Source organism: Protobothrops mucrosquamatus, unplaced genomic scaffold, assembly GCF_001527695.2.
Source record: "Protobothrops mucrosquamatus isolate PMUCROS unplaced genomic scaffold, P.Mucros_1.0 scaffold380, whole genome shotgun sequence".
NCBI lineage: Eukaryota > Metazoa > Chordata > Lepidosauria > Squamata > Viperidae > Protobothrops > Protobothrops mucrosquamatus.
This window is the reverse complement of record NW_015386712.1, coordinates 485,580-620,597: the sequence shown is the minus strand read 5'-3', so window position 1 is coordinate 620,597 and position 135,018 is coordinate 485,580. Positions and strand designations below refer to the sequence as shown.

General features: G+C 37.5%; 3 protein-coding genes across 3 annotated transcripts in view; 1 reads left to right on the top strand and 2 right to left on the bottom strand.

Moving 5' to 3' along the window:
* Positions 1-13,727, bottom strand: part of STAB1 (stabilin 1) — a 115,794-nt gene extending 102,067 nt beyond the window's left edge. Inside the window, exons 1-5 of the mRNA XM_029284120.1 lie at positions 13,571-13,727; positions 10,162-10,292; positions 7,019-7,134; positions 5,052-5,137; positions 1,816-1,885 (exon numbers count right to left, since the gene is read on the bottom strand). Of these exons, the coding sequence (XP_029139953.1) occupies positions 1,816-1,885; positions 5,052-5,137; positions 7,019-7,134; positions 10,162-10,292; positions 13,571-13,651 (484 nt within the window). The 5' untranslated portion in view covers positions 13,652-13,727. The remainder of the gene's footprint in view (positions 1-1,815; positions 1,886-5,051; positions 5,138-7,018; positions 7,135-10,161; positions 10,293-13,570) is intronic.
* A 6,732-nt stretch (positions 13,728-20,459) lies between these two features.
* Positions 20,460-64,900, bottom strand: NISCH (nischarin). The gene is made up of 21 exons (XM_015815851.1): positions 64,725-64,900; positions 55,849-55,932; positions 55,138-55,320; positions 53,995-54,043; positions 50,287-50,450; positions 48,744-48,839; positions 46,266-46,361; positions 45,632-45,781; positions 45,234-45,302; positions 41,886-42,071; positions 41,139-41,267; positions 38,209-38,322; positions 36,900-37,008; positions 32,859-32,977; positions 30,851-30,900; positions 29,199-30,512; positions 28,502-28,676; positions 27,422-27,575; positions 26,685-26,804; positions 24,665-24,826; positions 20,460-21,862 (listed from the first exon to the last, which is right to left on the bottom strand). Exons 1-21 carry the CDS (start codon positions 64,809-64,811, stop codon positions 21,234-21,236), a joined length of 4,239 nt encoding a protein of 1,412 aa, XP_015671337.1. The 5' UTR covers positions 64,812-64,900; the 3' UTR covers positions 20,460-21,233.
* Positions 64,901-70,441: 5,541 nt separating this feature from the next.
* Positions 70,442-86,319, top strand: TNNC1 (troponin C1, slow skeletal and cardiac type). Its single transcript, XM_015815866.1, has 6 exons — positions 70,442-70,640; positions 79,205-79,235; positions 81,403-81,549; positions 81,691-81,805; positions 84,770-84,906; positions 85,888-86,319. Exons 1-6 carry the CDS (start codon positions 70,617-70,619, stop codon positions 85,917-85,919), a joined length of 486 nt encoding a protein of 161 aa, XP_015671352.1. The 5' UTR covers positions 70,442-70,616; the 3' UTR covers positions 85,920-86,319.
* The last annotated feature ends 48,699 nt before the right edge of the window (positions 86,320-135,018 follow it).

Genomic DNA, 135,018 nt, shown 5'->3' with positions numbered 1-135,018 from the left:
TGAGAGGGACCTCGGAGTCCTAGTGGACAATCACTTAAATATGAGCCAGCAGTGTGCTGCAGCTGCCAAAAAGGCCAACACAGTGCTGGGCTGCATTAACAGAGGGATAGAATCAAGATCACGTGAAGTATTAATACCACTTTACAATGCCTTAGTAAGGCCACACTTGGAATACTGCATCCAGTTTTGGTCACCACGAAGTAAAAAAGATGAGACTCTAGAAAGAGTACAGAGAAGAGCAACAAAGATGATCAGGGGACTGGAGGCCAAAGCATATAAGGAAAGGCTGCTGGAATTGGGTATGTCTAGTTTAATGAAGAGAAGGACGAGGGGGGACATGATAGCAGTGTTCCAATATCTCAGGGGCTGCCACAAAGAAGAGGGAGTCAAGCTATTTTCCAAGGCACCTGAGGGCAGGACAAGAAGCAACGGATGGAAACTAATCAAGGAGAGAAGCAACCTAGAACTTCCTGACAGTTAGAACAATTAACCAGTGGAACAACCTGCCTCCAGAAGTGGTGAATGCTCCAACACTGGAAGTTTTTAAGAAGAGACTGGACAGCCATTTGTCTGAAATGGTATAGGGTTTCCTGCCTGAGCAAGGGGTTGGACTAGATGACCTCTAAGGTCCCTTCCAACTTTATTATTATTATTATTATTATTATTATTATTATTATTATTATTATTATTATTATTATTATTATTATTATTATTATTATTATTATTATTATTATTATTATTATTATTATTAACAAGCAGTCAAGAAATATGGTATAACTAGCATTTGATAAAGCTACCACGAAGGCCTTGTAAAAGATATTTAAATGCTATGTCTATACCTACAAAGATCAGAATCATGCAAACCAAGGTATGCCCTGGAATGGAAGCAAAAGTTAGACTTTAAAGAAGCAGGATAGAAGCAGTATGGACACTTTTGAACTATGTTTTTGGAGAAGACTCCTAAAAATGCAATAGTGGCGAAGACTCCTAAGAATACTGTGGACATCCAAGAAGACAAACAAATGAAACATCAAAGAAACAATTCAAAGTTCTCACTCAAGGCACAAATGACAAGGCTGAAATTATTGTATTCTGAACTCATTCTGCAAAGAGGTAGCTTTCTTAAGAAATCTATAATGCTGAGGTGGAAGAAAACAGAAAAAGAGGAACAGCAAGAGCGGTAGCAAGACAAATGAACTCAATTACACTGGTGATGAAGGCATCACTAAAAGACCTGAAAGATCAGATTAGGGATGAATTGTCATGCAGAAAATCTATCAATGTGGTTTCTAAGAGAACAACAACTTGATGGATCTTTACCAATAGCACCTCTGTCTTGCCTGGAATTAATTTCAACCTGTTCTACCAGTTCTAGCCCAATATTGATACTGGTTTCCTTGGAGACTGAGGTTTGGAGTGGTACAGCTGGGTGCCCCAATCTTCTACCTATCCGCTTCATTATTCTCAATTGCTTCATAAACCAGGGTGCTGATAGAGCTCTGCTGTTGAAAAGGCACTTAGGAGCTATAGAGTCAACTATTCTCCGCTATCACTGTACTCTTCAGGTCAGGGATATCAGAATTAATGTAGATAGATAATGTAAGAAATTTCCAAATGTATTCAGAAATCGATACAGATACATCAGATACCTGGCCCAGAACATTTTAACTATGCTTCTCTACAGTGATTTATAGTGCCCATTGCTATTATCATGTGCCTATGATTTGCCCATCAGCTCATTCAAATTTTCTCTTAGTTGACTAACAGCCATTATCTCAATTCATTTCAGTGAGATCCTGGGCTTGAGATGCTTACCAGATTGACAGTCAGGGCCGAAATGCTTTTCATCTTTGCAATCTTGGCATGCGAAGCCACCATAATTTGCCTAAAGGAATCAAAGAGATGAACTTTTACAATGGTATTTTTATGTCAGGAAGGAAGGAAGGAAGGAAGGAAGGAAGGAAGGAAGGAAGGAAGGAAGGAAGGCAGGCAGGCAGGCAGGCAGGCAGGCAGGCAGGAAGGAAGGAAGGAAGGAAGGAAGGAAGGAAGGAAGGAAGGAAGGAAGGAAGGAAGATAGATCCTGGGCTTCCTAACAATAGAGCTGAGGAAATTGTAGTCCTCCAAGGCTGCAGAACTACAACTCCTTGCAGATCTCTCAATGATGTTTTGCCAACAAAAGTTGCTGGAAGGTGTGTGTCAACTTCTGAAACAAACCTGGCTGAAGCCATCTTCGTCATTCTAAGTTGCCACAGGTTGGGGAAAAGGAAAACGGTAGCATTGCTAGACTAAACATACAGCGGTCCCATGGGAACCAAGGTCATTCCCACAGAAGCTGGAAGATGGAGAAAAGAAGTTTAACGGAAGCCAGCAATTGCTTTTATTGGGTAGTGTAATAATCGCATAGAAAAGGGGAGGGAATTATTACATTTAGCTACATTGAATCTTTAAGGGGAATTTTAGATTTGTTTTCACTTTTGACCGTGCCGATATTATTTATCTAATAAACATGTGCTTTGAGGAAATTTCAAGCCTTGGAGTTCTGATTTATTTGGTCTTGACAGTGTGTTTTAATAACATCTGGGAGGCCACCAATAGTTTACTTCTGTGGGATAATGCACAGTATACAGTATAAAGAAACTATCTATACACATTATCATCAATTTGCTTCCTTGATAATGTTAAAATTAAATCTCCTTTGTTCTTTTAAGAAAGCACTACTGTATAAACAATAGTTGTGTGTTTTTTAAAGTAATAGACTGTATTTAGAAAAAAGAGAGGACCAATTACTTAAAGAAATGCAGATCATAAAATGAACAATTAATGTAATGTAAATGTTTCATGTAATCATTATTCCAGAAGAGGATGCACATGTAAATAAGAGAGATGGAACTGAATCAGCTTCCTTCTAAATTCTTGCATGCTCCATCCACAATTCCTCTTTCCATTTGTAATCAAGAGAATGCAGGAGAGAAGCTGGCTGAATTACAAATCTCTCTGTTCAATAGAGCAAACTCAGCAATGTAATAATTATCCTATCTGGATATAATAATCAGTAGTTGTCCTTTACGCTTGCTCCTGGGGAGGAAAGCTATGGCAAATCTAGTCAGCATACTAAAAAGCAGAGACATCACCCAGCCAACAAAAGTGCGTATAGTCAAGGCTATGGTTTTCCCAGTTGCAATGTATGGCTGTGAAAGTTGGACCATAAGAAAGGCTGAGCGACAAAGAATTGAAGTCTTTGAACTATGGTGCTGGAGAAGACTTCTGCGAGTCCCTTGGACTGCAAGGCGTTCAAACCGGTCAGTCCTAGAAGAGATCAACCCCGACTGCTCTTTAGAAGGCCAGATCCTGAAGTTGAAACTCAAATACTTTGGCCACCTAATGAGAAAGAAGGACTCACTGGAGAAGAGTCTAATGCTGGGAAAGATTGAGGGCAATAGAAGAAGGGGACGACAGAGAATGAGGTGGCTGGATGGAGTCAATGAAGCAGTAGGCGTGAGCTTAAATGGACTCCAGAAGATGGTAGAGGACAGGAAGACCTGGAGGAATGTTGTCCATGGGGTCGCGATGGGTCGGACACGACTTTGCAATTAGCAACAATTAACAACAAGTTGTTCTTTTCACCCAGTTGCCAAATAATGCATAAAAGCTTTGGTGAAAAGAACAAAATCTTACAAAAAACTCATTTTAAAAATGGGGGAACTAAGAGCAGCTTTTGATGTCTAGAAGGTGCTTTGTTGATCTGCAGGCACTGCCTTGCCAGCCTCTGCTTTATACTTTAATTCATAGTGTGCTGGACTATATAGTCCAGGGGTAGGCAACCTTGGCTCTTTTATGACTCGTGGACTTCAACTCCCAGAATTCCTGAGCCAGCATGGCTGGCTCAAGAATTCTGGGAGTTGAAGTCCACGAGTCATAAAAGAGCCAAGGTTGCCTACCCCGATATAGTCCTTTAGCAGCAAATGTACCATTGTAAAAAAAATCTAATTTAATAAAATATTTCCTCTTTTTACATGATTTTAATAATGATTAGGAAGCAAAATAGAATTTAATTAGGTGCACAAATCAGCACATAAATTCTATTTGTTACTTGGAGTTCTTGATGCCAGTTTTGCTGAGAGTGTGATTTCCTCCTTGATGGCTCCTTGATTCATGGCTGGGCAAGCTACTATACATAAGCAGGCAGCAAATGCCATAATCACTAGCACTGAGGATGCTACCTAGTTGGATAATGAAACATCTGCAAACAGACAAGCAGCACAGAGAGCATCAAGAACTCCACAGTTCAACCTTGAGTTATAGATACACTTGCCTGCTGTATTTATTATTTCATGACATGCTTTTCCCTTGGTGATCATATATTAACAGCTCCATTAAGAACTTCGCTTATTGAGCATTGCAATATATACTTTTCCAAGAAGAGTAGCTATTAAATGATGAGCAGAATGAAAGAACATCAAAGAAAACCAAGTAAATTGAAAAATGGACTATGTGGGTCTTCCTGGTGACACTGAAGATGCCCATCTAAAACTCACAGACAGCAACACAAACTTTTCTACAAAGATTAAAATACACCTTGATAGTGGAACAAGGTATAAGAGCTCATTAGCATAAACATTCAGAGAGATTCTTGCTTCCCATCAGATTCCCTTCAGTCTCCGGATTTCTTGTGGAGAGGGGTGAGAGTCTGGTTTTTGTTTGTTGGTTGGTTTTTTGTTTTAGTTCTAGGACAAATTTACCCCTCCAAATGTAAATGTCACTCTCTTTCTTTGATTAGCACTGTGGGAGAAAGTCATCCAAGCTAGTGTTGTGATGCACTAGAAGAACGCTCTTGGCCAGTGCTTTTTTTCTAAAAAAAAAAAAAAAAAAAAAGGTGCCAGAACTCACACATGTCATACAACCCGCCTTGCCTACCCTACAAGGTTCCATCCAAAAAAGGTGCCGGAACTCCATTCTGGGCGTTCTATGAGAAAAAAAGCCCTGCTCTGGGCTATAAACTGTCCAGCCTACTGGTAGTAATACATTCTTGGAGAAAGCAAAGCCAGTCTTACATTACAAATGCAAGTTCCATTATTCGCAATGCCATCCAAACAGGTTCCATGCTGGTTGCATATGTTTTCAGATCCACCAGGACATTCTATGAGAGGAAGAGAGTTTACCCACGTTTAGATTGTTTTAAAAACTGTGTCACTCCCATACTGTTTTGATTAAATCAGGTGCATCCTCATTGCAAGACATTACAAACAGTGTATGCCCATTTCTTCTTAGTTCAGTGGCCTTGTGGAGAAAGCTCTATTCCAGTGGTTCTCAACCTGTGGGTCGGGACCCCATTTGGGGTCGATTGACCATTTCACGGGGGTCGCCAAGCAAGGCTGTCCGCCATTTTTTTGTCCGCCATTTTTTTTGTCCACCATTTTTTCCCCTTTTCCGGCGGGTGCCTTACCTTCCTTGGGCTGGGCCAGCTGGTGGTCGGCCTGCTCCGTCTCTGCCGCTTGCCAGCTATGCCTCGGCCGGCGCAGGGGACGGAACCACGCATGCGCGGCGCTCCCGGGCAGGGAAAGTCCTCGACTTACGACCGGTTGGGTAGTCCTCGACTTACAACCGGTTTAGTCCTCGACTTACGACTGGTTTAGTCCTTGACTTACGACCGGTTTAGTCCTCGACTTACGACCGGTTGGGGTCGGGGCATTAAAAAGGTTGAGAACCACTGCTCTATTCGTATAAACATCGGGGCCTAGTTTTATTTCTTTGGGCCATCCGGGATAACAAGGAGCCTTCCTTCTTAATGAATCTGTTCATTCAGAATAACAGAATCTTGCAAGTCTAAAAGTACAACTCTCCCCCATCATCTTCACAGCTCAAGAAAAAATGGGGAGTTCCTTCTGAGACATTTGCCATCCCCCTGCATTCCTTCTGCAGGCTCAGCAGTCTCTTATCTGACTGTTGTCTACTCTGTGGTTCTTCTTCTGTCTCCCAAGGTCAGTCCTAGATGCCATTACAATTGGAGACCCTTCTTTGTGTGTTGACTTGACTGGGACTGACTGTTGCACATCAAATGTACAATTGTTGTGTTATATCTACAACAGACATGTCAAACACAAGGCCCGGGGGCCAGATGCAGCCTGCGAAGTGGTTTCATGTGGCCCATGAAGCCATCCTGGAAACAGTGAGGGAATGGCCCCCTCTGCCTTGGCCCTGGCCCAGGCCAGCTGGGAGCCAATGTACAATGTTGTGGTGGCCATCTATGCTGAAATGCATTTAGTCTTAGCTCCACAAGGCTGTCTGGAAACAGCGAGGAACCAGGAGAACCTTGAGCAGCAGCCTTGAGGAAGTGGGGCTGGGCTTGGTGCCGCGGGTGCTTGAGGGCCAGGCTGGGCATTTGACCTCTGCTGCCCAGGGCTCTGGGCAGCCCGCACCACCATCCAGCCCCTCCCCTCACATGGCCTGAGAGGAACAGTGAGGCTCTTCCAGTGGACCATGCCTTGGCGCTTGCCCTGGTCCCACCCCCTTCTGCCAGAGACCCTCAGATCTGTCCCACTCCTGCCCAGGCCCCCACAGGCACCCTTGACGCAGACAATGTAGAGCTGGCCACACCCACCCAGTAGGCCACACCCACTCCATCCATGCCCACCCAGTAGGCCGCATCCACCCTGGCCACACCCACCTGGCCCCCCTGAGGGCAACCGCAATGCTGATGCGGCCCTCAATGAAATTGAGTTTGACACCCCTGGTCCACAACATGGGTTTTTGAATTTTTTTTTCTCCTTTTGCTGTTGTATGTCATCATTGTACATTGCCTGTACAATATGTGCAAATGATTGCAAAAGGTATATTTTTTCAAGTACACAGCATGCTGATACTGCCTACCTCTGTATGGCCCAGTGTTTAAATCCTTATTTCTTATTGGACTCCATAGCTTCAGTACATACAGACTCCAAAAGCTTGTCAAGGAAAACATGATTCCCAAACTATCTGAGTCCCTGACTATGTGGTATGTGTCCTATATTCAAAAACTTACCATAGCATTCAGAACCCCAGGATCCAGAGCAGCATTGTTCCTCTTCTACGTCCTTCACGCACAAGTAATTACACCCCGAGATAGATAAGGTATTCTCACCCAGGTTTACTGTATACCTGAAATAGGAAAACGAACACACATATGCACAGATGCAAAAATTGTTATCATTCAGGGAACTATAAGGCACAGTGATATATTCCAAACAATACCTATAGCACAGAAAAGCCAAAATCTGATCTGAAAATACTTTCTATCATGATCATCTGCCTTGAAGGTAAAACTAGAAATAGCAGTGTCATTTTTCTGGCCCAAATTTGGCTGCCCAGAATCAGTGATACAGAATTGTTGACCTTACTTCCTTTACTCTTGGTTTCTCAATTGTGTGTATAGATATGTGTAAGTGTGTGTACAGGTATGTACACATAAACATATGTACCTTGTACCTACAGTATGTACCTAAATAGGTAAGTAGGTATAAGTACTTTCAAAAACCTAAAAGCATATGACTTTGAAGAAAAGCAAAAACATTTTTATTCTAGAGCAGAGGAACAGAGTGAAAAGAATAGTAGATTTAGAAAGGCAAATTCTAATTGAACAATTAAACCAAAAACAACTAGCTAATGATAACATCAATACAATAGTGGAATCAATTGCTCATGGAAAGTTGTGGATAAAGAATTGGGGGTGTTCAAGCAGGAGGAGGAGGAGCACTGAGGAGCCATCTATCTAAGATGTTTTAATTTGTAATCCTGTACTGAATTGTTAGTTGGACCCAGTGTCCAAAACTCTCCTTCCAATTCTGTAATTTTATCTATACCCTTCAGCTTGCTTCAACAACAGATGAGGTGCCTTGTTGTATCAGTATTATTTACATAAAACACTAAGCCTTTGTATAGGTTAGCACAGTGAATGCAACTGCTTGCTACACCATTCCTGGCTTAAAAAAGGAGCCAGCAGACATGAGCACACCATAGTAGGGCATATTCACCATTCAGTCATATTAAGCTTAAAGCATCATGCAAATATACTCAACAGAAGAGGCTTCCATTGACAACTAAGCTGCATGCATAGGGTGATCTTTCTGTTCTGCCAAGAAATCCTTCCTCAATTCATAGGGTGAACCTTTAAGATCCATCAGTTTTTTGACTCTACATATTGCCAATGGTTAGTTTACCAACTGCTCAGCAATTCTCCAACCTGCTTTCCCTCTATATGTGTGGATCTCAACTTCAGGATTCTCAACAGTTGCCCTGCTGGCTGGGAAAATCTGGAAGGCTCTCCAGATTGGGAGAAGCTAACTTAGAAAGTTAACATATCACCATCCAAGTTACAAATGAAAATATTTAATCTGCATATCAGAAGCTTAGTTTTTTAAAAAAAAACTTTGAGAATTATTGAAAATCATAGAGGAAATTAAATTAATTCCACGGCAGATACTAAAAGTACAAAAATCGTTTAAGCCCTGGAACTTCAGTCCTGTTTCTGTAAGTTAGGTATAGGAACTTCAATATCAATGAGACACTGTGCAGTTTTGGTTTTCAAAAGCTAAATATGTTTGGTACATTTGACAGCAAATGGGTTGGCATCCATATATTAAGAATTTAAAATATTCTGGAGCTTAACTTCAAAGTGTAGAAGTGAGGAATAGGACATAATAGAACATAACTGTTATTTTAGGACAGGGGTCTTCAAACTTGGCCCTTTTATGACTTGTGAACTTCAACTCCCAGAATTCCTCAGCCAGTGTGCCTGACTGAGGAATTCTGGGAATTGAAGTCCACAAGTCATAAAAGGGCCAAGTTTGAAGACCCCTGCTTTAGGAAATCAGCATGCAATAAAAAAGCACAGATGTTAATTTGCAATTTGAGTAATACTAAACTAAAAATTAAAGGATTATGAGAAAATGATCTAGATTCAAAAATAAGAGAAAACATTTTTGCTAGTAGATAAATAAGGAATAGATTGAATTTTATTATAGTCACAGATTAAAATAAAAACATTACTATTGTTTTTTGTATTAGAAAATGACATCCAGTACCAAATATATTATTGATCTAAGGAAAGGAAAAGATATGTATAGGCTGCTTTGGTGTCTATTGAATAAAATCTGTGTATATCATAGTTTCCAAGAATGTTTGGCATCTTTTATAGCTTTTATTGGCATTCATATGGAAGCCCAACATTACTAAAAGGCTTATTTGGCTTTTGAATTAACATTAAATTTTATTTTGCCTGCAGTGAGTTTAATATACTCTTAGAACCCACCACTGCAGTACTTGAGCTATGAGCAAGGGCTACCCAAAACCAAAGATCGGTACAGTAAATAAATAAAGATTGCTTGAATTTGATTTGTACCTCATAGCAATCCTGATTACCATTCTAAGACAGAGAGATATCTTAAACAACTCAGTCTCACTCTACCTACTGTAAATACCACAAAACATTTTGCACATACTTGAATTAATATTTTTTCTTCAGTGGCATTTAAAGTATAGGTTCTACTCTACAAGCTTTGTAAATCAAAGTTCAGTTTACTGCAGATATTAAGATGTGTTGCTCTAGTGATTTCTTTATAAATGTTATTGTTAAAAATGGGTGCCATTCAGTTGCATTTTGGTCTGTGACTGTAATGAAGATTGATTTATCTGTCTAGCTCTCCATTATCATCTACCTGCTTGCCTGCCTGACTACCTGCTTACGAAAACAAATATGTTTATGTTGTTTCAATTACTAAATAATATGATTAAACTTTGCCACAGGCCATAATTGGACATAATCCACCCTAGTTATCTCAAAAATCAGTAGTACTATCCAGATGTGGTTACTTACATAGGTCAGCTCTGTCACATAATAAAATGTATTATTTACATAGAAACCTCCAAGCCTTTGGTATCAGGGTTGTTCTGTATCTGATATGACATCACAATCCAGGCTCAAATTCTGCATGCACAGAAAGTAGAAGCTTGACAGATGTTGTGTCCTATTAACTGGGACTGGCCTGGAGTTTTTTGTCTTTATTTTTCCCCATAGGTGTAAACCATCCCTATGACTTTACCATTAAGCAAAGTGTCCTTTGATTCATTGGGAAATCCCTGTTCTAAAATATATCACACACACTGAAATAGAAAAGAGCACCTTTTTACCTGCATTGCTGTGGCTTGTCAATTAGCCTCCATCCATTTGGGCATCTCACCTTGTGAGAATTAAGAGCGCAAGTAGAGCAAGAAGTAGTCTTCCTATATGTGAACGTCCGATGACATCGCATTGATTTTAACTGGAAAATGGGAAAGTTAATAATTCTTATACAAAATGCACAGTTTCATAACTCAGTTAAAAGATAACAAGCAGCATCAATGGGTTTTCAAACCTGTTTAATGTCTTATTTCCAGAGATAAAGCCAAGTGACAGGCATCTGGAAATATTTCTGATCAATCCATATCTAATGCATGCCAGCCTTCCTTGATCCAACACTGTCTGATGGTTTCGGCTGCCCAGCCTCATCACAGCATGCCAGCTGAGAAATATGGGAACTATAATGCAACACATCCCAGAAACTCTGGAGACAAATCGATCCACACTAATGAATTATTGGTTTTGGCTTTCCTGCTACATGCACAGAAAAGTGCTGCCCCCATGCCAGCAGTTTAACTTCGGTAAGTATCACTTCCCCAACAATGTTGTAACACAACCCAGAGAACCTTTCATTTCTCCGTTCTGCAGCAGAGATGATTCTGCTTTATGAGTCCCATATGTAAGGCCATAACTAACATATTCTAAGACCGTTCAACGTTCAACTGCAGAAAACAGGGTGCACCCACCGTCTACAGGATCTGCTTCCACTCAGATAACTACACCAACACTGGAGAAATTTGGTTTTGTTCAAAAGTAGATAAGAGAGCCTTGAAGCACATTAGAAAAAAAAAGGAAAAAACATGCCTGGGGATTTTAGAGGAGGGAAGCTGTGAACGAGCAGATAAGAGGCTGGAGCTAGGTACTTATCTTTTCTGGTGCTCTATTGTTTCTTTGAAGAAAAATAGATTGGATCTCACTTTTACATATCTTACTTCTACATATTTGACCATAGAGTAAGGTCCCCGGTTCTTGATCCGGAGACAAATGTAACTCTGTGAAGGAATGACTCCTCTGAATGTGATGAGCATCTAACTGATGAAGTCTCTCCAGTTCAGCAGATAGTATAAATGAGCTTCTCTGGGAATTATATCCTCACTCCATTCCCATTGCTATACTGCACTTTTCAATAAGTGCAAGCTTTTGTTCCAATTGGTAAGTAAAGATACTCTAAATAAATACAAATGCTTGAACCCATTAAAGCGGGTTAAACCAAAGTTAACTTTACAAAGTTAAACCCAAACTATATACACAAACCATTACTGGATTAGATTAAGTTATTGGCTCAATGTTCTAATTCAGAAGGTAATCCCATCCAGTGAATGGTAACATTTCAGTAATCTGCTCCCTGTTGTTTATTCATCACTGCAGGCAATAAATGACAAAATCAGAGTTCTGGATGTAATTCTTCAGACACTTGATGCAGTGTCAGTATACCTAGCCCTCTTTGAACACACAATATCATTATTGTTGACACATTCCTAACATTTTGAATTTATTGTGTGGTAAAATAATTTATTTGTTTAAGTGCCGGAAAGTAATGTGACTCCCTTCTTTTTTTGTGGCTTTTATACGTAGCAACAGGATATCTGTAAAAAAAATGTCTTTAGTCACTCTTAATAGTATTCATATTATTATAAAATCTTGTTTAGGAACATACAAGATACAGAGTTTCCATTTTATTTTCCTGTTCTGTACATTTATATAAACACAATATCATTCTATATATTTTTTGGGGGGGGAGGGGAGTTATTGGAATTCATCCTATTCAAAGTTCATCTTTAAGTTTGGATAAGCTCAGTTTCAACAAAGCTCTTTAAATGCTCTCAGAAATCCAGATTCACCAGGGAAAAGATGATTCGGATTATACATACACTCACAGAGCACTCAAGGTTATCTATTTTGCAGCTGTGCGATCCCAAGAAAAGATCCATGTTTTAAGACAAAGGTTGACAAATGTTTTGGACATACCCCGGTTTCTCCAAATCATTTTTTCCTGTTGAAACTGGATTACTATATAGCCCTGATTTCTTTCTCAGAAAGGCCAAATATATTTTCCTATATAATTCCTTCCTTCCTCTTACATCTTCTACAGATTTATTTATTTATTTATTTATTTATAAATAAATAACTCAAGGTGGCAAACATATTTAATACTCCTTCCTCCTCCTATTTTCCCCATGACAGGGTGAAGTGAGTTGGGCTGGGAACAATTGACTGGCCTGAAGACACATGTTTATTCATAATTGTTTGACATCTAAAAGAAGAATACTTATGCTATTAGGATCTTTATCAATAATTAAAGTACTTTTTGATCTATTCTATCTTCGTAAACATTTGTTTAAGATATGAATTTTTCCTTTACAGATTTTGAGTAAACAGCAATAGATTGGCAAAGAGATCTGATTCTGAGTTGTTTACAACTCTTGGTTCATTATAGAAAATTATATGTGGAAGGACTGAGAGTTCAAAATAAATTCTGGAGATTTGAATATGATGATGATGATGATGATGATGATGATGATGATGGGGAAGAGGAAGAGGAGGAAGAAAAATGTGATGGACTGTGCAACCAAGCATAATAAAAATAATACATCATCTGCCTATCTCAAGTCCTTGGGGAGGATTAATAGGTGAATAAGATCCAGTCTAAACATCTAGCTGTCAGTGCGAACAACATAATTTATTATTTAAAAATTATTTTTTTATTAAATTTATTAAATTTGTATTAAAAATGTATATGCCACTCAACCCCAGTGATTCTGGTCTGTATTTTTTATACCAGGCTCTGGTGGATCATGAGATTTCCAATATATTGGGGGAAGGGGGAGAAATCTCGTAAAGCTTCCCTAATCCCTCCAAATGGGGGGAAAAATAGGGAGACCAGGTTTTTACCCTTTCTACTCTGGGAGGCTTCAAGGAATGTTAGGGGGCTGCCCTATTGCATTCCTAAATTAGACAATACATTTATCAATGTTTAAATAAGCATAATTGAAAAGGGGGAATTATTCAGTTTTTACTAATATTTACACTTAAAAACTAAAAATAGTTAGATTATGCTAAATGAATTGCCAAATCACTTGACTTAACTTACTAATTCTGATGAAAAATTCTTAATTGTTTAATTCATTAAAATGCATCAACCTTGCAATTTTATACATATATTTCCCCAAACCATACACATAGTGTAAGGACAGACCTAGTTCTAAGGTCTGGTTAAGTGGGAATTTGCTTTTTGAAGCTGAAGTAATATTTATTTTTTCATCTCATCCTCTTTTCAAACATCCTGCTGCCCCTTTAAGTGCTGAAGGATTTTACAACTTTTGCCAGAGAAGCATGCTAATTTTCCCAAGTTCGCCAGAGCTTATTTCCAAGTTAAAATGGCAGAGTGGACTGCAGTTTTCACCCCTCACAGAAACTTACCTGATTTGTCCGCCCTTCGTCTTGAAAAGTTGCACATATTGCTAGGATGAACAAGACTAATCCAAGAATTTTCCTCGGCATGCTTTTCCAAAAGATATCTCTTTGCCCCAAACGGGAAGTGTACAGTTTGATAAAATAACACCGCCTACTAAAAATGAGACCCAAGAAACTGTGAAGTTAAATGAGAACGGAGTGAAAGTCTTTGCATGATGTAAATCTCTTAGTCCTAACTATTCAGAAGGAGCAGCATTTTGACTAAGCCTCAACTGTCAGCAGATTTAAAAGGAAAAAGCAGGGAGGCATAGACTGCATGAAAATGATTCTGAGAAAGGAAAACAATGGATTACTCAAAACAGGAACATTAACAAGTTTCCTCTCTTCTATCAGTTACAACAGACAGAAGGAAATCCTTTCATTTTTTTTTATTGAAATGGAAGTCTGATTGTGTATTTAACAATGAGGTAAAGCTGCCCATGAACTAGATTTTGTTAACAACCCAGATGGTAAATTTATATGATATCAGAGTAAGTTTTAATTCATCGACAACTTTTCAGCAAACCAATGAAAACATGAAATATAAGATAGCAACGTAGAGAAAATGCTGCTTATAAACATAGTGGCTTCCTGGTTATTTCTTGATATGAAGGACAATCCTTATGAAATTCTTATTAAACCAACTTTCTTTGAAATATTTGATTTTCAAGGCATGATGATTATATTATTCCCCCAATATTCCTTCCATTCTTCCTCCTTCTTTCTCTTTCTCTTTCTCCTCCCCTACCTTGCAATTATCTGGACCAATAGTAGTTGTAGTTCTGATTCTTTGAGTCATCCTCAAGTCCTCTCTAAATTCTTGATTGCTGATATTAACACAGAATATTTGATCTATCACAATATTGCTGCGCTGAATAAAGGATTCTTGATTATGAAGTTAGAAATGAACAATTACTATATCAAATGGAGAATATACTGCAGTTTAAACTGTGTAGTCAGGAATAGGGTGAATCTCACAAGGATCCAAAAATCTGCATAGCTTGTCCTTCCCAAAAAAGCTGTAAATGGCCATAGTTGCTTAAAAATAGCCTCTCTGTAAGACTCAACAAATGATTTTAGAAACCAAAGGTTGGGATTGCAGATTTATAGCCCCGGGTTCACTGCCCATCAACATGTAAAACACTGTTGCTTGTTTTTATTGATTTATTTCTGTTCTTATGGAAGTCTAGGATGGAATGGATAAAATATTTCTGTTCAGTAAATTGTCGTCTCAGGACAGCTTATATTCTGAGATAACAGCTGTAGAGCTCTGCCATTAGACACTAACTTTTTTAGCCGTTAACAGTATGTCTCTTTACGAGCAATAAAAAAATTATCCAGTTAGTCAATAGATAGGGCCTATGTGTATTTGTACTGTAATAAATATTCTGATGTGAATTTTGTATTCATATCAATTGTGGAAGATATAAAGTGGTGCATTTGTGAAGGGAGGAGTCTAAAAAGTTAAGATGGTTTTTTTAAACCAAAATAATAATAAATTAAGCTGCAACAGTATGATTGAAGCCACTTTAAAGATATATAGTACTATATGTGCAACATACATAAAAATGGGGTAGGGTTTTGATTATACAGTTGCGGTTAGCATCTTAACTTTTGAACACTCACACCCACAGATGCCCCTGTTTATAACATAGTATATATGTATAAGTATGTCCGGAAAGATAGGAATATTTGCATACCTATATAACAGAAATAAAAATGCATCAGAAATAATATTTAAGAGATCTATAAGAATACTTTTCAAATTTTTAATTGCCAATTTTAATTGTTAATTTTTCTTTTTTTTTCCTTTTTGGTTTATTTATTGCTTCACCTTAGATGCCACTGGGAGGCAACCAACAAACCCATAGCAAGTATATATATATATACACATACATATATATACATACATTTGAAACAGTGAAATAACAATCATACTATAATTTTAATTGAAGACTACTTATTTTACAAAGATAACATTATATGTTTTGCTGTAAGAAAACATAAATAGATAACATGCATGCCTTTTACATGGTCTTTTTTTTTGCTTGACTCTAATACAACATATGAACCTGTTTGCCAGATTTGTTGCATTAGAAATGGAAGGAGAAAAAAACACCAAAGAAAAACACCAAACTTCTTCATACAGCATACTATGGAATGATTCACAGAAAACCATGTGACTTTCTCAGCTGGTGATTCATTCAGGGGTCAGCACATCTCTAATTTATTTATGATCACAAGAGAACTGGGGTTTTTTACCTGAGAATGTTTTATTTCATAATCATATTTTCCAGATCAGCTGCTCTTCTATATTTTTATGTGTTAGGGAGACATTGTTTTTTCAATTAACTGTTGGCATAAGTGTAATAACACTATTAGAAAATAGGTATTATAAAATGCCATCATTGGTAACGTTCCCCTACATCAGGGGTCTTCAAACTTGGCCAAAGCTGGGTGAGGAATTCTGGGAGTTGAAGTCCAAAAGTCATAAAAGGGTCAGGTTTGAAGACCTCTGCCCTACATTCACTGTATTTTTAAAAAATTCATCTTATTTCAACAATACCTCAAAGCTTAGTATCTGGGAGTCTGAGGTAAGTAAAGGATATAATAATAATAATAATAATAATAATAATAATAATAATAATAATAATAATAATAATAATAATAATAATAATAATAATAATAATAATAATAATAATAATAATAATAATAAAGTTGGAAGGGACCTTGGAGGTCATCGAGTCCAACCCCCTGCATGTGCCAAGTGGCTTAAAACTAGAGACATCTTTGAGCTGAGTTTGACTTCTGATGACGATGTTCCCACAGCTTGCTTAGCAGCATTAATGGAGGAACTGACTATTCCTCCTTGAACGTACATGTCCTTCTCCTCTGAAATCTGAGTCTGGAATACCTGCTTGGTTTTCAAGCAGCTAGCAAAAAATAAAGGCCCAAATGAAGGTGGTTTGTTGTTTTTTTTGTACTGTGCAAGCATTTTCAAAAGTGAGAACCTCAATTAATTTGGGGTAGCTAAATCTGGTCAATTTAAGTTGCCCAAATTCATGATTTTTGTTTTCTTTAAAATAGCAACTGGTTATTTTATAAAACTACTGAATTAGGATGCCCAGTTTCTCCTTTGATTTCTGATGTTTTAGGATATGCTTGTGTCATCAGACACAATATCCTATAATCTGTGAAGGGTTTTTTTTGGCATACTTCATCATACCATACAGTACAGTATATTGGCGTTATATGCTGATGATTACTGTTTATTTTTCAGTGTCATACTCCATTCCAGCTCAGATATATTTGATTAACAAGTTTGGGTGACTAGCAGGATAGTCTTTTAATTAATGTAGTTTAATGTTGAAGCCAACAGGCAAAGATCTATAAGCATCCCGACTACATTTTTGTATAAATACTGAATTTATTAACTGTTTATATAGTCTTATTTTGTGGGGTATTTTTCAAATAAATGCATTAAATATGAACAATATATACAAAGGGATAGTAATAGATGAGAGGCTTTAGGCCTTACCCTTTTGAGTCGGTAAAAACTTTCAGAATGGATGTAATCTCTGATATACATATCAGGAAAAGGGTTTTTTTTTTTAAAAAAAAAAATCAGTACAGATAGTTATTGACTTATGACCAAAATTGAGCCCCAAATTTCTGTTGCTAAGTGAGACATTAGTTCAAGGAGTTTGCCCCATTTTATGACCTTTTTTGCCACAGTTGTTAAGTGAATCACTGCAGGTGTTAAGTTAGCAACACAGTTGTTAAGTGAATTTGGCTTCCCCATTGACTTTGCTTGTCAGAAGGTTGCAAAAAGTGATCTCATGACCCCGGGACACTGAAACCCTCATAAATATGAATCAGTTGCCAAGTGCCTGAATTTTGATCACATGACCATGGGACTGCTGCAAATGGTCATAAATATGAAAAACAGTCGTAAGTTACTTTTTTCAGTGTCGTTATAAGTTTGGTAACTAAATGAACTGTTGTAGGTTGAGGACTACTTGTACAAGGTAAATCTTCATGTAGGTTTTTTTTTTTTTAATTTCCAGCTATTGTTGAAAAAAATACTTTAGTCATTTGAAGAAAAGAGACTTAGCTTCCCCAATCTTCAATTATACCATTATGCATATAATTTGACCGCTATCAAACTCTGGGGAGCTTCACTTATTGCTCTTTGGGAATACACACATATAGCACCTTTAATTATTCAGACTACTTGGGGTTCAAAATACAATAAATGTATCTTTTCTCACTATTCCATCAATTTGAAAATTGTGGCATACATTTCTAAAATTTTTCAATTGGATCGTTTTTCTCATGTCAGATTGATATTATGGGGTACTCCAAACCTTGGAATTGACAAAAGCCAACCAACCGTACATGGAAACTTTCAATGGATGTTGAGACTTTTACTTTATGATGCAATACTGGGAGATACTGAGTTATTAGTTGTTTTTTCTTTATGTAAAGAATAATTGTCTATTGCCACCTACTGGCTATATGTACAACTACAATTATTGATATTTCAATTCTGACCAGTATTTTCAGTTTCAAGGACAGCTAAATTATACAAATAACAAAAGAGCTCAGTTTAAGCATTCTTTTCCTGTTTCATTTGTTAAAAGCAACTGTTTAAGCTGAAGATATGGAGGTGGAGGTATTACTTTTCATTCAGTTGTCAGCCCCCCCCCCCCCATTATATGTGAAATTATAATGAAATCTGGGAATCTTTTACTGAAGCTTCATGTGTAAAACTTGCATATACCAATATGCATGAGAACACCTTGTGATATTTCTTTGTTCTATTTTGCTTTTCCTGTTGTTTAATTAAGGGCAAATCTAAAATGAAAAATACAATAAAGCAGCAACTACTTTTTTTTTAACTCCTCTGCTGGATTTTATAAACACTCTGAATTGGAAATTATTCTTCTTTTTTGCTTGATGAATAACCTTTCCTATATTGGCTCTTAGACAGAAAGGAAGTTCTGAATCAGAGGCCAGTCCCCTCCTCTAGAGATGGAACATTTGTTTAAATTTCAATTCCCTAATAGTCAGAATGAGACTTGTATGTATAAATCACGTGAGCTACAGCAGTATATTTACTTCTGACAAATGTGACAAAGATTGGCCTGAGTTAGAGATATGCGTGACCTCGCTTATCAAGAACAAGGTCCACTATAATCTTTAAGTATGTAGCTGCAGCCTAAGAAAGTTTAAATAATTATTTTGCACTTGTTCCTAATAACGTTTTCAGCTTGTATTCTGAATTCCTATCCAGGGGGCATTGAACTATTCAAATCAGCTATAGCCCATACGCATTTATGTCTTTTTCCTACCCTTCCACTTCTTATTCTGAAATCTCCAAATTCAGATCAGAGGCTTACCTGGTCCATAGGAGACAACAGCCACCTTTTGGAAGCCTAGAAATGAAGCCTGATTGCAATAGCCCCATCTTCTCCATCAAGTAGTACTTAACAAGAAAGCTTTTTCTTGAAAAATGAAAAGGAAATGCAGCTTACTAACACTTCAAGTTTGAATTAAAACAAATGGGACAATTGCCCTTTACTTGGACTTCAGTAAGGCATTTGATAAAGTAGATCACAACCTACTACTTGATAAGATAGAAAAATGTGGGTTAGACAGCATCACCACCAGATGGATTCATAGCTGGCTGACCGGCCATACTCAGCGTGTGGTCCTCAATGGAACCGCATCTACATGATGGGAAGTGTGTAGTGGAGTGCCCCAGGGCTCTGTTCTGGGCCTAGCGCTCTTCAACATCTTCATCAATGATTTGGACAAGGGGATAGATGGGGAAATCATCAAATTTGCAGACGACACCAAGCTGGCAGGAATAGCCAACACTCCAGAAGACAGGCTTAAGATACAGGAGGATCTGGACAGACTTGAACACGTATGCACAGGTATAGTATAGGGGGTACCTTGCTTAATAGTAGTAATTGTGAGAGGGATCTCGGAGTCCTAGTGGACAATCACTTAAATATGAGCCAGCAGTGTGCTGCAACTGCCAAAAAAGCCAACACACTGCTAGGCTGTATTAACAGAGGGATAGAATCAAGATCACGTGAAGTGTTAATACCACTTTATAATGCCTTGGTAAGGTCACACTTGGAATACTGCATCGTTTTGGTCACCATGATGTAAAAAAGATGTTGAGACTCTAGAAAGAGTACAGAGAAGAGCAACAAAGATGATCAGGGGACTGGAGGCTAAAACATATAAGGAACGGTTGCTGGAATTGGGTATGTCTAGTTTAATGAAGAGAAGGATGAGGGGGGACATGATAGCAGTGTTCCAATATCTCAGGGGCTGCCACAAAGAAGAGGGAGTCAAGCTATTTTCCAAAGTGCCTGAAGGCAGGACAAGAAGCAACGGATGGAAACTAATCAAGGAGAGAAGCAACCTAGAACTTCCTGACAATTAACCAGTGGAACAACCTACCTCCAGAAGCGGTGAATGCTCCAACACTGGAAGTTTTGAAGAAGAGACTGGACAGCCATTTGTCCGAAATGGTACAGGGTTTCCTGCCTGAGCAGGGGGTTGGACTAGATGACCTCCAAGTTCCCTTCCAACTTTATTATTATTAAAAACCAAGCTATTTGCAGGTTAATGGGATTGAACAGAGAGAAGATGATCATAGGTGTTCTTTTATGCACCCTTTATACAAATGTATTCTGATTTTTTTTGCTCAGGATTTGGATCAATTGCTTTCATAGTCTCGTGTCTTTTCATTTACTTCACCACCTGCTGATCTGCACCGTAATCAAATTACTAAGAATCTGATTATATCTTAAAAATAAACTAGAGTAAACAATAGTTGTGTCAAAATTCAGTTTATTGTTTTTGAGAAATTTGGCAACAAAAACAAGGTGCTCCTAACAACAAATGTTTCATTATTTGTTGGCATCAAATAATTATGACCATTCCTGACCAATCCTTCTGTCTGCAGTGTTGAAATCAAACCAGTAACTTTGTTCAATCTCATGAAAATATAAATGACATGTAAAATCAACATTCAATTAGATGAATTCTATCATGTTCACAATTAGCCGACAAAATTAAAAAAATGATACATCATAAAAAGACAAAATGTAAAAATAAGAAATATCATTAAATAATTATCAGCAGTATAAGCAGTGTACATCTTGTCCAAAGAACATTGCACCTTAACATAGCACAAGCATCTTTTGATACCATTATTTCTATATTTTTGTATAGAACAGCATTGTACAAAAACACAGTGGAAACATCAACAGCCCTAAATGAAAGTACGCCAAGTGCCGACTCCTTTTGTTCCATACAGTTGCCTAGAATGCTTAATTAGGAATCTGGAACATGTTACTTGCTACATAAAAACAGAGTTTAGAAAATTCCAGGACAATCATTTAGCAGCTTATGTTGTGTAATAACGCCCCACGCCCCCCGCACAAGAAATACCAATGGCAATGCACAGGGGGGGGAAAAACAAAATCACCCTATGTAATGTGACACTGCTGTGAAGACAATGCTGATCCAGGGTTAAATCAGTCAATACTGTGCTTTAATTTGTAACTGTAGACCTGATGAGCTGAAATATTTAAACCCAACAAAATTATCCGGTGAGCTCCAAAGGCAGCTCCCTACCACACAGTGTCTCCCACTGCCTAGCAAGTAGTGAGATCAGTTTTTCACGGCTGTCAGGACTTGGGATGAAGACACACCAGAGCACCTCTTGGCTGACATTGCCCTCTTGTGCGGCCTGTCCTTTAGGGAAACTGAAGGCATTGCCAAAGTGATCTAAGGTCAGGTTCTGCATGAGATCATGATTCTGAATGTCGTCAAAAACAAAGGTGAGTGCCTGAGGATAGGCCTGATAGCCCATGAGCACACGATCTAGGTCACGGATTCTTCTTCCATCTGCAAGCTGATACTTGTCTCCCTTTGGTGGTTCCTTTGCAAACTCAGGCCGTGGGTAGCTGATGTAGTCCTCATTGAAAAGAAACAAATCTGAGCTAGTTAGGATCAGTGTTTTAGGCTGGAGGGAACTGAAGGCCTGAGCAGTCCCCTCCGTCGTATTGACCTGAAACGCCAACACATAAAGGAGTAGATTCAGGGATGGGGATTTCACGACACTGTTCATCTTCTCAGCAACCAGAAAAGCAAGGTCCCCAATTTCTTCTTCATTGGGATATATGAATCTCACTCTGCTAGAGTGAATCAGTTCATAGTTTTCCATTTTTCCTGAAACAACAAAGAAATGTATATTTTGAATAATTAGATTTAGAACTAATTCAGAACACTTTTTTCCAGAAAAAAAATCTTCTCAAATTAAAAGTTGAAATGATTAAAAACACACTATAAAGAATAGAGAAAAAGACAACACATACCAAACCCAAAGAAACTGAGTTATGAATCAGAAAATTCATCTGTGCTACACGTACTCATGAGGTAAACTACTTATTTTTAATTTCAGACTTCCATATACCATAACACATCAATAACTGGTGTGCATCATTTTGATATTTACTGAAATAATTAATGTGAAGCAACCTGAGCAATCCAATATAAACACATTTTTGCTTACTTTTAATTAATGCCCTTTCTTCAAATTGCTTATGATGGTATGTTCTTCCTATTTATTTTTATGAAGATCCCAGATAGCCAGACAAGCAGAGGTATATGCACTGACAAGATAGGTTAGGGTAGTAGGAATACATGGCATGGTTTTTCTGTGGCCACATGTGATTATGATAAGACTGATCATATCTTTGTTTCTGTTTTTGGAGAGAGGCAATTATACTATTTGTTCAGACTTTTAACACTCTTGGACAGTTAAGTGTGGTGTAGTGGCTGTGACAGGCACCATCAATTTCACTGAAGTTCAGTGATGTGACTTTAAGCTGCTCATTCTCTTTAAGCCAATCTATTTCATAGGATCATCGTTATGTAGAAAAAGGCAAGCAGGGAGTGCTGTGTATGCTGTTGAACAAGATGAGATATAAATCTAATAAACAAAACCTCAGCTATATTTTCAAAATCCAGTCATGAAATACTTACATGAAAGAAAGTTAAGCTTCCTGAGTGAGTTTTATTGAAATTTTGTGGGGAGACGTCTCTGATTGTTTAATGTGGTTTTGTTTGAAGTGGTTTGCATGTGCTTTTAACAAAACAACAACTGTAAGATACATTATGGCTGAGATAGCAATTGATGCAAAGCTATGCAGTGAGCTTTGTAGCTGAGTAGACATATGAAGCAAAATACTATTTCAGACATAGCAATAGCTATACCACACTGATTCATGCTGAGCTTTAATGCTGTGAAACTGCCCTATTTTCTGATTACTATCACTATTTTAGTTGGCCACACTAAAACATGCCTTTGGTATACTTTCTAGTTCAATTTTACCTTTTTCTTAGGACTAGTCTACCTTTCTGAAGAATTATATAATGCAGAAGTTATGGGAATATAGTCGTTCAGATGCAGTTTAGGGCTAAAAGGAATTGCACAAATACTGAAGAAATGACAAAACACAATAACATTGTGTTAAAGAGCTAGGCCAGATGTTATGATCTTATTATTTTTGCATGTGAAGGAAGTATCCTTTCAAAACATGGGGAAAGAAGTAGAGGAGCATCTGCATCCAGTAACTAAATGATCCTATCCTCCTTCCCTATTCTAACTCTTTAGACCAGACCCAAGCAATTCAGGACATTTTCTTCTGATTTTTTCTAAAAAAAGCTAACTAGAAATGTTGCTTAAAGCCAATTTAAATCTCAGGTGTGCCTCAATCACCAAATGCATGGTGTGCACATGTCACAAGGAATACCCTCTAATGGTGTAACATAACATTCTGACTGTTTTCAATTATTAGTAATTTAAAGCCATGCAAAACAAAAGTGTCCAAGGAACGTATGCACATCCACTCTGAGAACAATGAGTGTTCACTGACTCCATAATGTATGTAAATCACAGCTGATTTTTGATTATAGGTTATTTATGAAAAAAATGTGGGCAGATGTATATCCAATGAGAATATGTAGCTGAGTTTGCTGTTGATAATAATGAATAAGAACAAATTGAAAATGAATTACACAAAAGTGGAAAACTCTTTGTCACATTGTTGGTATGTGGGTGTGCCAAGGATTTCCTGACTTTGCTAACCAGTTTATGTCAACTCTATGCCCTTTCATTTTTATTGAGGAGTATTCAGTAATTTTTTTTTCGCCATCAGACTCAGTACCTGGAAAAAAGCAATAGACAAGCATGAGGAAGTATATAGAATAAGAAATCTTCTCCAGGGAACAGAAGAGACTCCAATTTACATTAACTCTTTTTCCTGTGTTAGCAGGCACCAAGTACCTACCAATGCAGTAGCATAACAAAGTGAACAATTAATATGTCCTTAATTTCCTTCCTTCCTTCCTTCCTTCCTTTCCTTCCTTCTTCTTCCTATTCTATTCTATTCTATTCTATTCCATTCCATTCCATTCCATTCCATTCCATTCCATTCCATTCCATTCCACTCCACTCCACTCCACTCCCATCCTCTATGCTGCACATTAAAGATGAAATATATTTACTTCAACTGGATTTGCCTACTTTAGTTTTAGCAAAAGATACTAATATATGTATCACTGCAAATGAGAGCCACTTTGGTCTAGTTAAGGCAACAGATTAGAAACCAGGAGAATTTGAATTCTAGTTCTGCCTTAAGCATGAAAGCTTACTGAGTGACTTTGGGCCAGTCACTCCATCTTAACCCACAAGGTCAACTCAGGTGACAAACTGGTTGGTCAATTCCTATTAAGATTTAAAAAAAGCATACTTGCAGGAAAATGTTAGGAAGAAAAAATAGGTATCACTTCAAATGTAAAATGCCATTCTACCTATTGCTGTACCATTATTGGTCAAAAACATGCATTAAAGACATGATGATTTGCTATCAAAAGGTAAAATCTTAGCCAATCAAATGAACATTATCCTAGAGAGGTGTGATGAAATATATTAATTTAGCCTACTAAAATACTTCTAAATCACTTTACCTGTATTTTTCTTCCCAAATTCAGAGTAGAAGTCCTTATCTACTGGTTCTGGCGATGGTGTCCTTGCAAGGAGTGAGAGCACTGCCATGAGGTGCTGGATAAAAGTGTGAGTGCTATAACTGTCTCTGGTTAGGCAGGTTAATATATGTTCTGCCGAATGTCCTGAAAAGGACACAAAATTAAGATTCTTTCTAATACGATTACAAAATTAGGATAGTTTTGAAACACATGCATACTGTGGAACTTTTATATAAATTTAATAAAAACATTAAGTGAAAAAATTATAACAATTTCCAAATATTGTCATTTTCTTCATTCAATTTGGCACATGCTCTTCTATAAAACAGTCTGTATAATTTATCAGTAGAAGAGAATATACATAGTTCAGGGTTGAACTGTGGAGTCCTTGGTGCTCTCTGAGCTTCATTGTTTGCAGATGTTTCATTACCAGAATAGGTAACATCTTTGTGCCCTGCCGGTGTTGATGGGGTGTTATTTTCTCCTTGGTAATTCCTTGATTAGGCTGTTGTTTACTACTGATTGTTCTCTACTGCTTGATTATCTGTCTGAGCTGGTATTCCTTGATTAGGGCATTGTTTACTACTTGATTGTTTACCTGGTGTTGATCCCTATTTATCTGGGTGTTGATTGCTAGCAATGAGGTAGTCTGGTCTTTTTCTTTCCTTTTTAGCTTTTACTGTTTCTTTTGAAAGGTGTGTTAAAGTTGTTTATTAACTTGCAAGGTCGATGGCTGATGTGTCCGAGTGCCAAGCTTCCAGGAATTCCCAAGCGTTTTTGGATTCAGTTTGATCTTGGTCTAACTCAGGGGTAGGCAACCTTGGCTCTTTTATGACTCGTGGACTTCAAATCCCAGAATTCCTGAGCCAGCTATGCTGGCTCAGGAATTCTGGGAGTTGAAGTCCACGAGTCATAAAAGAGCCAAGGTTGCCTACCCCTGGTCTAGCTTGTCTAGTTTATGTGCATTTGTTACATACTATTGTGACAGAGTTCAGTCACTTCCAATGTGCATCATCTCAGGCTCACCAAATCTACACCTTAATACAGAGAGATGATTAATATGCAGCAAGAGGAAAGTTTCACCAAATTCAGTTCACCAAATTGAAGAGGAAGGGCTTTTGGAAACTACAGGGAGTTCCTTGGGAGGAAGGAGAGAAGTAAGAAGTTGGGTACAAGAGTTAGGAAACTGTTCCTGAGCCTCTGATAAAAGGTTGTTATCTATAAGAAGCTGGAAAAGCCAGGGACTTCAGCCTCAGGCATAAGATTATGTTTAATCATTTAATTCATATTAATTTAACAATTTGTGACTGATATTATTGTCTCTATAAAAAACCAGTAATTATTTCTTTTTCAAACCTGCAAATTCTTCGTAATAGAACTGTCTCTAAATAGCAGCAGATTAGCATAATTTTATAATCTGATTGAACTTTATGCTTGTCTATTGGAAGTCCCTTTAAAATCATTGACATTTTAACAACTCTATCTTTTAATCTTTTTTTCCAGTGAATATTTGCTTATTGCTTTTTAAAAATCTACTATTTAATGAATAAGTGCCATAGGTACAGGCACAGGCACAGCCACAATCATAGCCAAGACTGGATTTATTTACCTCTTCTGAGATTGGTTTATTTCATAAAAGAAAGAACCGATTCTGCTGTCACGTATTTCAATTTCTATGCTATACATTCAAGAAGTGATGCTATAGAATTCATTTCATTTTCCCCCGTCATTTTTTTTCCTTTTAAGCTTCCAGAAAGTAACATGTGATGTGGGAATCCCATGTCTCCCACACGCTAGCACTAGGGAGAAGGACATCAGGTGAAACATTCCTTATACAACCCATAGAAAGGAATTTTGCTAATGACATATTTCAAATGCTCATAAAGTACCATTATAAATTGTGCTTTGCACTAGGAATAAAGAATGGATTCACCTTTAATCTACCGTTTGCTGATAACAAAATGCAGGAATGAAGAAGGAAAGAAATCTCAATGCAACTTACCAGTAAGTCGAAAATACTGATCAAAAAGTCCAATGTTCACTGAATGCAGATCATTTAATTTTAGAACTAAGCAAGGAGTGAGGTGGAAAGAGCTGAATTCAAAGTCAGTGCCCCAAAAACCTAGTGTGTGATAAATGTATAGCAGTCAATACCTAATTGCCTTAAAAATAATTAGTTTCAGGTACTAGGAGAATTAATGTTCATAATTGCACCTGACATCTTTATCTGAAATAAGCCATTATTAAAGGTGCAGCTATGTATTAGTCTAACAAACACGTTTCTGAATCTGAATCATGTAAATAACATAAACCAGAACCAGATGGATACACTGAGACCAATAATATAATAGTCTGCTCCTTACCCATATAATTCTGCCTTGTAACAGCACTTGTACCACCCCCTATTTCTACTCTTTCTGGGTTACCAAGTAAAAATATTGTGGAAAGTTTTAAAAGAAGATTTAATAGATAATCAGAATTAAAAACCCTGTTCCTGTTTGAGACGTTTTCCTTGAAAACAACTCCTCATAACTCTGTTAAAGCTATAAGGGAAAACTGTCACTCCCAAACATGCCACCAACTATGAGGCTTTCTCAGACTATTGCTTTAAAAATAATGGAATACCATAGGTACAGTACAAAGCAAGAGTTTAAAATTATGGCACCTTTGCATAGGCCTTAGTGTGATTAAAAATCTGCAAACATTTCGAAAGCCAGGAACCGGCCTCTTCTACCATACCTAAATGGTGATCATTAGAATGCGTCACAGAATCATCCAACAAGAAGTAAATAGCTTTAGTTGAAAGTAGTACACAAGTTGTCACTTCCATATCTGGAGCTTTATAAAACAGAACAGATGACCACATGAGATGTCTTAGTTCTTCATTTTCGACCTATAATATTGACAACGCAATTAATCTTTTAGTTAAGTATAATTTTGGATGTAATTTCTTTGACCTGACAAAGACTCACATTTTATCATTATTTTGCATATCAGGGTGCTTGCAAGTGTAAATTCCACTATGAAAATAGATACGTCTTCCTTCCCCTTTATCTTGCTTAGAGTTATCTATATAACATCTGAGTTTTGTTAAATGTTTATAGAAATTCTTCAGCATTGTCATCATTTGTGTGTTAACTCTTTCAATTCAGGGAAGCATCTTGATATTTCTGGTATTGCATCAATGACCCAATTGCGTCCCTATTATTTTATGCATTTAAGTACAGAATGCTTTATCTTTTTAAAAAATGCAGATTATATATATATTCAGATTTCTTTTTGCTGAGAAAAAAAAGAAATCTGAATTTGTAATATATCGCAGTAGCGACTTGAGCCTACTTAATGCCCCTAGTATGGGGGGCTGCAAGGTAAAAATGATTATTAAAAAAAAATAGAACTGCAGTATAGCAGTCAAAAAATGCCAAGGTGCAATCAATCAGACCGGTCTGTCTGAAAAACTTTCTGTGTATACATATATATATATATATATACTTACACTTATCAAACACTAATTTTCAGGGGTTGCAGCTTAGCCTGCTCTTACTATTATATTAAAGAAATCTACTTCACTGCACTTATAAAGTGGCAATAATAGCAATATTAACACTGTATTCCCATCTGTACCGTCCCAACAAACGCTACAACTGGATGAAAAGAAGAAAAAAAAATATCTTGAACCCATTCTCCTACAAACATTAATGCCTCAGTAAATGTGTGATTCTTCAGGATGCCCCTGGGCATTTTGCTGATCTTCAAATGCCATTAAAACAGACTAGCACAGCTTCTCTTCTGGAATCTCTTATTTTTGTGTACTAATACCTCAGCAATGCTGTTATGGAAAAAATCCATAATGTGTTTTTCTTTTAGCCCAGCTACATATTGAAGAGATGGAGAGACTGAAAGGTGCATAGGTATCTGGTTCTCATCGGTAATTCTTTGCATCAGAAATTCAGATGGGTACAAAGATGAGAATGGCAAACGAGGCTTGCAAAAGCTGGAAAAACAGATTAATGCATATTATCAGAGAGAAACAAAAATAAAATCCAAGTATTGATGCATTATAAGCATTCCATCTTATTACTCTTTCATAGAATAGCATGGCTTTCAAACTATCAGTTTATTTTGCATAGAACAATTTTTATAAACTTTATAGATATTAGAACTCTTTACCAAAACTATTTTTAAATATTTGACAACTTAATATAAGTCACGAATCATTGTTCAAAATATATATCCTACCTACTGTTTTGACTCAAATAACTCTCATTATTCCTTTGTTTTGAATATACTTATACCTTCAAGTCAGGCTTGACTCCTGGCAACAATTTTGTTGTTAAGCTATTGTCCTATTCTGAGGGCTGAAAGAGAATAAATGGCCCAAAGCCACTCAGTTGGCTTTGAACATAAGGCAGGACTAAAATTCAGAGTTTTGTGGTTTCCAGTCCAGTACCTTTAACTAGTACATTTGACTGACTCTCAGGTTTTAAATAGTTAATTTAAAAATGCATATACCTACCTTGTAGTTGGGCCATGCCTTAAACAGTCCGTAGAAGAGTTTCTGACCGATTCTACATGATTGGCATCTTTGAAAATAATTATGGTCTTGACATCTTGCAAAAGTGTCCTCAGAAAACTATATATTCTCAGAAAATGGAATTTCTCGTGAGGTAGGACAAATATTGCTGTGACAAATCTGTAGCCAATTATCAATTCCAGGACATATCCATCTGAAAATGAACCTTCTTGCTGAACTGAAAAACACGTGGGATGCAAAAGAACAGAAGCCAGTGGAATTCTGTTCAGTTTGAAAATGTTCCTGGCATTTTCCGAATCCATGAATTTACCTGGCAGTATATTAAAATCAACTTTAACTATATGAAGGTGGTGAGGTGTGAGAAATATCCAACAAGGGTGCAGCATACAATGGCTCTCTCCAGCTGATTTATGAATCGCAGAGTAAAATGCAGAACAACCACAATGCTTGGAACAGGTTTGGTCATCATTGCCCAGTTCTGGCAAACATAGTTCCTTTTGACCATCAGCCTTATTATGACAGAAGAGATAAACTGGGAAACAACCTTTTATCTCTGTGTTCTCAGATGAAATATGATAAAACCCCATCAGCTGGTAGACAAACTCTTGCAAATTAGCTTTGCCACAATACAGTACAGAACCAGCTAAAGCAGGCTTATAGTGCTGAACGCGAAACTGGTGTAAACAGGAATAGAAATCTTGCAGATTCTGAGTGTCTGACACAACAAACAAGCAGGTATCGCCATTGTTTACGTTGAGCATCAAACATATTTCTGGTATTAAAAAACCAAATTCACTGAGGTCAGAGTATGGAAAGCAAAGTACAACTTTCAAAGCAGAAAGTATATGCTGGCAATTTCCTTTGGAATCTTGAACAATTTCAAATACAGCCATCACATTACTAGCCAAAACAAAACAGGAAGCAAACTGCCTGAGTCCTTTATGAACCTGAATGCAAAAACTCCAGAGGATTTTGATTATAGTATCCTGTTTTGCTTGGGTCGTCTGCACACCACTTGAAGTGGGAGCCACTTTAGAGATCTGATATCCTTCATGAAGTCCCATTTCAAAGTAGCCATCTTCAGTTTCTGTAACTCTGGAATCACTCAAAAGATCTCCCGTGTTCTGAGTTTCCACTGAAAAGAGGGGCACATGTCCCACGGCCTCTGCAATCAAGGTAGAGAGATGTTGCACAAAGTCCTGATTTGTGGTAGCGTATGACATACAAGTGAAAGGCAGAGTAACAGTATTAAGAGGATCAGGCAAGGAATCGGGTCCTTCTTCTGGATATCCCAAGCTTTAAAAAGAAAGAAAGACAGACAGACAGAAAGGAGCAAACTATAGTAACCTAATTTAAAATATTGACTTAAGTTTCAAAAACTTTCTCAACAACTGAACCATATGGCATAGATCTAATGCAACTGCAAGCATAAAGCGCATTAACCCAGAAGCCTTATGGATCTCTATTTGCCCAGGTTTCTATAGTAATGCAAAAGCTACGCCTCAGGCAGATATTCCATGAAGTTTTTGCTTTTGTTTTTTATTCTTCAAAGGATCAGGCAGCAAAAAGCATTTTTATACTATGTCTGAGTTCATCAGATAGAAGAGAATATCAAACTGAAACTGCAGTCTCACCACATGCGATGTGTGCTTTCATCAGAAAGGTCCAAATCTGGAGCAGGTACCTTCAAAGAAAAGGTGGGGGGAGAGAAAAGGCTAAATATGATACAATGCATTTTTGAATAAACGTATGCATAACTCATTGAATAATATATACAGTGAGGGAAAAAATTATTTGATCTCCTGCTGATTTTGTATGTTTGCTCAGTGACAAAGAAACGATCATGATAGGTTTATGTTAACAGCGAGAGACAGTATAACAACAACAAAAATCCAGAAAACCGCATTTCAAAAAAGTTATAAATTTGAATGAGTGAAATAAGTATTTGACCCCTTTGCAAAACACGTCTTAGCGTTTGGTGGCAAAACCCTTGTTGGCAATCACAGAGGTCAGATGTTTCTTGTAGTTGGCCACCAGGTTTGCACACATCTCAGGAGGGATTTTGTCCCACTACTCTTTGCAGATCCTCTCCAAGTCATTAAGGTTACGAGGCTGTTTGGCAACTCAAACGTTCAGCTCTCTCCACAGATTTTCTATGGGATTAAGGTCTGGAGACTGGCTAGACCACTCCAGGACCTTAATGTGCTTCTTCTTGAGCCACTCTTTTGTTGCTGCCTTGAGATCATTGACAAGATCCTCCCGTGTAGTTCTGGGCTGATTCCTCACCGTTCTCATGATCATTGAAACTCTACGAGGTGAGATCTTGCATGGAGCCCCAGACTGAGGGAGATTGAAGTTATTTTCTGTTTGTTCCATTTGCGAATAATCGCACCAACTGTTGTCACCTTCTCACCAAGCTGCTTGGTGATAGTCTTCTACCCCATTCCAGCCTTGTCTAGGTCTACAATCTTGTCCCTGACATCCTTGGACAGCTCTTTGGTCTTGGTCATGGTGGAGAGTTTGGAATCTGGTTGATTGATTGCTTCTGTGGACAGGTGTCTTTTATACAGGTAATGAGCTGAGATTAGGAACACTCCATTTAAGAGAGTGGTCTTAAACTCAGCTCGTTTATCTGTATAAAAGACACCAGAAATTTTGCTGGTTGATAGGGGATCAAATACTTATTTCACTCATTAAAATGCAAATCAATTTATAACTTTTTTAAAATGCGTTTTTCTGGATATTTTTGTTATTATTCTGTCTCTCACTGTTAAAATACACCTACCATTAAAATTATAGACTGATCATTTCTTTGTCAGAGGGCAAACAAAATTACCAGGGGATAAAATAATTTTTTCCCTCACTGTGTGGTCCTATTCACAAAATAATTATATGAAATTGCTTGATGATGGTTAATGGTGTCAGATATAGTTCTTTTATCATCCTTTTAACTTTTTACTAAAATGATTAATAAGCATTACTTATTAATCATTATTACTAGGAGAGTCAGTATTTGCTACAATGAATTATTTTGGATGTTTAGGAGGTATTTACACATGGGTTTGGCTCTTTGGTTCAGCATTTTAAGGAGATGCATGCAGTACAGGATCCTCATGTCATATTTCCAATACAGGCAGCTCTTTTGAAGGGTAGCTCTTCTCTTAGACCTTTGGAGAAAATAACTGATCTTTCTGTTCCCTTCCAAGTTTATTATCTTTGCTGTCATTATTCTTCTGTCTTGTGCTGTGTGTACGTATTTTCCTACTGTTTTAAATGCTTTCATAATTATAAGTCACCCAGAATTGTCGGGAGTCAGGCAGCATAGAAATTTTATGAATAATTATTATAAGCACAGTTGCTGTTTTACATAGCAACTGCTTTGTTTCACAACTGAGTTGCCGGTCCCAACTGTGCTCTAAATGAAGACTATCTGTATTTTTAACCATGATACAAAATGGTCACAAATTCAATATATAGAAAGTCTATGCTCTATAAAGAAAATTATCTCCTCTACCTAGAAGTTATTTTACAGAATCCTTTCATTGATCTTTAGTTTGGCAAGACTAAGGAAAACCAGTTCAAGAAACTTAAACCCATCTTAAAAGTAACTTAAAAGTAACTTTCAACTGAACATGCCATTACCTGACTTGCACTACACGAATCTGGTGTTTCAGGGCATCTTTGGGTAACTGTATGGCTTTCAGGAGTCAAACTACTTGATGAGAAACTGCTGACTAGGGCTGTTTTCTTGTATGTTATTTCTACAAAACAGAAGCAGTGTTAATGTTAAACAAATACATACATTCATACACACACAGAAAATATACCAAACTATGTTCTATTTCACAGAAGCATGTTTACTTATTAACAATGGCATATTTTATTTATAAATGTACTTTTTGATTCATCCTATATTTTAAGTTGCTCCAACGGTAAAGGCTGTGGAAAATGCTGTCAAACAGATAATATGCACTTTGCAGCAGAGTTAACATCCCAACTTAATTTACCCTGTAAACAATCTATTTTCTCCACCCAAACTACTTTATTTGTACAACAAATATGTAAATATAAATTTACACCCTCCTCTGAAACAATTTAAGCAACTTATATTTGAAAGTCTTTCATATAATTTGGAATATGTGAAGTGTGGAAGCATGTATTATTCCATACTCAGTCATTTGAAGAATGTCCTCTAATGCACTGTCAAATGAGGGAGGCATCTAATTTGCTGACCTCTCGTTCCCATTATCGAGTTGACTGGAGAAGCAAAGTGGAAACCGTTCATGGCAGAAGTACGTACACTTCACAGCATGCACAAGATACTGTCAAAATACTCCTACAAGAGCTTGCATAAATGATGAGAAAGGAGGGAAGACTGTGCTGGAGAAAGTGTAACTTTTTAAACCATAGCTATTGGCCAAGATGACAGGGCAGTATCTCACCTTTTTAAAACATGCTTATTGCCTTTAATGAGAAATAATTCATTATACCAGCTTTGAGATTGCATTTTTTTTTCCTAGGGAAATTTTGTAAGAAACAAGAGACTTAAGATCCTGTGGATCACAGGTCCAATGTCAAGGTTCCGATAGACAAGACCAAACAAATCAGAACTCCGAGGCTTGAAACCAAGTTTCCTTCAGAGAGCAACAATATTACAAAGTTAAACTTCCCACCCCAGTGCTATGCAACTGGCTACGTTCCCCAATAGAAGAGTTTGGCGGGCTTTCTAACTAAATGCTCCAGCACCTATCTGACTGACAGAAATTACCTTGGTTCCCAAGGGACAGTAAAATGTTTAGACTAGTAGAAATCCTCCATCCCCCACCCAATCTTGTGGCAACTTAGAACGAAGAAAATGGCTGTAGCCAGGTTTGTTGTAGAGTTGACATCCCCACTATGTTAGGCTTTATCCAGAGAAGATTCAGCCTCTATGCAGAATATGTATTTATTTAAAAGACCTATATGGCTACCCATCTTATATACAATAACTCTGGGTGGCTCACAACATAGTAATAGAATATAAAACATGCAATACGTTAATGTATCTACTAGCACAAAAGAGATCCTCCCAGGCTCTGTAAAAATGCAGCATAATAAGAATACAGCATTGATATTTTTACTGTATTCCTTTACAATATTCTTGCTGCCCATGAACTGAGATCTTCCAACAGCAGCAGCATAATTCTGTGGCTATTAATTAGGAATATAGTATCTTTGTTTAGGAGAGTATATTCCTAATATGTTTAGGACTGCAGCGCAAACATATAAATATATTAATACAAATATAATCTGTTATCTCTTATTCTAAAAAGATATATATGTAAGAATTTATGTATGAATATGTTAGCATTTCAATTATTAATAGGAAGTTTGTACAGTTTGTATATCTGTCTCTTTATTAATACAAAACAAAAATACACAATCAAATTTTAAGAAGTTGAAAATGTATTGTATTATTATTGTATTACATACTGTATTATTTATATACTATAGTCCAGAGGTCCTCAACCTTTTGGGCATCAGGGACCGGTTCTGTGGAGAAAGGTTTTTCTGTGGACCGGAAGGTGCATGGTTTTGTGGGCTGCCTGCATCCCGTGAATGGGGCTTTGCTTGTTTGTGCGGACCGGCTGCTGGCATGCTGCGGCCCAGTACCGGTCCATGGACCAGGGGTTGGGGACCTCTGCTATAATCTATTCCACAGAGATATTGATTAAAAAGAATAATAATCTTTTTAGATAATAATCTAAAAAGAAGAAGAATCTATTCTTGCAAAAACTGAAGATAACAGGAAGTTAACTTATTTTTTGTACTATTTTCTGTTTCCTGTAAAAATATTTAAATCTAGGATCATTTTTTTAAAAAAAATAAGTCAGTGACAACTGATATGATTAATATTTGGGGAAACAGATGGTGTCGTTAAAAACATTCTTGTCGTCATTTATGAAATAAAACAGAATTGAACGGCCCCTATCTCAGTGCTTTTTTAAATAATTTATCCCAACAAATCAGCAGTTTTCAAAGCTTCTAATCCAGATTAGAGAAGTCAGAAATCAGAAACCCAGACATACAGTGCATGGTTTGCAATAGTGGCGAATATCTGTAGCTTGGGTGTAGGACGAGGGTGAAGGTTCGTTCTCCAAGCTTGTGGGTTGGTTTCCGAACGTTTCGTTACTAGGGTAAGTAACACCTTCAGCGGCATTTAGGTTATTAACCTAACACAGACATTCCCTAAACTCTGCTGAAGATGTTATCCAGCCTGGTAACAAAAAATTCGGAAACCAACCCACAAGCTCGGAGAACAAGCCTTCACCCTCATACACTGCCTGGGTACATAGTACCATAGTTCATAGTCTCCAAGAATATATAGTCTTAGAAATGTATATCCATGCGTTCATTAACATACTACTAAATTTTGGTCATTCTGACATTTGGAAAAGCATATGAGCTTTGGGAGAAATGACATCTTATTGGTAGCTTACAGAAAGCAAAAACTGAAACTATGAAATAGCAAGGAATAGTAGTCAGCCTTATATTTTGGGATCAGTAGAGTACTATCATAACAATGCTACCCTACTGAAACAAATTATTATTGAAAAAAGCTTGGGATTTGGCAGATGAAATGCAACCTCATATACTTTCCCCAAAAAGATCCTGGATAATTCCAATTTGCAAATATTTTATCTGCTAGTAATACTCGTTGTACAAATAGAGTAATAGATAATACTGTTGCAGTTAGCTAAAGTATTTTGTGAGGTGGGGTGGGGAGTGGGAAAGCAGAGAATGCTTTAGAGATAGCCATATATGTTACTGAGAATACTGCCCTACAGATGTTCTCTAATTATAATTTTGTTTCAAATAAGAAGAAAAATAAAGAATGCTTCAGCAAACAACATTAATCTCACTGGGCCTTGATTTGCTCCATGTTAGCTCAGTAGTCGACACTGGGCCTCTTTGTCACTTCCTCCATTATTTCTATTTACTAATTAATCACTGAAGACTATCATACTCAGAGTCTCAGCTTTGACCCCAAGTTCCATCCTTAGTGGCACTATTAGTCCAGAAATCCACATTTAATTTGTGGATGTCACATATGCAGTAACCCCATTTTAAATGTTTGGCAAACAGCTACGCAAATATCACCACTTTAGTTTATTTAATACAGTTCATTTAGCTTCTTTTCTGTAGCTACTGTTTCAAGGTACTTCACAGTCTTAAATTTATAAATTTAAATTTATAACTCTGGCAATACACTTTGAAGAATTGTAATGTAGCTATATAGCTAAATAGTAAAATAAAGGAAGCAAAAAATCAAAATGAGAAGAGCAAGGGCTCTGATTCTTTCCCATTTTATGCAGATAAATAAAAATGTATAAAAATGAACACAGCAACATATTTGTTTGACTTGTATATCACTATAATCTGCTCAGATTCCAGGCAGCTAGCAATAGCAGTTTATATTAACAAATTAAAACTTCCATAGTAAAATAACTGTTCGTTTGTCCTACTGTTTATATATATATTAAATATTATTAGCACTGAAAGCTACAAAATTGGCATAGAAATGTTTTTTCTACTGTGGTTGCCAAATCCTATTTCTATATGGTTAAATTCATGTATATCAATGCAGCCTACAAAGGCAGAACCAAGAGGCCCAGCCTAGCAGCATGATACATACATGATTACCTTGACTGGAGCTGACAGGACGTGGCAGAGAAGGAGAGGAAGGATGAACAGAAAGAGAAGAGCAGTTTGATTTTGAACTGGTAGCAGAAAGCTTGGAATCTTCAGGGATCTGAGAAGGGAAAAAAAAACCCAGAAGGGCTATGAAGAAAGGTTACAAAGTCACCCTATCAAGAAGAACTGACATACAAGCAAATAATAATGTATGGACATTGTTGGGGGCAGTATCCTGCCATTGTAAACCACCCAGACAGTGCTATAAAGCAATATGGGGAAGTACATAAGTCTAAGTGCTATTGCTATTGCCATGGATATAGAGTGCTTTGGAGTGATTTAATACAGGTAGTTTTCACTTAACGATTGCCCTGTTTAGCAACTATTCAAAGTTACAATGGCGCTAACTTTGTGATCGGTCCTCACACTTACAAGCATGACAGCATCCCCAGTCTTGTGATCAAGATTTAGGTGGGTGGGTGTTTATGATTGTTGCAGCATCCTACTGTCATGTAATCATCACTGGCATGTTTCACAATCAGCTTCCAACAGTCAATGGAAAAGCTGGCAGTAAAATTGCAAGTCAGTCATGTGATTCCTTACTTAAAGGCACAATGAATCATTTAGCAACAAAATAGGAAGCGATATTGTAAGTCTGTTGCTGTCACATGATGTCTTGCTTAATGACTGCATCGCTCAGCAATGGATTTGCTGCTCCCAACGGAGCAAGCACTACCTCTATTATGTTATAATTTTTTTTTAAAACTGATGAGATGGGTGGCACATCAATTTAATAAACAAACAAGCATTTATTAATACTATTACATAAAGTTAAATTACTGTTTGATATAATAATAAACCTTGGTTGTCTCATATCTCATCTGCCTCTTCTATTGTGCCTGGGAGGAACTCAGAAGTTTTTATTTCATTTTTCTCTTATAGTTTAGTGACCTAGTCCAGCATGGACAAATGTGACTAATCTTAATTACAGTTTAGGGTTTGTTCAAATGACATATAAAAGGATAATTAATTTCTTCTTGTGAGTATGGTAGGCTAATAAAATCTCAGTTTTGGGGAAAGAGGCTAACCTCAAAAATTGTAAATATGGTTTAGTGCAGGGGTAGGCAACCTTGGCTCTTTTATGACTCGTGGACTTCAACTCCCAGAATTCCTGAGCCAGCATGGCTGGCTCAGGAATTCTGGGAGTTGAAGTCCACGAGTCATAAAAGAGCCAAGGTTGCCTACCCATGGTTTAGTGTTATATTTTAGAGGAGATGACAGTTAAAGTGATCATACATCTATTCATATAATGTCTCACCTTCTTATCGGAATTACTCATTTTGTATTTTACATCTTTTGCTTTTTGTATAGCTTTCAACACTTCAACAGTGTCAAGTTCTTTTTCAGTGGTTGTGGTATTATCCAAACAAACCTGAAGGATATCAAGAAACCAAATTAATCCTCAACTAAAGAGACAAATTGAAGTAGATCAACCAGAAAAAATGCAATAGAAATTAAGGAGGTCTTCCTGTTTTAAAAATAGGTTTAACGCTTTGACAGAAAAAAAAGATACAAGATTCATAAAGTACAAAAAGGAAAAGGAAATAAATAACCCAAATTATTTTTGTCACAACCCAGCCATGACAGAGATCAAAAGACCTTCATAAATAACATAAATTTCAAAATTTTAGGCATATAATTTAACAATAGCTTTAAATCTTACTCTATAATCAAAATCTTAATCATATTAATACAATTCAATCAGAAAATCATGACCAAACCATACCTATATATTTACCATGCAGAAAAATAACCAGCTCCTTTTAACAACCTTGATGGTACAGAATAGACCCAGAACAGAATTTTTACTATATTAGTATCATCTTAAGATTGTAAAATATTTTTATTAAAACATCAGATCGTAAGAATTGGGTGTTCTTTATTTCCAAATCTTTTGTAAATTATCTACATTTGTTGGTCAGATTCTTCAGTTCTTAACATTTAAAGTAACTTTGCTTAATATACTTAAAATTAATGTAATTACTGAGGCCATCAGTATCTCTGATCCAAATTTAGAATGTAACAAATGTTTTATTTGAATGTATATTGCCATTTATCAGTTTTTGGTAGGCTATATTCCTTTTGGAGCTTATAAAGTCTTGAAGATACATTTAACAATAAGTCGGCCTATGATTATCCCCATTTTCAGCCCATATTTCATTAAAAAAAACTCTTCACCCAACTTTTTAAAGTAAGAATCATTTAAGAGAGTTTATTTTTCATGTGAGAAAAACTCAAGTTTGAATTTCTTATTTAGGAATATCCAAACAAATTTAGCTATATTTTCCAATTAAGAGTGTGATTCCTAAAACAGTAAAAACCAAATACAGGTAATCTTTGACTTACATCCACAATTGAGTTACATCCTAAAATTTATATTGCTAAATTAGACATTTGTTAAGTGAATTTTGCCCCATTTTACGTTTTTTGCCACAGTTGTTAAGTGAATCACTGCAGTTAAGTGTCAACGCTGCTAACATTGGATGTTCCTGTTCTAAGAACTGATGAAAATGCAGCCATTTTCTCTTCTCCTTTAACATGCTTTTCTTACTTTTAGAAATCAAGTGCAGCGGGGGTGGGGGTTGGATGTAAGCTCAATTAGCCATAATAATAATAATGCTGCCTGGGAACTCAAGGACGAGCTGATAACGTTTTGGTGGGCTGAGGAGCTGAGGAGAAAGCCCGAGAAGCTAATTGGGGGATGTGTTTTATGACAGTTTATTGAGGGTGGGAATTGTACTTTGTTACTTTGTATCAGGGGGAAGGGAATTTAGTTTCTGGGTTCAACTATGTAGTGCCTATATTTTGTTTCCCGAATAAATGTTCTTTAAGGAAGAATTTTGCCTCGAAGTTCTTTTGATGGGTTTCATCTATCGGAATCATGACATTAAGTTTACAACATGGTTGTTAAGTGAATCTGGTTTCCCCATTAATTTTTCTTGTCAGAAGGTCACAAAAGGTGACCTTGGATATTGCAACCATCATTAATACATGCCAGTTGCCATGCATTTTAATTTTGATCATGAGACCATGGAGATGCTACAAGGTTCGTAAGTGTGAGAAAAGGTCCTAAGTCACTTTTTTCAGTGCTGCTGTAACTTTGAATGGTCACTAAATGAACTGTTGTAAGTCAAGGACTACCTGTACTTGCCAAAATGTTTAAGGTTGGAAACAGTTTTTCACAGTAGTATATTTTTAATCTCATTTCATTCCAACATCGACAAGAAATATGCAGAGATATTCAACTGAATGTCTACAAGTTAGCCTTCCGTTAAAATACAAATGGGAGTCACGGTTTAGAAAGTAGACCTAGGAATGTGATCACGGCACAGAAATTTAATCATTAAATTATCAATTTGTATAAAACATCTAAGTAGAATTAGCATGGGCATCTCTCCCAAAGTATGTACAAGTCATGAAGAATATTGATTTTGACAATTCATTTTTCATTTACAATGCAACAGGGAACTTGTCAAACATGTCCTCTTATAGTATATTGGATTAAAAACCTCTGGCTTGTTTTATCAGATAAAATAGAGACATTCAAAATATAAAGGTTATCTAGAATTCAACACAAGTTGTCATTTTATGCAGATGCTACTTTGGGTCTCGTTAGGAATTACAAAAGCTCTTTACCTAAGTTCATAGTCTGTGCAACAACATAGCAAGTTTACTGGATAGAAAGTAATTTGAGTAGATCTAACATATTGCCTATTGATTAGGCTTCTGTGATTTTTTTTGTTTTTGAAAATAGAAATATGTAAATGGCATTTATTGTCTGGATCTTTTTAAATATTTGGGAATAATAATTTAAAATAAAACACAATTACTAGATACAAATATTTCTAATTGTTTAACACAGATGAACAGCTGTATTATTTATTAGATGGCTGAAAATATGCACTGTAGTAAAAGGAAAAAAAATAAATCTTTCCAAGTGGATGTCTAAATTCAACTATGGCTACATAATCTAGTTCAAACTGTCAAAGGAACAGTTTGCATATACAAGCTTCATTACACAGATTCAGAAAAAATTATGTGTGATGCCACAAGCCTAAGACATTTCTCAAACACTGTAAACCCTCTCATTTTATGAATTACATTGCTGCTCCCAGGCAATGATGTTTATACATCATACATCATATTCAAGTCAAAAGTTAGAAGATGAACCAGTCTTTGAAGATTTACCTCTGAGGCTCTGTCACCAAACTGAGCTAGAACTTTGGTCCTATAATCAGGAATAATACTCAAAGGATTGTTGGATAACATAAGCTTTTCCAAGCATGGAAGGCCTCCTATATTCCTTATTTCATCAATCTGAAACAATAGAGGCATCTATTTCAAGCATCCATAAACATGGTCAAATATTTTGATATTACAACTGAAATCTACATTTTTTACTGATTTCCTTCTGCCATATTTGATATATTTCTTTCTTTAATGTGATGGCTCTAGGAAGTATGCATTAAGCCCTCTCTTCTGAAGTTAATAAACCCATATCTAGGGTAGAAAAAAACTGCTTGCTCCATTCCTCCCCCAATAAGTCTCCAAATATAAATTTATTACCATGAGTATCTAGGTAAACTAGAAGAATGGTTGAAAAGGAGACCAATTGCTCTATGAGATTTTAAGCAAAGGCTTAATGAAAAAAAAATATTTCTGCTATATATAAGAGTTAAAACATTTCCTTTTTAAAAAGAGAAGCCAAAAAGGTAGCATTCTAAACCAGAAACCAGATAAAAATGATGCAATAGAAGCCGATTCTAACAAGTACATTTCAAACAGACTTCTAAGAATATTAATTGAAAGCGTAATTAACTAAGAATATTAGCTGAAGTGTAATTATTCCCTTAGCAGATTGAAGCTTGGAATCCTAGACACACCGAGTATGGCATGACGAGTTCTGAGTAAACAAATACATAATTCTCCCAGTACCTGATCCACTTTATTGTTACTAAGATCCAGGTTAACTAAAGAATAGAGTTTGTTGAGTCCGGAAAGTCTATCCAGGTGATTCCCTGCTAAATTCAGTGTTTTGATATTTCCAATTTTTGTATGAATTCCTTCTAACGTTGAAAGTTTATTGTAGGAGAGATCCAGGTGAATAAGATTGTAGAGATGCTACAAGTGAATACATAAACAGGTTATGCTATATATTACACAGACTTTGAAGTATTAATTCAACAACAATTCCCCTTATTCAGAAAAAAATGGATGAGCTCAGCTAATTGCTTAAAGATGTGGTATGCAAAATGCACCAGAGGTTCACATCATTCTATTTTATGTTTCTCTTCTATATAGTTTCTGTGCTTTTCAATTCCATGTCATTGATTTATAAGTCAATATTGAAAATGTATATTGTGAACTTTCACAATTGCAAAAACCTGGTACTATGAAGTTTGAAAGATACTTATTTTCCATCAATTAGAGAATAACCTGAAGAGCTCCCCATTTCTATGTTTAAACAAATATTTTACCAATAGGAATCGCAGGTGAGATATCTGAGCTGCTGACACCAGACTGCATGTTTAATTTTCTTTTAGTTTCCCACTCTGACATAAAGTGACTTAAATGTTAACAATTTATTTATGTAACAAAACATGAATACAGCACTTATGTAAGACTTGTTTGTTTAGAATGGGTTTTCCATTTTCATCTTTCCACATATAATAAAAATAATTTAAACTCAACAAATCCCGTATTAATATCTGTTCCACACATTTTACTGACTAACTAAGGCTTTGCAAGATAGTGATTTTCACATAGTAGTTAAGCCCTTGAGCATTTCTAATACAAAACATGTCATCCTACTACTGTAGATCAGTGTTCTCAACCTTGGCAACTTTAAGATGTTGGACTTCAGCTCCCACCGATCTTAAAGTCACCAAGTTTGAGAAACTCTATTAGATCCTTAAATTGAACTCAGATGAAGTTTTGGTCCTGAATTCCAATAATTACTTTTAGGTTGGGAGTGACACACTGAATCATGTATGCTTCAAGTGACTCACCAGCATCCCCAGATCATCCTAACATAATTTGGCAGGTGACATAATTTTAAACTATTTTAGGAGAGTTGTGAAAGCAAGCTAAGGGCGTGGAGAAAAGAATATTTTGCTTCCCAGAGGCTTCTCACTCTTTTTCTACCCAAAGTCAGCCTAAAAATAGCACTACCTTTTGGTAACATTACAGCATCACATGATATCCCCTTTATCCAGTTATTTTGAAGCCTAATTGTGGCCGCAATCCCTCCTAAACACTGGTTTCCCTACTTTAGGTCATATCCAATTTGGTCTTCCCCTGGCAGATCAGTTATTGGAAAATGTAATTCTAGTTCTTGCTCCAAAGTATCACTTTAATATGCTTCAAGGGTATAAAGCAGGGGTAGTCAACCTTGGCTCTTTTATGACTCGTGGACTTCAACTCCCAGAATTCCTGAGCCAGCTTAGCTAAGTCCACGAGTCATAAAAGAGCCAAGGTTGACTACCCCTGGTATAAAGAATCCTCCAGAACAGATTAATGGAACAGAGAGAGTAAAAATAGAAGAATGGAGGGAAAAAATTGACTGTAGTCATTACACGTCTTATATGAAGAATAAACATTTCTACAAAAACTACCAAATAGAAACTCCAAGAATGGTGAATGTAACATTTATTTTATATTCCCTGAACTATACACAATATAGTCAAAAGTCTGCTGAACCATCAGCAATACTTTAAAAACGATGCTGAAGACTTCCCATGCTGAATTAATAGACATGGGATAGGCTGAAAACCTCCCAAGAGCTAACAGACATGGGATAGGCTGCACTTCATAATCAAATTACTTTTTCAATTAGTGTTGGTGACAATATGCTGACATTGCAAACCACGCAGAGAGTGCTGTAAAGCACTATGGAGTGGTATATAAGTCTAAGTGCTATTGCTATCTGAAGTGCAGCATACAGTGGTACCTTGGGAGTCAACTGCTTTGAAACGCATTGAATTTGGTACTCAATGCATTTTGACGTGAAAATTTTGTCCCGGTACTCACAATTTTTTGGTACCCAATGCACATGCACAAACTAGAACTTGTCAATGTCAGCTGCCTTGTGACTAATTACATTATTCCTTATGAGAATAAATTGGTACTCATCATTTTTGGTACTCATTGCACTTCCTGGAACCAATTAACGATGAGAATCAAGGTATCACTGTATTACTAAAGCAGAGGACAGGCAATCCGGCTCAAATTACCATCTAATATTGCTTAAGGGATTGCATGCATTAAAAATAGTAATCTCAAAGAGTTGAAATGGAAAAAAATTAAGAGAATGCATGCTATTGGCAAAGGATATGTTATACTACCGTGTTTTCCTGAAAATAAGACCCACCCAGAAAATAAGCTCTAGCCTAATTTTTTAGCACGTGCCTAATATAAGCCCTATCCCAAAAATAAGCTGGGGGGTGGGCATGGCCAGCACAGGAGGTGGCGAGCGCACGGGGGTTGACGGTGTCTGGCAGTAGTGTTGTGCAACCACCAGGCCAGCCCTCAAGCAGAGGTACAGAGGGGAGGCAGGAGATCTGGACATGCTGCGTAGCCACCTGGCTCACGGGAGGTTTGCGCAATGGCACCAGCAGCAGACAAGAGGCAGAGAAACGGGAGGGGAGGAGGCAGGCAATTCAGACGCACTGTGCAACCGCCTAGCTCATGGGAGGCTCGCATGGCGGCACTAGCAGCAGGCGGAGGCAGAGGTATGGGGGAGGCAGGCAATCCCGACATGCTGCCCACTCCGTCCCACTGTCTCTCGGCTTGCCGGCAGCCATGCCAGGTCAAGCGGCCGTGTGGTGCATCGGGATCATCTGCCTCCTCCCCGTGCCTCTGCCTCCACCTGCTGCCGGTGCCGCCGTGTGAGCTTCCTGCGAGCCAAGTAACCGTGCAATGTGTTGGGATCGCCTGCCTCCCCCCTGCACGTCTGCCTCCGCCTGCTGCTTGGACAGGTAATCAACTCACCTGCGCTACATGGGCTGCACAGCCCAAGTATGCCAGCCAAGAGACCAGTTGGCTGTGGCTGCTGCCAGACACCATTGGCCCCCACACACTTGTTGCCTCTTGTGCTCGTGCCAGGGGGGATGGGGCACCTGGCCAGGCTGAACACCCTGATACCATGTTTCCCTGAAAATATGACAACAATCTGGAAGTCCTAGAAAATAGGCATTGTTATGAGAAATAAAAGCAAGGAACAACCAGCTAGATTAAAAAAACAAAAAACACAAACAACATCATTAAGACAGATTATAAGCAAACCTGTAAATTTTCCACTAGTGGTACATCATTGTGGCTTAAATCCAGAAATTCAATCTTCGGCATTAATTTCTAAAATAAAAAAATAGTAAGCCTTCAGTCCAATTAGAAGTTATCAATCTTGATCCAAAACAATTAATCCCTAATAATGTGAACCCTTAAGAATTTTAGAACTATTTTTTTCAAGCAATAGCCCAGGAAGAAATTTCAAGAGATTTTGTACAAGAGTGGACTTCTTTACAGTTAAAAGCTATCACCATTCTGTAACATTCAATGTAATTATCAAGTCTTCTGCAAGCTAGAACAAGTATTAAAAGTACTGATTATATCACTATGAGCAGAAGAGATATCTTCTCTGTCTCTTATGAAACTGTTCTGAAATATTTGTTATGAACTCTTACCACTGAATTGTCAATTTGAGCTATACTATTATGACTCATATCTAAAGTTGTTAATGTTCTCCAAGTTGGAATAACTGCTGTCACAGGATTTGAAGATGCGCCTTCTGGCTCCCACTGGTCAAATTCATAGGCCTCAGGTACTAGGACCTCCTGATCAAACCACAAATTGAAAAAAAAATTAATATGAGGGGGAGAGAATAGAGATTTCTGATTAGTAAGTCATTATTTGACAAAAATTGTTAACTTCTAAACAAATTTAAAATCTGGATAAGAAATTAAGATTACTATCCTTTGCAAACATACTCTTTATTTTATGGATATGTCTTATTTAGAATGTTTAACACTAAATTCTAAGAATACACACGCATAGATACACACATATGCACATGTGTGCATATGTGTGTATCTGTGTATTCTTAGAATTTAGTGCTAAATATTCTAAATAAGACATACCATAAAAAAATTACTAAAAAAAATCAGTAATATCAATAGAGATGAAAGAATATTATTTAAATGTATATAGTAAAACATCAAATATACAAAAACTGAGCTGCTGAATGAAAAAAGAATAATTTTTATGATTTAAATACAGCTTTTAACAAGTTATAATCATAATAGCACATTTGAATCTTACCATCATGGATGTTGCTGAGAATTGTACACTTAGTGTTGCTAGAGTGTGCTTTGAAGATATCAGCCCATTAATAAGTTTTGCACCACAGTGATTTATCTATTTTGAAAAAGCAATAGTAAAGAAAATGAAACAGCAATAAAAGAAAACATGAAACTGTTTCACATGAAATTTTACTTATTTGCTTATTAAAAAAAATAATAAAGTTTTTGCAGTATTTTATTAAAAAGTTTTCTTCAGGAGAATACTGTAAATGCAAAAAAAGTCAAGAAGGCCAATTATAGTTCCCAACATTGATTAATACTGAAATCAGCTTCTGGAGGTGTAATTAATACAGCAATCTGAAAATAGCCATGCACAACTATAAACAGGAGAACTCTTTCTCCTTACAAAAACATGAAACAACCTTTATGAAAAATGTTTCAGTGCTTGGGGGATCCCTCAAAGAGTTGCTTTACGCAGGGATTCAAGAATAAAGAGAAACAGGCAAAATGGCCTCCACAGACTCCCTGCTATAAACAGATTTCTACTTGGAGTTAGCATGGGTTATGCCAGTGGTGGCGAACCTATGGCACGGGTGCCAGAGGCGGCACTCAGAGCCCTCTCTGTGGGCACGCGCGCCATCGCCCGAGTCCTAGGCCTTCAGCTGGGTTTTATAAAACCTTTTTGCTTTAGGCCTCCGCCGCCGGTGTACAAAAAAAAAAGGTTCAATCAATCAGTCAATTTCAACTTTTTGTGGGAAAAAAAAAGATCTTGCAAAGTTGGAATTGATTGATTGAACTTTTGAGTCCCACCCAGTTTGCGGTTACCACTGCAACCACGCCTACCCAATGGGCCATGCCCACCCAATGGGCCACACCCACCCGGCACCGACGATGCATAAGTGGGTTTTGGGTTGCAGTTTGGGCACTCAGTCTCTAAAAGGTTTGCCATCACTGGGTTATGCTATGCTACCTTAGAACCCATGTGATGGGTTCTAAAATGCAACCACAGAATATGCACACAATACTCCGCTTCTGGCATCCCTAATTACAAGAATCTCAGGAAATTAAGATGAGAAACGCCAAAGGGACTAAAAACAGCAAAACTGTGACTAGATTAAACAGTTTTTTAAAAAAATAATTTATACATTATCTTTCCATTGAAAATATACGCTCAAAACAATTTAGAGTTTAAGTCAACCTAAAAATGCAAAAAGTAAAACAAAAATCGCAAGTAACTGAAAACCTAATAATCAAACTATTGATGTTCAAAGGCCTGACTAGAGAAGTATATTTTTGCACAGACAATGGATGCCAAATGCTAAATAAGTCATGCAAAGGGATGATACATGCTTAGGCTCTCCCATGCCTCTGAAAGCAGGGCCTCCCCCTACAGAGTTTAATGGCCAGTTTTATCAAGAGAAAAGCAATCCTGCACCAGGCAGTCTACTTTGGTAGTCACCCTGTGGAAATGCCTTCTATGCAGGCATGGACACGAACGGGGCTTGGAGTTGTGCTGGCCTTTGAAAGGGCAGGGACCTCAATGCTTCTAACAGAAGGTTTCACAATATTCCCCTCCAAATAGTCACAAAGCTGTTTAGGGCTTTAAATGTTTAACACCAGATCCTTAAATTCTGATAAGTAAAACATCTAACTGCCAATTCACACTCTAGTATTATTTGGCAGCTAGGCTGTTGCAATGGAATTTCTGGATTCTTTTCAGACCTAGCCCTGCTAGTGTGTTGCAATGCTCAAAACATAAAATGATATGTGAACTGCTATTGTCAAACCCGACAGTCAAGTTAGCAGTAATGCTATAAATGCCTTCCTTCCCACAACTATCAGCTAAAGATCAGGGTACATTCCAAGGGTGTGTCCCTCCTCTTTCAAGGAAAGCGCAACCTCATCCAGAATAGGCTAAATCTCAATCCCTCAATGCCCATCTGCCTAGATTTAACTTCAATTTCTTCCTCATTACTCAGCTTGTCATTAAATTCAGACTGCTTACTGGTATTCAGGAGCAATAATCTACTCCAAAAACAGAAGGGGTTTCCTCAGCAGTTTCATGTAATTATTTACCACCCCAGACCCAACGCAGAATATTTCTGGACATTAAAGGTCAGTGGCCTTTTAAGCTTTCAAAAACTGATTTTTTTTACCCTAGGCCTTTGGGTTGTAACTATTAAACCCCCACTTGCATGATAGTGTCATTTCTATTTGGATTGCCATTTTATTATTGCTTATTGATTTATGTACTGCAGTTTTGTATTCTTTTTGTTAGGTTCTGTTAAATTTTATGTAAGTTGCTTATAGTCACTTTGATTGATTAGGGGAGCCTTACAATTTCTTTTAAACAAGTGTCCCTCAGCATGACTTTCTGGATAGAAGGATCAGAACCACTACAAGACCCAAGGTGCCAATCAGTCCAGAAGAATACAAAACCTTTAGAGTACACGAGAGCAATTTCCAAAAAGTACTCCACAAACAAAGCTCTTTTTACCTGAATCTGATGAAGAGATTTAAATATTGATAGGTCAAAAGGCAAAAGATGTTCCTGAATATTACTGCTTCCAACAGGTCCACCTGTGCCAGTTATCTGGGGAAAAAATACATATTACTATATGTATATGTACATATGATTTACAGAATAATAAACAGAATGCGCAGATATGGTTTTTGTTTAGAATACTGAGTATCTTGTCAAATTATATTCCAGAGTTTTATAAATACTATACTGCAAAATTTTAATATTTATATAACTAAATTTAGTAAAATATTGACCCTGCCACATTGCTCATTATCAAGGCACTGTGCACATTAGAAGGTAAGTCCACAATCTTGTTCTTTCTTACAAAATAATAAAAATATAAGGATTTAAACTTCTTTTTTGGGATCTGATTTTAACATACTTTCCACTGTATTAACCTTTTAAATCTTTAAAAATGTTCTGAAAATGCTGAGGCTTATAGATAACAATAAATAGTATCAATTAAGAAGTCCTTATTGAACTATTCATTATTTTGGCAATTAAACAAAGATTCAAATACTGCTAACATAGTGAAGGACAACTTCACATCAAATTATCTCTGGCATAGTGAGAGATTTCAAGCATGCACCCATTTGCTTGCTCAAGTATTAACATTTAAATGGGGGAATATCTGAATGAATTTTTAACTTCATTGAAGCACTGAGTAAATTTATAAATATCAACACAAGTGCATGGTACAGTACTATTGTATTTCTTATCATCTGATAAATATAAGATCAAAAACACTATAGGCTTATTCAAAGAAAATAAGTGTAACTTTGGAAAAACAGGATATGAAAAAATGTTGTAGTGAGATACAATTCTATAACCAGAACTGATACTTATTCAGATGGAAGTAGTACTGAAGCAAAAAAAGGAACTTAAGGAAATAATTAGCATAACAGCATATAAAGATCTTACTAAAAACATACTAAAGTATTTTAATCTCACTGTTCTAATTTAAAGAAATTTTCTCAACACAGCTTTTAAAGCTTAATGTATTTTTCAAGAATCTACCTTAGAGGCAATTATCTCTGTCTTCATGGAATTATCTCCATCTTCATATGACAGTCTAGACAAATATCTGGATTATCATCTATTTCTTTGGCATTCTTGCTCTTTGTTCAATTCCAATGCTACTGGGAACATATGACTTTTAACTTACAATAAGATACATATTAGTCTTTAAAATAAGAAAGATCTGAATTGCTAATTTAAATATGCAGAGGGCCTTAACCATCCATCTTAACAGAAAACCTCAACAGTGCTACTTTCTTTCACTATCTTCTACCAAGACAAAAAACACTTCCTATAAAGCAGGGGTGTCAAACTGCCGGCCCGCGGGCCGGACACATCATCCAGGAGCTGCGCCCACCCCATTGCCGGCAATGGCAAAACCGTCCCGACACGTTGCGCGACGTCACGTGACTTGCGAGTTTGACATGTCTGCTATAAAGCATAGTCTCTACAGACAACCTAAATGAGCAGCTGAAATATTTGCATTAGAGTCTGTTACCTTTAAATATTTGAGTCTGCATGTGAAATCCAGAATGTGACCAAGATCAGTTCTGGCATCACCATTTGCACATGTTGGTTTCCCCTGACGCAGCTGTTGAGTAACAGCATAAAGCTGCAAAGGTTTAATATTAAAGACCTCACCAGCCATAAGTAATTGCTCTCCTAGAAAACAAAATGTATATATTTAGAAATAATACCTAGAAAATAATATTGTAAAAGAGATATGATATGGTTATAGTGGTTGAAATTTGAAACAAGGATATACAATCTTTTCTGTTTCGAAGGACATTCTATCTTGTGTGGTATCCAGAAAGTACAAGTATACGAGTATATTTAATCTACAAGCATTCATTCAATGACTGTTCAAAGTTACAACGGCACCAAACAAATAGTGATTATGATCAGTTCTTGGAGTTCTGGCTGTCCCAATACCCCACAGTCATGTGATCGGATTTGGATGCTCAGCAATTAGCATGCTCTTACAATCTGTTGCGGTGCCGTACAATCAAATGACCAACATTTGTAGTCTTTCCTACTGGCTTCCCCAGAAAGTCAATGTAAGTCTTCCCCACCCAGGCACCCTTCTCCAGCCCATCTGCATTCATGATGCGCTGGCTGTTCACGCATTCCCTTCCCCTCATGCAGCCTCTTCACACACACTCTTGCACTCTTCCTGTAATGGAATGTGTGGATGATCTTGGGAAACAAGGGGAAAAGATATTGCCTAGGAAACAACCAGACAAGAGACACAAAAGCCTCTAGTCAGTGGCTTAATGGTCAGAGAAAGAAACTTAAGAAGGATTGGCTCTAATGGATCAAGCAGTTATTAATGTAGCCTTACAATTAGTCCACCTTGTTGTGTTTTCTGCCTGGTTAGCGGGGAAGGGCTGACACTTTCCAACTCACTCCTCTCACGCACCTCCTTGGAACTCTGCATACCCTCCCTGAGCGGCCCCTCTCGCACACCCTTCCAAACTCATACTGCACCACTTGCACATCCCCTTGCACCTGCCTAATATGTGCTGCTTCCTCCCCAACCTTTATGCGCCTCAACTGGTGCCTCTTGTATACCCTCTGCACCCTTCCTGACTCACATGTACCCTCCCTGACCCCGCCATTCGCACACTCCCTTGTATCTTCTTCCACTCTTGCCACGCCTCACTCACTGCCCATCCAGCAGGGGCCATTTACCTGTTTTCTGGCCCGGGACTTGCAACTTCCTGCCAGCTTTCCCAGTGATCTTGATTGTGGAATTTGGCAGGAAGTTGCCTCACCTAATGACCGTGGGATTTAGTTAACAACAACAACCAGGACTACAGGGGTTGCTGTCACTAAGTGATGTGGTTGCACTTTATGATTGCACCTCTTAGCAAAGAAATTCCAATTCCAATTGCCCATAGTAAGTCAACGACTACTTGTAATACTTAAAAAAAATGGGAGAAGGAAAAAAATGGGCTGAATAATAATGTTACCAATTAAATACTTAAAAGGAATAACAAGACAAAATTTGAAAAATAAATGAACCAATTGCCATTTCTAAGCCAGGGCAACTCCAGGCTAATTTCAATTCCAATTGCAACAAAATCTAAGCCAGACCTGCACAGCGTGCAGCCCTAGATTCAACATGACCTAGATGATTGAGAATCTCCACAGACATTTAGCTATGCACTTTGGGATGAACACCCTTCAAATGGGTGTATGAAGGGATTTCCAGAAAAAGTGCAGACTACAGGAACCATTTGCGCTTCAGTTTGAGAGGCAGACAACACAGACTCATCCCCAACAACCTGCGCCTGTCTTCAACAGTGAAGAGACACAGGGCAGAAAACATCCTGCAGAAAGCACAGCTCCACAACTCAGTCCTTTCAGCAGTTCCAAGAAGGCTCCACACCCATTTGCACTACTCTGGGTGACCCTGAGGACATAGAAAAACCCCAAGTGGCCTCAAGGACTGCAAATGACCGGCTGTCTGCCAGGAATATAAATCTTTCCATTCCCCACCATCCAGTCAGAGCTGAAGAAGCTTCTTGGATGAGAAGTGAAACATATTCAAAGAAAAAGAAGAAAGTCTAGTTGCCTCCTGAAAAAATACCTTTGGGACAGCATGCAGCCCGCTAAGCAACCATCTCTAGTCTGCTAGTATTTTTTGAAAGCTTAACATCACTATTGCCAAACACCACTTCCGCCAGGATCGATCACCACCGCCTAGCTTTTTGCAGTCACCTCTGCCCTGGAAGACAAGGTGCCAAGTGCCTCTAAGTCCTCACCAACACTACTCGCTCCTGCACTAGCCCCCACATCGCTAGCTGTTAAACAGCATCCCAGTTATTATTATTTTTTGTAGCCCACAACAATTTCTAAAGTTGTGGTCCTTCCTTCTTTCCAAGTTGAGTATGCCTGATCTAAGTCTGAACTCTCTTGTTAAAGAGAAATTGTTCAGGGAAGTAAACTGAAGTTTCAGGGTGTATAGTTCAGTTATACTTGCCATGACATACAAACATAATACATTTAATGTAATGCTTATGCCTATTTGTGTATCTATCATGTATATATCACACCTTAGCCATGAAAGCCAGCTGGGTGACTATGGGCCAGTCACACTCTCTCAGCCCAGCCCACCTCACAGGGTTGTTGTTGTGAGGAAAATAGGAGGAGGAAGGTGTGTTGGATATGTTCACCGCCTTGAGTTGTTTGTAAGAGGTGGGATACAAATAAATTAAAAAAATAAAATATAATTATTTGACCATCAAACAAAAGGAAACAATTTTAGATAAGCTTCAATAATCCTTTTTAAATATCACAAAGAGAAGAAATTTCCTATGACTCTAACCAACATATAATAGTGGCCAAAATTGTGGAAACCTTTTGGAAAAAGTGCACAATAGAAATGCCATCTTTGGTTAAGTTTCCACCAATTTTTCTTCTAATTTCTTTATAACTGTAGCCTTGTTCACTTAATAATACTATTTTACATCGCTTTCTGGGCAACCAGTCAACTCTTTGCACCATTACTTTAATTTTATTACATTTTACAAGCTCACTAAATGAAAGGGGAAAAAAACCAACCAATGTGATAGCGATCACATAACACACTGACAAATGACCTCCTCTCAGCTTCAATACATGACATCAATAACTGAATCCTACTGTGATCTGATTGGCTCATTGTGAAAACAAGATTACACCTGATTGGCTCTCTAAGCACTCATGCTCATTGGCTACAATCAGATGAAGGAAAGCTACCTGATATCAACCTAAGCAAGTTGTGCTTCCTTTTTCTGGTTATTTGGCTATAACTTTTCATAGAATACAGTACAGATAATTGAACAAACTATGTTATATTACATTCTTGATTAAATTATCTTTCCATTGATATATAATTTTATGGTACTACTCCCTCCAAAAAGTGGTGTTATTAGCCATCAAACCTCAAAAATACACTTTTCCCAAAAGGTTTCCACAATTTTGGCCACTACTGTAATTGAAGATGCATTGCATGCTGTACTATTATGAATGAGCATCCCTCAACATTTTCAACAATATAGTACTTTAGAATCTATCCACAGATAAATATCACATAGTTTGGTGGGATTCATTATCCTCTTTGCTGTACACTGTAATAAATAAGGTTTTTAAAGAAAATATATTATTCTATTTCAGGGATAAAATACTGGGATTAAATGTTAAGAATTCTGATGTTTCATACCTTTATGAAAAAGTTCTTCAGCCAATGCAGCTGTGATTCCAATGATTTCCTGCAAAAAATAAGAAATAAAAATATAAAATCAAAATATTATTTAAATCCATATACGTAATTCATAAAACATTTTACAGGATTTTATATCTTAAGCAATAATGTAAATTACATGTTTATTTCTTCATGGAATATTTTCATCTGATTCAATATTTTCAGCTCAATGCAGTAAAATCATTAAACAACAAGGCAATGTAAATAAGAAAAAGCTTAGTCTCATAGCACTTTAAACAAAAGTAATAATAATAATAATAATGATAAAGTTGGAAGGGACCTTGGAGGTCATCTAGTCCAATCCCCTGCTCAGGCAGGAAACCCTATATCATTTTGGACAAATGGCTGTCCAGTTGGTACCCTTCCATCATTTGTCTGCTTAAGTTCCATGATGGCTATACTTTATGCAAAATACGCAGCACGGAAGGAGACTGATCAGACGAAGGAAGGCAGTAGTGGGGGGAGTGCTGGAATTGCCACTGCTGGCTGTGAGGTCACATGACCTCATGTCTTACGACTACACTGCTTAGTGGTGGAAATTCCAGTCCCAACGGTGACCAAGGACTACCTGTGGTTTTTGTTATCTATTTATATCTCTCCTTCCTGTGGGATGTATTGGTGAATAAGGGTACTTTACTCATCCATTTGTCACCTCCTAAATGGGCTACTCTAATATGATTTCATAGGACTGCCCCAGGAAATGACTTGGAAACTGCATCTGATACGAAACACCACTATCCATGTACTAATGGAAACACCTTGATACTACCACATAACACCAGTACTTCAGGAGCTGCAATGGTTGCTAGTTTGTTCAATTCAAAGCACTAAGAATATCCATTTATCCTTCTATGCATCCATCCATCTGTCCTTCTATCTATCTTTGTTTCTTATAGGAACCTGCTTGGAATAGTTTTTGACTAAACTAACTTAAAAGCATTTTTAAATAAACAAACAAACAAATTCAATGGCAGGCCATCTGACTGCTCAACTAATAGTAACAGTTTGGTAAATAACAATGATCTTATGTTTAAAAGAAATGCAATGAACTGAAAAGATAACACTGCAAAATTTATTAAATTCTGGTAGGAAAGAACTTACATAAAAATGAAAATGTAAGAATTGTGATAGTACTTTGGGTGCTGCCAATGGAAATATAGCAAGAAGAGTTTGTAGATATACTTCCAACTCTTTTTCTCTTTTTTCCACCAAGCTTTTGGAATTTTTACCAATAATCTTTTTGGGAGGCAATATATTCTTGTCTATCTTCTTCTCTAAAACAAGCTATAAAAGACACAAAGTTAGGTTAGCCTCTGAATGAATCAGTGCTTTAAGACGTACAACATTAAATAATACTAATAATAAGACCCAGTCCTCATAGAAATAGCATATATTATTAATAATTGGTAATAATCTAATCTATATACAACATTTTTTTAAAAATGACTTTTAATTTCTAATGGCAGCTTCTTGAGATATAAACTCAATTTCTCTGTCAATTTTGAAGGCTATTTCCTAATTACCACTCTATAACTTAACTGGGTAAGCAGATAACATAATTATCTTTCGGTTTGCAAGTGGATTTTGGGCTTCTGAAGAGCATCTTTAGAAAAAGAACTTACCTCCCACTGTTCAGTCCTTTTTTTTCCATTAGTCAAAGCTAAAACAAGTTCCTAGGACAGTACTCTCCTACAACTTAATAAGCCAGTATTCCTTTTCAAAAAGCATACAAGCATGCTGGAACATTTTCTAAGTGACTGAGTGTCAAAGATTAAGCCAACTCTTTTAAGGATACAATTTCAGAACAATTACCTTTTCATGAAGATCATGGAAGTCACTATATCGATGTTTTACTATCCACTCATGGGTTCCAACAGCCACTTGAATGATATATACCTAAAAGAAAAACAACTTTTAATCAACAAATACACATTCACATAAAAATATACAATTCTTGCAATGCAGCACTTATTTTAAATTCTATAAAGATTTTTTTTCATGTACAACTCTCCACTTCAAATGGTTATATGAACACAGTGTAACCAAAAAATTACAACAAAGCAGAAGTCAGTTTCTATTTATACTAGGTTACTATTTTGTTATTGTTTGAGGTAAACTGAATACCATTTTGAAAAAGCTAAAACAACAACCTGGAAAAGAAAATATTACCCAGTTTGTACAAATCTAAAAGTTATTTATTTATCAAATTTATATAGCAACCCATTTCACCATGACTCTGGGTGCTATACAACAATCAAATACAATCAGAATATATAAAAAGTATTCTAAAAAATCATTATAAAACACAGAAAATCATTATTAAAAATTACTGTAACATGCTAACATTAAAAAGGCACAGAAGCTCTTATGAAATGTATTAGTACCTAGTTGGTCTCAAAAATGTCATATGTATAAAATCCCTACATCCTTCCCAAGAGTACAATAGAATCACTAGCTCATAGCCTGCAATTTATTGTTATTTAAATATATTGAAAACCATGAAATTAACAGAATGTAAGCACAGACTTGTCCAGAAATGTTATTATACTATACAAACTATAACAAATGAAAAACTAATAATAGCTACCTTAGTTTTGATCATAAAGCTTCCTTAAAACATCCCAAATTTTAGATTCCCAGAACAAAACAGTTTTCAAATAATGCAATGTAACATTTCACAATATTCAATATTGGTCATATCCCACATCAAGTACTGTTGTCAGTCCTGCCACTATGCCCAATTCTGGACAACCTTTAAAACTTTCAAATAAACAAAAAAAGGTTCTGAAAAAAGTAACAGGGATCAGCAGGGACTGGAAAGCTAAATCCTGTGAAGAGAGATGGAAGGATCTTGCCATTTTTAGCTTTGAGTAGTTAAGTCTAGATATTTAGCACCCTTCAAACACCTGAAAGAATGTCAAACAAGAACGGCCAAAGGCCATTCTACATTGCTGAATGCAGAATAAGGGATAATGGGTTTGAGCAAAGCAGATTTTGATTAACTGTTAGAAAAATAGAATTCTAACAAAAAGAGCAGCTCAGCAGCAGAACTAATTACCAGAGATAGTGATGTTCCCTTCATTAGAAGTATTTAAGTAAAGGCTCATTCATTTGTCAGTGATACTTTAATTTGGATCTTGCATTAACATGTTGAATTCAACAGCCTAAGCACAGGTTGTCCTTGATTACAGCCATAATTGAACCTACAATTTCAGTCGTAAGTTATGATGGTCACAAAGCGGCTCACCACGTGACAGGACCTAATTTTATGACTCATGCAGCAGTTGTTAAATGAACTTATTGTTTGCTATGGGGTGTCTTTCCACTTACCTCCGGCACCAACAACCCTGCCCAGCCGGCCCACTTCTTCTGCGGCCAAAGGAGGAGCTCCATTCTACAGCTGAGAATGGAGCTCAGGCCTGCATTTTGCAGTCAGAGGCCTTTCCAAAGGCCTATGCAGCTGAGAACCGAGCTGTGGATTGAATTCATAGCTCGGTTCTCAGCTGCATAGGCCTTCCGAAATGCAGGCCCGAGCTCCATTATCAGCTGCAGAATGAAGCTGCTCCTTCGGCCACAGAAGAATTGGGCCGGCGAAGCAAGTGTTGATCCATGGGAGGCCTGGCTGCAATGGTAAGCTCCAACCCCCCACCCTTCCCTAGCCTGATTTTTAGGTATGCGCCTCGCCCCAAAACTAGGGCTTATTTTGGGGGTAGACTTTCGGGAAAACGCGGTAGGAAGAGTTTTATGGCACAAATAAATATTCTTGAATGTATACAGGAGCAAAACTGAATTAGATGGAGGAGAGAAGTAATGGAACAAGGAATAATCCCAGAAGGTAATGGCTGAGGGATCTGATCTCCCCAATGTCACTTGGTAGAATATTGAATAGATTGAAGTTGGGGGTGCCTAAGTGTAAAACCAATATGATCAAGTGGGAGTTGCTGGTAGAGATGCAGAACCTGACCTATCTGTTGGTCTGTCAATTACTATCAGTAGAACGCATGGAAAGTGATTTGTTTCTAGCTAATGATAAAGCCAAAAAGGTGGCCTCATTTTGGCAGTTTAAGGTTTGATCTGGACACAAAATAAATAAAATCACATAGGTAAAGAGCAACTAATCTGAAACAACATTACAAAATTAATAGGATTTGGTTGGAGATGCTTTTTTTATACAGGTGGCTCCATTCAGAGATGGAGAAAATTCCATTTAAGCCATGTGAATCCCACTGGTGAAAGTAGACGGAAAAGATTTCAGTAATCTATGCTCTAATTTCAGTGCCTAAATAAAGAGGCAGTTATTTTGTTTCAATAGAGATATTAATGGGCTCATTCTGCTATCAAAGCTCCTCTCACACATATACATTTTTGTCCACCTCATGGAATAAGACATACTCGTTAAAGAGTTTTCTCTTCAGAAATATTTGAAATTAACTAACAAAGCTTAGCTAAAAATGAATATTGGGATTGATAAAACTGGAAGGCTTTTCATAACGCATCAACAAAACTAGATATACCCACAAAGCATTAGCATGACTTTTATTCATCTACAGAATGAAAACACAAGAATTAGAAGAGGGATATTCAATGCATTAAAATGTACAAAAATATAAAACTTAGGGTGCCTCTTCTTTAGAGCAATGGAAATCAACTTCAGTGAAGTAGCAAGCAAGCAAGTAAATTGTATTTGCCCCTATTCAACCAAAATGAAAGTATCATAATAACTCATTTTCTTTTTCAATGATTTTGATTTCTAAATTATATTCTTAAATTACACTGTTTCAACACTAATTCTACAAAGCTATGTGATGTCATATAGCAATCACATTATTAATGTAAGTCTTAATTGGCTAAGATAATGCTGACAGGATATATTTTACCTTAAGTGTAAGACTTTTTTTCTAAATATAGCTGGATGCCATGATTTGGCCCTAATGCCTTATGAATTTATGGGTGACTTCTTCCATCTCAATTGTCACTCTTTCAAGGACATTCCAGCATTCTCCTGAGCATTGTCCTTCTACCATATCTGTTTTCCTCTTCAATGTCCCTGAATCTTAAGTTTTTTCTAGACAATCATTGACTCACATCACATGCCTGAAGAGTACAAGTATTGTTGATCATTGCTATAAGGGAGTGGCTCATCTTTATTTAGTCCAGAATCTAACTGGTTCTTTGCAATAAAATTCCATAATTTGAAGTCATCTTTTTTTTCTCTTGCTCTTTCTCAATGTCCAGTTTTTACTCCAACATTGGTGCTCCAATTAGCCATTAGTAGTACATTCTTTCTATATTCTGCATATAGTGCTTCTTACAATTTGTTATAGATTACCTCACTCTCTTCCATCACTGATTCTGAAATAAGTGTTCATATTTGTAAAACACTGATGTTCACAGGATATTGAATAATTCTAATACATATGAACTTACTTACTGAGTTACAGCTGAGATTATTCTGAGTGTTAATGCCACTTCATTCCTTTGTATGGTCTTACGACCTGAAGTCTTTATCATATATTCATCTAATTTTGGTAAACTAAATTCTACTTTAGACCTAAAATATCTAATTTGAATGGTTCATTTCCACTTTGATAATTCCAAGTCCCCCTTGGTTTATAGTTCTCTCATTCTGCATTCCAACTGTCCTTTAATCAAGAAATTCCTTTTCCAAATTTGAAATTAGTCACTGAACTTTCTCAACAACCAGATTTCTTTATGGTTTTGTCCAAGGTCATGACTTCCAGATTAACCTCCCATTAATTAACAGTTTTATTTTAAATCCTAACTAGTGAGCATAATCTGGCATGAAAACATATGTTTACTTGAAAATAATTGAGAAATAGTTTGCCTTTGCTTTTTAATTTTTGAAAAATTTCTGTTTAAGTAAGCTGGATTTCCTCATACATGAAGATGCCACCTACCCTCTCCACCTGATTAAAGATTACAGGTAGTCCTCACTTATTGACTTCAGTTGGCTATGTTGACTCAATAGGTAAGCAAAGCTGTCTCTAACTTAACATCACATGAGGATGATTATGTTTATGATTTAACTTCACGTTTCCTTTGTTTTACAGCGTCAGAAGGATATGAATCCAAACCACAGGGAGGTTTTATAGAACTTGGCTGTCGAGAAAACAAGGTTAAAAAAAACACATCTTATAGTCCTTTTTTCTTTACTCTCCAATCTTTGGAACATTCACCTTGGCTAGAATGGAATTGATTTGTAATTTCATTCATTGGAGAGCAAAGGATTACAAGAGAATAAGCAGGAATACATTGGGAATACACATTCAAATGAATGCTGATTACAGACGATAAGAGCTGTTTAGGAGGTAAACAAAAGCTTTTAAGTGAAACTGACTAGGGTGGGTCAGTGTCATGAAGCAATGCTAGCCTGCCTAAAGATTTAACTAATTAAAGTTACAGAGCAAAGCTTGTTAACATGATGTTAAGCACCTCTTGGGAAAGGCTGTATTGCAAAGAAAAACTGCTCAGGAAGATATAGCCTGCTTAAGCAATCTCTCTATTGTGTTAAGGAGAAAAAAGGAGGCAAAATGGATCAGGCACAACATGATACAGTACTAACTGTGATGGAATGCGCAGCTGAAGGAATGGAGGGGTGAGAATGTCACCAGTAGGACCAGGCTGATGGTAGCACATTCCAAAGAGGGGTCCAAAGGCTGTGCAATCCTGTACTGAATGGGGGAAAGATGAAAGATTCCAGGGTAGCCACATACTAGAATCCCCCAGGGAGTTTCTATTAGGTTATAGGTTTAGTCTGTCTATTAAGTATAAGAAAATAAAGAACTAGATTCAATTGGATCTTGCTGTATCATGTTTGGGCTTAGGCTTGACACTGGCTGTAATGGTAAATACATAACAGAGAAACACTGCAAGGATCATAAATGCATACATTGGTTACAAAGTCACTTTTTTATCATTGTCGTAAGTGCCAATGGTCACTGTCCAAGGCGGTTGCTAAATGAGAACTACTTGTATATTCATAGCTTCATCTTTTCTGTTCTGTTCCAATTTTCCTGCAAGATAGCTCATGCTCTGCTGGCTTCAATTTCAGAATCAGTGAAGCTACCGAGCCTTTCCACTATACCAAGATGATAATCCCTTGGGAAGATTACAAATTAAGCACAAAAAGTGTGTGTCCTATTTAGAAAGCTATGTTATGAGCACCGTCACATACAATCTGGTTCTGAGCATCTGTTTAACTGACTGGGTTACTGGGGAGAGGGTTAGCCAAGGCAAAGGTTCACAGAGAGGAAGGGGAATCAGCCTATTCTCCAAAGCACCTGCGGGCAAGACAAGAAATAACAGGTGGAAGCTTAACAAACTTAGAATCCAATTTAGAACTGAGAAAATTCCTATTAATCAGAACAATTAATGCAATGGCTAGCCTCCAGAAGTTGTGGGTGCTCCATAACTGGAGGTTTTAAAGATGAGATTGGAGATCCATTTGTTTGGAATGGTAAAGGGTCTCCTGTTTGAGCAGGGAGTTGGACAAGAAGACCTCCAAGGTCCCTTCCAACTCTGTTATTCTAAGTCTGGGGTAGTCAACCTTGGCTCTTTTATGACTCGTGGACTTCAATTCCCAGAATTCCTGAGCCAGCTTAGCTTAGCTTAGCTGGCTTAGCTTAGCTTGGCTTAGCTGGCTCAGGAATTCTGGGAGTTGAAGTCCACGAGTCATAAAAGAGCCAAGGTTGACTACCCCTGTTCTAAGTGCTTCCATTTCATTCACTCATTAAAATGTTAGAATATACAATGTGCGAGTTCTAATAAATTATGTAGTTGAAATACTACTAGGAACCTTGTTGTACACTGTTATGCAACCTACTGAAGCTACATATGCATGAAAACGTCTTTGAAGTTTTCACTGCAGCAGCTCTGACTGCTAAAGGAACTAGCTGCTTTGCAAACTGAACAGTAGAAATACAAGAGGCTGCAGCAAAACATTCAAAGAAAATGTGGGCTGCATCTTTAGCTTTTCCAGCACATGCACTCCTCCAAATTATGCATCTAGAATGAACATAACAATCTATGCATCAATGAACATACAAAAGATATACAAGGATTTTGTTTTACAGTTTAAGTGATAAACTATATATGCTCAGAAATTGCCATTTTTTAGTTCTAGAGTTAAATATTTAATGTTACAAAGAATCATAATTATAATTATCCAAACAGACAGGGAAGCTCTGCATTTAGTGCTTGCAGATTTCATCAGGGAAATAATCTAAAAGGGTAGTGAATACATAAAGACAGATGAATAAATCCAAAATCCCCTTTATCCATAGGCATATAAGCATAATAGATAAGATTTCATATTGGACCTTATGAAAGAGGATAAAGTTATTAGCAACATAGGTAACAGTATTCTTCTAGATCACAGGTGTCAAACTCGCCACATCACGTGACATGTCGCAACGTATCACGGCTTTTTTCGCATTGCTGAAGTTGGGATGGGCGCGGCCTCATGATGCAACCGGCCCACGGGCCGGCAATTTGACAACCTTGTTCTAGATGATGTGAGCCATAATCCTGTACAATGCTAAATTAGAATTCCAGAAAATCTTGAACCGCTATTAGTCTAAGAGTGCTGCTGAATTCAGCCCATTCTCTCTATTTATTCTTCTAATCAACAGAGACAGATAAACTACAGATTTGAAAGTGTATTTTTTATTATAATAGGTTCTGGCTTGTAGCTCAGTTTTTCCAATTCCTGGTTGAACACTTGTTGGTGAAGAGAAAACAAACAAGTGGCAAGAAAGATAGCATCCTTTCTACAATACTTACACCCTTTTACAATACTTGCAAGTATTGTAGAAAAGGATGTATAGGATTCTCACTTTCTTCAATCCAGTGCCCTCATAGTGCATTGTGCCTTTTTCTTTCACAATTCTACCTAAAATGGAAAGGAGCAAATCATACTAATTCCTGAGGTTGCAGATCCAACACTTCTATCTGGTATTAGGTCAGAAGAGGCTAAACTTCATAGCAGTTAATGGAAAGTTTTTAACTACTTCTTGCTATATCCTAAATAGCAAGGTTTTATATATCAGATTTAATCACATATCAAGTTGCACAACAATTATACCTTCAATTTATTTTATTCTTGACACGCTCGTGACACTGTGCAATAAGATTTCTATCCATTTCTTTCTACTGCAGTGCCTGGAATTGAAAATATTGCTGCTCAATAACAAACCAAACAGATCTAGCACATTGATTTCAACATAAGAAACTTAGCCACATACTTTTACTCTCTTCTGCTGAAAACATACTTTTATCTAATTTTAGCTGGTCCATGCATTATGCCTTAGATACTGTGTACATAAGCAAACATTAAATTTGGAACTATGGCATTGAACTTTATCTTAATAAAACCTGAATGACCTTCACTGATCTCAAAAAATTTAGAAAGGTTAGAATTTATTAGTACTTGCATGGAAGATAACCAAGAAATCCCAGGTCTATAGGTCAGACTGATAAGTTAAAAACCATCTCAAAAGGCACGGTCAAGCCACTTATGTATTTTGAAGAAACCTACAGTATATAAATATATTAGTGTAGTCCTTGGGAATTGAACTCATCTCAAAGGTCTCTTCAAATATTCATTTTCTTCTGATTAAGTAAAAATGTCCCCATATATAAACTTGAATATTTTTGCAAAAGCATTTCAATAAAAACCGATTAACATTTTAGATGCAAACTGCAATGAAATAAGGCCTATTCATAGTATGTTATCAGTTCATTAAAAAGATCACTAAAACTGTATGCACACATAAAGAAAATTCACAGATGAAAATTATTTAGCTGAAAACTTAGCAGATGAGCCCATTTTGGTTATATAACAAAACAGCTGAGATATATTAAATTATATATTAATATATTAAATCTTTTTGCAATGTTAGCTCTTAAATATTTTCTGACTCGCTGTTTTACTACAGAGACATAACTCTGTAGAAAAGGACAATTGCAACAATAATGTTATTGGAAAAAACATTACACAAATAATTTTCCTTTTCTCCACAAACGTCAAAAATGTTAACTAATAAGATTGCTATCAACGGTTTCCTAAGTTGCAACGTTTGATTCAGATTCAAGAATATTACCAGCTGACTGGTAATTTTACCACATTTTACTTTAAAGCCACGTATTATATTTTTAGTTCCTTCTCCAAGGATGCTGCATGTTATTCAGAAGAGAATAAATTTTCTGTCTTTCCCAACCAGCCACCTTCGAGGTAAGTTAGGCAGCCCATTACTTGTTGCCAGAACATTGATCATACTGGCAGGGAATTATTGGAACTAGAGTCCCACATGTCCGAAAGGCGCCAACTTCGGGAAAGGACCATTTACAACCGCAACCCGGAATAAGACACCACCTTGGCTTGCTGATGCTGAGACATCAATTTCCTTCCTCTAGGGATGCTGTTTTCTTTTGTTTTTCCACCCGGGAACTAAAGAACTCCCTGAAATCCTAAAATACGGAAAGCACCGGCCAAGTGAAACCTCCCCGAGGCGCCCAGAGAGTCCTCGAAATGCTTCGGACGGGGAGCCTCTCGCCCTTTCGCTACAACGACTGAACCGACAGCGCTTTTCAAGGGACCCCGGGCAGGGCGACGCCTCTGACTCGCCAGACCCCACCGTCTCCACAACCCCTTCGGCACACCGCCTCACCGTGTAGGTCTCCACCAGCTCCGACCCAAGAATGCGGATACTTTTGGGAGGCTCCTCGCCCTCTTCGCCGGTCCTCAGCGCCTCCATGTCCCGAGTCGGAGCGCAGAAGTCGGGACCGGCGGGTTGCTGCGCTCACTCCGCCGCTGGTGGAAGGCGAGCTCCGAGGGCGGCTAGTGTCGTGGCGGCTGCTGCGCCGCTTCTCTCCGCGCTGGCCGTGACCAGCGCAACTACAATCGTCACGGCCGCCATATTTGCTCCCGTGCCACCTCCCGCCCCTATCCGCGCAACTGAGGCCAGGCCCCGATAACGTCACTCAAGGCTCGGGAAAACAAAGGGGCGTGGTCTCGGGCTAGAAGGCGGAGCCTACGAGGCCTTGAGGTTAAGATCTGGGTTGCGAGGCTTCGGTCGGCCGCGAGGTGGCAGCAAAGCGGGGAGGCATTCGGGATTTCTTTACCACCTAGTGCAGGGGTAGGCAACCTCGGCTCTTTTATGACTCATGGACTTCAACTCCCAGAATTCCTGAGCCAGCATAGCTGGCTCAGGAATTCTGGGAGTTGAAGTCCATGAGTCATAAAAGAGCCGAGGTTGCCTACCCCTGACCTAGTGAAGCCCCGATGTCTGCACCCTCGCAGTGGGCTTTTATTTTGCACTGCAAGGTGTGATTTTAAGGGTTTTCGACCCCCTTTGCCCAACTTGTTTACGGCGTAAAAGGTAGAGAAAACTCGGAAGTGTTGAACCCATCAGCGTAACTGTGATGGGCAGACAAAATTATAATGGAAGTTGTGGACTACCGTTCCCATCGCTGCTTTTAAGCTAGCATGGCCAGTGAAGTAAAGCCGAGTGGGGGAATAGCTTCTCGGCTCCACAAGGCAGGATTTGACGTATTTTCTATTCATTTATTTAGCATGAATAATGCTTGTGTTGATCGCTCCTGCTTAACGTTAACCAAAATGTTGTGCTATTACAATACTGCCTTTGTAGTCCAGTCGCTGCTCTCTTAAGAGCAAGGCTTAATAGAGTGACGTGGAATTTCTCAAGACATTGCCATGTCATGAATTTAGGAAATGTAAGCATGTTTCCAGATGAATTGAGATATGAAAAACCATTGTATTATTGCATGTTACGAGAACATTTTTTATACTGTATGCATCACAAATTATAGCACCAAGGCAAATCTTTTACATCATTCTACATTTACTGAGAAAGCTGAGAAACATTGACCCTGAAAGTAGGTGGAGAAAAGGCTGTTTATATTCCTGATGTTAATTATTGGCAAGGGTTTGGTGGCTTGGACAGACCTCAAATTTTGCTGACAGGAGATTGTTTTTGTGTACTTAATTCCCTATTTTGTTCTTATTTTGTTTTCTGCCTAGGAGCAGAAAAAAATTAAAAATTGATGCTTATAAAAATTCAAAAGAAAAGGTGAATATAAATTATGTCACATTTGGAACACCTTTTAATTCAAATGAAGTTTTACTACAGTAAGGGTGCCCGAAGACATTTAAAGAGAATTAGAAAAAAAACCTGTTTGGGGAAAACTGTAAATTAGGAATATCTTGAAGACAAATGGCAGAAGAACATCCCTATTAATTGCTGCATTGTTAATTTTGCACTGTCCAGTACAAATCTGTTTTCATCCGCTGCTATGACCAGTTAGCAGTAGCGTTGGTAAGAAATAGACTGCACTGTAAAATGGAGTGCTGGGACCCCAAACTCGGGTTGTCGTGCTGAGCATAGTTGGGCATATATGAAGGAGAGGGAGAATGGCAAAACATGATGGATAGGGAAATCTCTACTGGTAGATCTCCAGAGAATATCTTGTTCGCTATGGGTAACAAAACCTGCTTGCCCACACTCCGTTTTTCTCTTTTCCTATTTTTTTCTTTTCTCATGACATTAAGCATTTGCTGCCAAGTAGAGAAACAAACATATGACAATATTTCAAAGCTGTATAAAGTTCTAGGATTCACTATGGTCAAGCCACTTTTTTTGAAGGTCACACAGTCTTCTTCAGTTAACACTGATTTCATTTGATTTTATAGAGGGAATGGACAAGAATGTTTAGGAATGAATCGTACAGAGAAGAGCAACAAAGATGATTAGGGGACTGGAGGCTAAAACATATAAGGAACGGTTGCTGGAATTGGGTATGTCTAGTTTAACGAAGAGAAGGACGAGGGGGGACATGATAGCAGTGTTCCAATATCTCAGGGGCTGCCACAAAGAAGAGGGAGTCAAGCTATTCTCCAAAGTGCCTGAAGTTAGGACAAGAAGCAACGGGTGGAAACTAATCAAGGAGAGAAGCAACCTAGAACTAAGGAGAAACTTCCTGACAGTTAGAACAATTAACCAGTGGAACAACCTGCCTCCAGAAGCGGTGAATGCTCCAACACTGGAAGTTTTTAAGAAGAGACTGGACAGCCATTTGTCCGAAATGGTATAGGGTTTCCTGCCTCAGCAGGAGGTTGGACTAGATGACCTCCGAGGTCCCTTCCAACTTTATCATTATTATTATTATTATCACTCCTAAAGATTTTTTCATAGTTATAAAAAACAAAGGAAAGCAATAACAATCAGTGGTGTGTGTTGGTTCTCCAACATTGTATGTAATATGGTTTCTACCTACTGTAGCCATTAGTTCCCAAAAGTAGGTTTGCTGGCTACTGACCAACAGATTGCCAAATCCTGCATTATTCCTTTTGGTTATTCCAAACTGTGGTTTCACTGCCAATCTTTCACCAAATGCTTTTTTTTTTTTTTTTTTTTTCAAGAATTTGGCAAATAACATGCAACATGCTGATTTTCTCCATTAACAACATTTGGACTTGTGTTCCTATGATCAGGAAGGTTGAGAAGATCAAGCCGGGGAACAGTCATGAAATACTGTACCTTCATTAATGGACAGTGATGTTATTAACAACACAAACAGATCAAGATTCCTTACTAGGTTTAGTCAACATTAACTATTTATATGTTGCAATATAAAGTCACAGGGTTGCTTTGCCATCTATTTCTGTTAATAATACATAGAATCATCCCAGGCATAAAATGCACTATGTTGTACATACAAGTACTGCTTGTTTGCAGAAGTCTTGTGGGTAAAGCTCCAACATTACAAGGAAAATATTCCTGACATTTTATAGGACAAGATTGGATCTAATGGTCTCTTCCTCCCACACCTTTTCTTTGATCTGAACATATGTTTCAAAACACACTGGATCACAGGTGAGTGTGTGTCAGATCAATCTTTATACTTTCTGCCAAGTGATGTTTCATCTGTGAAACTATTTAGTAATGTAGTCCTGTCTGACATGAAGCTTCTTTGCCAGAGGGAAAGATTGGGTAGTTGGAATCTAAAAAATATCTCAGCTCTTTTTGAAATGGGATGGCAGTAGAAAGACAAGGAAGAGTATCCCAAAGATGCTTTTCCACAAGGCAACTGGACTTTCTTGTTTTTCTTTGAAGACATTTTGCTTCTCATCCAAGAAGCTTCTTCAGCTCTGACTGGATGGTGGGGAATGGAAAGATTTATACTCCTGCAGAAAACTGTTCGTTTGCATTCTTTTAGCAAGTTGTTAAAGCTACCTAGAGGCTTATCTGTATCTTCAGGGTCACCTGAGTAGTGCAAATGGGTGTGGAGCTTTCTTGGAACTATTGAAAGGACTGTGTTGTAGACTGGAGATAGATGATTTCGGATTCTTCCCCCTCTGTTGAGAGAAGACACTTCAATTTTGACATAATGGCCTCTTTGACCCCTCTTTCAAACCAGTGGTCCTCTCTGTCCAAAATGTGGACTTTGCTGTCTTTGAAAGAGTGGCCTTTGTCTTTTAAATGCAGATGGACTGCTGACTCTTGTCCTGATGGGTTTGTTCTCCTATGTCAGAGTGTCAAACTGGCAGACCACGGGCCGGATGCGTCACACACACAGGCCACGCCCACCGCTCTGCAAAGGCAAAAAACATTGCGATACGTCACGTGACGTGATCGAGTTTGACACCCGTGTCCTGTGTTGTGCCATATGTTTATGAAGTTGTTTAAGAAAATGACCGAGGGCATATAGCAGCTTCCCCCACTTGGATGCACTTCAGATCTATTGGGCCTGAATTTCTCGTAGGATTCTTAGCCTGTATGATCACATGCATGAAGAATATATTTACATGATGGGATTAAAATAAACTGGAGTTTTGTAAGTGTAAAGAAAGATATAACTTCTCCTTATTACAATGAAGAAATAACAAAAACGTCTACAACTAGAAAAAAGCATGTCTTAATGATAGCCTTACATTTTTAATCATCTTGTACAATCAATTCTAGAAACTATAACCTGAACACTAGTATAAAAGGAAGATAATAAAATGTGAGAGAAAATAACTTCGTGTTAAGTATTTTTGATTATTGATCATGTATGGGTGGGTTTATTAATTTTTTGTCAGTTTTACCTAGATGTGTGCAATATAGTTAGACAGAGGGGGGAGCTGTCAGTCAGTGGACAGATATTTTTATAGCACATACATTCTCTTCATACCAGTGCCTCTCACTGAACAATCTATATGAATGGCTGAGTAAGTTGTTTTGCTTAAAGGCAGGAATTTGCCCAGCTTGCACAGATGTTTGCAGCAAACAAAAGAGTTAGTGCAAACAGTCAGATCATCAGGTGATACAATAATGCAGCTGAGGAAGCCTTGTGGGAAAGGGCCACCAGGCTCTTAAGAATTCTGTCTGAGAAATTAGGGAGGTTGATGGAATGCATTTTAAAAAGCAATTCAATCAAAACAATCTGCGGTGGTTTCATTGGGTGCCATAAACGTGTCTGTGGAAAGAAGTACTTGATATTTGTTCTCTTTGCCTAGAATGCATGCCTATGAAGCCTGTCCTTTGTTCTATAACATACATACAGCTTTTTGGAAAGAGCTCTTTTGGAAAGAGCTCTTTTAAAAGGATAGTTATTTTAGTGGGTCACTCTTGTTCTGCCAGGGGGATGGGGACTTTACAAATATTTTGATTTTTGCCATAATCACTATTAACCACATGGAATCAGAATGCCTCAAACCCATAGTAAATGAAGGCCGTAAGACCAAATGTGTGGTATCTTCTTGTTGTTGTGCCATATCCATTATCGGACGTTGGCAATCATGTTTTTATCAGCAGCCGCACAAAAAAGTGCTGCTGAGTTTTGTCCAAACCAATCCCTTAGATTTTGAAGCCACGATGTTCTTCTTCTGCCTGGACCTCGTTTGCCTCCAATCTTTCCCTGGAGGATTAAATGGAGTATGCTGTATTTTTCTGGATGTCGCATCACATGTCCAAAATATTCTAATTTTCATTTTTTAATTGTTTTGATGATTTCCCTTGGCTTTCCCAGGCGGCTTATCACCTCATTTCTGATCTTGTCAACCCAGCTTATACGTAACAGCCGCCTGTAAATCCACATTTCAAATGCTTCTAGTCTCTTCAGGTGGCCTTCTGTCAGAGACCAACTCTCTACTCCATAGAGCAGGATAGAAAATATATAGCATCTGACAAGCCTGACAAGCTTATTAGATTATTATTATTATTATTATTGTTGTTGTTGTTGTTATTATATGGTATAGGAACCATCTAATTCCTAACAAAAAAAAGCATCAACAAAATTGGATCAGAATTTAGAAATGTCAGCTGTAACAAACTTTGCATACCTCCCCGAAGACAGGGTGAAGAGTCAGACTTGGAATGAGTAGCATGGCCATTCACAGATGTCTATATACTGGGCAGTGTACTTCTTGACTGACACATTTAGGGCTGACAGCCTACTATAAAAGGAGTGCTTCAAAGAACAGAAAGCTGGCAGAGGTCGATATTTGTCTCTGTACCATTGTTCATCTCCATCTAGTTCCTAACGCACAATAACTAACCATGGATGATATTTACAAGGCAGCAGTAAGTAACTTTTCACACTCTGTTGTATTAAATCTCAGGCAGATTCTGAATAATAATAATTGGTATTGTAAGGAAAATGTTTTAATAAAGAGCATTCAATCAGACCCCATAAATGTTTTACTTATTATGATATTCATTAATGCTAAAACCAATAATTTAGAATGTACTTTTTTAAATTTGATGCAGAGCATTTTTATATATCCTAAGTTCCTTAGATATCGCAAGATGGTTTTGATGAAGTCCTAGTGGCTTGTATTTTCTGTGGAAATTCAAAAATCTACTGAAGCCCAATTCTAACTAAAGCTAAAAGTAATTTAAAGCTCATGGCTTTGACTGATTTTAACGTAATTGTTTGCTGCATAGGATTACTCTGTTAATATAAATGCAAATCTTTTTATTTTTATACCCAAAGTATTTTGCAGAAAATGGCATCGCTTCCTATCATTTTGGCTTTTTTATGACTGTGCATTTTTCCAGATTTCTGTCTGACAAACTCAAAAATTAGTTACACGTGAAGATACATTTTACAAATTCTAGCGATATATATGCATGTATACGCTTTTCATGCTTCATGAAAAATGAGTCACCAGAATCCTGGCTGCTTAAAACTCTTCAGGAGATTTAGACCACTTAAGAGTTTAACTAACATTTATACTGGTAAGTAAAAGAAATAATTGGAGATGTAATGACGATAATAGAAATATCCTCATTAATTCCACTTTAAATGGAAGTAACAGGATAGATGCACTTCTTAAGAAACACTAATAAGACCAATGGGAGAAGGGCAGTTCCTGCCTTGAGCTCATCCTGATGAGTGCTCAGCTCCCCCGTGTAGCTTTAAACAGCTGCTGTGTGTTGTAAATAATTCTCCACAGGAAAAGAATAGTTCATGATTGGACAGTTTAAAATAAAGATTCCTTTTTAATATTTATTTTTTAAATATACAAGACTATCTTTTAGCTTGTCAGTATCCTCTTGATTCAGAATGCTTTGCCTATATTGAAGAAAGAACTGGAATTTACAAATTACTAGGACTCAGCTCTAAGTTATTAAATTATTGTGTCCGTCTTTCAAGAAGAGAAGTCAGCTGAAATATTTGAGGAAATGTATTATTAGTAATACGCATTTCAATTTTAAATGTTTTCTATAATAAAGTACTTTGTTATTTCTTACTTTCTTCTAAAATCTTTGGCATTCTCATATAATAGAATAAGAAGAGTATTTTCTTGTTTTTTTAGCAGTGTTTTTCAGAAGCTAACTTCTTAATTTCCCAATTTTGGACTCCTGAGGAGCACAAACCTCCCTTAGCTTGACTCTAGAGTGAAATTGCCTTAAATTATTTATTATGTATCAATGGTATCCCACTCTCTTGTACCCATTTGATTTTCACAATTATGAAGATTGATCAAAGTTGAGAGATGTGATTTGTCAAAATCCACCTGGCATGCCTTACAATTGTGTGCAAATGTGAACCCAGTATCTTTTGCCTGAGTCTCTTGTCATGGCACTACATGAAGTGTGTCATATCTGAAGAGGTCACCCAGAAATGAAAGGAGACGTTCTTCCTGCATTTATTATAAATGTGTGATAGCTCTAAATGTGTTTTCATTTGAAAAAACATTTATACAGACCTATGAAATTCAATGAATTTATCACTTTCCCACTCATCTCTTATGCAGAGATAAGTTTAGAATGGCTTCCAGATGCTTCTAAACCATACAACTTTGCCAGAGACATGTTACTAGATTAACGTCTCCTGTGATAAATGCCAACGTCAGTCAGCTTCTGGGAACAATCAGAAGTGTTATCTCTCTTTTTTAGCACCTAAGCCACTAAGGCATAAAAATAGCCAGCTTGCCAAAATAGTCCAAGTATGTGGGCTGCACAGCAGAGAGGCATTTGCTGTCTTCAGACTTTTCAGCTATCCTGGGCTGTTGAGGAGAGAGAGAGGGGGGTTATTTTGGCCATTACAATGAAGGAACAATCACAGCTGCTCCAGTTCCATCACAGTGGCTTAAATAAATAGGTTCAGTTTTCACTATGAAATTTTGAAGAGGCATCTTGCTTTTGTTATCTCAGCAGTGTAGGCTATACTCTGCCTGCTGGTGCTGCCACTCCTCCTCCATCATTCATTTTGTCAGGTCTCCCCTTTAAATCAATTAGGTGTTTCAGATAAAAGCAGGTGGCAATGGATTGGTGCATAAGTGAAAACAATTTAAGAGAACTTGTTCTTCATGAGAGCCTTAAAGAGGAGGAGACGGAGCTAAATAAGCACAGAATGCTCTTATCAGTATTTGAAACAAAGACCTCTCTGGAAAGTTTCTGTAATCATTCATGAGGGAAATGGTTGACTACTCTATTTTCATATGTCTAGGTCTTTGTAGGTTAAAATTAGCTGAATTGTATTCAGGAATGAGTACCTAGTACAGGTGATATCCAAAGCTCTGAACTCTATTCCCATAAAACATGTAGTGTAGTATCGTGAATTAATGGACATTTCTAAGTAAGCATCTTGAGCATTACAGTAATCAAAAGAAAATGTGACAAAGGCACATATTTTTAAAGTTAGGTGAAAGGTTTCTAAATGAGCTTCTATAGTGCAGCATCCTTAACTGGAGAAGTGAATCTCTGATAACAGCTATGGCCTGTAAAACTAGGGTTCATATCAAGGTTGAAGCTTTGGAAGAAATCAGCTCCTTCACATTCCAGCCAAAATGCTACTGATTATATATTCTGTCTTGTACAGTCTGTTCAAGCACTTATATGGGCTATCTCTCACTTTTTCCAGGTTTTTTTATAGAGAGAATAAAATAATTAGGTGTCTGAATTCAAACTTTGGACAACTTCTACAATTCATTTGAGATAGATGTTAAAAACAAAGGCTGCCCATGCACACTTTGAAAATTATTTGGAGGTTCTTCAGTTCTTATACCAGCATGACCAGGGCAGCTGCCTGCTGTTCATTAAAGCATGCACGATTTTTATTTTTTTAGGCTTCTATAGAAACCTAGCAAAAGAAATACCCTTTATAAGAGTCACATTAAAGACACACTTTAATGATTTAACTCAGTGAAACAGGAGCAAAATCTTTTTTCATGTTTTGGTAAGATCTGAAGCAATTCTTCCAAATCATCTTCAAAGCATGAAGAGCCCTGTTGAAAATATTGGGAACAGGATAATAACTAGAGAAGTCCCAGATACCAAAACTAATGGGATTAAATAAAAGCCCCAGCATGTTCTCTTAAAAATGTATTTCCAGAAAGACTGCAGAACTCACAAAATAGTGTTTCTAATGCTTAACTCAAAAAGATCTTGTAATTTATAGTTGTTAGTAAGAATCTCTTTGAAGGCAATAGTATCAACAATAATACATTCCAAACAGGAATTGACAGTCAAATGCATTCCAGCCCAGTGGTCAAGTGAGACCAAAATGGGTTTAGAAAATCGATAGTATCTTGGCAAACCTGGAACTGAGACATAACCATTCATGTCAACAACATCTTGCCCCAATTTGGTTAGTAAGAAGATGGGAAATCTTTCACTCTGTATAACAACGGTTTCCATCACGTGATAGTATAATAAGAATTATAATTTAATTTAAGAATTAGAAGGGTGTTTTAAAACGCATAGTTAGGAATTAAATCACAGGCAGAAAATATGTATACATTTCTATACTTGACCTTTTACTACTATCCTTCCAGGATTTGCTTCATCCTGCCTGATAATATGCTGGATATCTGATTTGCAGTTCTGTCCATTTTACAGGCAGGTTTTTCAGAACCAAGTGCTTCAGCATTTTGCTCAAGAGATAAATTTGTTATCCATCTATCAATACCTAATTTTGAGCTAGCCGGGTTGGATGGAATCTTTCTAAGTTGTTTCCCTGATAAGAAGGGGATACAAGATAGAATCTGAGTCAACTTTTCCTTCCTTGGACAGACTTCCTATATACTGTGATAAAACGGAATTCCTGCCTATTTTAACTGGCTTATACAAATTTAGTAGCTGAAAACAGCCATTTTGCATTTCTTCATGTAATTTCATTTAACATTATTTTCATATGAATACACTGTTATTCTCCTGTAGTGTTATTGTTAATTATTTAGTTAAAAGTAAGCCTGTATGGTCAGACCTGGGTAGATTTTGAACTGTTGTATTTCCTTCTGTGCTATTGCCCTTGGGCTTCTCCATCAACATTTTGAAGACTAATTTATCTGCTAAAATGTTTGTCTGTATATCTGTATGTTACTAGTTCAGGGCAGCTGACATAAAGCACACATTGGCAAAGTAGTGAGTTGGTATGCCAATCAGAGCTTTTCCCTACTTGATAATTAGGGCTGCAGTCCTATATACCCTCCTATCTGGATTAAATTCCACTAAACTCAATGGCACATAGCATTGCACTGGAAGTATCTCACTACTGTGTTGATTCAGAAGTTATGTCTCTGACAGGGGAATGCCATCCTATAATAAAGCTGGACAACTAAACTTGATTGCAGAGAGAAGGGATGTGCATAACAGATTTATATTTGCAGTCTAATTTGTTGGTTTAAGAATACTGTAGTTAAATGACAGTATCTGTATATTTTCACTCCCTTTTAATTTTATATATGTGTTCAAGGAAAAACCACTAATGTTTTAATCATTGTAATCAGCTGTATGAATTGCAGCTATTTGTTTGTTGAGTGGTTCGGCCTCCAAGTTGTTCTATATGGAACCTCATTTACAAAATTTTATGGAGTGTCCATGTGATATTGTTTCCAATTTGGGACCCTTGAATACTATCTCATCTTTTCCTCATTCCTACTTTTTTTTTCTCACCAAAGACACTTCACTTGGAGAAGGAAGAGAGGAAAGCCTTGTCATCACAATAGTAATGGGGGACTTTAATTACCCTGAAGTCAACTGGGAGACAAACTCTGCACCAAGTGGAAGATCAAACAGATTCCTGACAAAGCTAGCAGACAACTTTGTCTCCCAAAAAGTAGAGAAGGGAACTAGGGGATCAGCCATATTGGGCCTAATTCTCACTAACAGAGATGAAATGATAGAAGGTGTTGAAGCCACAGGAACTTTGGGGGGGGAGTGATCGTGCAATATTGGAATTCAACATTATGCAAGCACAGGTAATAGAACACAGTCAAACTAGAGTCTTGGGCTTTAAGAGAGCTAATTTCAATAAACTTAGAGAGAGCTTGGGAAGGATTCCATGGATGAGAATCCTCAAGGGGAAAACAACTCAAGAAGCTTGGGAAATTTTGAAAAGTGAGATTATAAAAGCCCAGTCTAGCACAATACCAACAAAGAAGAAAAATAATAGCTCTCAAAAGAAACCAGCATGGCTGCATAAAGAACTCTCTGATAAATTGAAAGACAAAAAGGACAAGTATAAAAAGTGGAAAGAGGGCCACATAACTAAGGCAGAATATCAGCAAATAGCAAAGATGAAGTGAGAAAAGCTAAGGCTCAAAATGAACTAAGGCTTGTGGCAAAAGTAAAAAATAACAACAAAGAAAGCTTTCAACATGTAAAAAACAAGAAAAAAATAAGGAAATGATTGGTCCATTAGTGGGAGAAAGTGGCAAGAAGGTGACAAGTAACAGGGAGAAAGCAGAACTACTTAATTTGTTTTTTGCATCTGTCTTTACACAAAGGGAAAAAACAGACCAACCTACCAAAAATAGTGCCATAAAAACAGAATAGAAACGCAAGTTAATATAGACAAGAAAACGGTAAGTGAGCACCTGTCCACCCTAGATAAGTTCAAATCACCATGACCAGATGGATTACACCCCAAGGTTCTGAAGGAACTGGCAGATGTGATCTCAGAACCACTGAACTATATCTTTCAAAGATCCTGGAGCACTGAGAAACTACCAGAGGACTGGAAAAGAGCTGATGTAGTTCCCATCTTCAAAAAAGGGGAAAAATGGATCCAGGAAACTATAGACCTATTAGCCTGACCTCAATACCTGGGAAGATTCTGGAAAAGTTAATCAAGCAACAAATCAGTGAACACCTAGAGGCAAACAAAGTCATAACCAAAAGCCAACATGGGTTTGTCAAAAACAGATCGTGCCAGACAAATTTTATTGCATTCTTTGACCAGGTGACAAAATTAGTGGACCAGAGGAATGCTGTGGATATAATTTACTTGGACTTCAGTAAGGCATTTGATAAAGTAGACCACAACCTACTACTTGATAAGATAGAAAAATGTGGATTAGACAGCATCACCACCAGATGGATTCGTAGCTGGCTGACTGGCCGTACTCAGTGTGTGGTCCTCAATGGATCTGCATCTACATGGAGGGAAGTGTGTAGTGGGGTGCCCCAAGGCTCTGTTCTGGGCCCAGTGCTCTTCAACATCTTCATCAATGATTTGGATGAGGGGACAGTGGTGGGATTCAGCCAGTCCGTACCATTCAGCAGAACCGGTAGCTAATTTTTTGTTTCCCAGGCCCAGAATGGACTTCCGGAAGCGGCATCCATACAGAGAACTGGTTGTTCACATATTTGAATCCCACCACTCTAAGGGGATAGATGGGGAACGGATCAAATTTGCAGACGACACCAAGCTGACAGCAATAGCCAACACTCCAGAAGATAGGGTTAAGATACAGAAGGATCTTGACAGACTTGAACATTGGATGCTATCTAACAAAATGAAATTAAATGATGAAAAAAGTAAGGTTCCACATTTAGGCAAGAAAAAACAAATGCACAGGTATAGTATAGGTGGTATCTTGCTCAATAGTAATAACTGTGAGAGGAATCTCGGACTCCTAGTTGACAATCATTTAAATATAAGCCAGCAGTGTGCTGCAGCTGCCAAAAAAGCCAACACAGTGCTAGGCTGCATTAACAGAGGGATAGAATCAAGATCACATGAAGTATTAATACCACTTTACAATGCTTTGGTAAGGCCACACTTGGAATACTGCATCCAGTTTTGGTCACCACGATGTAAAAAAAAAAGTTGAGACTCTAGAAAGAATACAGAGAAGAGCAACAAAGATGATTAGGGGACTGGAGGCTAAAACATATGAGGAACAGTTGCTGGAATTGGGTATGTCTACTTTAATGAAGAGAAGGATGAGGGGTGACATGAGAGCAGTGTTCCAATATCTCAGGGGTTGCCACAAAGAAGAGGGAATCAAGCTATTCTCCAAAGTACCTGAAGGCAGGACAAGAAGCAATGGATGGAAATTAACCAAAGAGAGACGCAACCTAGACAGTTAAAACAATCAGTGGAACAACCTGCCTCCAGAAGCTGTGAATGCTCCAACACTGGAAGATTTTAAGAAGAGACTGGACAGCCATTTGTCTGAAATGGTATAGGGATTTCTGCCTGAGCAGGGGGTTGGACTAGATGACCTCTAAAGTCCCTTCCAACTGATGATGATGCAGGAGCTCTTCTTTGGAAGCAGCTGGGGAAATTAAGCAGGGGTATTAAATTAGACCACAGCCAATTCCAACTAAAATTTATCAAGATAGCTGCAATCTATTGGACATATTCTGACAAACTTCTCAATTCAGGATTTGCTCGAGATAAGCTCATAGGACATATATCCCCGTATGGTAATTATGGAGAGTAAGATTTCAGTGAATAGAACATGTTTCTGAGATGAAGTTAATAGGTGTCTTCAGGGCTTTTTTTGTCATAGAACGCCCAGAACGAAGTTCCGGCACCTTTTTTGGATGGAACCTTGTAGGGTAGGCAAGGCGGGTTGTATGACGTGTGTGAGTTCTGGCACCTTTTTTTTTTTTTTTACAAAAAAAGCACTGGGTGTCTTACAGCAATGAAACTCAAGGACAAATGACAAATAACAATTAGGATTATATACTAATACTATGACAGTATTAGTATTATAATATGTTCATTATATAATATAACATGTAATTTTTATTTTGCTCTAAAGATAAGACAAATTATTAATTGAAATAATTAATATAAATGAGTCACAAAAAATTAAAATAGTCTAAAACCCAGATTTACTTCAATTTTTCTATGAGCACAGCTACTTCTGATATAGTTTATAGATAGAAGTTACCATTTGAAATTCAATTTTAGCTGTATTTCACTCTAAAATCAACTGGAAGATGGTTGTCTGCAATCTTTTATTACATAATCACTTCATCAAAAGTCAATGATTTGGGTATATTCAATTGGATTTACAAATTGATGAGTACTATTTAGTTTCCCTACTGTACTTTCCAAACTAAGCTGTGTCAACATACTGTGGTTATTTAATACAATTTTCTTCAGTGTTTCAAATTCTACCACAAAGCTTCTACCCTACTGAATTCAACATTTAATAAACATATTCTATGATTCATAATTTAATTTCATGAAAGATGTTTGTCAAATCCATACTTAAAGTTTGATATAATTGTAATCTGTACATTAATATGTATTGCTACAAAGTGTGCATTTTTGTATGTCTGTTTTATTGTTTTGAGCTATACTCTAGAGATTAAATGATTACAGTACACAGCTCATCAGTGTGAGAATTGCTAAATATGTAAACAAACATTCATCAATGGAATCTTTATTTTAATAGGTTGAGCAGTTGACAGATGAACAAAAAAATGGTAAGTATATAAACTTCATTTTTCCAAATACCTCTCAAAGAGTCTACCTTTAACTGAACAGAAATCTTGAGGATCATTAAAAAAGAGCCATCACCAATGAAAATCAATTTTCAAAATGAATGTGCTCATTTTAAGAAATACATTCTGATTATTTTTTAAAAAAATTACAGATTTATGCAAGAATAGCTTCCATAAAAGTTCATAAAATATAGAAAACCCAATAGAAACAATACATTTTATTGTTATGTATCAGGTCAAATCACTCAAATCTATTTCAGTATATTATTCAATGCCATGAATAAACTATGAAAAAGGAAGAAAATGCTTTATGTGTATTAAACGTCAGCTTGGCAACCGATCAGAAGCTTAAACTAAGGCTATCTGATAGTTTTTAAGACTGAGGGACCTAAAAACAGCACTCAGCTGTCCCACTCTGCCTCCAAGTCATTTATTCTTACTGCATCATAATCTGATGTTCTCCATTCATTTTTTTCTATGTAAAAATAAATGGCCTAGTAAACATAAAAGGGTGGTGATCCTAAAATATTAACATAGTTCTTGAGATTGTGTTTTAACTGGGTTATTTTACTCTCACATTGATTCACCCAAACCATTTCAATATAGTTCATGAACTGTATTATAAGGAAGAAATTAATTGCCTTAATTGTAGTTTCCATCGGAAATCATTATAAGTCCCTACATTGTGCCTGAGTCAATTTGCTTCTGAAAGTGAAGGGGGGTATGCAGTGCTTCTGAGGAATGAGATCCAATCTGTATTATTGAGAGGAAAAAGTTTGTATTAGCAGATTAGAGTAAAAAATATCAATTAATTTTCAACATATCCATACAGTATGTTTTGTTACAAAGTTTCATAGATCTCGTTGATTAGTAAATTCCATTAGATCTCCAGTTTAGTTGATCCCATTTATGCCTGAGAGAGAATCAGTCTGGTATTATATGAGACAAAGACTAGAATATTACTGAGTTGAACCCTGCCCCATTTGTACCCATCATAGCACAAGCATGTGTAAGCAATATCTTTTTCTGCAGTTCCGTAACTCATCCCTAGCCTGTGGGTGAGACAGCCCTAAATCAGCTGTACTTGGGAAAATGATTTACCCCTTAAAGTAGTTCAGGGGTAGGCAACCTTGGCTCTTTTATGACTCGTGGATGTCAACTCCCAGAATTCCTGAGCCAGCTGGCTCAGGAATTCTGGGAGTTGAAGTCCACGAGTCATAAAAGAGCCAAGGTTGCCTACCCCTGAACTAGGACATCTAATAATGGCTGCAAGGAATGTACAATCTGACATGCTTTCCCACTCATTCCCACTGGTGGTGAGGTCAGATGCTCGAGCACTTGTTGGCCATTTCAGGCCGATACAAGCATATTCCCCTTTCTCTGCCTCCACTGCTTTTCTCTCCAAAAATGTAGGCACAATTTGACCTGTAAAACATCTACAAGAAGCATGGGGGGAGGGACTGTTTTTCTGTTTTGGCATGGTATTTTTTTATAACTGGGGGGGGGGGCGGTGCATAAAGGCCACCAGAGGGTTATACTTCAATAGGAACTTCTGCTGGTTGTGAAATGCTGCCATGGGGCCACCATTGTGGACAAGAGATTTGCTTTGTTTTAGAATTGTACACCAGTGCCAGAGATGCACTCTCTTGCTTTGCTACATTTATTTAGCTGATTTCTAAGACTGCCTAATTGCAAAATGTTCCTAGCCTCTGAACTGGAGGAAATCAGCCTTTGCATTTATTTTATTTTATTTTATTTTTGTATGTCAGTCTAACTATATGGGTTTGTAGGTGTGGGAGAGAGTGATTTCACTTTTCTCTCCTTCCCGTTCATTTCCCAGTTTTAAATCTTTATCAAGAGAAAGAGCACTGAAACTCACAATTACCAGTCCTCTCTCTTTTTTTTGCATCTCTGTCATGATGCCTGGATGTTTTCCCCCGGACTGGTGACATTTAAAAGTTAAACAAGGCTGGAGAAATCAAACAGTTGCTTTGCTTAGCATGCCTTGCAAGTGCATAGTCACTTTACCACAATTTAGTAAAGGATTAGAATAGATACATTCAAGGCACAGTAGGAATCAACAATGCTCAAGATTTGCTCTTGAGGTATCACACTCTTAAATTAATTAGTTTTGCTTCTCTCTCTCCAGAATTTAAAGCTGCTTTTGATATATTTGTCCTGGGTGCAGAGGATGGATGTATCAGCACAAAGGAATTGGGGAAGGTAATGCGCATGCTGGGACAGAATCCTACCCCTGAGGAGTTACAGGAAATGATTGATGAAGTAGATGAAGATGGTGAGCAATTTCTGCTGGGTGTTTGTACAGTATAAGGCCTTAAGTTTAGATTTGCTGTATCGTGTTTTGAAATCTAACTTAATATGGGAAATAGTTCAAACAGAGGGGAAGTTAACTTGGTGCTCTATTTTTCCTTGACAGGCAGCGGTACAGTAGATTTTGATGAATTCTTAGTTATGATGGTCCGGTGTATGAAAGATGACAGCAAAGGAAAATCAGAAGACGAACTTTCAGATCTCTTCAGAATGTTTGATAAGTAAGTGGTTCTATTAGCATATGCCAGCATCCAAGAGAGTACAGTAATCAAGTTGAATCTTCATGAGTTTCATACTGATAACACAAGTAAGACTGAAAACCTCACTGTCGTGACTGAATTACATATATAGATACTTCTTGTTTAGCAACCACAATTGGGACTGGAAATTTAGTCATTAAGTGAAGCAGTCACTACATGAAACCATGATTGTGCTTACATGATTTCAGCTTTCTTTTGCTTTACACACCTACTAAAGTTTTAAATAACAAGGATTGGTCATAAAATTACTCTTTCATCACCATCATAACTGAACAGTTGCTAAATGAGACGGGTGCTAAGTGAAAAACTACTCTATTTAATTTCTGATATAAAATTAAAGCTGTTTAACACATGTTTATTAGTAGTTATGAAATCAGCTTGATCTTTACATAGAAAAGAATTCTTTTGTAATATAATGCTTCTTGTCTTCACTGTTTCACTTTTTTCATTTATAATTATTCAAGGATGGATTAATAATGTTAACCATAAAAAATAAAATTTATTCCTGAAGGCTAAATGCCAATGATGGAAATCAGGACTGAAGTGCACTATGGACAGGATTTGTTTCAGAAGTGGGTAAAACCATTCATTCTGTCTCCTCTCCCTTTTTTCTAGCCTTCTTTCTTTCTAGAATGGTTCTCCCTAATGTATTTTGTGACACACAAACTTTCACACATCAGCCAGGCAGGCAGGAAGGGATAACGGCCTGTTACCAAAAAAAACTACTTGACTGGAGGGCAACACAATCTGCAGTTTTCTTTGCCTCCTTGAAATCTGTTTCAATGAAGATGAACAATTCATGTGCAGAAGTGGCTAATTTCTACCAAACCATGGAAAAGAAAAACATTTTATTAGAATGTGATTCTTTTCATACACGAATGAACAGAAATCTCTTCAGTCTGCGTTCAGTCCTATTCTTGAGATAGAATCATCCTTTGGCCTGCTAAATGTTCACCTGTGAGAGGAAGACAAAGGTGCATATTTGGGTTGATATTGCTTGATCTCCCAATAGTTTTCAATATTGTCAACCCTGATATTCTCCTGTAGTTACATTAATTCCACTGCTATTTGCAGGACAGTCTCAGAGAGTAAAGTGGGTGATTCTGCCTCTGACAACTCCTTTTTTTTGTCTCTGGAGCCATTTAACATTCATAAGATCTGCTTTGGAATGGTCTGATTGGAAATAAAGTACCATCACTATATGAATCAGATCAATTTTTCCATATCCAGTTCAGAGGAGAAAAGGCATCTGAAACCAGTGATGGAGTGTTTAGGACAATAAACTGACTGGATCTTGAAAAGATGCAGAAGGGGATCTTACAGACAGTTTGTCCCTGGAAATAGAAATCAGAGAATCTTCCCAATTTAAATGGGACTATGTTCCCTTAGAAAGACTGTATTTGTGGAGTCTCCTAAAATCACCACTGCTCTTGAAGACTCAAGTAACCTCTATGGCCAGGATTGGCAGTTCAGTTGATATACCAACTTTGTTCTTTCCTAATTGTATATGTATATGGCTATTTATGTGCGGGTAACCACATAATTCAGTTACTATAATCTCCCCTGTGGTCAATCTGGAAGCTCCAATTAGTTCAGAATTATAGTTGCCAGGTTGCTGAGTCAAGCATATATTCCACCTTTGTTCAAGTAGCTGCAGAGGCTGCCAGGCATCAGTCAACCTTATTGTAAGTTTCATTTTTAACATCTAAGGCACTGAACAATTTGGGGGGAGGTTATCTGATAGATTGCCTTTATCTTTATAGAACTGATTAATCACTAGAAGTTCCTGCAGAATATGCAGTATTTTCCCCCCTTCCTCGTGGGTAGGCCTTCTCCGTATTAACAACTGCATTCTAGAACTCTCTCTCTCCCTGTCAGCCTTCAGAGGTAGTCCTGACAGGAATCACACCCAAATAAACTCATTCTATTTTATTGTAAGGTTACATCAACAGAATCTTGACAGCCTGAAAATACATTCCTCCCTGCCTCAGCTTTACAATCCAAGAAACTAGGGAGGGTCCTTTCTAAAACATTTGCCACACTCACATGCTTTCTGCAGGCTAAGCTGCCTCTTACCTGACCCTTGCTCTGGCTGCATCTCTTTTCCCTGTCTCCCAAGGTCATTCCCACATAACCTTACACACCCTTGAAATTTGTGAGGCATCTACTATAAGATTTCTGTAATGATCATTCTTTCACACTGGCTTCCTTGATGTAAATTTTAATGATGAGAAGTCTGTTTTGTTTTCCATCTCAGTATCTCTGGGAAGAGCCTCTGACAATTCAGATGTCATTATCAAGAAATTTGTGTTCCCCAAAATATAATCCCATAGATCAGGCATGTCAAACTCGTGACGTCATGTGACATCGCGCAATGTATCGGGCCGGTTTTGCCATTGCCGGCAATGGGGTGGGCGCGGCTTCCACGTGACGTGTCCGGCCCGTGGGCCGGCAGTTTGACACCCCTGCCATAGATTATCAAACAAAAAGAAATGAAGGCTGTTACAGTGACCTCGCAGTATTTGAATGGGAAGAATTCACACAAACATTAAATGTGGAATTTGAATTCCATTTAGCCATGGTATCTGGGATGGAAATTCTGCAGGTTGCAGCTCCATTATATCAGGAGAGCTGGAAAAGCTGTTTTAGGAATGTAGTGATGTGTCTATGAAATATCCATTTTTAATACCTCCAGTAAATTGGCCACTTGGGGGTTTTGCCATTCCTTTCCTTGTAAAGTTCAGAACTCTTACAAATCCCCAGGTGATTGTGTCTCTTGAAATGAAAAGGCAAATGGTGACTGGGGCTTCGTTAAGTATGCAAGATGTGTAAAGGAACTGCAGACACCTCACTTTCTGAAAAAATTGTGAAAAGTAACATTTGTAAAAGGGCTTCTGTTCTTTTAGCTTATCCTTTCTTTCACAGAAACGCAGATGGATACATAGATCTGGATGAACTAAAGCTCATGTTACAGGCTACAGGAGAAATCATCACTGAAGATGACATTGAGGAGCTAATGAGGGATGGCGACAAAAATAATGATGGCAAGATTGACTATGATGGTAAGTTATGTTTATACACTGCATAATATTACAGCCAGAAATGCAGTATTATAAAAACAAACTGAGGACAGGAATCACTTCAAAATTTGGAGCTGTATCTTAATCAGTAAAAGAACACCTGCTGGTTAAATGAACAATAAAATTCTCAAAGGTGCTGCCACCTGCCCAAAATAAAAACACATGCTTATGTCCTGTGCTTTCTCCTATTTTTCACTCCCCAATGGTCTATGTTTAATTTATGGGTAAGCTTTTCAATATATGGAATTGGTTTTTTGATGATTATTCCCGAATGAACCCAACTTGGATATGTCAACAGACTTGGGGATCTCATGGAAATGGGAATTTAATAATGTACCATCTAATGCTCTAGCCCTTTGGTCTTTTATAATGTAACATTCATGTTTGAATTGTAGATGATTTTTACATCATTACTGTTTTAATTGTTTTATTGTGTGCCTCTTAGAGTTACATTTTGTGAGATGGGTGGCATATAAATAAATAAATACATTCACACATACACATGTCCTATATTCATCATGAAAAAACCCCAAAGAGTTTATTTCTTGCCAGATCATTGGAATCCATGGCCATACACTGTAAATTTTTTTTTTGAAAGTTTGGCTTGAGAAATAATAAACACAATTTTTCCTAGAAAAAAAAGTATTTAGTCTAAACAAAAGCATCATCCCTACCATATGAATGGGATGAGCCTTGACATAAACAAATTCACCAATCATTGTTGAAAGAAACCCAGGTCCACATTCAGACATGGAAGGCTGCTGAATGGCTTGGATTAAGACCAGTCTTTGAGCCTAAGTGTTATGGGACAAATTGGAGAACAAAATACTGTATTTCTCAATGTGCAGTCTTGGATAGAGGAAGTAGCATGATGAAAGAAAGGGCTGAAAGGAACAATGTGGCAAAGGTCAGGAACATTGCCTCATTTTATGAATATGATCTTTGGTTTCTCTCCTTTTGCAGAATTTCTGGAGTTTATGAAAGGCGTTGAGTAAACATGAGAGTTTTTGAAGGCAGTATCTTTATTTGAACATCTTCCGTGTTGTCTTTTCACATTTCATCAGATCTGCTTCTCTCATTATTTTCATGAAGTTATGTATTGAACATTGTGAAAATCAGGAAAATATGACCCATCTCTTTTTAAGTGCCTCAAATGGTCAATAGACATTGACTGAGCCAGATTATTATGCAGTATAATAATGCCACATGCTATGGCATCATCAAACCTAAAAATGTTCCTTAATTGATGACTAGGTTTGCTGGTTACAATGAAAAATAACACTTTAGTAACTATTGAGATATTTAAGTTATTATCAAATGTTTTCATTTAACATTAGGATATGCTTTTTCCTTTCTGTACCTCTTTGCTTGCCAAGTTAAAATATGTAAAAAACAAATGTATGTACAAAAAAGTTTTATTTCCAAAATGCTAATAAAAATAATTGCAAATGAGTGTGTTTGTTTTGCAGAGATTCCAAAGTCTCCATTTAAAGTGTGATACTTTCTGTAACTTTCCCTTAGCCTGGTGCCATGAAAGGTATTGGACATTAGCTCCATAATTCTCAGATAAGCATCCTTTAATATCATCTCATCTGAAGACCATCAGGTTGTTGAACTAGCAAATACAGCCAGGCTGCAATAATTCTTAAAATGTCCAATAGTCTCTGACAGATAGGGAACTATTTCTAGGAAATCAGTATTTGTTTGTTTATATCAATATATTCACCCATTTTGCTAGCATGTTTCCAGATGATTAACAGAATTAAAACATCAGTACAAAACAAAACAATGATGAAACAAAAACATCTATAACCAAAACAAAAAGCAATTGATCGATTGACTACATTGAGGTCTCACCTAACCTCTTGAGCCTATACCCCAGATCTTAATGATTTTTCAAAAAAATAAATTTGGTCAACTTAACTTCGGGTAGTATCATATTCCAAAGGGCAAGTGCTGTGATAGAAAAGGCACACTTCCTGAGTCCTGCAAAATGACATTGTCTAAAAATAATGGAACCTGGAACATGTCTTTTCTGCTGTTTCTGATGGGACAGGAGAGACCATTGCAGAGGCAGTCAATCCTTCAAATAACAACCCTATGACATGAGGAGCTTTATTAGTGAGCACATATTGGAAAGTCAACGCAGCTCACAAAGCAGAACTGTAATATGGACATCAAGAGACACCCATATTGCTTAGGCTGTTGGTGTCAAGCTCAGGAAATGGAATTCAGGCAGTTCAAATGAGTATAGGTTTATTGTATGCTAATGCTCTCTACAAGAATCTGAACTACTAATGGTCAAAGCAAATTGGTAGTAGATAAGAGTCAACAGGGATTCAAGGTGGGTTGGATTTAGTTCTCTTATGGGTGCGAAAGGACTTGACGCACTTGGTGCATTTGACCTCCTCCCTCAAGCTCAGCCTGGTCACTTCCTACAATTGCTTTCTAGACAAATGCAGCTACCAGATATACTTCAAAGACAACATTTTGTAAAGCAGGTTGCAGTACTGTGCTATAATCCGTTCAGCAGGTGAACCAACATGAGTCACCATACATAGTGCCTCCTGGTCCAGGAAAGGGCATGTCAACCCAACTAGGCAGACCAGACCAGGGAATCAACTCCACAGAAAGACTAGAACTATTTTTATTGAGAGCAGCTATAATAATAGAATCTTGCAAGGGAAGCTGTTGGCAATATTATCTTGTTTCCCAGGACTTGCCTACTCTCTTCAGTTAGGGCCATAGGTTTAGAAGATAAGTTGCTTTGATTGAGGACACTAAGTACCCTTACTGATTATAAAAATCAGCTTCCACAGAATCTAATCATCTAGCTGTGCATGTGTATGCACATGTGCACCTGCTCATTACCAGGTTTAATTCTTGAACTTCTTTCTTTCATCCTTTCATCAAAACAGATTGCTTGCAGCTCATTACTTAGACTGAGCTGCTGATGGCATCTGCACTGTTTTTATATACTGTAATAGACTTGCCTGGGTCCGAGGTTACTTGTTTCCTGTATAGCCTCATTTTACGAATACTAAGCCTTCACCAAGAAGCACATTTATTCACCAGTACCAGAAAAGAAAATTAGTCTCCATTAGTGCTACTCTGTAAGGAGGGATGACTAACAAGGAACCCACCTCTATAATAAGAGCAAGTGTGTCTTTCTAATCATTACCTGAAGGGCTTTCGAAGTGCTACATTCCTCTGCACCAAAAATAAAAATGGGGTACCCATGAAAGCGAAATCTCTTTGTAGTATCATTAAGGCAAGCAGTGCCTTCTCTGAGATATAATAAAATTATGATATTTTCCTCTTTCAACAGATCTTGAAACAAAAGGGAATGATCTATTCTAATTTTTATTTCCAAATAAAATTCTTTGGATCCAATGTAACATATAGTTTTATTACCTGTTGCATCAGGCCTTTGAAAAGAAATACAAGTTTAGATTAAAATTAAGTTTAAGAAACTGAGTAATGATTCTTGGTGTTTATCATTTTTAATGGAAGTTCTATTTTATGCACAATTATACCATCAATAGTTCATTTCACATAATATATTAATTATTGTGGCTGAATCCAGCCATTCTAATTTATATTTGAGCATGCTGTGTGAACTCAACTATTTGAAGGTTATTTAATAAATCATGGTTGAGACATGTTTATATGCACTTTATACAGATATGCAACACTTTCATGTATGAACAAAAATTAATTTAACTACTGACTGCCCCGGATTATAGTGAAATAAAATCAAGGCACTCAACCAGACTAAAATAACTCCTCCAATTTCTATTTAGAAATATTTTTTTTCTAAACATCTGAGTGTTCACATTTCAGTTTTATCATTGAGGAATTCATAGAATTTTTGAAAATATGTGGGTTTAATGCAAATAGAAAAGTACCACATTTGCCTGCTGGAAAAATGATCCTAAATGTGAGAAAATTACTCTAAAAAACAAAAGTTAGGACAAAAACATCATCTATATCAATTACCATATTCTCAGTGAATCTAAATTTTTCCATATTTTTAAAGGAAATTATTTGGGAAATAAACTAGCTTTCCTTTCAAATAAATGTAGAAACACAATATTTTAATGGCACATCATTAGATATTAAGGAACGTGTCATGTCTGGAAATTGATATTGGAATTCCATGTTCACATATTTCCAGGAAATTTTGCATCAAAGCATCAGCTATTTTGGAACAAGTAGCCACAAAGAGCAGGTGGGAGTTGAACTCTTTAGCTCCAACATTCTTGTTTATTTATAAACTATATGACCTGCTTTTCATTATTACAAAAAGTTCTAACTATGGCTACAAAATGAGGTTGAGCAAGGAAATTATATAATATTACAAAACCAACTATTTCCAAGATAAGTTTTGTTGGGTCTGAGACTGGTTTAAATCTACAGTGTTATCTTGTTGTGGCATGGGAAGAAAAAGAGAAGTACGTTTCGCTGGTGGGTGAAAAACTCCAATCCCAGAGTAAGATATCTAAAAAGTAAGATCCTTCTGAGTCTAAATTAGTTAGGTCTTTAGTTAGTAAATAAATAAATGAATGAATGAATACTTCTGCCCAGAAACTGTCACCCACCTCTTATCCAAGACTAGCTCGTTTCATCCATGAAATGGCTTCATCAAGCCATTTCCTTCACCTTTCACCTTTCACTTAGATAAAATTGTACCAGTTCACATTGTTCCTTTGTTTGGTCTCTTTTACCAGTTTGGCGTCACATCAACTACAGTACTATTTCTCAGTCATAGTCCTATCTCCGTTGGCAACATCAAAAAAAGCATAATCAGGGCTGGTGCCATTGTGACAGACTGGATGGTGATCTTGCCCATCTCCCACTCATTTCTACTTAGGGTTCAATCTCCTTGTGGCCATATTCCACAGACATTGTTGGTGGGTGAAAACGGAAAACTGTAGAGATGAAATGTTTACACAGGTTGTCTGTTCATAAGAGTTCTCTGGGCCTCTGTCTATATATGACTACATTTTGTACTATAATTGATGAAAACGGCTTTTTTTCCTCATAGAACGTCCAGAACGGAGTTCCAGCACCTTTTTTGGATGGAACCTTGTAGGGTAGGCAAGGCGGGTTGTGTGATGTGTGTGAGTTCCGGCACCTTTTTTTTTTTTTTAAAGAAAAAAAAGCACTGGATGAAAATATGTGCATTGTCTGGTATTTAAAAAAGCCATCTGGCTGAAACTTTAAATAGGTAGATCACTTTCTTAAAAGTACAATAGCAGTGCAATCTAACACGTGCCTGCCTGCTCGAAGTCTCTATGAATCCTGACTCATTTGCCAATTATTCGCAAGACTATAGTTTAAAAGCAGAAGCCTTAAAACTCACAATACTTTGTATATGTTCTAATTGATTGCTTGAGTCAGGTTGGCATTGGAACATTATAAGCCACATTTCATGATTTTTCTAGATATGTGGCTTAAGGAAAGAAAAATATCAGGAATAGCATCTGCTTAGCAGGGTCTTGTAACAACTGTCTGGGGTTAATTAACCATCTGAGTGAAGCTTGCACTCTACCCTGTAACAATGAGTAGCTATTTATAGGCACATTATTAGAGGGGAAGGTGGAAATTCTTGGCAGACCAGAGGCATTGCGCAAGCAACTGTCACAAACCGGTATCCTGTGATCTTTAAAGTGTTCTTTAAAGTCTCTCCTCTTGATTCGTGCTTAAAAGTATAGAACATTGTCATAGGTTTTGTTGAGAGAGAAGGCAAGGAATAGAATTTCAGTATGTTCTACTCTACAATTGATTCTAATAAATATGTCACCCAAAAGTGAATTAAAAAGTTATTTCATCTTTCATTTAATAGAAAAATGTTCTCAAAATCTTAAGTTGACATTGAGTCATTTGTTTTCACAAGTTTTCAATAGTATGTTATCTTCTCCAAGCTGTGAAACAGAGATCTTTTACTGGATAGTGTTCTGTCCTAGCCTACATGAGTCCTTGTTATGCTCACAAGGGAAACCCCTCTTCCAAGAAACAGGCAGGAACTGCAAGAAAAAAACAATCTCTTTTATTCTCACAGACCTGAGTCAATGTCCAAGGCAAACAAACACAGTCCACAGAAACTCGATCCTCAACACAAACGGTTGCCTTTGGCAACCAGCACCTCCCACACCTTCCCTTTTATAATTCAGCCAAGGCGTGGCTTCCTAATGCCTTCTCCTTTGCCTTTGGAGCCGCCACATTGCATTCCTCTGTCCTACTCACTTCTCTTGCCTGCACATTCATGCATCCGGGATTTGTCCCAGCTGTTCTTCATCACTGTCCAACTCAGGCTCCCAGCACAGCCTGAGCACGATTAGAGGGGCCAGTCTCCTCGTCCGACTGTAAGTCTTGGAGCTCCTCAGAGCCTTCCTCTGACTCTAATGTCACTCCAGGCCCCTCCTCCTCATCTGATTCCTCAGACTCAGCTGCTGGATCCACTGGCTGGTGCGGAATCACAACAGATAGGTAGATCTGAATTCATAGAATCATATAGGGCAGAAGAGACCTGAGAGGTCTTCTAATCCAGCTCCCTGCTCAAGGCAGGAGCCTTATACCAGTGGTCCTCAACCTTTTGGGCACCAGGGACCGGTTCCATGGAGAAAGGTTTTTCCACAGACTATAGACCGTTTATCTGCTCTTCTCTGCACACACTTTCCATGGTCTCAACATCTTTTTTTGTATCATGGTGACCAGAACTGGATGCAATATTCCAAGTGGGCCTCACTAGTGTGATGTCAAGCAGTATTATTACATTTTGTGATCTTGATATTATTCCACTGTTGATGCAGTCTAGGATTACATTGGCTTTTTCAGCAACTGCAGCACATTGCTGGCTCATACTTAAGTAGTGGTTCACTAAGACACATAGATCTCTCTAACAGTTACTACTGTTGAGCCAGGTACCACCTATTTTGTACTTATGCATTTGGTTTTTCCTGCCTAAGTGCGGGAGCTTACTTTTCTCTCCACTAAACTGCGTCTTGTTGTATAGGGCCTAATGCTCAAGTCTGTCAAGATCCTTCTGAATCTAGAGTCTGTCTTCCAAAGTGTTCACAATTCCCGCCAATTTGGTGTCACCTGCAGATTTTATGAGTTCCCCTTCTATTCCCTTATTTACATTATTTATGACTCATTACATTATGACTCATTACATTACATTACATTACTATCTCCGAAAAAAGAATAATACATAAGAGATTATTCTTGTCTGAGCACCTTGGTTGGATAATGTTATATAATAAGCGGCTGTAGAAACAGTAGATTTCTATTAAGTTTATTCCCTCTTTTTCTGTTTTTTGTCCATTAAAAAGTAGAACTCACTGTTGTTGTCATCAAAATTTAGACAGACATTGGGCTATATTGTATTATAAGTCAATTTCATTCAGTCTGTAAAGAAGACATTTGAATTGGGTTTGCATGACATATTGACCACCAAGTCTATCTATCTAGTGCCTGTATCCATCCAGTTTTCTTGACAGGGTTTGAGTTTGCTCTGGTTTTCTTCCAGAGTGGTTTTTCAACTTCCTAATCAAATCAGATATATTTTAGCACAGCAAGCTCTGCAAACAAAACAAATGTGACTGATATGTGCACTCAGAAGTTTGGAGTATACTGTCTGAGTATTTGAGCTTGTTTATCATGCTAACTCAGCCATTTTGTGAAATAACAGGTACAAGATTGTCACTGAGCAAATTAGGTCAGCTTCTCTACTAGACAGCCTTTTATGAAATATCTTCCTCCTCTCAGAGAGGTGGAAGCTCAGTTGAACTTCTAGAGATTACAATGTTATCTAGGTAGAGCAGTTTTCCTGGCCTGATGCCCTCCGCTTGCCCTCCACACCAGCACCTACATTCTGCCAGCCAGGTTGGGCACTGGCCAAATAAGCATTCAGTATCTTGGGAAGGCATCAAGTTAGGAAAGGCTTGTCTCTCTCCCAAACAGAGAGGTCAAAATTTGAAATTGCACAAAAAGTACTTCATGTGTGATTACAATTAGACTGCATTTTGGGCTCTAATTAAATGGCTGCAGATCAGCATTTTGCTTTCCTTCCATGTACACTGAAATGACATCTAAAAGATCTGATTCTGGAACAGGAAGAACAGCTTTACAACAGTATAACATTCCTTTCTGCTGGGATGTTTGTAGATTTCCCAGTGTAACCTCTACAGATAATCCTTGACTTACAATTATAATTGGGACCATATGTTTATTATGATTAGATTTCTGGTCATAAGTCAAGGTACTGACATGACAGGACCTGATTTTACAGCATTTTTTTTGCAGCAGTCCTTAAGTGAATCACTGCAATGGTTATGCAAACACCACAGTTGTAAATGCAAGTCGATTCTTTGGAATGGGTTTTTTAAAATCAGAAACTGTGGTTACGTGACCACAGGATACTGCAACCTCTTGTAAAGGCAAACTAGTTGTCAAGAGCCCAAAATGCGGTCACGTGATTGCAGGAAGTTGGCATGGCATTTTACGATGGCCTGAAGTGCTTTATAGCAGGGGACCCCAACCCCCAGTCCATGGAGCAGTACCAGGCTGCAACATGCCAGCAACCAGGCCGCACAAACAAGCAAAGCCCCATCCGCGAGATGCAGGCAGCACACAAAACCACGTATCCTCTGGTCCCTGGAAAACCCTCTCTCCACGGAACCGGTCTGTGTAGGCTATAATATACCCACTCTGAATCCACCATAATGAATGGTCATTAAGCAGTTGGTTATAAGTTGAGGACTACCTGTGCTCTTTTTAAAATCTTCTTTCCAAGCATTAAGCAAATCCAACTCTATTTAGCTTTGTGATCCAAGCCAAGATTGGTTGTAAAATAGGCTGTAATACACACTAGTTGGAACCTCTTTCTGCCAAACAACAGCTGCTGCAGTGACAAGTCTGTCTGACATTAATTGGCCACCTATCTCCAGTGACCCAGGCAATAGAGGGCTGTATGTGGAAATATCTGAGATCTTTCAGAGGATGTAGAATTGGGACTTAGCAATAAAACAAGTGACTAACCAGATGATTAGACATACAAATAGAATATACAGTTATTAAAATGGTAAACACCTGCATTAAAAGTATAATTGTATCATATCTATCTGAGAGAATGTGGAATGACTGGATCCAAAATTAGGAATATCATCCTGGTGAAAAACGTGAATTTTAATACTGATGCAGCAAAAAACTAGTTTTGGCCTACACAAGTATTGCACATGAGTCCCAGTGTAAAAAGGACACCTTTGACTTTGAGGGGTTAAGATTTTACTCCTACACCAAAGCCATCTCACAATGCTGAGGCAGACCAGATATCTTTGCACTGTTGAAACAAACAAGCCCCTGACTCTTCTTACAATTAAGTTCTGGCCTTAGATTGCATGATTCCAATTATTCCATCTTGCATTGTGTCACATGTGGCTATTTTAGTCTGGACACTGTTCAGACCATATTTGGGAAACTCTAGTATAGGACAACAGAGCAGAAGGTCAGGGATGACAAAGGCTTCCAACAAAGCTAGAATTTCACAACTGCAAATGGAAAGTAGCCGAGGAGAGCTATTTGGTGTTGCTGCTCACGGTTTAGGAATTTATCTCCCATGCAAAGATTTTGTTCTGGTTTAACTAAAACTGGTTTGCTGACTGAAGCGGGAAAGGAGATGCTCATACGTACTGTATATGTCTAACTCAACCTCTTAATTGGAATCGTGACCAGCCAAATATTTTTGTATCACACAGTTTGTGAGGCCTAAGAAATAGTTGAATGAAGAACTCAGTGAAGATAGAAAAAAAACATGGCATACCACTCCTTCCAGCAGGATCAGTTAATGCACAACTTATGGTAGCAGATTTTGGGACACTTGATCAGTGACAGGTTTTCCCATCCTTGTAAAACAGAATGCATCAATGTTATAGGCAGGGCTTTTTTTGTCATAGAACGCCCAGAACGAAATTCCGGCACCTTTTTTGGATGGAACCTTGTAGGGTAGGCAAGGCAGGTTATATAATGTATGTGAGTTCCGGCACCTTTTTTTTTTCAAAAAAAGCACTGGTTATAGGAAGAAACAAGAGTTCTCAGCTACATTTGCCCCATCCTTTTTTTCTCCCTTTGATGATAAACGAGGAAGGAGGTGAGAAGCACACACAAAGAATACTAAATTAAGGCCTCACATCTGCATTAAATATCAACAAGCTTGATTTAGAATAATCAGGCTGTAGCGTTTACATCTGTTTATTCCAGTACCAATTGGGGAGCTCTTAAAAATACAGAATTTTAATAGGTGGTATTCCAATGAAGAATACAGTATAGGCAAGAATACCAACCTCAGCTAACATGGTGACTGGTAATTCTAGTGGCAATAATTAGTGGCAATTATGTAAAGCAGTGGAATGATTAAGGGTGAGGTTACAGACACAATTATATATTGTTCCTGTCTCACATGAGGAAATAATTTCTGCAAACTTATGTCTCCTTCAGCACTACGCACCAAACATATTCCCACGGTACTCCCAAGGATCCTCCAAATAGTAGATAATTAAAGTAAAAGTTCATTAGAATTGAGTCAGACTCTTGGTGACTGCATGGATGTCTGGCAAATGACACAGAAATGAGTTGCTGATGCTGCATTCTGGGTTACTTTTTAGCTTCCTCATCTAGCCTCATCTACAACTCTGGTATTCCTATCAAAGTAAGAAATGGTCCTGATTCTATTTAATTTCTGAGCTCAGATGAAATTTTAGGAGAGCACAGGACTCCTAAAGGCGAAAGAAAAAGTCTGTTCTGTTTATGAGGTTAGTGTCTAAACCAGCCTTCTCCAGGTACTCTCCAGGTCATATGCTGACCATGTTAGCTGGAAATTTTGGAAGTCCAAACATAACTGATTCATACCTGACTTAAGACTGTCTGTCTTTAAGCAAATCACTTGTAATTATAACTTTCAGACACAAAGCCATATAAGTAGCCCACTCTCCTGACTGTGAGATTGTAAGGAGAAATAACTAAAAAGCTTTTGCCCCACTAACTTTGAAACACCTTTAAACAACGTCATTATAGCAATAGCACTTAGTTTTATATATCACTTCATAGTGCTTTACAGCCCCCTCTAAGCAGTTTACAGAGTCAGCACATTGCCCCCAACAATCTGGATCCTCATTTTACCGACCTTGGAAGGATGCAAGGCTGAGTCAACCTTGAGCCCGGTCAGCAGAAGTAGCCCGCAGTACTGCATTCTAACCACTGTGCCACCACGGCTCTTTAATTATAATAATCTAACTGACATGTATCACTAAGTGATAAAACAGCTTAGCAGGATATGCAAATCCATCCATTGCTGCTTAGTAATTCTATGTGAGTGATGATTTTTCTGCAGTTTTCGCCTTGGAAATGGTGTAGTTCCAGCTATTAAAAATCAGCTAATTGCAATACTGTAGATGGAAAAGATGCAGAATCAGCAAACCAGATTAATCAGTTGGGGAAGCCTCCTTCTAACAGAAGGCTGAAATATTTAGGAATTTTAACTTCAAATATAAGTACAAACAATGTGGCTGGTCACATATGACAAATTAGATCACAAAACAGCACCCCCACCTTCTTTAAGGGTAATCAGGAAGTCAGTCCAGGGATATATCCATACTGGAGGTTTTGGGGGAATAACAAAAGTGTCATTGAGAGTTAGGCAGCATACAGGTTTAATAAATTATTATTAATTGCTGTCTTACAATAAATAAAAAATAAACAAGCTTTACTTCCTGGTCTAAAGCTCCAGTGTTTCCTGGTGATCTTCCACTGATGTATTAACTAAATTTGTGTAGGAGATGACCAGGCTAAGCCTGAGGGCAGGTCAAACACGTTATCAGTTTGGAGTCTCTAGGCCATGTAAGACATTTAAGTCCAACCCCACCTTGAAGTCTTTTGACTCTTATCTGGTGCCAGTTTGCCTTGACCATTAGTAGATCGGATTCTTGTGTATAAATAGCATGGAGTAAACATGTAGTACTTTTGAACCCCATCCTGGCTCCTGTTTTCTTGCATCTGGAAGTTTGATTCTGCTTGGTTTTTCAGGGTCAGCCTAAGCCATTACTGACATCTCATAGATTCAAACCTTTTTACATTCACACTAAGACAAAAATGGAAGATTAAATTAATTAGTAGAGGCTTATTAAAGACCATAATACAGATGGCATCTCTTCAGCTTCAGTGTAACTCAGAAGATGAGATTCTTAGCAGTTGTCATGACTTGCTTATCAGCTTGCCAAATAGTTGGCTGGGAAATCTTGAAAACAAAACATTGGCTGAAATTTTCCTTTGGCTTTTTCCTGAAGAGTTTTCTTATGGGCAGCGAATGACTGATATTCTTCAGGTTAGCAACCAACTTAATTATAGTTCAAATGCATTTCCATCAGAAATTCTTCAGTCTCCCTTTTTAGTAGAAGTGTGCAGAACCTGCCCCCTTCTGGACAAGTGGTCATATTACCGATTACTGTATATAGCTCATAGAAATAAGAGAACACTGGAAAAACTTTTAAACATTCATGATTATGGAAGGGAGGGAGGAAGCCACAATTATTATTTTTGAAGTTTACTTTAATTTTTTGTGCGAAAGTTTTTCACACTGAAAAGGACAAGGTAGCAGACATTCCTTGTTTTATTACTTGCAAAGCAGGTGAAAAAAAGCAGATAATTCCAAGAAAGTTTAAATGAGCAGCACTAATGGTAATGCTAGAAATCTGAATCTAACATTTGGCTCTAGAATTCTGAACCAATATCTGAAATTCATGATCATGGGGGGGCCCTGCCAGGAAATATTTTAACACATTTGATTACATTTTTAAAATATAAAAATGTTTCATGAAATAAATTTAATAAAATTATGTAATAATCTTAAAATGTATTTAAATTTAATAAAAAGTTAAATTTAATTTTATTAAATTTAATAAAACTCTGCCACATTTTATTTAATATTATTCAGCTTGGATTATAGACCTTAAAGAATTTGAATATTTGTAGTTCAGGGGTTTTATTAATATTTAAATTTTTAATTAATATTTAATATCACCTGCCATTTTGTTGTAAACATCATGGTGTGTAATAAACGATGTTAAAGGACACAATTCTTGAATTTTTCTGTACACATAACTCCTAATAAAATAAATAACATAAAACTGTATGTCACCTTTTAGCCCGTTATAGTACTATTAGATTTTTGATTTTACCAAAATAAAAAAGGCACAAAATTCAGTCTACAAATGTGTCATGGCAAACTCAACAACATACGTTTAAATTGAAGGCTACAGGAATTAACAGACTGAACTATTTCACAAAGGGATTTGTAAATGCAGAATAGATAACTAAACTGGGTCATATTAAGCCATTTAATGAAAAATCAGAAAAAGCACTCCTATGTACAATTCTGTCTTCATTAGCCTTTATTAGAAGCAAGGTGGCTTAGTGGCTTAATACTGGAGATGGTTTCTGCTCCAGCAGCTCAAGTCCTAGCATTCACGTCCTGGCAGGGTGAGCTCCCGTCATTCGCCTCAGCTTCTGTCCACCTAACAATTTGAAAGCATGTTCTATGCAAGTACATAAATAGGTACCACTTTAGTGGGGAGACGAGTTGATGCTCCGTGCAGGCAGTCAGATTCCCACTGGCTCTGAATCTTCTTGATTGCGTTGCCTGTTTGCAAGGTGGCTCCGGGAAGGGAGATTGGGATTACTGATACAAAACAATATAATTACTGTATGACTAAAACCTATATGAAAGCATTGTAATTGACAGTGTCGCTGAGGAAATTAGCTCATTGCATAAAAAGCTTAAGTGAAATTCTAAAATAAGAAGGAAACACAAGTGTTCAGGAATACCAGAATATTAGAAAGTGTAAAGTGCAGAATGAGCTGGGGTTAGCCAAGAATACAAAAAACAAAACGGGCTCCAATTGTTTTTAAGTAACAAATTCCCAGCTATTCAGTATAAATGTCAAAATCGTTATAAAAAAAGCTCTTTTCTTGCTCAGTCTTCTGTAAGAAAATATGCGAACAGCTGAAATAACTGGGATTCTACCTCTGGCATGACAATATAATCAGGAAATATCTCCTGATTTTGAATGCTTTCAAAATATCCACAGACAGAGGATTGTACCTTAGGATGCTGAAGGTACCGCCTAGCCCTAGTCAAACTGAGAAATCCTTGAGAAGGGAAGCAAATTATGTCCCTATCTTCTAAAATAGGGGAAAAGTGGACCAAGGTATAAAGATATCATTTTGGACTATGAATGGGACATTAATACCCGTGAATATGCAAGGGAAACTAGAGATAGATTGAGATGCAATCATCTTGAAAACAATGTTATGACTTATTAATATTAAAATGATCGTGGATTTCTTAGAAAATCTCAGACTCTATTTTTTGACTGAATTATTTCCATAATAGATTCTCAGAATTATGGGAAATAATGTAGCTTCATTGCAATGAGGCATTTAATAAAATACCCTGTAATATTCTGATCTGCAGGCTAAATAAATATGGATTGAACTGTATGAATATACTGAATTCGTATCTATCTTGAAAATTCAATTCAGAATGCAAATTCTTAGCAGTTTAATAATAGAAATGATTGTGGGACACCTAACACAGAGGAAGAATTACGCTTGGAAAATATAAATTCTTGTAGACACAATGAAAACCTGACACCGCACATACATATTACACTCATTTTATTAATATAAAATACTTTTGAGTGAAAGATGGTACATGGAAAAACGGTCACCCAATTACTAAACAAGATGGTTCCCTTCGCCAGAGAGAGGCAGGATGGTTATTTAGCGTTTTTAGCATTATTAGCCCGCATTTTTTTCAGCCCTTTCTTGTTGTGCTTCTTTGCAAAGCGCATATTCCTCAGGAATTTGGGATCCACCTAGAAAAGGAAAGAAGGGTTGGGAATACACGAGAAATATAATTTGCTTTTTGATTCACATATTATTTGGAAGTCTACTAGAGCTCAAGACAGTGAAGTAGACAATGTATTCATTGTCTTACTGTTTTAATCTATAATATTTCATCCGATTGTAAGCCACTCAAGAGTTCTGCGACATTGACAGCGAATAAATAATTTAATAAAAGGTTGGCAATACCATGGGATACTGCTAATTTCTTAATAGTCCTGTTTACATCAAATTCATAAACCCACTCAGAATGGCCCCCAAATCCATTTTTGTTCTTTTGTTCTTTCAAGTAGCCTTGTATGGGGGGATATGTTAGCTGCCCTAATTATTTGTAAAAATAAATTAATTTTACAATTAATATGTAAAAATAATAAATTTATTTATACAAATAAATAAAATAACAATCATGGAACATTGTATCTGACCGCACAATCACTGCTAGAGATGTACAGAATGCACCAATTTGTGAACGGAATAGTCTGGAGAACTCTGGCGTATTCTATTTCCCCTCCAAAGCATGGCAAACCTCCTATGGACCTTGCCATTCCAGGAACGGTTTCCCAAAATAAATCCTTGGAACTATTAGCAATTCAAATTTTTCCTAGATATGGTGTTCAAATGAAATAGGTCCACTTTAGTGTCTGATCACTCTCAGACTGATGGTGGTGAATTTGGCCCTTTCCTAATCAGCGTCATAAGGAAACGGAGCCGCTCAGAGAATAATAGTTGTATGCAACATTGGGCACATACAAAAGAAAATCTAAAGTTCTCACATATTAACATTATTAGGCTTCTTTTTTCCGATTGACGGTTTATAACATTGATGTGTGTGGTACTGAAGTGGGATTGCTGCAGTGCTTTATGTCATGGTCTGTGACCGTGCACTACCATTCACTGTTGTCAGGCCCCTATACACAGACACAATGAGCAGGCTGTCAATGTCAGCAGCTGCAAATGAGTTGACAAAAAAGGCACTCACCCCCTTCAGAGATTCGTATCTCTGTGACCTGGGTTTCTTAATGCCGTTTCTGTGCCATTTGCGAGCTGTTCAAAGATAATATTCAAAAATTTAAGGCAACAAATATTATACATTAGTTTTATCCCCTTCTTTAAAAAAAAAGCAAAATACCTATTTCAAGTTGCTTTTTCTATGCTTGAAAGTTCTACAAACCAATGTAACAGAGTGGCTAAAGGCCTAGGATCTAACATAAAAGATCACCCCTGATTTTGAATTGTGTTTCAGATAAACCTGTCATCAACATTCCCTGCAATATCATAGATAAGCTGTTCCTCTGCAGCAATCACATTTTTGGGGCTAACAATCAAGGCCAGTGAAAATGAGAAGACAACTGATGAATGAAATAGATGATACTGTTTTGATTACAAAGCTGATGTTTCTCTGCATAGTTTTTCCTTTTGATATGTGGAACTGCCAAAATATGTTCATAATTTCTCTCCTCATGAAGATCGCTTAATCGCTTCTAAGGGTGTCTTCTTTACATGATTGAAAGCCCAATATTTCATAACAAGTCGGCAGTACAACTCTATCATTAATTCCTATAAGGTTTCAATCTTGTTCTGACTATATACAATTCAGTATTAAGTCAATCAATTAATCAGAATAGATCTTGAAGGAGGTCTTCTAGTCCAACCCCCTGCTCAAGCAGGAGACCCTATACCATTTTAGACAAGTGGCTGTCTAGTCTCTTCTTAAAAACTTCCAGTGATGAAGCACCCACAACTTCTGAAGGCAAGCTGTTCCACTGGTTCACTGTTCTGTCAGGAAGTTTCTCCTTAATTCCAAGGTTGCTTCTCTCCTCAATTAGTTCCCATCATTTCTTCCAATCATAAGTGATATCCTTCTATCAAGCATGTACTTTAATGTCTCAAACTAGGTTTGTTAAGCATGCAATTGTTATCCATTTGTGTTTTCACACAACTTTATTCCAAATATATTTCTACTAACAAACAGAAACATTTGCCTGACACCAACGGAAAATAGTATTACACTCAAGGATAATTCTATATGAAGGTTACCTAGGAATCAGGAAATGGCAAGACCAGCCATTATCAAAAACTTAGGAAAGGATCACATTTCAGCGTTTATGCTCAATGCTTATGTGATGTGTATACAGTTGCCCCTGTAAAGCTACATGATTAGCCTTCTAAGTGACTAGAATTGGGATTGCCTGCTTTTGGGCAGAGATGTCTGCCTCTATCAACCAGAGATGGGAAGAAATCTGGTAATAGTTTTTGCCTTCTCTGGTAATCTAGTAAGGCAACCCCTTCCAACAAAACAAACCCCATTCAAGACTATTTAATTTATATTACAATGTAACCTATATAGCAAACGTTAATTAAAAAGTTATAAACATTTAAGCTATTATGCCAACATTAATCCTTTCAAATACAGGCAAATAGTAACATTATAGCCATTGTCATTCCTCAATTCTCCTTAAAACCTACATTGATTGTGTGTGGTATGGTTCTTGGACTTGGCCATGGCTCAATCTGTTGAAAGAAGCAAAGAGAGAAGCATTAAACTCAAATATAGAAAAGAGCAGTACCCTCTCAAGTATCTTACTACACAGGAATATTCTTTACACTCACTTAGCAACTAAGGCTCACTGCTGAATCCGAACATGGCCCATTCAATTTGACACTCCCTATGCAAGCAACTAGACGTCTGTGTGAAACTACCAAAGGCCACAAATACCAAAGTTTCAATCTCTAATTACTAAAAAGCAAATCCTCATTTAATGAATTTAATAACCGACAATACACCACTATGTATGTACTACATGCACAACAAGACTAAATTCCACCTACCAGATGTCCAATGCCCATCAAGCAGCACAGCCTTCTTAGAGCCGAAGTAACCCCCAGAAAGCCTCATTTCATTCCTTTTCCACCCGCTAATCGCCGGGACTTAAAAGCGCCCCCTCCGCCTTTCTTCTTTCATCCTACTCCTCTCCGGGAGAGTATCAAGATGAACCATCTTTCTTCAAGCTCATCTATTTCCTCCCCCCCCCACCTCCCCACCCGGAAAAAAAAAAAAAGATAACACGTTTAGTAAGCCAACCGTATTTTCCCCTCCCGGGAGTTGGCTGCACTACAGTTTTCCTCGGGACAGATGATTGCGGATTCCGAAGATAAAATTCAACTTACGCGTCCGCCGAAGTTCAAGCCAAAACCGGAAAAGAAGTAATTGTCGCAAAGCATTCCGGGATATCAGTCATAGAGACCGGTAAAAAGGCAGCCGAATGGGCACGCAAAAGTACTGTAGTGTAAGTGTGTCCGGCTGGAAACAGGAATCGCAGTGAAAAAAGTTCCAGAACCCGAAAACCACTTTTTCGACTTAAAAAACAACAACACCTTGTTTAAGCGCAGTCAGATAACTAAAGAAAAGTTTTCGAGATGAGCGTATTCTGCTCTTTATAAAACGTTGGCGGCTCTACAGGTTTCTCATTTTATTAAACGGGTCACTGCATAGCACATCATGAGATGCATCGTTCGTATCATGTGTATCATAGTATTGGATTGAAAGAAAAAGTGTAGAAAGTCAGAAAATTAACAGTTATTTTTTTCAATTATAAACTAACCCTGTAGATTATTACACGCTTGACTTTCAAAAATATATCCTGTCTTCTATCCTTTGCTTCACTTCTTTCTTTATTTTCCTTTGTAGAATCTGAGTATTGAAACACTTATCTTACCATCAGAACGACATGCTTCATTAGAAAAATACAAAGGCGAGTTTCTTTTCTTGCAAATTACAATTTTTGTGGGAGATAAGCTTTAAATAATGCATAAAAGTAGGGATATGTACCAAGAACAGGATGCTGAATCTCAATTGGGGCGAGGCAAAAATTCTTGGAAAAGTATGTCAACTGCAACGACTGAAAGGAAAGAATTGGTTTGTTGTAATTTCAAAAACAGAGCAATGTTCAGCACTGTTCAGAGCTGTTCAGAGCAATCAGTTCAGCTTTTAAAAATGGATGAAGTTGCAGGATCAAGCATATCCAGCTCCAGTACCAAAATTGTGTAAGAAAGTGCCTTATTTTAATAGTGAAATTCTCCTAAAACCTGAACTCATATTTGTGTCACTGGGGCACTATTTTATAATAAGTCAAGGGAGGGAGGAAATTTTGTACCTGCACACACACACATTGTAATTCTTCTGAATGTTCTATTTTAGTATATTAATAATTTTGAACTACCTAAATACTCCTTAAACATTAAATATTAAGTGGAAAATTCTACATTTTAAGGTGGAGAAACAAAACTGAAAGTAAGGAAATCTTTGTTCAAATTCCATTTTTTTTCATGTGGACACAAAATCTTACATATTTTCTGATAATAATTAATAATTAATAATTAATAATTAATAATTAATAATAAAAAGTTGGAAGGACCTTGGAGGTCATCTAGTCCAACCCCCTGCTCAGGCAGGAAACCCTATACCATTTCAGACAAATGCTGTCCAATCTCTTCTTAAAAACTTCCAGTGTTGGAGCATTCACCGCTTCTGGAGGCAGGTTGTTCCACTGGTTAATTGTTCTAACTGTCAGGAAGTTTCTCCTTAGTTCTAAGTTGCTTCTCTCCTTGATCAGTTTCCACCCGTTGCTTCTTGTCCTGCCTCCAGGTGCTTTGAAGAATAGCTTGACTCCCTCTTCTTTGTGGCAGCCCCTGAGATATTGGAACACTGCTATCATCTCCCCCCTTGTCCTTCTCTTCGTTAAGCTAGACATACCCAATTCCAGCAGCAGTTCCTTATGTGCTTTGGCCTCCAGTCCCCTAATCATCTTTGTTGCAGGTAATAGTTTTGTGTGTATCCCAATCAGTTTTCACCTGGGAAATATCTGGAGAGCAGTTCTGACTCTTTTAATTAAGTCAAGTGAAGTTACTAATTTTGAGTCTGAATTTTGAGTTACTAATTTTGCTGCATTAAGTAATAGAAGGCTTTTAAGATATGTGATAAAATTTGAACTGCCTGAATGAAATATTAAGACAGTGCAGAAAGATTAAAAAAAACTTAGAAAAAATAATGTTAGAATCTCCTTGAAAAAGAATTCAGGGGTTGGGAATGATGGACACAATACTGAAAAAAAGAGTTGACAATCCTCCTGTTGAACTGGCTCAGGTTCAAGGTCAGATCAGACACAAATATCTTAGTCTCTTAAACTCTTTATGCTGAACATGAGCAAGCTCTAGTGGCTGTAGTGGAGAAATATTTATAGATTTATTTAATTTTGCTCAAGAAGAATTTCTGGAAGCTGCATATTAAATTCAACCCAAACTATCACAGTCCAAACTCTGGTTGAAGCGGAGGTTTTTCAAAACTCTAATAATAATATTTTGCAGTTATTTTAGGCGAGCAAGTATCTTGGGATATGTGGCAAAACGTTAATCTGTTCTGATTTAATCTTTAAAGCATAAATAATTCAATTAAATTCACAATACTTTTTCGAAATAATTTTTATTGAAAGAAGGTTTTATATAGATTTAGGAAAAAAAAATTAAATGGTGAAAAATGTGAAATAGAAAGGATAATGTTTAGAGACAGCAAGGAACACTTTTTCCTTTTATCCTGCAAATGTCAGCCTATGCAAGGATAGTGGAATGAGGAAATTTTATGATCCTGAAACTGCTGCAAACTATCTCAAAATAAAGTTTGGAGTTGATACTGCTTTTGGAGCAACATAGTCCACACAAAAAATGTATCACTATGCTCTTTATAACCGACTATGAAGTAGAAGATTATTGGAGGTGGGGGAAATTTTACTTCAAAGTAATTAGAATAGAATAGAATAATAGAATAATAACTTTATTGTCACTTTCAATGTACACTAATCGGCATACATTAAAATGAAATTTTGAGGCATACAGCTCTCAAAGGGTCACCGCCTCCAATATACACCACATAACTATGACAAAAATAAATAAATACAAATTATACATATGCCCACATATATGACACAGAGAGACAACATAGTCTAGTTTGGATTATGTATACATGTGCATGGCGAGAAAAATGAATCTTGTGAGTTTACCACACAGTGGCATAGGGAACAAACCTATTTCAGAATTGGGTAGACCTGCTAGTAATACTTCGAAACCTCTTCCCAGAGGGGAGCACCAGAAACAGACCGTAAAGTGGGCGTGTGGGATCTCTAATAATGCTTTGAGCTCTAAGCACATAGCACTTATAAGCAGCATCCTGAATACCATGAAGCAAGTTTCCTATGATCTTCTCGGCTGTCCTTACCATTCTCTGTACGGAGTTTCTATCTGAGGCACTGCTGCCATCAAACCAGACAGTGATGCAGTTTGTTAAAATGCTCTCAATTGTGCCTCTGTAAAAAGTCACCAGGACAGAAGGAGAAAAATGTGCTCTCCTCATCCCACATAGGAAATCAGTTTAGGAGAAAGAATGAATGTATTTCTATTTCAGGTTTATCATCCCTGGGATACTTGTTATCTTTTTTATTATAATGATTTCCCCCCCAATTGTACAGGTTTTTTTTTCTGTTTTTCATTTTAACATGAAAATGAATTCTTTTAAAGTCAGATTTTTCTATCCTTATCTTTATCATATAGGCTACCCAAATCCTGATAACTCAGGGTGGTGAAAAACAATAAAAATCAAATATAAAAGCAATAAATACAAACAATGGTTGACCTGGAGGGAACAACCTACAACCACTCCCACATACATATCCTTCTAAAGGAATTACTCTAGCCCAAGGCCTGGGTGAAGAGTCAGATCTTCAAAGATTGCTTGAAGAAAGTAGGAAAAGAGCTCTTTCAATTTCTGAGGGGATATTGTTCCAAAGGGCAGGTGTGCAACAGAGAAGCCATGTTTCCAGGATCCCATTAAATAGCATTATTTAATGGATGGGATCCAGAGCATGTTAACTCTGTCTGAACAGGTGGAATGGGCACAAAACGTGGGAGACAGGCAGTCCTTCAGTCCTCCTCATGCCATGTAGTCTTTATAAAGCACATTGAATTGCCTCTGGAATCTTACTGGCAATGAGTGCAGCTTGTGTGACCATCACTACTTATATCACCTCATTTTGGATCAGCTGCAGCTTTAAATAGTCTTCAATGCACCTAGAGTACATTGCAATTGCCACATGCAGAACAATAAAGGTATAAATGACTCTGCAGAGGGCCTCCCAGAGCAAGAACACACTAGATGTATCTATGCAAAGGCCTTCTTGGCTACAGCTACTGCCTGCTCACCAAACAGGAAGATCAAGTCGCATATCAGCCCCACTTAGAACTCATCCAGAACTAAGGGTAGAAATTCCTCTGACCCATTGTGGTCCCACAGCAACAACTACTGAATCCTGCTAAGGTTGAGCCTGGGACTGTGCTTTCCTATTAAGATACCGATGTCCTCCAGCCTGAGGATAACACCTTGACAATAATATTTGGTCAGCCTGAAATCAAGGTATACAACTGTCATCTGCAAAATGATATTATCTGACCACAAACTAATGGTTGTATGTATATATTAATATACCTATATATCTATATCTCTAGAGAAAGAGGCAACAGAAATCACATGTGTTCCTCAGCTATTGCAGTTACTTTAAAAAAAAACAAAAACTTTTATTCCTGGTACTTTTAAATGCTTCCTTTCTACCATAAAGATATGATAAAAAACATGGAATTTGTTTGAAGAACATTGTTTTAAGAATAGCATCAACAGGCCTAATGAAAATCTGCCTCAAATGTCAAATATACGTTTCATTTTTAAAAAGTTTTTTGTAAAACTTTTTAAATCATTTAAATGAATATGTACATGCATACATATAAAAACAATTGTCTTAAAAACAGACAACTGTTTTTAGGACAATTGTTTTTATATGTATGTATGTATATATTCATTTAAATGATTTATGGGGGGGGAAATCTCATTTCTGTGACTTTGGAGGACTAATAAATAAAACCATAATAAACAAACTCTAAAAGTCAAAGAAAAACGACCACAACAATAACATTAATACAATGAAGCTAAGCTACTAATTTTTTTTTACATTCTTTAACTATGCATGATATCTTTCCTGCCCTGTCTGGATTTTATAGCCCAGATTGGGTAATCCTACCTAGTCACGCTAAAATATTTTGAAGAGACATGTTTGAAGTATAATGATGATGGATGTTTTACAGTCTTCCACTAAAACAGCTTCAAATGAAAAAAGAACACCTGCCAACTTTGTATAATTTTATCCCACAGCAGTCTTCTGGAAATAAAAGAAAGAACTGAATAAAAACAGTAACTGGAGAAGTATCATTGGCTCTTAAGGATTGTCTGTTTCTTTTCATGCAACATAATTTACTCATAGTCTCCTCCTGTCATATTTTACTATTAGGAATAGGGAAACACTGCTCATCTTTCTATGCTTTGTGGGTGTTCTTTGCATATTGCTCTAGGATTCCATGGAATTGAAGCCCAGTTTATAAAATCTTTTAATACATACTTATGTTCATACAGACTAAGTTTAAATTGAGAATATGGTTGCATGGATGGTAAATATTTCATGCTGTTGATTTTCCTCTTCCACTCTGCTCTTTGTAACCTTAAAACTTGTGTGAGCCAGAGATGGGTGGGGTGCTCTATTGGGCTACCCAATCTTAATATAGTGAGAAATCTAAAACCCTTTGCTTTAATTTACATTATGTCCCCCTCCAAAGCCCTTGGAACTACCAAACTCCACTCCCTTCTAGCATGAAGATGTTACCCAGTCTAGTAACAGAGTGTCTGCAAGCAAACAATTGAGCTCAGAGAACACCAAGGATTCCACAGAAATGAACTATGCTTGCAGGGGAAGTTATGTGTTATATTCATGCTAGAAGGGAGTGGAGTTTGCTCTCTGTTTATATACAGCAGCTTGTCAGTGTTGGTGGGAGTGTTCTTTTTTCCTTGGTAGTTCCTTGAGTTGGCTGTTGTTGGAACATAGTACAACAGATGCATGGATGGCATCCACTTCTATAGGGCTTTCTGAGCGGTGGGGAAATACAAAAGGTTACTTGAGAGAAATAATCTAGAAGAGCTTTGCTTCCCACTGATCCTTAATATCAGTCACAATGACTTGGAAACATGAAGAATATGAATGGGTTACAGGTGGCCCAAAGATGAGACCATAGCTTGACTCAGATTATCGATACAAATACTCATAGGTCATCCCTGCACAAGCAGCTTTATTACCAAAATTGAGTCTGCAGTTATTTGTTTTTCAGTGCTACTGAAGAATCTGCTATTTAGTTTGTTTCAGTACTTGTATTTTGTTTGTAGGAATTGGACAGATTCCATATAGCAAAAAAAAAAAAAAAAGGAAGAAAGAAATAAAAGAAAAAAGAAAAGAAAAATCATCTAATTAAGCTGTATGTGTGTCTATCTCTTGTTCTTGAATGCCATCTCTGTTATTTCAAATCATATTTCCACTACAAAAAGCTGTGAAGCTAAACAGTTGGAAGAGACTAACTTGCACCCTAGCGTGTATGATAATAACCTTGTTAATTCCCTTCATAAACTGAGAAATCTGAAGGATATTAAGTTGGGGAATAATAGTCTAAGTGAAGTCCATCCCTAAAGAATAGAATATTCTAGACCTTAGAGTGAATTATTTGATATAACGTTTCCAAAAATGTCCAGCTAGGTAGCAAAGAGCTATGCAACACCTTACTGGGGCTCAAATTAGGTTAGCACCCAGGAAATCACAAAACTGTAAGTTGGATTGGAAGTTTAAAGTTTAAAGTTTAAAGTTTATTGCATTTATATCCCGCCCTTCTCCTGGTGGACTCAGGGCGGCTAACAGATCATCCCAAAAGAAGGAAATAAAACTATTCCTACAATATTATTATCAAGAAAGCTATATGGGCATGTCTATATAGTTTACCAGAAGTCAAATTCAAGTTGAGATGTTCAGTTTTCAAAAAATGAATGCTAATCAGTAGAAGCAGCTGGAGATGTTTGCCACTAGAAGGAGCTCCTGCACAGTGAATAAAAAGTGTGCAGCTGTTGGATTATTACTTTTTTTTTCTTCAAAAAGGAGAAGTGGAGCCTGATGGAATCTCTGTCCTCTCTCTATTGCTCTTTCTCTTTTTAAATCTATTCTTATAAATTTCTTTGCAACATTTCTTATTGTTACAGATGATATAGAGAGCTTATCACAAATACATTATTTTGAAAATGTCTGGTATAATATAATGTAAATGTATACATTTATATCCTGTTTATCTTCCTTTGCAATGACGGGGTTCCAGTTATAAGTCAATTCTTATTTTGAAAGTTCCCCTTACCTTTGAACCACTAAATACTCAGGAGGGTCATAAAGTGTGTGTGTGTGTGTGTGCCTGTGAATATTCCAGAATGCAAAAGAGTCATATATAATAGATTTGGGGGTTAAGGGCAGCATCCCTCAGTTTTAAGAACTCTGCCAACATCATCCATTATTTGATTTTCAGTCGTCTGTAGGTGAGTTAAAGAATGAAAAAAGTCATGAATTCAAATACTGTCATTGTATTCCTGCATGTGGCAACTTTAAAGAACATTTTTTCAAGGGCTCCAGAAGCTTGAACTGTTTTTGTGGACTTCACAGATTCTTGGTAGAACTTTAAGAAGATTGTCTGCTTTTTTTAATATCACACCAACAAAACAGGCTCTCTGTCTAACTCCTGTTGTTTGCAGAACTCCTGTCCTCCATTGTTAGTATTTGCCTCCTAGATTTTAATTTTCATTACTGATGGAAAAAGATGTGCAGCTATTCAGAACCAATGCAGGAAGAGCGATATATTGTGAGGGTATAGTATTCTTTGTACATATCAGCAGTTCCTTAAGGAAGCCATATTTTTTTGATTTTGACAGACAAGCAGGAAATCATCAGGTTGTTGATAGAATACTGTCTCTATTCTTGTTCTCATATTGGTGAACAGGTGGTGGATATTGTTTGTGTGCATTTTTTATTGAAAGCAAGTTGAAGGGAGCCACAGGTGTGATACTACATGAATGTTAGAATTAAGTAAGAGAGGGAGTTGGTTTGATTTGCATTTTAATGTGAACTGCCCTTTGTTGAATCTGTATCTTAACTAAAATGTTAATATTCACACTTTTCAGAATGTGCTGCTGTTTACATCTCAAACAACACATAGTAAAATGTGTATATAATTATGAATAAGGGAAATAAAATATAGATTACATTTTGAGGAGACTTTTTTAAAAAAAAGTAACATGCAAACATGTGCATAGAAAGGGCGGAATATACTCAGGAACTATAAATGAGTAAAATCAAACCGGAAAGTTGTACTTTTAAACCTCTGTTTAAAGTTGTTGACGATCCCCTCCTTTACAGTACAGTCTCTAAATTCTTTTCCTCAACACTGGCTGATCTCTCTTTTATGAATACAGTGAGCTTGCAATATAAAAATACAGCAGGTTCACACATTGAACTGACCCATAATTTGATTTGTTTGCAACTTAGAATGATGTATGAACTAAGCCATTGTGGCTTAGTACCATCCAGTGAATGTATTCAACTAACCATGATTAAAAAACTCCTGGCTTAGTTTGACATTTTCTAAAGTGAAAATGGCTGAAGCAAGATTTGAACTTTAGACTTCTTAATTAAAATTGGCTCCAATGTTTAACCACAACACTACACCAGTTCTTATATTACTGTGCATTGAGGCAAAAAAAAAAAAAAAAGAAGGAACCACTAATAAGTCTAAGTGGGTTCTTTCTGTCCTGGTGCTTTTCTATTTTCTTTTTTTTCTCCTCAAGGAATTCAGTTCTGGGGCACATATAATAGTGAATCATGAACTGAGGTCTGTGGGAGGTAGCTAAGCCTAGTAATCTAGGATTTTTCTATTGAGTCTTTTCTGGACATTTCCTCTGTGGTCGAAGGTTCTCCTTTGGGATTCTTTGGGATCCCCACTGCAGCTGCTTGTGGGGTCAATAAAGGGCTGGACGGAGACTAATTAAATAATTGTTCATAGAAGTCTTGGCAAACAAAGATTCCAGTCTGCAAGACTGAATCCCCTTTGATGCCCCTACATTCTTTCGCAATGAATTTCTTCCAGATTTCACTGAGGTCAACAAACCACAATTTGTCTGGGACCTCAAAGAAAGACCTTCAATCAGGGAGCATTTGATGATTAAAAAGGCAGGAAAAACAGCTTTGTTGATCAGAGCAGAGGCTTGGGAGACAAAGGGTCATGCCTTTATAGCCTTGTTGCACTCATATGATTCTGGAAAAGCCACTAGGACTGTGAGCTTAAGACATATTTCTACTTTTTAGTAGCAGTTACTTCTGGGCAAGTGCACTCTGACTTAGTAGCTATATTACATGTATATATGGCCTGTAGATACATTTATTATTCCTTGTTCTTCACAAGGAAAACTTTGGCAGTAAGAAAATATATGAAAAATATAGGTTGATTATCCTTCTATATATTGATTTCTGTTGAGAAGGCCAGTCATAAATTATTCACCATTTTTGACTCCCAAGCATGCTTATTACCCTCTCCTTCTATTTGCCTTCGTCTAGATGGGTAGGCATATTAGACAATTACTTTCTAAGAATATCCACAGGCAGCTGCTATTATTATTTGGAAAATGCAAAATTAGAGGCTAGTCCTTATTTAAAAGAACCTTGTAGGTTGTAGTGTAGACACAATTTGGGTTGTATCACTTTGGTTCTCATACAATTGAATCCTTGACCGTGTCCAAAAATCAAACCAAAAGAGAAAACTCAGTCTAAGGGACAAGGATTCGAACTTCAGCCATACAGTTATGTGGAAATTATCTTCATGGGCAAACACATTTGAACTTCCTGTCATCATCATGATGGTGCAATCCAAATATATCTTTTAATGTTGTTGGCCACAACACCTCTGTCTATTGTTACATTCAAAGGATCTATACATGAAGTATAGATGTCCTTAAAAAGTGAGCAGTAACCATCTTCTGGAACATTTTGGAAAGGGAATCACGTGGGGCACTCTGTGTGGAGAGGGAACGGGAGAAATGGGTGCTTCAACAAAACATGGCTACATAAGGGGCAGTCCTTATGGTTCCTGTTGCAACAGCCATTTCCTCCTCATGAATTGGTTCTGGGCCCCTTTGAGATGATCTCAGAATTTGAGAGATGTTCCAGAATGTTATAATTTTCATGCACTTGGCCAGGCAAGCGTGTAACTAACTGCAGAATTTGGGCAGCCCAAAAATATTCATGGAAACCTTCACCTAAGCATTTACATTTGGATCATACTTCTCTGTAGTATCTAAATCTGATACAACAGCATGTTTTGTTAACAGTGGGACTGATATCAACAGTTCAACTTCCAGTGAAGAGCGAAGCTTAGGGCAGTTTTCAGTTTCACCTTGAGTGTCTGGAGGGATCTGAGTTACTGTGTCTTTGGATGCCTGAGTGCTCCAGTTCTGTGCTGATGGGATCTAAGAGCTTGTGCTGTAATTCACAATGTGTTAAATACTAGTATTCATCTTATCTCTTTTGGGCAGGTGCCAAATGCAGGTTGAAGCTCTGTAGTATAGGTTTTCAAGGATAAACCTCATGTGTGTCCAAGCTTACAAAGAGGTTCTCTGCAGTTCTCTGCCTGGAATTAAATCACAGTGCTTTACAACACTTTCTGAGAAGTTTACAAATGTCAGCCTATTGCCCCCAACAATCTGGGACCTCATTTTACCAACCTCAGAAGGATGGAAGGCTGAGGCAACCTTGAGCCTGTCAGAATCGAACTCCTGGCTATGGACAGTTAGTCTGCAATACTGCATTCCTACCACTGTGCCACCATGACTCCCTTTATAGAAGAAATCTTCAGGGTTCCATCTTCAAAGAACTTAATCATGTTGCATAAAACAGAGCACTAAATTGATGCTATTACCCCACTCCTTGCAAATTTCACAGGAGGCATGGGAATAAACATCAATTTTTGAAATCTCCAGTAACAGCTGAAGTTTCACAGACTCAACATGGCTAAACAAGTTGTTGGATAGTAGATAAGAAAAAAATGCTACACAGAGAGAGCATCTACTTAATGCAGAATATAGGAATTAAGTCCTGGATATAATCTGAATTGTGCCAGAGCTTAAATTCTAGGCCTTTTCCTGCTGCCTATTTGAGTCTCTGGACTTTTGCCTATTCTTTTCCTGGCTTGTAGGGTATAACCATCACCAGCTCACATGATATTTGATATTAATGGTAACCACAGTCCAAGTGGTTAGAATGTGACTCTGGAAAATATGATTATCAGCTCATTTTCCTTAGTAGAAAATTAGTCCCTTGAAAGGTTAAGTTTGCTTTAATTATTCACAGGACATTCAAATAGTAAGACATGCATACAGGACATGTAAATATAAATGGATATATCTTAGAGAAGTAATATTTAAGATATAGAAATACAAGCCATTTGGCATTGTTTTATTTCTTTATAATTTTCTAAAATATTTAAAATAAAATTATTTCAAGAACATGGTTTTTATTAACTATAACTCTCCTCTTTAAATCTTCCTCCCTCTCTTTTTTGACACCTATTTCTTTGACATCTCAACTGTGAAGCTTCTGTTACCAAGGCATATGGTATGCTTCATATCTCTATAAAGAGATAAAATACCTACCATGCTTATAACCTATTAATTAGAGCAAGTATCCAGATCTGAAAATGGAGCAAATATAAATAGCTTATGGTTTTATTTTCTACTGATAAAAAGGCATATGTTTGCTGATCTATTAGCATTGGTACGTGCTTCAGTTACTAAATTCCACAGTTCCTAATAGATTTGGCCATTGGAAGACAAATATGTGTTTTATAACATAGACTTCCAATCTGCTATCATATTTTTTTAGTTTCCTTGTGCTGTGGTTAATTTAATCCATGTATTTCCTCTTGCCTTAGAGTTATCTGTAGACTTATTTATTAACATTTTAATTCCACACTGCTTGTACATAACCCTTGTGCTGGAATACTAAAGAAATACTCTCTGAATATCGGCAGAATGTTAGAATCATGGGCCAATCCTGAAGTGGGAAGGTGGCACTATTTTCTCCTTTGCCTCAGACATCAAAATCTTTCCTTCTTATAACAAAAGTACTAGTGTAAACAATCCAGTGATGTATGAGGTTTGATATCATACCATAACAGAAAAGCAATGAGTAATGGTGATATTAAAATAAACCTGGCAGACTTAAGAAGCAGTATCATTCATTTGCCTTTGTTGTCATGGTAGATATGAAATGTGAATTTAGTGGGGTAGGATAAGGCATCTGGATTTGAGAGAAAGCAGTACAAGCGTGGCTTATTTTCTGGAAAATATGGATCAATACGGCACTTGTGCCTTTTAATATGGCAGCAATGAAAATGTTGGATAAAAAACATCTGGCAGACTGGCAGTTTGCTATTATCAAGCAGAAATTGTTTGCTGGCACATTCCATTCTGATGTAGCCATGATAATATAATTACATTTCAAAAATGTTAAGCACATACATGGTCTGTACCAGGATTTTGTATGGGCTGACAGCAAAAAGATAACGGCAGAAAAGCTTTTAAAATAATTATCCTTAATATAGGATTATTGGTGGAATTTCTATTTATCCCAGATCCAGCATATTAACCAGGCTTCCAAGCAGATCAGTCTTAATTTACAATCAATATTACAGTATTTATGATGCAAATAAACATGCAATTGCATTGGGGCTCTTGACAACAAATTGGATCTTCTAGAAAAGTTTCCGGAGGAAAAAAACCCCCCAAGCACTCAACACTGGACTCATTGTGTAAACTCTGGAAAGCAATGGGGTGTGATTCAGCCTCTTTCACTAAGCTTTCTAAATCCAAGGGAAATAAGAATGTGGACAGAAATAAGATTAGCTGTATAAATGAGGAATGAGTGATATTTTCAATATTCCAGCCAATTTCTTTCTAGATGGTCAAAAGCTGAAAGGACCCACTCATGGATGCTCTCATGAAAAGTCCATTGCTATAATTGGGGAGGTATCATTAACCAACTAAGAGAGGAGTATTGTGTTTGTTTCCCCTGAACTTCATGCTGTCCAGATAGTTTGGACTGCAATTCCTGTCATTTGAAATTAACTTAAGATTGGATGTTCTGGCTGGAGATCATGTGTGGTATGGACTGACAGATTTGGAGGGCATTGCATTGAACAATGTTAATTCACAATCTGTAAGAAACAAGGCAAAGAAACTCTTCAAAGTGTATTTACCCCTTTTCCAAGTGACAGTCAACTCTTCTTTATGTGTAGAAACCAAATAAGCACAAAGAAATAGATCTAATTTCATTACATATTGAGAAACTCTATAAGCAAGGAAAGGAAAATTATTTATGCCCCCAAACTAGCCTTTTGGGATGGAGAGTTGTCCAAGAAGCCTGAAGAACAAGGGAGAACTGCCCTGCAACAAAAAGTGGCAAGAAATCCTGATTTAATTTAACAATAAAAGAAAGCCCAATCCCAATTTTCATGTATGCAAATCATAATAGAAAATAATGAAATATTTTACAAAGCCAATTGTGGTATTAGCGCCAATATAAATTTGTGAGAATGTTGTCAAGCCCGTGTAAAAGAGATGTGGGTAAGTTAGATTGGTAGCATATACATCTACATCTGAATGCTTTGAAGGTATCTCTTGTCCTTCATCAAGCATGCCACATGTTATTTTCCCTTCCCTTTCTCTCAATCCCAATAGGCTAATTCAGGGCCATATTTATCAGCAGCTCCAAGTGGATGTAAGGCCTCTCCCTTGGTATCTGTGGAACATTGCCTTTGGCCATGAAAGGGACTGTGGGAAGAAAATGGGGGCCAAGGAATTTGGTTTACATGAGAAGAGGCAACACAGTCCAGATGTGAGAGACGTGGGAGGAAAATGTTTCATAAAAACTCCACCATAATTAATTCACTATAGCTGAAGCTGGGAATTTATTCTTACAGTTTTCAAGATTCTGTCTATATTTCAGACAGGTTAAATATACCTTCCTAGAATCTATATTGTTCTTGCTTCAGTGGTTTGTCAGTTACATGGGGCTCAAAATGAATAGAAAAATCTCCTGGATAATCATCAGCAACTCTCCCCCTCTGTCCTGGAATTACAGCTGATATACTGTAAACCTGAAAGGCACCCCATCTTTGTCCATCCAGGTTTCAGTAATACAATGTCAGGTCTGCCCTTTTATTTAGGATCAAGCATGGATGAGGAGTGTTTTAGTGCAGAAAAACCTGGCATTTAACAACACTAATTTGACTCCAGGATGCTCTGCTACTTAGTACCTAAATGGAGATTGGGGGCTAGAAAAGGGAATTAAGATTATATTTTTGACCTTTCTTTTTGGATGATGGCCTGCCCTCCATCTTCCACCATATCTTTCTCTGCTCATTCTTGCTTCAGTGGCACACATCCTTCTCCGAGTCTTCTTCTACCCTCCCTGTATTTTCTTCTCCCAATGATTTGGAGATAATACAAACAGATAGGAGATGAGAATAATATCTCAATCTTATGTTCTCTTTTAATGCATTACATTTATATGGTCTACCCATGACTGCTTTAACAAAGCAATTCCATATTCTTAACTATTCCACCCATCTCCAGATTTGGTTAGACCCAATTCTATGTTGGGAAACACCTAGCCAGGCAGGGAGGAAGGATCAAATAGGTAGCTTTGAATTGTTGCACAGCCATAAGAGATCCAAAGAGAACTCTCCCCCCCCAAAAAAACCCCTCCATGAAACTTTTATCTATCTGTTCCCAAGGGAAGGTGAGAGGTCTGAGGAGATTCCTGCATTGTAGGCAGAATACAATAAAGTAGTTAGCTTGAATTCTACACATGTGGGTCTGGTCAGTTGTGCCTGACATTCTAGTAAGCAAAGACTCACCTCACTTCAAGTTCTTATGTGTAATAGTATGTGGGAAATGGAGAAAATAGATGCTCTTTAGGGGACAGACAAATAAGAGATGAATAGCCTGCAGCTTGATATGGGGGGGAGGGGGAGGAGCAAGAGGCTCAGGAGGGGCCTCCCAAGTTTCTTGGGCTGCAAAGGAAATGGAAAGGATATTTATATTTTTAGACTTGCAAGATTCTGTTAATATAGCCTTACAATAAAGAAGAATTCGCCTTCATTTGTGAAAGTAGAATTAGCTCATCTGATTGTGTTTCCCATCTGGTGCCCCTGGTAAGGCTGATATTAATTTGCAAGTCTGAAAGTACAAATTTATCCCCTCCCCATTTCCTTTATAGTCCGAGAAACTTAGATGATTGTTCCCTAGGCAGCATCTCTCCCAAGGTCTTACCCACATATCCTTACAGTATGCTTGTGGACGAATCTACTTCATGGAACTGTCAACCCAAACCAGGTCCTTGCTTGGTCCAATCCAAAATAAAATCTCCTACATTCCCTTTAGTCCCAGGTCTCCATCTCTACATGCCTCTGTGTTCAACCCTGCTCAGGTCTAAAATGTAAGGCAATTTCCTTGGGGGTTCATAACTTCCTCTCCCATGAAGATTGTTCTTTTGTTGTTGTTATATTTGCTATCCTTCCATTATGGATACTCCCAAGGACGTGAATGAATATGATGTGACAGTATACAGCTCAAACAATGGCATGTTACTTATTTATCCCACATGCTTTTACTGAGCTTGATTCTATCCACAGCACTGGAGTCTAAAGGCATAATGCTGATTTAGGCAGGATCTACACTAGTGACTCATGATATGTTTTGAAAATGATCCATCTTTCATAGTCTCAAATAACAGTAATGAAGTCAGGCTTTATGTTGCCTCAGGGATGGGTAGTTAAAGCTAGAAGATGCTAAAAGGCATTAGTGGATGATTATTAGGGCAGCTCGCTTTATTTATATCTGACCCTATATTTAATTTTTGCGAGTATATAATCACACAGCTAGTGCAGATGGATTTATTCCTGAATGATGTTTTGCCAGCAGACCAAATTCACCCAGGATTGTTACTCCATTCAGTTTTGCTATTTATTGACGGTCAGAAGAAACCTCACATGGCTTTAGTTTTCTGCTGTAATGTTGCCATTGTGAATAGACCAGTTATTTGTGGGAGTTAGCTAATTACAGAAATAGCTGCATCAACTCAAAGAGAGAGGAAGGAAAAGGGGAAAACACTGAAATGACAAGCACATCTCAGAAAGGAAAGACACAAAACAACATTCATCGTGCAGGAAGACTGAAATTAATCTCAGGCTTGTGTTATGTAACCTTGGAGATGAGCAGGAACTTACTGTCATGGCAACACAGGACCTGTTGACATACCTGTCTCAAAATGTTTACAGTGGAGATATTAATTGTGGTTTCTTCCAGCCAGTTGGAGTCTGGCATGTTTTATTATTATGGAAATCAATCACAACTAAAAGAACTACTTCTGCAAAATGGGAATATTGAAGGGTTCTCCTCACGAATCACCCAACTTTGTTGCTAGAGTTCTATAAATGAGCTTTCTTGAAACACGTTCTGTAGCACGACTCAGACAGCTGGTTCACAGACATTTTTGCAGGAAATTCTCATAGGCAACCCAACAGTTTGTTGCCCATCTGTCTCCTTATCTCAAAAATTCTGCCCTATTTATTGCCATCTCTGAAGGTGAGAACATTCTACAATAATTCTTTCAAAGATGTCTGAGTGGGTTTTTTCTATTACTTAGCAGGATTTTACTTTAGAGCTGTTTTTTTTTCAAACTTGGCAACTTTAATATATGTGGACTTTAACTCCAGAATCCCACAGGCAGCATATTCTAAAGATGCTTCAGAAGCTGGTCAGCAGTTCATACATGTAGTTTACCTTACTCCCCAACCAGAGACTTGCAATTAGATTATTTTGGAAGTGGCTGGGTAATTCTACGTATATGTGTATATGTATGTGTGTATATATATATATGTGTGTGTGTGTGTGTGTTTAAAAGACAACAAAGTGATCACCAGGAAGTATAAAACAATATAGTTTTAATAAATAAAACCAAGCTACTCCATAGCCAAGACCCTCATCTCCAGAACCAAACATCTAGCCAACAAAGATCACCTGAAAACTGAATTACACACTCTCACAAACATATTAATCTCCAACGGATTCCAAAGAAATACAATTACCAACCTAATCTAAAGGGAAACACCCCCCAAGAACCAAGACATAGAACAGTACGACATCGCCCTCCTCCCTTAGACACCACAGATAACATCAGCAAAATTCTCCACAAACACAATATCAAGACACCGACCAAAAAATAGCCAACATCCTAAGAAACCCCAAAGACAGGATCCAGCTAGAAAACCAAGGAGTCTATGAAATACCATGCAAAATCTGCCAGCCACATACATTGGACAAACTAATAGGAGAATAAATGCCCGCATCGCAGAACACAAGAACGCAGTCAGAAAACAAGAAAAAACTTCCTCCCTCTTCCAGCACCTTAAACCTACAGGACATGAAATTGATTTTGAAGGAACCAAACTAATCTCCAGAACTGAACACCACAACAAGAGAATAATTATGGAAGCCATCGAAATAGAAAAACACCCCCATAACATGAATAAACGTGATGATACCTCCCGCCTACCAGACATCTGGAAACTAGCCCTAATCAACAAACGGGTCCTAGCCATGAAAACTGACACCGGACCCAGAACAACACAGTACGCCACCACCATTCACCCTCACCAGACCCAAACCCAAGCCCAAACCCATCCCTCAGACGAAATGCAACCACCATCCAGAAGCCAAACCACGACGACATCACCAGCTGCTGCACCTCCCTCCGACCCCCACACAAAGCAAACGGACACACGCCATGAACACAGAGCTAGACCAGAAACTTGGAGCCAAACCAAAGCCCGGTATGCTACATCACAGCCTTCTTCTCTGGACATCACATCACAGAACTCAGGAGGTTACAATGCTAAAGCTCAGGATGTTACAACACAGCCAACCACCCAGGATGTTACAACACAAAACTCAGGATATCACTACACTAGATCACAGGATGTAATCACACAACCCATTACCCAGGTCGTTATAACACAAAAGACTAATGGGCACACAGCCAGCACCTCAACTACTCAGGATGTTACGAAACAGCCAAACAATCTGCAAACAATGGCTCCCACACAGCCAACCAATCCACCTACAGCAACTAAGCCAGCACTCCACACACACACACCAGTATTTATAGAGAGACGGCAGCTCCGATCACACTTTGCTCGCACAGGCATGAAGCCGAAGACCCCAGCCTGAAGATGACGAGTGGGACCTCGTCGAAATGTCGCCAAGATACTCTCAATCTTACACGGGAAAAGACCCGAATACGCCAAGACCTGCATACCTGTACTCGTGAAAATCTACGAAAACACACACACACACACACACACACACACACACAAACACACATACTGTATGTTTGTGTGTGTGTGTGTGTGTGTGTGTGTGTGTGTGTGTATATATATATATATATATATATATATATATATATATATATATATATATATATATATATATATATATATATATATATATATATATATATATGTATACATATATATATCTATCCCCAGTACAGATTTAGGGGATTTAAAAAAAAAACTGGTGACAAATGTTTTTTGTAACATACCTGTCCTCATGCACAAAGTATTTTTTTTTTAAAAAAACGATAGGACCTACATTGAGAACAGCTGCAGGCAGTGGTAATCCCTTTTTCTTAAGTGATAAGGTTTTGCTAAGCTGCAGCTCCTAGCTCTAGCAGGACAGTCATAAGGTATGAAAGGGAAAATTGCCCACTTTTTACTTTTTCTAAGGTGAACTGATACCACTGTTAGATGGAATGCAGCTTCTGCCTCCTCCAATAACTATCAGTCTCATTAAAATATATAAATGGTTATTGATTTCATTTATTGTAGCATTCTGTTTTGAATGAAGAGATGACATACTTGTGGGAATTTCAGCCTGAGGGGCCACAATAACTTGGACAACCTTGGGGACCATGACTGATGATAGAGGCATTCTACTGCCCCACAAATAGCCCTGTGGAATATAAGAGCTTTCTGCTCAGTGTTGATTATCATGAGGCAATGATTGTCTAGAATATAGCTCTAGCTGGAGCTTCCTTCTTCTCCAACTAGAGCTGATCTAATAGTACTTAGACTTTCTCACATTTCAGGTACTGGCCTTAGAGAGCAAAGAGGTAGGAGACCTTCTTTTAAATTATCTTTTTAATACATTTCTTGTAACAGGTGCTAGAAATCCGGGAAGAACTTTGTCGTCTTTGGGGGCCTGTCTTGATTGACGTCCATTTAATGAATTGGCAGGGAAATGGAAGTCCAGTCACAACCTATCAGAGTCAAGAACTCGAAGGTCACAGCCCAACATGGATATGTGAAAAATGTATTATCCTTCTTACCTTTTCTATTACTTATTTCTATTGGTATCTTATGACTATTACTTATAGGTTGTATCGTATGATTTATGATTATATCTTATGATTTATGATTTATCACTTTGTTGCTTGTATGTATACCAAGAGCTTATGCATCAGAGACAAATTCCTTGTGTGTCCAATCACACTTGGCCAATAAAGAATATTCTATTCTATATTCTATCTATCCATGAGTTACTATAGTCAGAGCTGATGTGTGCAGGAGGGAGGATGTGAGGGAATTAAATCTGGTCCTGGGAATGGGGAAAGGAGGAATAAATTGCTAAGGGAGAAGAATGTCCAGAAAATATTGCTTAGTCCTGGGAAAGAAGAAAGCACGATGAAAAAACACAAAATAATCATGCCTTGACTTTATTTGGTATAAGCTCTGACAGGCCTGACCATAATAAAGAGCATTTCTAAAACTTCTCTGCTCCTGACTTTGCTTGCCTCAAACGGCTGACTGAGGGAAACAAAGTAATAGGGGAATGAGGGCGGAGGGAGAGGGAGAGTGTCTATTTTCAGCTATTCGTGACTCTCCTCTTAAACGTTGCCACAGCAATAGCTGTGTGGGCTCAGCTTGATGACACTGAGACAATATGTTTGGGATTTAGAGAAGAAAGATTTCCTATACATAGGATATATTGCCCAGTAGATTGCCACAACTTTGAAACTTTTACTGACCCTTCATTATGACACGGGAACTGCCAGTCAGTTGGACCAGGTCAAGTCAGCCTAATTGAGATAGCTCATTAACACATCCCCTTTTAGCATTTATTTATTTTAGCATTTATTCCCACAAGATGCAATAATAGTTTCTAGCTGTCTTTAAAAAGTGCAACAAATAGTCTGAACTTGAAAAATTAAAAGACTTAGAATAGTTAAAACTCACGAGTGCATATGTTTGTGTACATGTTTCCTCTAAAACTCCAGAGAAGAATTTTGTCCCTTCTAAAAGGTTTCCTCGGAATTGACAGCAACAGCCCACTAAGATTTGCGTCTAAAATACAGCCTTTAGCCTACAGTGCACATGTGATTTAGAAGATCCCCTTTCTGTTTTAAGATACAGCAATTAAAATATTCTCCATGCATTATCACTGAGAGCATTCTCAACTTCTTTGTATATTACTTCACAAAGTGCAGAAGAAAAGTTATAACTGTTCATTTCCTCTAACAAAATCAGAAATTTTTGAACAACCTCAGCACTATTCTTCTCTATCTTATTTATAGTTTAAAAGTCAGTGAAATTAATTTTAAATCAATCATGGCTGTACTGTTTTTGAAAAAAAAAGAATGTTATATGTGCATTTGTTTTGCAACTGAAAAAGTCATTTGGATTTAACAGACGTTCAGCTTTAACAGACACTCTTTCCTCCATTATCGTATGATATTAACAAAAGTTAATTAGCATTTTCATTGGATCTCTTCCCAGTCCAGTCTACTACTTGGTGCCAGGATATACAAGAAACAACATTGCCCAATGTTGTCACCAAAAAGGATTGATTACACATGGAGGGGATGTTTAGTACTTGCAGTCCAGCCATGGGAATCTTTATTGGGATTTTTTTCCTGTTAGTCAGATATTTCTTTTTCAGTAGATCTAAGATTGAAAAATAGAACAAAGTTTAAGGGGATACCTCCCAATCTGTTACTTCTGCCCTTCTGATGGAATAGATAGAATTTATGGATTTTTGTCTCAGACTTTATAAAAATGGGAGGGTAAATAACAAATAATTAAATGGATGTGAATTGCTGCCACTTTTTTTGCAACTTCACCAGGATGCTACACATTATATAGTTCTTAAATGAAAGTATGCACACTTCTAAATCAATTTCAGTAAAACTATCATTTTGAATCTTCATAAATTCAATAGATAGATTGGAAATTAAAAAATGTGTCAGATTATTTAATATTATTTTATTATTGCCACATTATTCTTTTTCTAGATGAATAAAGTGGGCAGTACATTAGCTGAAAACATAAAACTATCTGAATGAGGGGCTTTTCACAAAATATTTATCAGCTTCAGTAATATACTAGTGAAATATTACTGTTAGATCAGCATCCTTGAATCAGATTTTCCTTCTGTCTTTAAACATTTAGCAGTTACTCAAGACAAGTTTTCAGTGTCAGACACTCAGTGCAAAAGAGCTGATAAGGGTTGGCTGAATTCAACTCTTATTCCCCAGTCCATGAGCTAGCAAAAAAAATATACCTGTACACACATAAATATTACTCTCTCCACTGTGATCCTACCTTGCCACAGGCATGACTCTGGGAAATGCTGATGCCCTTATTTATAGTTAATAGGACACATTATGGATAGGGACTTGTTGATCCATCCCCTTCTACCAATTATTAATATCCAACTGAAAAACGTCCACCATTTTGCTTAATGTAAGCTGGAGTTGGAGAGAAGAATTTTGATAGATGATTATATGGGCAGGTTTAGCCTTTTGTCAAAATTTGTTCTGGTTTTGCACAAGGGTTTTATGTGAGTGCATTCAAAGGGAAACTGATTATTGGCTCATACCAGCTAACAATATCATTCTGGAAAAGTATTAATCTAGCTGATAGTCAGAGCTTTTTTTGGACATGGCTTCAGCACTGTTCAAGAAGAGTTTTAAATTAATTTAAAAAAGGTCCCAAACCACAAACAACAGCTGACAAGTATGAGGAGAAGCAGAAGAGAAGAAACCTGATTCTTTGTAGCAGCCCTTGTTGTCACCTTTGGTCAGCTGCTGTTAAGACTGATTCAGGTCTCCAACGTCTGGATCACTGTCTAGGATATGGAAGAAAGGGGTATGTCCACTGCCTGATTCAACTGTTATGGCTGATTGGGAAACACAAAGCTGAAAACAATATTAAACTGCCTCAGGTGTGGGTTGGGAGTGAGATGAAGGCAATGCCTTTTTTGGGGGGGCTATCATGTCCACCTTGTGGAACATTCTCCTTCCAGATATGGATGGCCCCAAAAGACTATAAGGGCCTAAAGACCTATGTTGTGTGCTTGGGCTTGGGGCACCTAAAACCTATGCAAGGACCAAGTTCTTGATTGCGTTAGTGATTGGGATTTGTTGTTTGTTGGTTGCTTTGTATTTTAACTTTTCTAACTGTTTTTATTTAAATTTAATTCTGTTTGCCACCTAGAATCACATATTGAGATGGGCAGTCATATAAATTGGATGGATGGATGGATGGATGGATGGATGGATGGATGGATGGATGGATGGATGGATGGATGGAAGGAAGGATGGATGGATGGATGGATGGATGGATGGATCGATCAATCAATCAGTCAATGTCATGAGGACATGGGGGAACAAAGAGGGTGATGAGGCATGTTCTAGGCATAACATCAATAAACAATGAGGGGACATCACCCAACCCTTACAGCCTGCTCATTGTTGAACTATTTGTTCAATCATTTATTATCATGCTTAGAGTATAATATTCTTACCTGCACTGAGGATTCTATAAGTTCTATAGAACATGTTATAATTCATACCTATTTATTTCTAAATTTGTTTTATAAATTTATTTGTTTTATAAATAAAAAAAATTGATTTTTTTTTTGCGGCCACACACTTTTGAATAACCCTCTGAAGAGGAAAACTTTGGTCTCTATGCCTCCTACCCAGCATTAAATTACACTGCACTTCCCTATTTTATTTTTTCCAGGCACGCTTAGCAAATTAATAATCCCACTTAATATATCACTGTAATTTTCATGCAATATCTAAAACCCTTCTTCCAGCATTCCCTCACGTCATTTACATCCCAAATAACTTTTTTTAAATTTTTATTTCAATATATATGTATTGTTATCTTAATTTTGGTAATCCTGACTTGTGAAAATGTTTGGCTTGATTTTCATTATTTACTCTTGTTTTTTAGTCACCAGGATCTAGCTTGAACAAATCTTCTAAAATATGTCTCCCATGACATGGAAGTCTCATTTAGTGTAGGGTACATTATGCTTCTGATCCACCAGTGATGTTTACAGGAAGTCCTATCTGAAAGCATAGAATTAGGATGACCACAAGGAAGTGAGAAATTATTTACTGAAGATTAAAGGGCTTAGAAAAGCCACAAGATAAATCAGTCAGGTTGAAAGAACAGTAGCCGCTATTTTAGATTTGCAGCTGCTGGCATTTGCATCCAGTTGTGTTGCAAGAGGAAAGGAATCTGACATGCATGTTACTTCCCAGTGTTTGCTAACCAGCTCTAGACAACATTCTTTTGACAAGGCCTTTTTATTGGCAGATGGTTGCTTTCCTGTGAGATACCAGTATTTGGAAATAAGGAGCAACAACACTTTTAAAGTAGCACAAGTCCAGTCACTTTCCTCCTTTGTTTGTGTTATGGATTTCTAAACTAATTTCTATAATTCTCGAAGCATCTTATGAAGTCATAATCATCCTTAGTACCATGAGCAAGAACCATTAAGCAAAAGATGCATTGTTACTGTCTCTGCTCCTTATACCTGTCAAATGCATCCTTGCTAGTATAGCTATTTTTTTTTTATTCTGTTCAGTCATGTCCAATTCTTGGAAGCTGCCTGGACGAGTCCCTTTTTTTTCAGAAATAGTTTGACATTGCCTCCTTTATAGGGTTGAAAGAAAGTGATTGGCCAAAGTCACCCATCTGGTTTGTGCCTAAGTTAGGACTAGAACTCAGGGTCTCCTGGTTTGTAGTCTGATACCTAGCCTTAATCACTACACCAAACTGGCTCTCATTAAAGCTAATAGCTTAGTCCCAAATGGCATTCTGGTGAATCAGGGAGAAATTTACTACCCTCCATCCTCGTTGGTTTCTTCTCACTGTGAGAATTCTGTGAGAATATTTTTATGAAGCGGCAATTGACCTGCTGGAAAAAGATTTGGACTACCCACTTAGTGTTTTGGAGGGGAGGGAGAGGAAAGAGAAAGGTTTGTATCATTGTAGCTGTCAATAAACAACAGATCAGGAAAAACAAAGTCAGACAATAAGGAGCATTTTTTTTGCTTAGAAATGGAGAAGAGGCCATCCAGGGCTGAAGAGACACGGTGGCCTAAAGATGTTAAGGAACGAAGTTCTTCCACTTCCCTCCATGCAGTAATTTTCAGGCTTTTCATCGTGTAGGGATGAGTGACTCTTTCCCAAGGTTCTGATAAGAAATTGTCACCTGGATACTTTGATGCTATTAGCACTAATGTGAGCTCCCATCCCATCCTAATAGGATTGCATGGAGGTAGAAAGGGGGCTGTTTTTATAAGGCTATGATGGAAACAAAATGATAAAAATTAAGCCTCCTGTTCTGCCTAAAGCTCCATGTGTCTGTTTGTGGTGATAAAGGGCAGCTAGAAAGTATGAAATGAAAAATAGTCTGTACGGCCAAGCACACTTCTTTAGCAAAAGCAACAGCATGGTTTATTGCACCTTTGGATTTGTTTGATTGTCTTTCAATAAATCATAGGACCAAGGTTTTCTTTTATTAATGACCTGAAAGTGTAGCTCCTCTCCGTCAGAGAAAAAGCATTACGAATAAGCTGTGCCAGAAGTGAGACCTGGATTATGATAAACTGGCATAAAGATGGAATTCTTTATTTGTTTAGGGAGATATATTTTTTTGGGGTCTATCTATTGGCCCTCTTTTCAGCTATGGTTTGCAACATAGTAGTGACAATTTCCATCTTAATATTTTCATTTCAGGTAGGGTAGGGTTGGGAGGGAGGGAATATTTCTGCTTTCTCCATTCATTTGTTTTGAAAGGAGAAAGGAAGAGATTCCACTGGTCTGAATTGCACTCATTATTTCATTGATTCCTATATAATGAATGGGAGAATGGAGGGCAGTCACATGACTCCTGAAAGCAGCCGAGTGCTTGGAGCTATTCCTAGCATCATCCTTATCGTAGCAAGCCCACTGCTGGGTTTGTGACAGCAAGTTTGTTTAGTTGTGGATAAACTGCCTTCACAAAAACTGGATCAAACCAAGTTCAGCCCTGCTAAGATTTCCATTTAAATTATACCCCTGAGATATGATTATGAGGAGTATGGAGATTCTGTTTTCTGAATTCAGATATGAATGGGGTAATATCCAATTCATTCCTGTAACTTTTTCCTCATCTAAAATTATGCTTCATTCAAGTGGCGTGTTTCCTAGTAACAGTGACAGCAATGCACCATTCTTCACAGCCGGCTTCATCCATTCAGACTGAATTCATGAGGATAAGTGATCCTAACCCCTTGAGATATTTTTTAAAAAACAGCTTTCAGCCAGGTCTGTTGTAACTTTTATCTCAGAGGAAGTGCTTTTTATATGCATGATGATGATGAAGATGATGATGATGATGATGATATCCATTCAATGATGTCTGACTCTTGACAATTCTATGGGCCAGGCCTCTCCACGTTTTCTAATCTTGCACTACTTTTTATATGCACGGGGTTTCTTTTACAGAGACAGAATGATTGAGGAGGCCCAATTTTTGTCCATGTGTGTGTGTGTGTGTTTGTTTGTGTGTGTACATACCAGTAGTGGGATTCAGCCAGTTCGCACCAGTTTGGCAGAACCAGTAGCTAATTTTTTGTTGCCCAGGCCCAGAATGGACTTCCGGAGGCGGCATTCACACAGAGAACCAGTTGTTCACATATTTGAATCCCACCACTGGTACATATACATATACATACACACATCAATATAAAACCTTCCGTTTAAAATGAAAGCTACAGATGTTTTCTATTTCTGTTTATTCAAATATCAAGCAATTTAAGATAAATTCTGTGCTATGTAAACTGCAAAAATGTGTTTAATCTGATTTAATTTAAAGCTGTTTTATTGATTGACACATAGGTTTTCAGATGACATGTATTATTATCCCATAGGATAGTTTCTTTGGAACAAGAAGTAGCGTGGAATTATTGGATAGCAGTTATAATGCAAACCTTGAGGGCAAAATGTTTATTTGGGAAGAGATAATCCAAACTGATTTCACATACTTCTGATGTCCATAATGAATATTTCTTTGTTATTCACAGTGTCTAGTCTAGTAATTCCTGTCTTAGTTAGATGTAGGCTATGCAATCGATTTCTGAAACACTAAGGATGGCCACTAATTTGGTGCTGTTAGAGGCACCATTTAAGGGGTGTCTTATAGTTTTGGCAATGAATTACATTAAAAATAAGTGCAATTTGTTTTCAAATATGGAATTATAATGAATGTGTGGGCAGCACCCCATCTCACCATCCTCCCTCCATCCCTCCATCCTTCCATCCCTCCATCTGACAGCTCGCTGAAATTGAATTCTGAGTCTGAATTAACATTTTCACAAGGATGAAATGCTTTTTCTGTCATGTAGTAATGGAGAGATACCCCAACTCTTCCTTCACTTTAAAGATTTTTTTAAAAACAATGGGAGAACAAAGGAAGGGAACAGTCAAAACAGATATGTGTTGGAGAGGAGAACAGAAGTGAGCTAGATTATTATTAAAGTGGATTTTTCAGGGAAAAGTGACTTAAAACAGAAGAAATCAATGTTTCAAGACTTTTTATTACTATCAGACTAAACTATTAACGTATTTTTATGTGCTTGTAAGGATCCTTATTTTTCTGGACAACTGTATGAAGTTGAAAGCTGAATGTCAGCTTCACCATACTTCAGAATGGCCATAAAGTTATTAATTTTATGAAAAATCTTTTAAGATGATCCATTGTTTTAAAAAAATATCTCAAAGAGCTAACACTATCCTCTGGTCTGCCTGGAACATTGCAGATACTTTTGTAAATTTCTCACAAAATTAAAAGGGGCTTTTACATTTGATTTTTGTTAAAGTTTGATTTTATTTATTTTTTGTCAGTTTGGTCTACTTCCCAAGAAAGGCTTGCAACTTCTAGCTTACTTTGCTTTATGCTATAAGGATGGAAGATTACACTATGGTTTCATTTTTGTTTTAATTTTTATCTTATAACTTCCACTAAACCAGGACTGCTGGTGGAAGATTTCTCACACACTGAGGTTAGGAGAAGATACCGGGTGAGAATACTCCAGAAAAATAGACAGCGGCACAATGAAATACCAAGACATTACTTCAAAATGAAGGATGGTAGAGCATCCTTGTGAAGACAGAGGGTTTTAGCAAAGGAGATCTGAGACTTTCAGATTTTAACCAGACAAACTTACCCCTACAATTATTTCATAAACAATGGACATGCATGTTTTTTATGGCCTAGAAAAAGTTTTAAAAAGTCAACGTTGGTACTTACATTCAGAAAAACGTTTGAATTTTTCCACTCGAAGAGCGATATGTGGATTGTTTTATCCACAATCCAGTACACAAACTGAACCCTATTGAAAGAGGCAGACTTGATTCTGGATTAATGGGTATTAATATTTTATAAAACATTACTACATAGGTTTTAGAAATGTCCTTGAATTCAGCATTAAGTTACTCTTCCATTTACAGAATATTTTACTAAAGAGAGCTAGGCTCTCAACAGGGTAAGTAGGTTACTTAGTTCCAGATTGTGTGTATGCCTTTGAGTTCATTTTTTGATTCCTGGCAAATGCTTGGATTAGTCCCTGCAGATTTTTCAGAAATGCAGTTTTCTTGGCAAGATTTTTCAATAAGATTTGCCCTTACCTCCTTCCTGGGGCTGAGAGAGAGTGACTGGCCAAGGGTCAGCCAGCTGGCTTTGTGCCTAAGGACTAGAAGTCATGGTCTCTGGTTTCCAATACACCAACCTGGCTCCACATTAGGAGAATTCATTCACTTTTCACTGCTTCACAGCTGTTACTTTATTACTGGTCTTGAAAATCTTTGGGAAACAACCACATCCCTATTTACATGCAGTGACACCTAAGGAGTCATATAGGATCATATTCTTATTCTCACTCCCAACATCATACACACTGAAGTTACCTTGAAGGTCTAGATATTGAAATTGACCATGCATTGTATAAGCCCTAGTTTACTTAAACATGGTTTGCTTATAAGTTGGGAATCTCCATCATAGTAAGCTATAAATCATGGTTTATAAACACCAATGGCTGGTGTACAAAGCAACCAACCCCCAAATAATTTAGAAGTCATGTGTCCCTAGTTGATGAGATCAGGGGTTTACAAACCGGAAAGAATATGTGAGCTCTGTTTGTTAGCCCTATTCCCATCAGCAGGAGTAGCACAATGGGAGTATTTTCCAAACTGTATATTAAAATGATTGAGCTCCTGTCAGAAAATGAACTCATTTCAGCTTCCTGCACTTTCTATCATTTCTTTTTTCTGGTTTTGTTCCTTCCTGACTCAGATCTCAGAGGGGCATCATCTGCCCACTCCTAATTATCTTGACTGGGAACACATCCAGGCTGGCTCACCTTAATTTACTTTGACCACAGACTATGCAACAACTTCCCAAGATCTTCCCCATGGCATCATGGCAGGAATGACCAAACCTTTAATTGTCAGGAGTGGGGAGGATGTTAGCACAGATTGGGGACAGCAGCCACTCAGAGATAATAAAGGAGGAAGCAGAAACAATGGAGGTGAGGCTTGGCCCGAAGATTTGGAACAGGAACTGACAAATCTTAAGATTCAATGAGATGAAAGGCTGCAGTGGATAAATACATCTGTCTTTTACTTGTTTACTTAAGAAATATATCTGCATTTATTTAAAACTTTATTTTGCCAGTTGTGTCGAGAAAAGGCATCGCTTCTTTAATTCATGGTTAACAATCTCACTGATTGTCAGAGGAAAACTCTCAATCTTTAGTGTTTTTTTTTTAAATTATAATCATTGTGGGACTTTGGAACACCATATATGTAGTTCTTGACTTACGACAATTGAGCCCAAAATTTATGTTGCTAAGAGAGACATTTGTTAAGTGAGTTTTACCACATTTTACGACTTTTCTTGCCACAGCTGTTAAGTGAATCATTGCAATTGTTAAGTTAGCAACACAGTTGTTAAGTGAATCTGGCTTCCCCATTGACTTTGCTTATCCGAAGGTCGCAAAAGGGGATCACATGACCCCGGGACACTGCAACTGTCATAAATATAAGTCAGTTGCCAAGCGTCTGAATTTTGATCACGTGACCAAGGGGATGTGGTAATGGTTGTAAGTGTGAAAAGGTCTTTTTTTAAAAGTCCCGTTGTAACTTTGAATGGTCAGTAAATGCACTGTTGTAAGTTGAGGACTACCTGTATCTCCTTTATGGACATCTCAGTAAACAAGTAATATAGTAATTTTAAATGTCCAATGGACTTTTGTGAATTTCAATAAGGCAAGGTGGGATAGAAATAGATCTGCAGACGTTGAAGGAAAGACACTAAGAAGATTGGCATGGAGAGAAGTACTGTGGGGTTAATTTTACTGGGAAGATTAGGAATACAATTTGCTGAATATATGGCTCTTTAAGACAGCTCTCATACCCAAGGATGTAGCCTGCAGGGGGAAGTGTTTGAAGAAGCAATCACAGATCAGAAAGTGTAGCTCATTAAATTTCAAAGAAAACACAAATGGAAAGGACAATTTAATGAATGAATGAACAGACATGAGATTACCTTTATTTTTTCAGCTCTCACTGTAGTATCATTGTGTATGTGAAGCAGTTGAAGTTCAAGACTGAAATATATTATTGGGAATAGTAGAAATAATATACATACTGTTTTTCCTATTGTTAACCCTATATTATTTTTTCCCCTTCAGTTGAATTGTCAATTCATCCTTACACTACTTGAACTGTATAATACTATACTATTGTTCTTTTATGCTGTTTTTGTGGGACTTTTTGTATTGTATTTTGCTCTTAATTTTTTTTTAACAATTGTAAACTGACCAAGGTTGTTGAGATTTGGGCAGCATATAAATTAAAAAGTATTATTGTAGCCTTTAGTATTATTCTCCTTTAGTCAAAGAGGGATTTTTTTCCAAAAAGCTCTCAGTTAAAAATAAAACACCTTGCTGATATCTGATTAATCATATTAGTGCAAGATACTTGCACTAATTTCCACAGCAAATGTATCTTCCATCCATAACCAGATTTTCTTAACCTCTGCCACTTAACCTGTCACACCAATCCATCCTTCTCAAGTTCTTATAATAGGAACGCTAGAGGTACCTCTCTGGGTTAAATGCCTGCCAGCTACAAGTGCTTTTTATAGACGGAACTAAAGAGGCCCTCTCAGTTCCCCGAGAGCCTTTCCAGATGTTAGGCATTGCAAAGAGCAATAAATGTTTCTTTAATAGCCACCTGCAGCAGGAACAGGGGCTGCTAGCCTATTATGCTTTTAAAATGCACCCACCCAGTTCTAATTTAGAAGTCTAGATGTGCTGTTCATGTACATTTTTTTCCTCTGCAGACGGTTTCAACTCAATGCTTTCTTGTCACCTCCTTCTTCTGTGGAGTAAATTTATTTATTTATTATTTATTTATTAATTGTATTTATATCCCGCCCTTCTCCTTTCGGACTCAGGGCGGCTGACAAATGATAAAAAGCTAACAAATTACACCTAGTTAAAATTTGATTAAAATGAAATATTTGAAAATGTCAAATTTAAAAGTAATTAAAACCCCTATAAAATCCCCTAGGCCAGTCCCGCTTGCTGGAACAACCACGNAGAGAGAGAGAGAGAGAGAGAGAGAGAGAGAGAGAGAGAGAGAGAGAGAGAGAGCAACCATTTAAACTTTTAAAAACAGATTATAAGTAGCTTTCAAGCGGTCCGTCATAACATCAAACAGTCCTTCAATGGCTGGTCATAAGTCAAGAACTACCTATAGAAGTTCAGGCCAATGAAAATGTATACATGATAAGGTGGCAATCAAGAATTAGGATCCTTCTCTGATGCCATCCAAGGTAGCTGGATGTTTGTAGCTCAACTATAGTAGCCCAACTATCCTGGAATAGTTCAGACGCAGAGAGATCTCTGAGACATACTTATTTATTTATTTATTTATTAATTGCATTTATATCCCACCCTTCTCCTTTCGGACTCAGGGCGGCTGACAAATGATAAAAACTAACATATATACACCTAGTTAAAATTTAATTAAAACGAAATATTTGAGAATGTCCAATTAAAAGTAATTAAAACCCCTATAAAATCCCCTAGGCCAGTCCCGCTTGCTGGAACAACCACGTCTTGAGGGCGCGGCGGAAGGAAGGGAGATCAGGAATCACCCTGATCTCTGGGGGAAGTTCGTTCCAGAGGGTGGGAGCTCCCACAGAGAAGGCCCTCCCCCTTGGGGTCGCCAGCCGGCACTGCCTGGCCGACGGCACCCTGAGGAGACCCACTCTGTGGGAGCGTACAGGTCGGTGGGGGGTAATCTGTGGCAGGAGGCGGTCTCGAAAGTAACCAGGTCCGGTGCCATGGAGCGCTTTAAAGATAATAACCAACGCCTTGAAGCGCACCCGGAAGGCCACCGGTAGCCAATGCAGCTCGCGCAGAAGCGGCGTAACGTGGGAGTGACGAGTCCCTCCCAACACCGCCCGTGCGGCCGCATTTTGGACCAACTGGAGCCTCCGGGTGCTCCTCAAGGGAAGCCCCATGTAGAGAGCATTGCAGTAGTCCAGGCGGGAAGTCACAAGGGCATGAGTGACCGTGCGTAGGGCGTCCCGGTCCAGAAATGGCCGCAACTGGCGAATCAGGCGAACCTGATAAAACGCTCCCCTGGTCACGGCCGACAACTGGT

Coding starts and splice junctions, on each gene's coding strand:
- TNNC1 (XM_015815866.1), top strand. CDS start 70,617: ATGGATGATATTTACAAGGCAGCA. Junction 81,550..81,690: donor TGATGAAGTAGATGAAGATG/GTGAGCAATTTC, acceptor TTTCCTTGACAG/GCAGCGGTACAGTAGATTTT. Junction 84,907..85,887: donor TGGCAAGATTGACTATGATG/GTAAGTTATGTT, acceptor CTCCTTTTGCAG/AATTTCTGGAGTTTATGAAA.
- NISCH (XM_015815851.1), bottom strand. CDS start 64,811: ATGGAGGCGCTGAGGACCGGCGAAGAGGGCGAGGAGCCTCCCAAAAGT. Junction 45,303..45,631: donor CTCAAATTGACAATTCAGTG/GTAAGAGTTCAT, acceptor TTTTTATTTTAG/AAATTAATGCCGAAGATTGA. Junction 38,323..41,138: donor TTGGTGACAGAGCCTCAGAG/GTAAATCTTCAA, acceptor GATATCCTTCAG/GTTTGTTTGGATAATACCAC.